At 39.1% G+C, this 144179-nt stretch overlaps 5 protein-coding genes across 12 annotated transcripts; all 5 read left to right on the forward strand.

The window, feature by feature from the left end:
* Positions 1–8428: 8428 nt before the first annotated feature.
* On the forward strand, positions 8429–44094 carry LOC131218826 (protein CROWDED NUCLEI 4). 6 transcript variants are annotated; one of them, XR_009157867.1, is made up of 9 exons: positions 8429–8800; positions 16884–17093; positions 30991–31244; positions 31916–32186; positions 32301–32384; positions 32789–34791; positions 35208–35514; positions 35808–35884; positions 43686–44094. XR_009157867.1 is itself a non-coding variant. In XM_058213660.1 (9 exons), exons 1-8 carry the CDS (start codon positions 8555–8557, stop codon positions 41972–41974), a joined length of 3540 nt encoding a protein of 1179 aa, XP_058069643.1. In that variant the 5' UTR covers positions 8430–8554; the 3' UTR covers positions 41975–42000; positions 43686–44094. The 6 variants fall into 6 exon arrangements, 4 of the variants coding, with proteins under 4 accessions (XP_058069644.1, XP_058069647.1, XP_058069645.1 ...); XR_009157868.1 differs by lacking the exon at positions 43686–44094 and adding an exon at positions 41810–41880; XM_058213660.1 differs by lacking the exon at positions 35808–35884 and adding an exon at positions 41810–42000 and having other exon boundaries at positions 8430–8800.
* A 13213-nt stretch (positions 44095–57307) lies between these two features.
* LOC131219176 (uncharacterized protein At2g29880-like) lies at positions 57308–57859 on the forward strand. Its single transcript, XM_058214190.1, has 2 exons — positions 57308–57583; positions 57689–57859. The coding sequence occupies exons 1-2, from the start codon at positions 57308–57310 to the stop codon at positions 57857–57859; spliced, it is 447 nt and encodes a 148-aa protein (XP_058070173.1).
* Positions 57860–59530: 1671 nt separating this feature from the next.
* LOC131219177 (uncharacterized) lies at positions 59531–60019 on the forward strand. Its single transcript, XM_058214191.1, has one exon. It carries the CDS (start codon positions 59531–59533, stop codon positions 60017–60019), a length of 489 nt encoding a protein of 162 aa, XP_058070174.1.
* A 429-nt stretch (positions 60020–60448) lies between these two features.
* Positions 60449–61335, forward strand: LOC131219179 (uncharacterized protein At2g29880-like). The gene is made up of 3 exons (XM_058214193.1): positions 60449–60724; positions 60830–60917; positions 61025–61335. The coding sequence occupies exons 1-3, from the start codon at positions 60449–60451 to the stop codon at positions 61333–61335; spliced, it is 675 nt and encodes a 224-aa protein (XP_058070176.1).
* A 4883-nt stretch (positions 61336–66218) lies between these two features.
* On the forward strand, positions 66219–101763 carry LOC131218828 (branched-chain-amino-acid aminotransferase 3, chloroplastic-like). 3 transcript variants are annotated; one of them, XM_058213665.1, is made up of 10 exons: positions 66219–66368; positions 72076–72161; positions 73370–73562; positions 82947–83123; positions 83219–83350; positions 83754–83852; positions 85629–85745; positions 90704–90799; positions 94182–94294; positions 101246–101763. In XM_058213665.1, the coding sequence occupies exons 1-10, from the start codon at positions 66264–66266 to the stop codon at positions 101361–101363; spliced, it is 1236 nt and encodes a 411-aa protein (XP_058069648.1). In that variant the 5' UTR covers positions 66219–66263; the 3' UTR covers positions 101364–101763. The 3 variants fall into 3 exon arrangements, with proteins under 3 accessions (XP_058069648.1, XP_058069649.1, XP_058069650.1); XM_058213666.1 differs by having other exon boundaries at positions 73376–73562; XM_058213667.1 differs by lacking the exon at positions 72076–72161 and having other exon boundaries at positions 66259–66368; positions 73376–73562.
* Positions 101764–144179: the final 42416 nt, after the last annotated feature.

Consider the following 144179-nt stretch of genomic DNA (forward strand, 5'->3'; position numbering starts at 1 on the left):
AATTTCGAGTAGGATTTCCCCAAATATGGCTGGTTGTGTGTTACATGTTGATTGTTGGCTTGTACGTCACATGTTGGTTGCTAATTTATGATTTACATGATTGTTGCTGATGTGTTATCTATATGTTGCCTGTTGATATGCAAGTTATATGTGGGTACCTTTAATTGAAATGATGAAAGTTGGGTGTATTGATGTCCATGTTGTCGGGAGTCAGAACATGCTATTTTGTTTGCTGAAATAACTCCTAAAACTTTGTTGAATGAATGCTATATATACTTGCTCACATGCTCCTATGTCTCATGCACTGTATAGTTGGTAGTTATCTACGAGGTTGACGGTAATAGTGAAACTGGCTAGACTTGAGATATGCATGTACGTATATGCACATATAAGGAGAGAGAGAGAGATGTTTGTGTCCAATTGGATAGACTACGAAGTAACCATTCAAATGGTGGATGCATTTAGTAATACCATAGGCATACAACACGTCACAGGGATCGCCTTATTAAAAACATTAGCTTCATTCACCTATCAAGTGGGCTACACTTGTATTATTTTATTTTTTTTCACTATAGTGGCAACTATCCATTTATTTACATTGGTGTTCCACTTAGCAAGGGTGTCAAGGTTGACCTCGACACTGTGATCCTCATGGTGGGGCCAACCTATTGGACAAGTTGGATTTCATACACCCATGAAAGGTTGTAGTGGAATGGTCAAATCACATACCTAGCAAGTGGGCATATGTACTAACATTGTGGCATCCACCATGAGACCTAAGAGTGAGTTTGGGTGGAGAGTAATGCCCATTGTTATGATGAGTCTTAATTTAGTGTTTGTTGGGAGATTTTAAGTTGTTTCCTATTTCAATATCTATCGTATGTGTGCATTGTGTAGTAATTAGAATGGATTTCTTAGTAAGATCCATGTGTATTAGTTTCATCTTAATTGCTATTATATAATGTCACGCCCCAAACTCGACAACCGGTTTCACAAAATCTCTGGTCGCAAAATCCGGTGCCGACAGCCTCCGTAGTACCCCATTCTTGGTTCCCAACTCTCATGAGCCAGGTTTCGATCCTGGGATCCTACAATGAGAATTTTTAGGGTGATTTTTTTTTTATAAATGAGCATAACTACAAGTATACCCAAGTCACAAAACACCATCACCACATATCCACTAATATAATCTTTGAGTACAATGCTGAAAAGGAAATACATAATATAGCAAAATTTCAAAAGATCAGGCACATGCTCCTGCTTCATTGTTGTTGCGGTCTATCATAACCTACACGTAAACAATGTGCATAAGCTTATTACAAAGCTTAGAGAGTGCACGCGTGTATGCGCAATACATTTGTCAAGCATACAAAAATCAGAGTAAGTGGAAATGATGGAAGGCTGAACCTGAAAGTCTATAAATGCTATCAACCATACCCGGTCTATGCGATGTGAAGGCCTACATGGCCAAATGTCATATGTTAAATATACAATGCAATGTGTCAGTCCTCCACTAACCCACATGTTAGAATAATTCTCAATTGGATCATCACCGGGGTTTAGTACACTTCCGACACTGGTTGTCGCCCATCAAGACACATCCGACACTGGTTGTCACCCATCACTTCTGACACTGGTCCCTTCCGACACTTCCGACACTGGTTGTCCCCCATCAAGACCAAGTGAGTGCAAAAGACCTCACTATCCGCCTTGTCAGTGGTACACAAAAACCACCTGATCCATTGATAGTGAACCCATTTCACAAGCTGGTCAAACTCAACCTAACATATAACCTTCTGCACCCGGGTAGGTAAGGTCAAACCCCCTTCTAACTGACCCCAATACAGTGGGAGACGTGGCCTACCAGTATCCAGCCATCATGCGCTCATGAATCCACTCGGTCTAGATATTCGAGCATCCTACTAGTACCATAGGATTTATGGACTTTCACCTAGGGACGCCTGTGATTCCCTGTAACCTCAGTAGTTTTCGGTATCCATAATCCGCCAGCCACAACAAGGCTACGAGACCACCTCATTGGAGTAGATGTACGTGTCACACATAGTGCATAATGCATGAATCACATTATCCAAAGCACGCATCAAACCAACGCGTATTGCGCGAATCATGCAGGGTGACCTTGTCTCATATAGAGTCCCCTAAGTGTCTCAAGCCGAACGACATATACTATGAACAATTGTCATCTACAACAGGCATACAAATGATGTGTATTGGCATATAATTGGGCATGATATCCATTACACTAAGCATGTTATCAATGTATCCTACCAGGCTAAATGCATGAACATTTTATCAAACATTCATGAGATAATCGACCTTAATGGGCACATCATATGCAAAGAGTTGAAATCGAACGACAGGCCTCACTAGAAATGTAAAGGTCCATGCGGTATGACCCATTTGAGACTAGAATCGGCTCCTTATGTAGACTATAAGGCATGAGTAAAATAGATACACCAAGGTGGGGTCCCCTGGAAGCGACCCAGATGGACACCCACAGATACAACACGTGTGTCACTAGGCTACCAAACCATTTGGGCACATGGGCTACTAATGATGACCCAAAATAATCAGATTATCTATGACATTACTATAATTACTTTAGTAGGATGATATGCACCGTCTAATTATTGCTAATGTAAATTGACGGTTACAAATCATTGGTTAGTCACTAGAATGTGATCTTATGCTCATGGTCTATCTGAGTCTTGGGATTTCATCAGTTCAGGCAAGGTATATGTTTAAATAGATTTAATATAACCATAGTTTCAACATTCACACACCTACTAATTTAGGAATTTGAATCCAATATGCCAAACATAACCAAAGACCTAAGGGATCCTAAATCCAAGAATTCCTAAGTCTAAGGGATCTCAAAACCAAGAAATCCCAAGTCCAAGAGGATTCTACCCCCACATTTCTTTGTAGTGTGGCCCACCTAAGATTTGGATCAACCTAAGTTTTGGGCTTAAGCCTGAACATGATTTAGCAAGATGAATGAACGGAGTGGATAAGATAGATACATCATGTAGGATCCCACAAGTGTTGGATATATATATATATATATATGGAAATGGGGCATGGCGTGCGGCGTTGGAATCGTAGCATCCCCGCGATCGCTAAGGTACAAGTATTAGAGTATTGCGGTACTAAAAATTGGGTCACGATTAAAACTCATCGATCTGATCTGCCATGAACATGTCGTTGACGAAATAGAAGTGTATGGAAGGTCATGCGAAGTTACGGGTTTTACATATAAAACTATGGTTGTAAATGGATTAGGTCAAATTGATGAGTCATTAAACCTAACCTAACAATTAGGGCCTGCTTGGAACATGGGATTATTTAGTGTGGAATTACAGTTGGTCCAATGTAAATTCCATTTGGTGTCTGAAATGATGGAAAGTATTAGATTAATCCAAGTATTATATCATCTAGTGCCAATGGGAGATACGGTAGGATTTCTTATGGATTTTGAAATCTGCTACATTTGTGGGCCCCAAATTGGTGCATATGTTTTATCCATGCCGTCCATTCATATGCGCCCTTAACACGTCAATTGAATTGCAAATGCATATAAGTGACCTGCATCAGCTGTGAAATCTAGTATCTTGATTATAATTCGTTGTTTGCCAAATGCATAATTTACTCAATATAATGTTTTTCCCCGAGGAAGAATTTGATCCCAAATGTGGAATTGGATATCAAAATAGTATTTTTAAACATGTAACCATTGTGTAATAATAGTGTTAATTCCACACAATGTAATTCAATACCATTTAATCCTTTATTCCAATAGGCCCTTTGGGGTTTTGGGTCCAAAAGTTTGAACCTAATTATTAAATGGATCCTGGTTGGGTCATATTAAAATTAACTTAGAATCGACCCGATGTGGGTCCAATCTTTAGATGGATTCGATTTTGGTTATCCAAAAATGGACCCCACCTAAGTCTAGCTCACAATCGAGAAAATTTAGTTAATTGTCTTTCATATTTTGTCTACATTACAACAATGGTCTACCTTTTTCCCTTTTTCTAAAACATGGTTACCAATAAATTACTTGTGACAAGCCGGTCGTAGAAATTCTGAGCTCATTGCCGATGCAGAATATACCAATAATCATAGTTATTAAACTATTATAACCATTTAATTTTAACCATCATGCCTAGACCACTGGCCATTTTATTCTTTACCATGAAAGGTGATAAGCACTACTAATTGAATGGTTTGAAATATTATTTATACAGAAACTCAATAATTATTATTTTTTTTATTCAACTTAGCACTTGCTTATGTGATCAATGGGTAGGTTCTGGGTTCCACGCCCTGACTCAGCCCATTAATTGAATGGTTCAGCTATATTTTTGCATTCCCCCCCAAAATTAATGAGTTGGGTTTGGGTCCAAAATCCCAACCCAATTGTTAAATAGATTAACTCCAGAGCTTCCCTTGACCTGGCATGACACAACACCTGCACATGCAACAATAGTAGCTAGAGGCATGTATTTGCACACAGGTAGCTTTTAAATTGCTAAAACTATGCATCCTTGAATGATACGAGGACTTTAAACCAACACAATGAATGCTTAAATGATTTCCAAGCAAATACGCCACATAAGCTTTCCAGACTTAGATTTCTATAAGTGCTCCTTCTCAAGCACTACAAGTTTTAGTGCTCCTAGTCCCATTAGTTCATTTTGATAGCCTAATAGATCGATCCGAACCATCGGCTAAGTCCGTGACAGATTTCATTGTTTAATATGAAAACTTCTCACTGATCAGATGGTTCAATCATCCCAGATTTGGCCTTAATATCTATAGCTGTCCATTTTCAAAGCCATGGATTGGGATGGTTATTATTGCCTAACTAAAGTGATTCTTTGGAATCATAGAAATCCATGATTGGCCCTAACAAATAGATATATCAAAAATTGTTGATTAGGCCTATTATTGTGTAAAAAATCTCAACCGTATATATTAAAGGACATTGATCAAATCATCAATATTTGTTAGAATGGTTTGATTGTTTTCATGGTAGCCCATGAAATATGTCTTGGATCTAATCAACAGTCTGGATCAATGGATTGGACTAAGTGTCCCATTGTAACTAGGTGCACTATAACTTAAAGTGCTCTGGAGCACCTTTCAACTATAAAAACAACACCAATCACCTTTACAAGCGTTTATTATAACAGTTTTCCCAATCATATTAACCAAGTTAAAATAGGACAGGCACCAATCTTTTTGTTTGTGGCCCACTACGCTGCAAGACACAAGTGGTAACCGTATTTGTCCACTATCTTTGGATTTTTTGGAGATCCAACGGTTAGGACAGCCGCTTCATTTTATGACTTTTTAAGGATTTGGATCTCTTAAATCTGATAAATAAGGTGTCAACGGGCCGGGCCTGAGTTGTTTTGGCCCGGATTTTGAACTGTTTCGGGCCAACCATTTCAATATTCAGATTTTGCAGGCCCGAGCATGGCCCATTGACAACTGTTGAGTGCTGGAATCACAAATACGATGAGTCCGTCATGCACGAATGATTCTGTGGTGACAGATGATCAGGACCGTCCATCTAGTCGATCCTCCATGGATGGGTGAATTTACAAAAATCATGTGAAAGAAAAATGCTTGTTGAACGTGGACCCTTGATCACTTTGAAACATGGAAACGTTCCAACTGATGTGATATGCGTAGAGTTACTATCCACTGTGATGGCTGCCGGATGAATTGTCTGGATCATCCATACATGCATCATGTACTCTCCTTTTATTTTCAAAGTTTGGATAACGTTAATCATACCAGTGGCGGCCATCAAAGAAACGGTACAAAACAAAAAAGAAAATGGTTAACCGCTAATCAAATAAAACTTATGAAATGTGATCGATTTTACGTAAATAGATGTAGTTTTTGAAATATAAGCCATCCATAGTATGGTATACAAGATGGACGGTCCGATTGATACATCGGACTGCCACGTGTACTATGGAGAGATGGCTGTACAATATTCCAGCACTTCCGTTTCTACTGTATCATCTAAAATGAAAGCGGCAGAGCAGAGCAGAACTTCCCGGAAAGTCGTTTCAATTCGAATGCGTTGGTGGCTTGATTCGATCAAGCACTATTTTATTGAGGAATATCAAGATACTCTAGTCGAGTACAATATTCGATATATACACTCACAATCCTTGCACACATATTATAAAAACATCTCAATCCAAACCGTTGAAATTTACTGTCCTAGTTTTGATGGATCATAAATCAAACTGTATCATAATTTTAATATTTTAACATAACCATACAATGGGCCATTTCTTACTGAGTAGGAAGGTTTATCATTTTTCGTTTAAACCGTCCATCTGAGATGATGATAATTTAATAATAAATTTTCCGACTTATATTTATGGCCTACTATATGGACCGTTCTGATGAAAGATCACATGTTCACACGTGTACAAATGTGATTGCGTGCGTATTTTAAATTTCCACCAACATAGCCGCCGCTCTCTTTATTTCCCTGAAAAAGAAAAACCGGCTTTTGCTTTCCAAACGCTTCCATCATATCATCTTGCTGAACCAAAAACAAAAAGCAAGCGCACGCCATGTGTGTGCCGCGCCTCACCCACCTCTAGTGTACATGTCTGAAGTGGGACCACATAGTTGAATGGTTAGATAATCTGAACCGTCCATATTCTTCCTTCACGTAGGATGGCCCATATCCAAAATATGAAGAAATATATATTGGTAAAATTTAAATGAATGGTTGAAATATAAACTTCACCGGTCCATTTTCAACTAGAAGATTTCGTTGCCCGTGATCGAATAGTGACCCACTTACATTTACATCCACGAGATGAGGAGTTCGTTAATCTTCTCGTGCATCCCTTCGTGCTCCAACTACCTTCACGTGCTAGATGAACGTGATTCGCGATCCGTGCAAATTTAGCTAGATCAATCGACCTGCTACCGTGTGCGTTCTGCAGCATTTCTTAAATGATGGTGAATCATCCACCTTACATTTATCAACACGCGTACAATCCATACCGTCCAAATAGTGATCTCGACGTCGATGAAAACACTTTATACAGTTAATTCGGATCCCTAAAATTTTTTACTGTCCATTTCTTCTCATGAAATTGATGAAATTGGACTGTGTACGAGTTACTCATTGTGGATATATGTGATTTATGGTGTACATTTTGGAGTTGAGCCCAAAATTAAAATATATTCAAAGCATAAGCGCACCACAACACTGAAAACAGTGGGAATAATGGTACAAAGTATGTAAATGTGTCTACGCCTTCCTCATCTAGACATACCATACTTCCATGCCATTAATAATGATCCTTTAGAAGTATCATGAACCCGCTATTGATAGTTGGAAGGTCTGTTTGATTGGGGTCCTTACACCGGCCACATGCATATAGTGGGAAGCGCCCTTGCTGCGCTTGGTGGACTCCGTGATGCTATTTGATGCTTCTGCACAACATTTAATTCAAATATTTCCTACTAATTCGGTCGAACAAGGACACATAAGGGGATGTGAAAGCAAAAGCAGAGGCAACTTCAAGATCAAACGTGATAATCCATCCCCCGCACATGCGCTTCACATATGTGGTCGGCCTACTTACTAGCCCATGGGGCTTTTTGTCATTACTTGTAAAATAGGGCATTTCATTGCGAAGGATTCAATCCAACTACAATTTTCCCCACTACCTTATTACAAGGTCACCCTGTTCGAAGACCCTACCATAATGTACGCCAATAAGACTATCAAAAACATTGTGGCATTAGTGGTATAGGGCCCGAGTATATACTCACCACGACATGTTGATATGCGGTTACTAGTGATTCCAACTTTATGTTTACTATTGAAAGCTTCCTAAGAGTTGCAATTATCCACCTTGTTCTTAAGATCACACAAACATGGACGAAGGGAAGACACATATCAGCTTGATACAAAACTCCAGTGGCCTTGAGGAATTTTCAGCTATAGACATTCCATTGAGGAATGTCCAGCTATAGACATTCCATTTACAATGTTTTCGACCTTCAATTTACAATGTTTCCTGCAATGCAGTCCATTCAAGCTTTGATTATACTTCTTGTTTTTGAGCTTAGCTTCTAATAGTATTTAGTGAAACGGATGGGTAGAGTGGATAAAATACATAAATCATAATGAACCCACAGAGTTTACTTGGTCCGCTTCCATTATAGGCTCACCTGATGAGTGATATTTTTTTTCGATATTATCCATCTACATGTTGTCCCACGATTTAAACGGACAGGATTGACAAAAGCATATCCCATGTGTACACAAGATGCGTCACCACCATTTAATAAACAGCAACAAACACACACGAGTGGAATTCTTAAAAAAGTATAGTGTAAAACAGCTCCGAGTCCACTCAGCAACCGAAGAACAGAGAAGAAGAAAGCCAGAGAGCGAGAGAGAGGGACTGTTTCCGTGAGAGATAGAGAGAGACGGACTGTTACCGTACGATCTAGGTTTTCCATGATTCGCTGAATCATGGCGAGTCAGCAGCAGCAGCAACTCGCTTCTCCCCTTTCTACAAAACCCCTGCAAGCACTATCTCCTGCTTCTAGGGTTCGAGAAGCTTCGACTCCTGCGTTTCTAAGGAGCGGCGGAGATAATTTCCCTCTCAGCGACGATGCAATCTGGAAGCGTCTACGGGATTCCGGCTTTGATGAAGATTCAGTCAAGAGAAGGGACAAGGCTGCTCTCATCGCATACATCACGAGGCTCGAATCACAGGTATGCTGGTTCTATTTCTAGTTTTCTTGAATCTTGCTTTCATTTTCGTTTTCCCTTCATTGATTCTCGGAATCGGAGTATTTCTCTATTTTGAGTTGTGTTAGGGTTTTGGTATGTTGCTTGGATTGAAATCTTGATTCAATTTGAAAAATGGATTTTTCTGGGTATAGAATTTTGTAATGTTGAGATGAATTGCGGTAGAAGACTTAATCAATGTTGTAGAAGTATAATTGATCTTATATAAGAATTCTAGATTTGATGGAAGGATTTGGAATGGCTGAGGAGTGCTATGCACTTGTTTGGCCGCTGGATGAATGATGGCTCAATCGGAATTTTTGGCCAAATAGGGTTTTCTTCCTGGTGTGTTACAGATGGGCAAAGCTATTTGGGGGCTCGAAAGAGAGTTTTGCACATTTATATTTTGAACAGATATGTTCAGAAACTGTTTTGTGCAACCCTGAGATTCAGTTCCTGCTAGAATCTCACTGGAAGACCTGGTCTTGTCGGAGTGCACCAGAAACAGTCTTTTTGGAAAATCTAGCCCGTTGATCATTCTTTGGACCTGCTAAATTCTAATTTGGCTGGGGTAAGGTTCGCTATGCAAATCCTTGTATGCTTGTTGTAGGGTATATATGCAGATATGCCTGGTCAATCCAAGATTAGAATGGTTGGCATATAGTTTCACGAAGCGTGAATCATAATGGCAACAAATTTTGGTGCAGGAGTGGGGAAGTGTCTGTTTCAAAATTTTATCGTATAAAAGGCTAGGAAGTGGGAGCAGGGTGATTGCTTGCCTCCAAGTGCAGAGGTTCGTAAGTAATATCCCGTGAATATAGGGTCGATCCCACAGGGAGATGAATTGCGAGAAGGAGAAAATCAAATGCAAAATAAGCTAAGTAATAAAAACTAAACTGATGATTTGATTTTGAGAATTTTGAATGGATGTAATTCAATTGAATTAAAACAACACCCAAGCTTCAAAGTTCCACACATAGGTTAATGTTCCAAAATCATGATGACTTGGATAACACAACTAGGATCCGAGCACTATGGTCGGCCTAATCGGAAAACAAAACAGTTTAAACATTTTAAATAAATGATATAAAAGATTAGAAAATCATGGATTTGTATCATTGTTATTTATTCTCAAGCGTCAATGATTTTAAGAATTCATATCCATAAGATGATGAATATCAAAGAAATGTAGCAGGTTGAAAACATCTCATATCCAAGAAATCTAATTGATTCAGGGTAAGCCTATCTATCAATGTGGATCTCATATGATGGAAACATATGGATCTCACATTAGGATAAAAAAACTAAACCTAAACAATTGATAACATGCATACGTCATTCTTCTCATGATTAAAACAATCAATCATCATAATTATGAAAACGTTAAAACAACGTGCATCCCTTTTAGCTTGGGCTAGAGGGAACTTAGAAAAACATAATTAAATTGTAGAAACAAAAGGCAACAAGAAAAGCATTAAAAAAAAACTTGTAAAGAAAAAACAAGAACTATGAAACTTGAAAGCACTCTAAAAAAATCCTAGAAAAAACTCTAGATCTTGCTTTGGAATGCCTTGAATGATGCTTAGGAATGCCCTTGGAAGCCCTATTTATAAGCGGGGAACTCCCTCCTTCAAACTGGTTTGAAAAATACGAAAACCGCATCAAACTATCTCACTTTGCGTAGGCTCCGCGTAAACCCTTCGATGACATCGAACTGCCTTCGATGTCATTTAAGATTGGCTTCGATTCATCGAAACTGTTTCGATGAATCTAAGACTGCATCCAATTTGTCTAGCAACCAAACTTGATTTTCCTGTAATTCTTCGATATCATCTAAGTGCTTCAATGTCATCTAAACTGTTTCGATGAATCTAAGCTTAGATCCTGCAAATTCCTGCACTAATTTCTGCACTTCTTTCATTTTCCTCTTAGTTTTCTTGACTATTGGGGTCTTGAAATCTTCAATCTTGTTCTCCAAATGTCTATTCTTTTACTTGGTAATTCTTATGCATCAAATCCATGCTTTTAACATTGTTTTTACTCTAAGCTCTCAAGTTCACCTTGCAATACAAACATGTATAAAATATACCATTAAACATTATCATGTTCATAAAACCAAGATATAAATGGGGGAAAATATGCAATATTTGCCACTCAACATGGGGGCATGAGCCCGAGCCCGGAGCATGAGTCAAAGCAGGAGCAACACCTAGTTCGAAGGATCTTGTAACCCTTTTGTCCTTGAATTGAGGAGCTAAAAATCATTCTTACATGCATGAGGCTAAGACACTGATATTTGGCTGTCGACCTGGGGTGACTCATTGAGACAGATTGAGGAAGTGTTTTGCAAGATGCTTTGCAATGTGGCACGTGTGTGCGAGATCTGGGCCAATAATCCAATGGGGCCTAGATGAATGGGCCACACACTTGATACAAAAAATGACTGTTAGAATGAGGATGACCAGTCGTCTATTTTCAATGTACACATGTGGTTCACATGCTGAGTGGACTCTCTTGAGCTTTGGGCCTGAGCATGTTCAGGATGGCTCCTACCTGATTAGTGGTGCTGAAATTGCACACATTTGCCAACTTTGCATGTGTTGCCCAAATCATTGTTTCAATTTCTCCCCGTGCAAATTTCCTCAGCATTTCTCAACTTGTTACCATTGCTAAGTTCTTACCAAGGTATTCAATAACGGTGTTAATGGTGGCTGTAACGGCCAACCCCACTATGATATGAGCCGTAGCAGCCGTTACGATCTCTCTCTCTCTCTCTCTAGAAACCTATATCAGCCCTGTAACAGACTGTTATGTGGTCGTTAAGGCCGTCATGGGACTGTTACAAGCCTTTTTTTTTTTCCTGCAATGGCTGTTAAGTGCTTAGAGCTCCCTAACGTGTAGTGGTTGCTACCATTACCAATAGGGCTGTTACATTGCCATTTTTTACTATCCTGGTTCTTACATCTTTTGTATAGTTTAGATTTCGGCTGCTAATTGGTTCCTTGGTTGTGGATTGAACACTGAGTAGAAGCTAGCTTTTTCGCATCTATTTAGAAGTACAACTTGCATTGTATAACTTCAGGTGGAGAATTGTCCTTTGCAGAGTAGAGGTTATTAAGATGGACAATTGACACGTGTATGACACAAGTTGGCTTTTTTGGGGGTATAGTTAGCTATTGCAAGAAAGTAGAGGCGTTTTCTCATTCCTATTCTACCTTAACAAGTGCCTTTGAAAGAATGTCTACTATTTGCTTATCTGAACTTTTGTTTTTGTTTTGTTTTGTTTTGTTTTTGTTTTTGCTGATATCCAATAGATGGAATGAAGTCTTTTGGATGTTCGGTTTTCTTATTTGAATTCCACATCACATGCATAGACTACTCTAACCAAAGGAAAATACATCTCAGTTACTCAGATGTGTCGCACCCACCCATATAAGTTACTGTTTGAAGTGGATGCATGGATTTCAAAGAAGAAACCATGTTATGTTTGGGTTCCAAGTCCTTAAACATATCTAAAAATTATTTTTATTGCATAAATACACAATTTGTTAATTGGAAAGAAATTACTGCTGTGGAACGAGTTCCCAATACACAAGGAAGTTTGGCCATCTGCTTCGCTAAATTGTTAACTGCCATTAGCATCTTTTGGTATATAGGCAAATGAAATGTTGAACCTCAAGGCTTAATTCTTAGTTTCATTGAAAATAAAAATCAAGATACCAAGGAACCAATTGCTTATTTATTTCCCAGAGGATCACATTCAGAGCCACTTTCGGCCATAGGTGTACTGGAGAAAGATGCCAAATCAGTGAGCAGGCTCTCATGGGGTGCCTTAGTTTCCATAACAGAGTATCTTTTACCTCAGCCAGGCTGGAGAACTTAATGACACTGACCACCAAGGGTCTCTTAACTCCAGAAAGACCTAGGTTCCCGGTGTAGTATCCTCTAATGTTGGGAATCCAATCACCAATCATAATCTAGCTGTGTTGAAAAGTCATATAAGGGATCATAAGAAAATGCTGATCTCTGGAGTTGTTAAGGTTGAGTCCAAAATCCAAGTCTTAATTCTAGTTGGCTGGCTTTTGCCAAGTAAGGCATCTTATACTCTTTGCCATCAACCCAACTCTCCACATGATTGCCTTAGCCAATTCAAGCAAATCGTGAACAATTAATCCTTTGAACTTTGGTTGTTCACATTTACAGTTCTTGTTTCGAACTCTTGTTTGTTCATGTTGAATCATATCAATTCTTGGAGTTGTAGGCCAAAATCATTCTACCAAACTGTATCTATCTCATTATGGATCATATGATTCATGGCCAAACCATTGATTTAATTGTGTGGAAATTCAAGTGACTCCTGAACTGTTATCCTTTTTTAAAAAAATGACTCCTGAACAGTTCAACCTTCAGACCATGTTTGCTAACATTTATAGTTCATGATTCAACTTGGGTTTGTTCATATTGAATCATATAAAATATTGCAGCTGCGGGTCAGAATCATTCTACCACATTGCACCTTTCTCATTATGGATCATATGATGCACAGCCAAGTCATGGATATATTTGTGTGGGATAATGGAAATCTATTAAAAAGAAAACAAAAGCATAAAAAAAGATTGGGACTGAGTTGCTGATAGAAAGAGTCCATTAGCAGCTGGCTCACGCCCTCGTTGGTTGAAATATTGGCAACATCATTAGGAAGAGATGTTCTCTATCAGCATGGATAAGTGTAATGTTTATCTTAGAAAGAGATGTTCAAACTAGTGTTTTAAATAATAAATAGCGTGTAGCGAAGCGTTCCCCCCTCCGGAGTGTGAGATGTAAGCTACATAGCATGTACGCTACATGCTACTTCTAGGTTTCTAATCAAGGTTTCGCTTGGTTGCACCTAATATCATGATATTCTGTTAATTATCATGATATTTGGTGCAAACCAAATGCAACCTTGTTAAACGGCTGCATTGTGTTAATCCCGAGGGCCTATGAGAAGCTACAATGGGAAAGAGAAGAAAGATGGAAGAGAGAGACAATGGGCCTATTCAACTATCAACCTTTGAGCACTCCCTCTCAAGCTAGAGCATCCTAATGAGGCCTAGCTTAGAACAAGGGCTAACATAATCAAACCTAAGAAAGAAAGAAATTCTTCTCTAACACTCCTCAAACTTAAGGTGCTTTGAAAATAGGAACTTGAGTTTGGAGAGGCACATCAAAGTATTCTATATCAGTAACGGTGGCCGTAACGGTCACCATCGTTACCGATACGGGTATCGGTAATAACGGTTGATATGGGGGCGTAACGACCTTTGCGAGCAGATGAGAAGTGGAGGTGACAAGACCACCAATGCTTTCAGGCAGACAAGCACTTTTGCAACTTCAATGATGTGAGCCACCGGAACAACCATTCGGCATAAACGAATTTGGATCAACTATCCAGCTCAACCAAGGCTGGACCAACTGCCCAACACAATCATAAGTCCAAACAACTATCAGGAACAAATAAGAATAGACCAACTGTTTAATATAAACAACAAGTTGGGATCAACTATCCAACTCAACTAAGGTTGGGCCAATTGCCCATTACAATCATAAGTTTTGACGACTATTGAGAACAAATAAAAATGGCCCAACTGTCCGATATAAACAATGAGTCTGAGCCAACTGCTTAGAGTAAACAAGCCCAATGCAATCCATAAGTTTGAGTTAAGGTTGGGACAATCACCCAATTCAAACAAGCATGAACCAACTGTCTGGTGCATAAATGGGTTCGGGCCAACTACCCGGTACATAAACGAGTCGGGCCAAGAATAAACGCTGGTCACATCACACATCTTGGCAAGGAGAGTCTGAAATGCTAAGATGCGAGTCATCAAAGGAGGTGGTGGATATGATGCGAGCACATGTCACACAACAAGAGACAATCCAGTCAAATACCTCCAACCAGACAGATTGGAAAATTCAGCAAGGGCTTCAACCACACATCAAAGAGGTTTCAAATCCAACAACACGTGAACCGGGTCACCAAAAACTTTAGCCGATCAACAAAGGGGCTTTCCCTCTCATGAATCACAATCAGCCAGTAAGGAAAAGGCCTCATTACTCTCAAAACGGAAAGAAAGAAAGAAAATGAATGGGGAAGGGAAAATGATTATGAGAAGTTGTTATTATGTGGTAAAGGAAGGGAACCATCACTTGTTCAAGAATGAAGGATGAAGAGAAAAGGTTTATTAAGAATTGTTGTGGTGTGGGGAAGGAAAGAGGAAAAGAAAAAAAGATTTGGAAGGAAAACATCACTTGTTGAGAAAGACTAGAAGAATAAAACTCATATAGTTAAGAGAAGAAGAAGAAGAGGAAAAAGAAGGAAAAAAAAAAGAAGAAAAAGTAAAAAGGAAAGAGGGGAACCATCAAGGATTAGGAAGGGAAACACAAAAAATACTTCAAAATCTGCTCTAATAGAAAAATTCAACAAACCCAAGGCAACACAAAATTCTGATTCAACAGAAAATTTTAGCAATCATAGCCAAGGCAACACAAAAATCTGATTCAACAGAAAAATCTAGCAAGCTTAGTCAAGGTAACACGAAAATCTGCTTCAACAGAAAAAATCTAGCAAACCTAGCAAAGGCAACACAAAAATTAGCATTTCCTTCAGAAAAAATCTTTAAAAAAGATTGGAAGAAGAAGAAGAAGAAAAAGAAACCATAGAAGAAGAAGAAGAAACAATAGGAGCACTTAGGCTCTAATACAATGTTAAACGACTACATTGTGCTAACCCTGATGGCCTATGAGAAGCTACAATGAGAAGAAGAAGAAAGATCGAAGAGAGAAATGATGAGAGAGGGGGGAGAGAGCAAGAACGTAAGATGCATGTATTGAAATCCCAACCCTTAACTCTTATTTATAATAGTAAAAATGTGAATGGGCCCATGTGGTGTGTGTATATTCACCTTTCAAAAAAAAAATAATGTGAATGGGCCCTTTGGCCCAATGAGCCTTATTCAACTATCAACCTTTGAATACTCTCCCTCAAGCTGGAGCATCCTAATGAGGCCTACTTGGAATAAGAGCTAATATAATTAAACATAAAAAAGAAAGAAATTCTTCTCTAACAAACCCAAAGTAATAAGAAAGGGCAATAATTAAGTATAAAAGGTAAAGAAAGAGCAACGAAACTAATTTAATACTGTTACTTATATTATTTTACTAAAAGCATTGAAAAGATTATCTATTTTTTATTATTGAAAATAGAAAAATGTAATAAATCATTGAAAACATTAATTGATTTTAATGTTGTAGTGAAAAATAACTTGTAATGTGAGCTATGTAGCGTGTTGCGTGTACAAGTTAATCATGTAGTGTAGGCTATACGTGACTTGTGCTATTTTCATGAGCTACATAGAGTTCTAGCTAAGCTACGCTATGTAGCGTAAGCTACACACTACATAGCGTAGTTATTTAAAACACAGCTTCAGACTCTCATTGAAGAGAGGGGAAGGTCTGCAAGTTGTATAGCACTTGATAGACACCCAAGCAATCACATTTGAAGAGCAACCACATTTGAAGATTCCCCTTGGCGATATAAGGGCCAATGGACTTTGCAAAATCATAGACAGATCCGTTTATTAGAAATAAGTACATCTTTTAAGTTGTTTCTTATTACTTAATACAAATAATTCCTAGACTACTTCCTAAAATTTTGCAAACCACCTCTTCAATCCTTTTGCTTGTCACAAAAGTGGTGAAAATGGTGTACACTTTTTCCTGCTTTTATTTTGCATATTGAAAGCTCATGTTCTTCTTCACAAGTGGATGGTTGGATTGTGCTTGCTCCATGCTAGTATTTAACGTTTATTATGCTTGCTTTGTATTTCATTTCCATTTAAAAAAAGAAAAAAAAATCTTAGTTAATTTAAACTTGTGTTTTTTTCTTCTTTGGAGAAATATCCAGACCTTTTATCTTCATCACATGTGCATATTAGTATACTCTTTATGGAGGCAATGGTAGCTATATCCATGCTTTATCTTATGGATGTTTGATTACTCAATCATCGTTTTCATGATTTTTCTCTAGGTTCATGAATATCAACACCACATGGGCCTTCTCTTATTGGAAAGGAAGGAATGGACATCAAAATACGAGCAAGCTAAAATATCTGCTGAATCAGCTGAAAAAATGCTTAAGCGTGATCAAGCTGCACACTTATCTGCTCTAGCTGAAGCAAGGAAACGGGAAGAAGGTCTGCAAAGGGCTTTAGGCGTTGAGAAGGAGTGTGTAGCCAATGTAAGATTTTCTTACCTAATATTTTATTTTTGGAGTATATGAACTTTTCGATTTTGAAATGCATCTATTGGCCCTTAATAACTGTTTAAAGAATTATTTGCAAATGGATGGCCTAAATGGTATAGAGATGGCAGTGGTCTATGTTTAATTATGAGAATTTTGGTCCCTAGTCATTTGAATTAGGACCATGGTTTTAAAACTTGGACAAGTGTAATGCGACTCAGTCAAGTCAACTTGGACCTGATCCGGTTCGATACCACGAGTCGCCCCCCACTTGGGAGAGTTGGTGGGGCAATATAGTTACTAAGTCAATGAGATTTCAACACCCGAACAGCAAAGAGATGAAAAGTGTACATGTAAAAAATATTGGAGTAGAGACTAGAGAGGGAGAACTAACTTCATTAATATTGGAGTAGAGAGGGAGGAATAACTTCATTATTATTCAAACTTTTCTTAGAAGTACATTGGAAAACTTGCAAACTTAGAAAATGTGCAATGCTTTACCTTCTACGCTGCCCTCTCCTTTTATGGGACTATCCCCATGAATCTTTAATGAAGATCTACCAACTATATTGAGAGGGAGGAGTAACTTCATTATTATTCAAACTTTTCTTACAAGTACGTTGGAAAACTTGCAAACTTAGAAAATGTGCAGTGCTTTACCTCCTACACTGCGCACTCCTTTTATGGGACAATCCCCTTGAATCTTTAATGAAGATCTACCGACTATATTGATTTCTAATAAAGCTTAATTGATTTCAAATCAATTTTTAATTTACTTAAGATGATGACAATTTCACAAACAAATATTTGACCTAAAATAGCGAACACAACTCTATCAAATACCCCCAAAATCTTCCATCACATCTTCCACACCAGCCCCCTATGTTCCACAAATGGTAAATGTGATCTGTAACATTTATGCTCAAATCTTGCAACAAACGGCCCAAAATCAGCACATGCTGGGCCCTTTGGTGGACCGTGGGCCTACATCAGTTGGGTTGATTTAGTTCTGACTCTGGCAAGTTCCAACTCGATGCAGGCCCAAATGAGTTGGTCCAAGTTGGTCTTTTAGCCATGTTTAGGGCCTTCATGTGGACGTTCAAGAACAATAAAGGTGCAGCCTGGATATATGGTAAGATGGGTACCACATCGTAATACTGTCAACCAATTTTATCTAAATACAGATAACTGATGTATCAAACTCCAGCTGGTAGCATTGTGCCAGCCGGTCCCATTCTTGGTTGGAGGTAGGGGTGTACATCGAGTCAAACCAAGCTGAGCTGGCCTCAGCTCGACTCGGCTCGGCCACTAGCTGACCTCAGCCTGAACTCGGCTCGGTTCAGTCCTTGAGCCTGACTGGCCAACTCGGCTTGGTTCGGTCAGCAGCTCGGGCCAGTTTGAGCTGAGTTCGAGCCAAGATCGAGCCATGTTCGCCATTGCAGCATTTTCACAAACACCTGGACTGCACTTTCAAAATCTCACTGTATTTGAGACAGCAGCAATGGATTTACAGGTATTTTATCAAACACCTTCTAAGCAACATAAAAATCAAGAAAAAAAGGGTGTTGGTTTCATATACATACCTTCCTTGCCACCAGCCATGCTTCTTTGAGTCATTTCATCAAACACTTGGTGAGCAACATCAAAATCAAAGTAACCGAGTCACCAAACTGGTTCGATCCGACTTCGATTCAAGTTGGGTTCGATCCGAGTCGAGTCGAGCTGGGGCCAGCTCGAACTCGGCTCGAACTCATTTTCGAGCTCAAAAAATCAGCTCGACTCGGCTCGAACTCAGCTTCGAACTGAGTCGAATCGAGCTTTTTCAAGTCGAGTCGAGCGAGCTAACCGAGCTAGCTCGGTTCGTGTACTTGGAGGATTGTTGATAGGTAGGTGGACCAATGTTGGACTTTTGCCAAGCAATCGTGGGAGTTTCTTGTTTTGATTATTGGCAAAATAGGACTTGTACCAAGGTTTAAAATTGATGTATCAGGTATTGCATCACTCAGCACTGATCTGGCCCTGTATCACCCGGTACCACCCCTGTATCGGGCTCTTTCCAGCTAATACAGCTGCATCGTTCATGGAACACAGCATATCGGGCGATACGTGCTGGTTTCGAATGATACTCCCCGACAAATACCTAGGAAAGGGCTGTGATAATTATTATGATGGTGATTGATTGGTTCTTTATATTGTTGAATATATTCTGTTTTCTTTATTCCCAAAAGTCTTTTCTCAGAGTATGCATTTATGTAAAGACACCCATGCATAAAAAAGCTTCTTTATGCGCATTCGGAATACGTACTTTTTTCATATTTAATGCATAGCTTGATGACCCATGGCCTCACTGAAGTTATGGCCCTTGATAGAGTGGAATGGCAGAAAAGGATTCATGTAGCCAACCCCAATTAGTTGGGATGAGGCTTAGATGATGATGACGTTGATGATGATGTGAATATGTGATTCTTTTTTCTCCTTCTTTTTCTTTGTTGTGAACAATAAATTTATTCAATAAAAAGAAAATAATATAAGTCAAATACTGCATTAAAATAATGGATAGGCACTCCCGACATGAATCTGATCTAACAACACTCTCTTTAGCAAGTGTGTTGCTGGAGAATTTGCCTCTTCAATCATTCAAAAAAACGAGGAGGAGCCCTAAAAATATCTCTTAAAATGGGTGGACGGTTTTATCTACACCGTCCATCCATTTTTCCATACCAATGCGAGGCAGATCTATAAGGCTCAAGTGGATCACATTACAGGAAATGGTGGGAATTGGGTGCCTACCGTTGAAAACTTCTTGGGGCCACATAACGACATAAGGCTTTGATCAAGCTAATATTTGTGTTTTCCCTTCATCCAGATTTGTGTGACTTTATAAAGAGGTTAGATGGCAAACAAACCTCATAGTGGGCCTTAGGAAGGTTTCAACGGTAGTTGTTCAATTCCCGCCTTTCTGTGCTGTGGTCCACTTGAGCTTTGGATGTGCCTCATTTTTTGGGCTCATGCTCTAGAATGACCTAGAAAAGTCGATGGACAATATGTATCTAATGCATAAATAATGGTGGGGCTAGAGAAATTCCACGTGTTAAAAGTTGGGTTGTGTATTACGCAATCTATTCGGGAGAGAAAATAACTGTGGCAATGTGCGTAGGGCTAATTTTGGAAGCAATTTTTTTAAGAAGAATCCGCAAAGCGTATTTTGTATTCACCATTAAGCTAGACCTCTGTCATTGAAAAAATTTGGCAAAAATTACAGAGCGCTTTCCACATTCGGCGTTAACAAATAACACTTAACACCGAGCGTTTCCGGATTTCGCATCAAGTAAAATTTTTCAGTGTTAACAAATAGGCCCCGCATCTGTATTCAAACACGTAAAGCAAATACTTGGAAGAAACATGCTCTGTTTTTGACAGCTACCCAACCTTAGGATTTCGTTTAGGGACACTGTTGAACAAAAGGCTCCCACGTGGGAGGCTTAGTTCACCCTCATGGTATTGGAGGCTGGTTGAACATAAAGATCTTAGGCAGAGTGTCCCGTATTGGTTACGATACGGGCGTATCGGCCGTTATGTATCGGTAACGGTTGTGTCTGTTACGCGATATGCGGCCGTAACGGGCACCCCACCGATTTTGTAGCCGTAATGGCCGTTACGGGGCGTAACGGCCGTTACTACCCAGCAACGGTTAGGTTCCTTTTTTCACTTTTTTTGAAACTTCTTTTTTCCAAACTCTTCCTAAATCATCTTATTTGCTATTTTCGACCAATCTTAGCTTGATATTTCAGATAAAAGCAACTTATATTAAGGATTTTCTTGATTCGAAGCTCCGTGGGCCATTTTCCAGAAATTCCTCAAAAATAGTATTTATTCTTTTTATTGAATGTTTTACTGTTTTAATGGTAAAATATGATGTGTTAATCATAATCGAAGATATTAATGTCCATTTTACAGATTTTTGATGTCATTTTATATTTTTGAATAATTTTTTTCTATTTACACACTATTTTCGGCCCTTTTTTTTTAAATTTGAAAAATCAATTTTTATTGAATGTTTTGCTGTTTTAATTGTAGAATATGATGCGTTAATCATAATAGAACATGTTGATGTGCATTTTACAGAATGTTGATGTCATTTTATATTTGTTTATAATTTTTTCTATTTACACACTATTTTCAGTCTTTTTTTTTTAAAATTCGAAAAATCATTTTTTATTGAATGTTTTGTTGTTTTAATGATAGAATATGATGTGTTAATCATAGTAGAACATGTTACTGTACATTTTACAGATTGTTGATGTCATTTTATATTTTTTTATAATTTTTTTCTATTTACGCACTATTTTCGGCCCTTTTTGTTTAAATTCGGAAAATCAATTTTTATTAAATGTTTTGCTGTTTTAATGGTAGAATATAATGTCTTAATATTAATAGAACATGTTAATGTGCATTTTACAGATTGTTGATGTCATTTTATATTTTTTTATAAATTTTTTCTATTTACGCACTATTTTCGGCCATTTTTTTTTTTAAATTCGAAAAATCAATTTTTATTGAATGTTTTGTTGTTTTAATGATAGAATATGATGTGTTAATCATAGTAGAACATGTTAATGGGCATTTTATAGATTGTTGATGTCATTTTATATTTTTTTATAATTTTTTTCTATTTACACACTATTTTCAGCCCTTTTTTAAAAAATTCAAAAAATCAATTTTTATTGAATGTTTTGCTGTTTTAATGATAGAATATGATGTTTTAATCATAGTAGAACATGGTAATGTGCATTTTACAGATTGTTGATGTCATTTTATATGTTTTTATAATTTTTTTCTATTTACGCACTATTCGGTTACGATATGTTTTAGAAATTCCTCAAAAATAATTGCAAACACCTGCACATGTAAGATATTTTCATATTACATTCATTCTAATATATCTATCATTGATAGTAGATAGTTAGAAAATTAAATATATGAATTTTGTAGTCAAATTCAGGTTATCTGGTTCATAAATTCATTAGACAGTCTGATACAACTTCTCACCAAAGAGTGGACCGTTACACCACCATAGACATGTTCCAATTTATAAATGAATGCATATTTGGAATGCTTAGAATATTCCGGATTTAATTCATATTTTTTCATATTTTTTTGGCAAAAAAAAAAAAAAAATTGCACCGTTACAGGCCGTTACGCCCCCGTATCGGTATCGGAGGGCACTATTACGCCAACCGATACCAATACGGGATACCTTGATCTTAGGAACTCCTTACAGGAGGAAAAAACCTTGAGAAGAGGTGGCCCAAATTCTCTTGTCGGTCTCAATAATATTGACTTTCTAACATCTTCATCTTGTATTCCCAAAGATTCCACGCCACTGTCCCACCCAAATACTGAACATTCAGTCCTTGATCAAAATGTCCCTCTGAGAGAGAGAATCATCTTGGGAAGCAGCTGGCAAGGGTATTTGTTGTCAACTTGTCATCCTCCACACAATGTTCTTGCCAAGCACAGAACCTCTCTCCATTATGGACCTTAAATCATGCATCTTTAACCATTACCTCCACTTCTTTGGAGGCCCAGCCAAGCTCGAAATCACCACCTTCTTCAAAGCCTTGTCCTAGCTATTTGGCATTGCTTTGTGATTCCTGTTTTGCCAGAAAGATTCTACAAAACCTTCTGACATATTGGCAAAAGTTCAATCACCAGCTACCTACCTGCATCAACCCTCCTTTACCTGGACTTGGGATCAGCTGATGCATTACTACTAACAGGGGGAGTTGAACCCTCTCCAAATTCTGAGATCTATTTCAAAATGAACATTGTTCAGAAAGATGTTACTAACCCCTAATAAAGAGAGTATTATGCAGTTATTCGTGATTTATTTGCTATATGTTTGATGAGGTATGCTGCTTTGCAAAGTGGCATTCATAGAAGCTCTATCAATTTCAAATGTTTGAGCAGATTTATGATATGCTAATAGACAAGAGGCTCATTATTAGCAAGGTATTCAATAATGGTGGCCTTAATAGCCGCTATTGTTACCTTTTTTTGGGCCTTAACGGATGTTACGGCAAAAAAAAACAACTGTAATGGCTCTGTAACAGGCTGTTTTCCCACCTTTACCATCACGTAACAGCCATTATGTAACCTTTTTTGGATACCATGATTATTAGCCTTCAAAAAGAAAATTGATGTAGCTTATATGACAATGGATCCCAAATTGCTGGTCCAGGCCATGATGATGATGACAAGGACATCAACATCTATGATGATGATGTGGTGTTTAGGTTCCATTGTTTTACTACGATGATATATCTTGTGTACCAACAAGAAAACAGTTTAATCTTCCGGTATATTTAGTTTTATGATTTTATCTTTTATTTGCACTCGATGAGGTGTCTGGACTTCAATGGTTTGTATATTAGCTGTCTGAGGCTCATGTTTCCCATCATTTCCATCTAATTGCAAATGAGGTTCTTAGTAAAACCTCATATTGGCATAACAAAACTTTCCAGGCAATACGCTTTCAATATTTCATTTCTCATTCCATGGAGATCTAGCCCGCTCCCATTGATCAAGATACTGTTACTTCGCCTGGATTTTGTACTGTGCTCCTAATGTCATTTTCCCTGCATTCATTTGCTTCACATAATATCAAACTTGCATGAGAAAAATATTTTATTTTTTGTAATCATCATCATTATCTTAGCCTCTCCTGGCAATTTGGGGTTGGCTTTTATATATGGTAGACTAGGAAAAAGTGCTACGTTTGGCTGCCCACCAAACAGCAATCTTCCTCTTCTACCCGGCCTCTTGGGAATGCCCATGGCAGATGTTCTCATGGACACTGCTCATTTACCAACATGGTCCTAAGCAGTGTTGACTCTCAGCCCAACTATTACTTGGACATCCTAAAGGGTGAGCAGGTAATGTGGGGTCATGGAGGGGCAATTGTAGTAAAAACTGCTAATCATGAAGCATCCGCATTCCATACCCATGAAAGGTAATGCTGGATTTTGTAGCTGCACTGAATAGCAGGGAACCTATCAGTCCATGATTGCCAACATGACTTCACACGCCAATACACTTCGCCTCACACTACGCCTTATCTCAACTATGTGACTATGTCTAGAGCATGCAGTGCTGGATGTGCCTACCTGGCATGCATATGTCATGCTATCCTGCTGAGCATGCACATGTCATGCTCATCACTAACTAAATGACTTCACTACCGTAATACCTAATGTTTGTAATAACTGGATACCTTATGGTATATTTGGTTATAACTTCCTCAGTTCAAGTCCAGATTGTGTAAGCGTAAGAATATTGGTAAGGGGACCTGATAGGCTATCCAATGGGATCACTTTTTTTTTTCATAAACTGGACTTTGTTTGACCCTGGAATCACCATTTTTGTTGGTGTTGAAAATATGGTTCCATCGCAATACTCATTTAACCAGATATAGTTCCATCCCAATACTCATTTCACTGGATACTCTATCAGATTTTTTTAATTTTTATTTGGGCCAAGGTACCATATCAAATGTTTGTGGTTATAACTTCCTCCGTTCAAGCCCAAATCGTGTAAGCTTGGGAATATCGGGAATGGAACTTGATTGGCTATCCAATTTTATTTTTTATTTTTGAAAGGTGATAATTTATTAAGAAAGAAAAGAAACAGAAAAACAAGAGCATAGCAAAGAAAAACAATAGGAAAACAAAAAAGAACAGAAAAAAAAAAACTAAAATACAACAAAACCCAAACCCCCGTCTGGGGAAAAACACAAAGAGTGAGAACCTAAAGCACACAGTAAACTAAGGGGCCCAATCACTGAAGAAAAGGAGAACCCTGTTGAAAACCCTGGCCGAGGTGACACCTGTTCCGGAAACATCTGAAATTTCTTTCATTCCATACGGCCCAAAGAACTGTAAGGAGAATAATTCTCCATTTCTTCTTCTTCTTCTTCTTCTTCTTAAATTTTTTTTAAAATTTTTTTATAGGCCTATCTCTGGAATCAGCATGCCAGACGCTGAACAAATTGTCAATGGATTCCGGCATCACCTATGCTACACCATCGTGTTGAAAAATTTTGTGCCAAACTTCTTAAGAGAAAGCACAATGGAGGAAGAGATGATTAACAAAATCCGTGTTTCTTAAACAGAGCAAGCACACATTTGAAAAGATGAGGGCTAGGCTAAAATAAATTTGTAGAAGGATTGAACCGAAAAGATCCCTGAAGAGGCCATTGGCCAGATTCTTAAAGCAACAATTCTTGAAGACGGTAACTTGCCCTACAAACGAAGGAGAAGAGTTCCTGGATTTCAGGATTGGATAGATTCCTCCTCAATAGAGGGGTCCAAACACCTAGCTCTCCTTCCTCGGAAAAACAATCCGTGATTGTGATGTCAAGCAAAGGACACATAGCTGCAAGAGCTGGAAAGTCTCAGGCAAGAGGGGAATCCCCACACCATATGTCAGACCAGAAACTTATCTTTGATCCATCCCCAAGGGAAAACCTTAGGATAACAAGAACTCTGGGGGCAACTTTAGAAATTCCTTTCCAGAGGTTGGAAGCCCTGTTAAGGGCCACCACCAACCACAGAGAATCACCTCGTATTTAATTGATACAATCTCCTCTAGAAATTGTCCTCTTCAAGAGCAAACCTCCAAACCCATTTGCCAAGAAGGGCAATATTAACAATCTCCAAGCCTTTAATACTAGTTCCCTCATATGAAATAGAGGAACAAACCTCCCTCCAGTTCATCAAGGGAAACTTCTGGGAGGAAGCACCACATTGCCACAAAACATCCCTATGAAGCCTGTCAATACGACGAATAACTGATTTCGGGCAATGAAAAAGAGAAATGAAGTAAACAAGCAAGTTTGAGAGGTTGGCTTTGATCAAGGTGATTTTGCCACGTAATGACAAAAACTGTCTTTTCCAAGGTGTCGGTTTCCTTTCCATGCGCTCGATAGCTTTGTCCCACACGTGCAATGGTGGTTTCCTAACACACAGTGGGAGACCAAGATATGAGGTTCGGAAAGAATGTACACCATATCCGAGGGCCTTGGCTAAAGAAGATGCAAGATTAGGAGAGATGTTTAACACAAATAGACTTCTTTTAGACAGGTTAACCTTGAGTCTTGAGATGACCTGAAACCAACAAATAGTCATACTCAAAAAATCAATCATAGATTCATCAACTTAACAAAATAAAAGAGTGTCGTTAGCAAATTGAAGGTGACAAATACAATCAGGAAAATTCTCGACCTCAAAACCTTGATATAAGTCGACCTCCTGAGCCCTGGATAACATGCAACTAAAGGCTTCAAAGACCAAGATGAATAGGAAAGGTGATAAAAGATCTCCCTGACGCAATCATCGGGAGGCTTTGAAAAAGCCGAAGGGAGAACCATTAAGGAACATAGAGAAACACGCTAATGATACACAAGATTGCATCCAGGATCTCTTCTTATCTCTAAAACCCATTTTTCGAAGCATGTAATCCAGGAAAGACCATTTAATGTGATCGTAAGCCTTTTCCAAATCCAATTTGCACATAACTCTAGCTCTGCCCAACCTAATGCAAGAGTGGATGCATTCATGAGCAATTAGGATGATGTCGAGGATTTACTCCCCGAACAAAGAGACTTTGAAAAGGGGAGACGATAATAGGAATGACAGAACACGAGTGATAACTAAAAATTTTAGTTAAAATTTTCTAAGGGCTCCCTATCTAGTTGATTGGGCGGAAGTCCTTAAGGCAGACAACACCTTGAAGCTTAGGAATTAGGACTAAGAAGGTACCACCCATCTCAATTAGTAATCTATAGGATTCAACGAAATAAAAAACAAAAGCAAGTAGGTCAATCTTTAACCAAGTCCCAAAAACACTGTAAGAAGGCCAACAAGAATCTGTCAGGGCCAAGCGCCTTATTCCGTCCTAGCAAGAAAACAACAACTTGCAATTCTTCGATAAGGATGGGCCTCTCTAGAGAGGTAGCCTCTTTGCCATTAATTCTCCTAAAAGGAAGGTTTTCAGGAAAGGGGCGGGAAACATTCTCAGAGGTTAGTAAATTAGAATGGTAATCCACAACAGAAGAAGAGATGACTTCTTTGGACGAGGAGGCCACTCCATTCATGATCAGGGAAGAGATACAGTTCGCTCTCCCTCTAGCACTAGCAATGGCATGAAAAAACCTAGTAATGCGGTCACCTTCTTTAAGTCATATGGCTTGAGACCTCTGGTGCCACTTAATTTCATTCCCTTTTAGTCTAGCACAATAATTTGTAGAAAGTTTAGCTCTTAGAGCCAACTTGTCTTCAAAGAGAAAATCACCTTCCTCCCTAACATCAAGAGATTGAATTTCATTAAGGAGGGAGGGCATCTGGGCCTCTCTTAGACGGAAGACTTCCTTATACCAAGCTCTGAGTTTAATTTTCAGCAGTCGAAGTTTTTTGAACAGCTTGAAACCAAGAAGACCTTCGATATGAAAGGAGGCCCACAACTCAAAGACCAACATATTGAAGTCCTCAACTTCAAGCCATGCAAGTTCAAAACTAAAAGGTTTAGGATCCCAATTAATCTCATCCGATTCCAGGAAGACAAGTCAGTGGTTGGAAACCAGCTTTGGAAGACCACATTGGTGAGCAAAGGGAAAATGGTGGATCCACCTAGGGGAAACCAAAAATCTATTGAGCAATGACATTGCTGGAGGACTTCTCCCGTTGGACCAAGTATAATTCACAACCCTCATTGGCAAATCCAACAGATTGTGTTTGATTACCCAACTAGAGAAGTCCATAGAGGAAGTTAACCTATTCCCATTTAGTCTCTCATAAGAAAAATCTAACAATATTAAAATCGCCACCAACGCACCAGGAAAGGGACCATTTGTCATAACAGAAGATAACTCATTCCAAAACAGTGAACGCGAAGGTCTTGATGGGCCATAAACTCCAAAGAAAATCGATTGGAACCCAGAGGAGACTTTATAAAAGACTATTAACAGAGAATGAACCCACCCAACTATCTTCCTTGGCCCAACAGGAAGTATCCCAGAGAACTAGGATCCCCCTTGTTGAGCCTAACTGTGTCTAAAGCAAAATAAATAAATAAAATAAAGAATAAAAAAAAAATCCTTACCTCTAATACTCCAAATAGAATCGATCAAACCTCTATCGACGGATTGAAGCTTTGACTTTTGGAGCACAATTAGCTTGGCCTTCAATCGCACATAAATTTCTTTAACTTGAGACCGCTTATGGGGGTAGCCCAACCCTCTCACATTCAAAGGGAGGATCTTCATGGATGAACCATTCTGACCCCTTTGCCCCTCTTAAAGTTTCTAAGAATAGCTTCTCCAGTTCCATTCGGATTGCCAACAAGATTCATCGACTCCCTATTAGCAGTAATAACTAATAATTCTTTGAGCACCAAGAGAAGGGGACCCATCCACTGAGATCTGAAGTCCTCACTCAATCACTAGTTTGAAGAGAGATGTAGTCTTCGTCTCTATTCCCAAATCCCACCCCCAGCAATCTCCCAACATGGCACATGACATTTCTCACCCATTTCTTCTTCTTAATGGATTCAACAAGGCCTTCCAAGATCTCTAGTGGGGTGACGGGGGAGGAAACCAAGCCCTGAATAAATGTCAGATCTTCCAAAGAAAAGGAGGGCTGCATAAGGGGGATCTCTAGAGCCGTGTCTAGTGGACTCCGAATCCTGTCCTTCGACCTCCCCCTAGGCACCATTGTATTATTAATGGGACAAGCCACCAAGATCAAAGGACCTATAAAAAATGGATGATAGTTCAACAAGGGGCTAGCAGAGGACCATGCAATGGAGGAGGGGTGTGGAACACCTTTGGAGGGCATGCGAGGGGTAGGGAGAGAGAAAGGTTCCAAAGAAAGAGGAAAAGCATGATCGCTCATATCCACCGTAGGAGAGAGGACATTGAGGGTGGAATCAGAGGGGGAGGGGGATGATCCTGAAAGGGAGAGATCGTTTTCAAGGCCAATTGCAGATGAGGATTCTTCAGAGGGGAAAGTATCTAGAAGAGGGAGGATGGGTCGAGAAGCAACTTGAGTAGTGGAAAATTCTCGATCGACTCCCAATACAACAACAAAAGAGTGAGGCATCGTGGATCTCGAGGAGGGAGGAGTGTCTCCTATACACGTGTCAACATGAGAGGGTGGTGCAATAATAACATCTCTCCCCTTGGTCTCCGAAGCGCTGGCTTGAAAAGATCCATCTGGGCCATATGTCAAGCAATCAGATGAAGGGGCGGGTGATGGTTGACACGCATCGTCAATAATAATTCCGTTTTGACCCAAGATTTGAGAAATTGTCAAGGGGCGAGACGTCTCAAAGGGACGCTTGGCCATCTCAATTGCCTCCGAATCTACCGCATTAAGTGATGGCGGTGGAGGGTCATCAGAGGAGGACGTGTGCATAACCAAGTCAAGGGGAGTCTTGAGCCCAGTGCTTGATCAGGGGCGATTGGAAGGGGCATTGAAAATTATTATATCTCAGCATGAGAAATCGTGGGAAAAGTTGGCAAGACTCGATAACCGACCTCCTCGACTGAATATTGAGGAGTCGTGGGCTGAGTATTGAAGAGAGGGTGGCCATTACTCCCCGCGTGTCCATCCCAGAGAGGACATGAGTTGACTCTTGTTTCACACATGGGAATACCATGGGGGAGCACCGAAACTGAATGAGGTCGTGGATCATAGGCACCGCGCTTGGTGGTCCTGCAACCATGGCGGATGGCTCGACAATGCCACCATGTCCGAGAGAAATGACAGAAGGGCCTACTCCTTGCAAATCAGACCCTCTCTCTTCCTCACACAAAACCTTAATCAGGTGAACGTCCTCTACCACAAGGATCCTAACATAGTTTGGCACCCTCGCCATCCTCTTGCTACGAATTAACAGACGGGCTGACTGGAGATCTTCCCACCTCTCTGTAATCTGATTAATCTGAAGAACTTCTCCAAAGGGGGAGCTAAGGAGCATTCACGTGTTCTGAACCATTTTTTTCATACCGGATGTTTATTGACCCTGGAACCACAAATTTTTTTAGGCGATGAAAATACATTTCTATCCCAATAATCATGTGTAGCATGCACGGCTTCTGAAGCATGCCTATAATAAGGAAAAGTATTTTCTTGGTCATTGTTGTATTTCTGTCGCACACTTCTACTATATCCTGTGGCATGCAAGACACTAAAAAGCTATTGATGCAAGTCTTAGATTGTCTTCCCAATTTAACCATCTTCCAAGATTCAAAGTATCAGAATGCATCATGATAAATTCCATTGGATGATATGATGAAAACGTTCGTATTGGGATGAGGTAATGTATTTGGAGATATCATTTGAATCAGGTTGCATCATCAAGATATTCTGATACAAGGCACAGTATTGAAATGTATCACAATAAATTCCTCTCTAGGTATTTTAAAGGAAATTTAATATTATACCAAGGTGAATAATATTGGATCATATATCATGCGTTATAGGGAATGTATTGCAATAAACTTGAGTCATCTTAGGTAATCTTTTAAAAAAAGAAAAAGAAAGGGTTTTGAATTTTGCGATATATTCATAATTTCATACAGATACAGTGATAAATTCATTCAGACTATTTTAAACCTTTCCATCATACTATGTTTTGTTTTTTGACAAATTATTGATGATAAATCCGTCAGTGTATCCATTGGTCTGAAATATCAATTAGATATGGAATCTTTGTTTCAGCATGAAGCTTGTTCACATGGTTCTCCACAGTATTAGGTTATGTAATTATTTCAAGTTGATACAAGTTTAGCATGAAGCATATTTCTCCTCATCATGACTAACCAGCTACTCTGTAGATTGAGAAGGCCTTGCACGAGATGCGAGCTGAATCTGCTGAAACAAAGCTTGCTTCTGAGAGTAAGCTAGCAGAAGCACGTGTAATGGTAGAGGATGCTGAAAAAAAATATATTGAGGCAAAGGCAAAGCTGCATGCAGCAGAATCATTGGAAGCAGAGGCAAGGCGGTATCACAGCGCTGCTGAAAGAAAGTTACAGGAAGTTGAAGCACGCGAGGATGAACTTAGGAGACGGCTTGTGCATTTTAAGTCTGAGTAGGTTCTGGTTCCCATCTCATTCATATCTTCTTTATGCCAATCTGATTTTATGCATTTAGCTGCTATTGCGACTCTTTTGGAGATTGGGATTGATTTTTAATCATTTGTAGGATGATCATCACTGACCTTTTCACCTTTAAAAAAAAATAAAATCATGGTTTTCAATGATGCAGATCTAGTTGCACACAAGGCACTTGCAAGTCTCCTGCTTGTCAGATGAGATTGTAGAGATAGTGCAGTTTGTGTGAGTGATTCCAGGGTTCAATCCCTGTAGTTGTCACCTTTCAAGGGGGTGAAGAAAAAAGGCACTAGGAAAATTCTGATACTCCACTTTTGGAGTTGATTTTCTTATGTTTTTTACTAGAGAGTCAGTTTTTTATTCACCTATTACAACATGATTGTCTAGCTCCACTTTTCATGGATAAGGTTTAGATGATGATAGATAGTAATTTAGTGAAGAAAACAAAGAAACATTACAACAGGGTGAGAAAGAAAGCAGTAAACACTGGCCACCTTCGACTAGATTGTTGATTGCAAAGTTGGGTTTTCCAACAATCATTTGAGAACTTCCTTCAGGATGGTTTTCTGAATTTTGTAGTCAGAAGTTGAGTTTGTGGATATATGTACTAATAATATTTGTTGATCTCTATGTTATGGTGATATTATAGATGTGACGCTAAAGAAAAGGAAATCAGTCTAGAGAGGCAATGTCTGTCTGAACGCCAACAAATTTTGCAGCAAGGCCAAGAAAGATTACTTGAAGGACAGACTCTGCTAAATCAGCGGGAGGAGTACTTCCTAGGAAGATCTCAAGATTTGAGTCAGCTTGAGAAAGAATTGGAGGCAAAGAAAGCAGTGATTGAGAATGATCTTATAGCTCTAAAGGAGGAAGAATCCAAATTGCACTCGAAAATGGTTTCCCTTTCAACTAGAGAGGAGGTTCATCTATTCATACTTTCCCAATAATTAATGTATATTCTTTTAATCGGTTCTTATTTGCAGTTTGTTTATGTACCCAGACTTTTTACATTTCTCATTTCTCGATGCTTACAGTCTGTCATTGAACGGGAAGCATTACTTGATAAGAAGGAGCAGGAGTTGCTTATTTTACAAGAAAAGATTACTAGCAAGGCACATGTGAGTTCTCCTTTTCTTTTTTCTTTTTCTCAGTAACACTTAGCCACCGCTTTCCATTTTGGACAACCTTGTCTGGACTCTGGACAGGTCGCATGTCCATGGTTTGTTAACAACCATTATTCAGACAGTGGCATATCCATGGTTTGTTAACAATCATTATTTGGACAGTGACACTATTCCAATAAAACCAAAGACAAGGCTGTCCAAAAAACTTCCTGTGAGTGTGGATTTTGGCAATCCGGACACATAAACTAGCCCATGTCTATGGCATGGGTATATCACAACACTATTCACATCAGCTCATTTAACTTGTTGTATGGTTTTCTCGTTAACTTTTAAATTCACGCAATGCCAGTTTTTTTTTTTTCCAACAATTAATTGTATGTTTGATGCATCAATAACAGGATGAGATTAAAAAACTAACAGTTGAACATCAAGCTACTCTGGAAAAGAGAAAATTTGAGGTTGAATCTGATTTGGAGCTGAAACACAAGATAATGGAGGATGAGCTTGAGAGCAGGAGACAAGCTTGTGAGCTCAGGGAGGCTGAACTTAATGACAAGAAGGAAGAAATCGAGAAAAAGATGCATGATTTCGAGCTACAGTTAAGTTCGTTGGTAGAGAAGGAAAATTATACTGCACAAAGGTTGAGATCACTTGAAGAGAGAGAGAAGAGTCTGAATGCTGTAGAAAAAGCTGCAGAAATAGAGATGATGTCTATGAAGAAAGAAAGAGAAGAGATTGCCAATATGATGCTAGACCTTCAGAAATGCAAGGATTTACTGGAAGAAGAAAAGAAACAAGTTCTTCAAGCAGAGGAGAAACTAGAGGTCACCAAAAGTGAAAGAGCTGAGTTGCTGGGTCTACAAACTAAACTCAAAGAAGAAATTGATAGTTTCAGGGCCAAAAAGCTTGAACTTGTGGCTGAAGCAGATGGGTTGAAAGCTGAGAAGGAGAAGTTTGAAAATGAGTGGCAGCTGATTGATGAGAAAAGAGAGGAACTGCGAAAAGAAGCTGAGCGGGTTGACAAAGAGAGAAAAGTATTGAGCAAGTTCCTTAAGGATGAACAGGATAGCCTAAAGGTGGAGAAGGATGCGTTACGAGATAGGTTCAATCATGATGTTGAGTCTCTTTCCCATGAACAAGAGTCCTTCCTGAGTAAGTTGGAGCGTGAACATTCTGAGTGGTTTAGCAAGATTCAGCAGGAACGAGCAGATTTTGTACAAGATATAGAGTTACAGAAGAGAGAGTTGGAAAACTCTATTGAGAGGAGGCGGGAGGAAATTGAACAATATTTAAGAGCAAGTGAAGAAGCATTCAAGCAAGAAAAGGCCAAAGAATTCAAGTACATCAGTGCTCAGAAGGAGTTGATTGCCAAAGATCTTGAACATGTTGCATTGGAAATGAAAAGGCTTGAAATTGAAAGGACAGAGATTGCTCTGGATCGGGAGCAAAGAGGTAAAGAGTGGTCTGAGATAAAAATTTCCATCGAAGAACTTCAAGTCCAAAGGGAGAAACTACAGAAACAGAGGGAGTTATTGCATGCAGATAGAGAGGAAATTCAGATTAAAATTCAAAGTCTTAAGAAACTGGAAGATCTGAAAACTGCTTTGGAAAATAAGGCCCTCTATGAGAGACAACTGGCAGATTTAGATGCCAACAAAAAGAAAGCTCCTTCCAAAAGACGCATCACTGCACAAACTGTTGTACAGGATACTGAGAAGAATTCAAGTAAATCAAAAGAAGCTGTCGACGGTAACTTCGGATTAGCTCTGGTTTCTAAGCAAGCATCAGATGGCGATTCACCTCCTACCTCTACACCTTTGTCGTGGGTCAAAAAGTGCACTGAATTGATATTCAAGCCTTCTCCTGAGAAAAGCGTTGATGCAAGTCATGAAAAGAGGTCAGTGGCCTCTGATCTTGGATCTCTGAACTCAAAGTCACTAGAGAACAAGCATTCTCAAAATGGTAAAAAATCCATCTCGTCCCAATTGGAGAACTTTCAGGATGCTTCTGGTACGTTCGATAGGCTTAGGTCAAATGGAACGGATGGAAGGATGGGCAGAATCTTCAGTCGGTCACGGACTGCAGTTTCAGTTCTCGAAGAATCAAAAGTAATATATGAAGTGCCTTCGGTGGGTGAGAATGTTAAAAGCTCACACAATTTGGATCCTGAGTTCAACACATCCGAAAGGAAAGTGGCTCAGCATAGAGAAGCCTTTATTGAGAATACGAATGATGAAAAAGCAATATCCACTGACAGTGGTGCAAATTCTTTACTTGGAAGGAAACGACAGAAAAATTTCTCCTCTCATGATCTTGGTGATGGTTTGAGCCGGAAACATAAGAAGACAAGGCAACACAAAGATGCTGCTAAAACTACTGTGGAAGAGAATCTTTCTGACTGGTACAACTCATTTCTCTTTCTTTATTTTTTTCAATTGACACTTTTTTATTTTCACATTATTCTCGTGTGGTTTAAGGTATGTTTTAGATTTATATCCCCATCCCTGACTGCAGGCAGATCCTTTTTTCTCAGAACAGATAACCATCCATCTCGCTGCGTGTTTAGAGCAGAGCAGAAAACAGGATGTGTCAAATTGCAGTGCACTTGCTTCTGCTTTGGCATTTTCCTCCCCAATTTGTAGCATTTTAGGTCTGCCTGAAACCATCCCAGAACTGATTTGATTGGAAAAGCATTCCGATAGCCTGAGATATTTGGGACATCCATATGTACCCATGTATTGTGAAGATTATAATATATGGACCTTTCTTCATATTCTCTTCTTGCATTTTCATATTCTTGCGTTTCACTGTTGTCAGTGTGGTTTCTACACAAATGCTCTCCTTGGAGGATGAGAAGAGCTTGGTATCATTCAATCATACTGTTAGAGATGGCAAGGATGCTGAGGTGCATGTGGCTGAAAATACTGAAATCCAAGAAATTCCTACTGAAGATAGAGGCATTAACACCTGTGGTGAACACATCAACCCAGGTTGTTCACAGAAGTGCTCACAATCATTAACGCATGATAATCTTCAAGCTGGAGGATCACATGCGCATGAATATTTTCCACTTGTAGAAAATGGTGTATTGTCTACTGCTTCACATACGGAGGAGCATAATCAGGTAGTGTCTGTTGCCAATCTTGCCTTTACATGACACAGTTTCTTCTATAAACTTAAGCCTTGATGTGTTCCATCCTTTTTTTTTTCCCCCAACTTATATGACAGAGTTTCCTCTTTAAACTCTAGCCTTGCTGTTTCCATGTTTTTTATTATTATTTTTTTATTTTTTTAATGGCAACTAATAACATTGATTTTTATTTTTTTTGGATTTAATAGAAATTTCTTTTCCACTTTAATGCATGTCTTAGAATTGTTTTGCAGTCGGTTTTTAAGTGATTGGTGATTGTATTTCAGTTTTGTGTGATGATTTATTCATGATCTTGGAGTAGCAACTGGACGGATCCAACTTAAATTCTGATATGGAAGGACTTGTAAGTGAAGCTATATACACACACACACCATAGCTGACTAGTTAGAACTATTTACTTATCCTCTAATAGTTTGGTTTAAAATTTACTGATCCACTATGTTACGGATAAGTGCTTTGCTTGTTAGAGATGTGGCAGCATATTCTATCATTGAAAGGTCAAAAAGTAGTTGGATGCAACCTTTCAAAAAAGGGGAATATTTGTGAAGACTTCCCACATTTGGCATTATGGAGCCCCTCCTAAGATCAGGGCTTTTGGTTGGTTTGTAGGTAGAAAAAGAATTCTGATTATCAACAACCTCCAAAAGCATTCCATGATCATCCCGAATATTTGTCTTCTCTGCATGTCCAATGCGAAGTTGGTTAACTGTCTTCTTATTCATCACGCCTTTGCTAGCTGAGTGTGGGCTTCTCTTTTCGTTAGATTCAATTTGGTGTGGTCTATTGGCGGCCTTCTTTTAATATGGCATGGGGTGGCCCTCCGCAAGAGTGCATGTGCGGTTTGGAGGCTCTGTTTCCTTTTTGGTTTGTGGGCAATTTGGGGTGAAAGGAATGGTAGATGCTTCCCTAACACCACCTAAAGCGTTGAGTGGGTTGCTACTTTTGTTTGGGATATTGTGGTGGAATGGATTGTGGGAAAGGGTTGGTTGGGAAAGATGTAAATTTCCGTCTCTGTTTTATTTCCTGTTGTTCCTACCTTGGCACTATGTTAGTGCTTTTTCAATGAAACTTCTAGTTCTCTTTCAAAAAAAAGAAAGAAGAAGAAGAAGAAGAAAAGGAAAAAAAAGAAGGAAAATAATAAGAAAAATGTCGGACACTCAGTTTCGTTCCAACTAGAGCAGTAGTACCAGTGTGTAATGTGCCTATCACAACCAACCTGTCCAATTGCTTGCCCCCACCATGATGAAGATCAGGCTGATCCATCATCTTGTGGGCCAAACTGTAGAAAACATTGGACAGTTGCTGTTCCCATCTATAGTACATGTGTGGCCCACCTGATGAATTGATCTCCCTGATTTTTGCACCAAGATCTTCATGGTGCTGCCAAAGTTTTGAAAGATGGGGTGCTGTATTCACATGACACATTGGCACTAATGAACTAGTTGGAATGTGGCTCTGTATTCGAGCTTGTTTTATTTGAGCACTCCTTTTATTTGGATGTTTTGGAAATTTTGGGTGAGTAATGGGTGGGAGACTTGTAGATTTTCATATACAGTTCATCCAAGGCAAACAACTTGGCATTTATCAACTAGAGATAGAATAGCCTAGATGGCCTACCCTAAGGCAAAGGCAAGAGAGAGGCTTGTACACAGAGTTGTACATGAATGTGCATAAGAATATTAAATTGTTATGATGAGTTATAGATTAGCACGTGGCACATATGGGATGCTTGAGGATGGATAGTAGCACGTGGCATATGCGGGATATGTGGCACTTGAAGCTGAATTGTGGCTCACATAGTATATGTGAGGTGCTTGAAGGTGTACGGTGGCACATGTGGCACGGGACACACATTGTCACAATTGTCATATGGGCAATGGCAGCACTTGTGCACATTGGCACCCGTGGCATATTTCGAGCGATTGAAGATGGATGATGGTGTGTGCCACATTGGTGCACGTGGATTGCTTTGCACATGTGGGGAGTAAGAGAAGATGAATGGTGGTACGTGTGGCACATTTGCACATGCGGGGCACAAGAGAAGATGGATGGTGTCACATGTGGCACATTAGCACGTGAGAGGCTTTACACGTGTGGGGAGCAAGAGAAGATGGGTGACACATTTGGCACATTGGCAAATGTGGGGCATAATCGAAGATAGACAATGGCTCATTTGACACATTGGCACATGTGTGGCAATTGAAGATGAATGGTGGCACATTTGGACTTGGAACTCCTTAAGAAACCTATTTTCCTCTCATCATGGGAAAATGCTTTTCTTAGGAGTGAAGGTGGGAAATTAAATTTGTTTATTTTCCAACAAAGAAAGCGAGGAATGATGTTTCCCACAAATTTCCAAAAAAAGGCTTGACAAACAACATTAAGTGAGTTTCATGGCAAACGATGTTTCCTTTCCTTTCCATGAATCTAAACTGACCCTCAGAGAATTGATGGAGAAATATAAAGGTGAAGAGGAAGGATCTCCACATGGTCTTTATTGACTTGAGAATGCATACAATAGAGTCCCTAAAGAGTTGATATGGTGGGTGTTTTGAAAGAATGGAGTTTCAAGAGTATGTATTGACATGGTTAAAGATATCAGATATGGAAGAGGGAGCCGTAACAAATGTGAGGACCACTAGTGGAGAGAGTGAGTTCCTAATTACTGTAAGTTTGCACTAGGGGTCGGTATTAAGCCCATACATTTTCACATTGGTTTGTACAAGGTAACGAGGCATTTGCAGGAAGAGATCCCGTTGTGTATGTTGTTTGCAAATAACATAGTTTTGATTGACAAGATGAAGGAGGGCATAAACCAAAAGCTAGATTTCCAGAGGAGTGATTTAGAATATGAAGGATTTAAAATTAGTCGGAAGTAAAATAGAGTATATGGAGTGCAACTTTACTAACAATATAAGTGGAAGTGAGGAGTTAGTTACAATTGCTCATTAAGAAGTTTCCCAAAATGACCACTTTCTATATCTTGGGTGGATAATTCATGAGAGTGGAGAGATTGAGATGGATGTTGCCCATAAATTTCAGGTGGGGTGGAAGATATGGACAGGTTCCTCTGGAGTTTTTTGTGATCATCGTGTAACAATGAAGCTGAAGGGAACGTTGATAGGATAGCTATAAGACGGTAAGACCAGCCATGCTTTATGGGATAGAATGTTGGGTAGTTAAGAAACAACATATGCAAAGGATGAGTGTAGCTTAAATGAGGATGTTGGATGGATGAGGGCAAAGACGAGGAAAGATAAAATTGGAAATGTCTGGAGAGGACTTAGGAGTAGCAACAATAGGTTATAAGATGAGGGAAAGTAGACTTCAATGATTTGGTCATGTGCAATGGAGACCACGAACTACGCCAGTTAGGAGTGATTGGGTGCAAGTTGAAGTCTCTAAAAGGGTAAGGGGAAGGCCCAAAAGGACATGGGTGGAGGTAGTAAGAAAAGACTCGATGACCTGTGGTCTAAATGAAGTTATGACCCTTGATAGAGTGGAATGGCAGAAAAGATTTCATGTAGCCAACCTCAATTAGTTGGGATAAGGATTAGATGATGATGATGAGACAATGAGTCATGGATGACATTTGGGAGAACTAGTTTCTACTTATTGTCTAGCTATACTAGTTTCTACTTATTGTCAAGCTATACTTCTGACATGAGAAAATCACATTTAACATGCAATTTCACTAAAATTCCATATTGTTAGTGGCATTGTATTGCTATGGGGCACACACTCATGCAACAAGAAAGGGCCATGTCTATAAGGTGGTTAATGCAGGGGCATTTTCACACCGGGCTCGAGTGGGGTGGCTTGTGTGAAGCAGGGGCACACTCGGGGTGGGTGGCCCGTGTGAGGCAGAACCCATGTGAAGTGGGGCCCACGAGGGGGGTTCGACCGAGGATCTAACCCATGGGAAGTAAGGCCTGGGCTATTAGATAAAGGGGATTAATTTGCCATGCTCTATCAATTCAAGCTTTTAAAGCAAGTGGTTAGTTGTCTTGCGTCAAAGTGGTATCAGAGCGGGAGGTCTTAAGTTCGAGACTCCTCACCGAGGGTGATTAATGCAAGGGCATTTTCATATTGGGCTCGAGTGGGGTGGCTTATGTGAAGCAGGGGCACACTTGGGGTGGGTAGCCCACGTGAGGCGGAACCCATGTGAAGTGGGGCCCACAAGGGGGGTTCGGCTGAGTACCTAACCCATGGGAAGTAGGGCCTGGGCTATGAGATAAAGGGATTGATTTGCCACACTCTATCAGTTTGAGCTTTTAGAGCAAGTGGTTAGTTGTCTTGCGTCAGTGGTCCTATTGGTGAGTGTTGTACCTTTAGCAGTTGAAGGGTTCTAGGTCATTGCACAATGGTATATAGGCTGCATTTCAACATTTAGGTCATGAGTTGGGGCCCAGTTTACCTATAAAAAAAGTGTAAAGAAAAGAAATGAAAGGAACCATGGTTGATCTTCCGTAGCTCTTTGGAATAGTAAATTCTTGCACGAGCTTAACCCATGACCAAATAATGAGGATATTCAGCAATAACTTCATTTCAGACAATAACAGATACAACCAACCATCTAAAGAGCCAAGTGGGTGGTGTTTTGTGCATTTGGGTCTGTTAAGTTCATATTCTTGTTGAGTACAGGTCAAAACAACAAAAAAGAAGTTAATATTTACAATTCTTGGATTCGTGCACTAGGCTCCTTTTTAGCTTTTAGCTCCAGTTGTTGACTGTCAGATCCTTTGATGATTGGCTTGGCACTTCAGGGTTGACCTTCATATTCTCTTAGTCATCTTCTAGGTGTATTCATCTGACCAAAGCTTTAGTCATTTGCGTGGTACACGTAACACATGATCTCCTTCCTCTCCTTGTCTCCCTTTTAGCTTTTAGCTCCAGGTGTTGACTGTCAGATCCTTTGATGATTGGCTTGGCATTTCAGGGTTGACCTTCATATTCTCTCAGTCATCTTCTGGGTGCGTTCATCTGACCAAAGCATTAGTCATTTGTATATTACATGTAACACATGATCTCCTGCCTCTCCTTGTCTGCCTTCTGTCCCTTGTGTATTTGTTCCGCTCTGGCTGTTCAACCTGGATGCACTTGTAACCCAATCCACTGCTTGTGATTCCCTAAAATCTTTGTGCTGGGTAATCACTGCTAGTTTATCTCGAGTGAACTGCTTAGGCTTCTTCTGTTAGTAGGATTGTGAACAAGTTTCAGGCCTCGGCACATAAATGGTGTGGTCTAGATCTGACACGGTGACAGACTTTCTTGCAAGTATCCTTCACATTTCTGTTATCCGAATTTAGTGATGATGCCTCATGACTGTCTGCAGCTTTGTTTAGCTGGTCACGATTGATGGGCGAAAATCTGGTTTGAAGTTGATTGATCAGGTGTTATCATCAAACTGCTTGAATCTTGTTGCTTTTGCTTGCTGTTTGATTGCTCATTCGCTTCCCTACAGCTTGCGTTATGAATTACATGGTTTATTTTGCTCTACTAGAATCGTTATAAGGGTGTGAAATTTTATCATCATCATCTAAGCCTTATCCCAATTAAATCGGGTTGGCTACATGAATCATTTTCTGCCATTCCACTCTATTGAGGGTGCGACATGTTATACCCTTGTCTATACATGGCTCTTTATTCATGATAGTTTGAACCAATGACACCTAGTTATTCAGTTTGTTTGAAAGAGTTGTGCCTCACCATGCCCTGGTGCCCTCAGGTAGAGATTGTTGGAAGATCAGAACCACTAATATGCTGTGTGTTCCTGTGGATTGGCACGGTACAAAAATCACACGTAATTGATGCTCCTGACCATTGATATGTGGAGTTAAATTCCTGAACTTAGATGGTTGTGAACAACGTTAGTCATTGTTCCACATGCTATTCCCACAATTGAGGGTTAAAAGCATCATTTAAGTCATAAGTGTGGTTTTGGACCATGGCCATCCACGGTAACCCAGCTGATGAATGGCTTCCAACCATCTGTCCCTTCATCTCTGCACGTGGGCCCCATGCAATGCATCCTAAGAGTGAATCATGACTCGTGCAGAAACAATTTAACATCCCCATTGTTTCATGTCTTAGCAATTCATTTTCTGGATTTCTTTTTCTATGGGTGTACTTTTAACTTATTTACGATTGTTTAGTTTCAGTCCCTCAAAAAGTTATGGCTGAGTAACTATCACAACTTTAACAGCATCATGGTGAATGAATCTAATCAAGACAATGATTTTTTTATTTTTTATTTTGGAATGGCTAGAATTTATTCATAAAAGGAAAGGATGATACGACAACGCCAACCCTGCAAACCAAAAAAACTCAAACAAACAAGTCTAATACCGACAATGATGATGGTGAAGATGATGAGGAAGGTGAAGAGCAAATGACGGTAAAACGGAAGTTGTGGAATTTCATCATTACATGACTTCTTCAGGCTACTGCTGATTGCAGGTCAAACATCTCTTACCTTAGGCCACCGTATATCAAAACTGGAGTTTTGCTAAGCCCACACACGTGTACAAGCCACATCTGCATACCACCACTCGTGCCAGTGTGGCAGACAGATGCATCATACGAGTTGCCCATCAGGTGGATCCAACTGCAAAGATGTTCTCAGCCAAAAATCATGCTAATACGCTCATCAGGTGTGTCCTGATATCAGAAACAGGTGAATGGCTTACAGAACTTTGGCCAATGTTTTTTGAGATGTAAAATTATTTCATAAACGGTGGCCTGCCTGGTTAGTGTACTGGACTTAATTCTTGGGTTAATGCATCAATCTAGTCGCCTCTATGATGAATGGATTTGGATCTCATACCTGTGTGACATGCTGGTAAAAGTGGTGTCACAGACAAGTGGGCTTAGTAATGCTCTCAGAATTTTAGTTGTTTTTAAATTATCATAGCTTGAATACCATCATGGTGATAAGGTTTAGAAAGTAAAAACAATCAGGGATTGAACCCTGGATCACTCATACACATGGACACTGTCGCTACCCGATCAAACTAAACTTGTTTTTACACAAAAGGACTATTGCTTTCATTGCATACCGTGGTTTTAAAAAGATAATGTAATATTAATGGCCTGAAAGTGTTATGTTCTCTGGCGCTGGCAGGTATGTGGAAAGCTTTGCATCGGCTATTTAAAAACGTTGGTGACAAATTTTTGAAAAAAAAGAAACTAGAAAAATTCATCGAGGCAATTATTTTGAATTTGGAAATTTTTAAAATGAAATCGTGAATGTTTGAAAAACTAAATAAAAATTCTCTTCCTCTTCCTCTCCTCCATCCTTCCCTATTGTTGAGAGTAAGGTTAAAGATAAGGGATTTATATGGCATAATTCCCCTGGAATTTGAATTTCATGGGGGTAAAAAAAAGGCCTCTAGGAAATGAAATTCTTGTTCAGTGCTTTTCATGGAGAAAATTACGTAAATGCCCTCTTTTCTTAATTCTTTAAAGAGTGGTTTGAATTGAGAATTGTGGGTCCACATGGTATGTGCGCAACATTTAAACTATCCAACAGATGCACCACACCATGATTATCAGACCATAAGCCAAAAACCTGGAGACCAAACCATAGAAGAGTAAGATAGACCAATCAAAAACATCCAAATTCAACTAAACCAGGGCATTTTGTAATTGCACCCCTTGGAAAAGCATCTCCCTGGAATTTGGATTCGTCCAGGCATTATTTGGTAAAATGTGAATTTCTGAGGAACTTTGTGGTAAAGTTCCCTAAAAATAATGTTTCCTTTCTGTTCTTTATTGCTAGATTATTAGTGGCTTTTTCTTGAATAATTTTATTAAAATAGGGAGTTCCCCTACCACATCCAAAAATTATATACAACCAGCAATCTGGAACTTTTTCCTTTTTTTACTTTCATTTTCTGTTTTTAGACTGACTGTAATTACCATTGCATCTATGAATAATAGGCAATAATGCCCTTGGCCACTATATTTACATACATGCTATTTACACCTCACTGCACACTGAATGGATCAAGTAATGGATCTTTTCCATCCTTTTTTTAAAAAACCTATTGTAGTGAAATTTACAGCTTGTTCTTGAAAAGAAGCATGCTGTGAAACCTGGTCTTATAATTCAATGTGCTTGTTTTGTTGGGTGTCTGTTGCAGAACTCGAAGAATGCAGAATAGGCTTGGTGGGGGATTCATTCTAACATGTAGGCGACTTAAATTAGCAGGGTGAAGATATACGTATGGGTTCTTTTCTTAGGCTCTCTGGATTCTCATGGTATTGCTTCCATTTTGGAATGTGTAAATGACAATGATCGTATAGAATCTGTAAATGTGTTGTAAGAAATGTTTGAGGGTGTTGAGGGTGTTGATATTGGTAGCAAGTGTCTAAGCATGTGATTGTTAGGTTCTCTATTCGTTTTCCTTTCTTTTTTTTAACCCGTGATGTATTCATGTGATGTTTTGGGGAAGTCCAGTTCTGCCATGGTGGTGACTATAACCGTGTTGATTGATTCTTGAATGTTGAAAGAACCCGTGAATGGAATTTGTTGTGAGAGTGGATTTTTAAGGGTGATTTTGGATGCGGGTATCTAATTCAAATGTGATATTCAATTGTGATTTGTTGAAGAACCAATTTGCAATTTTTGTTACTTTACATTCATGCTGAGAGAAGTTGGGCTTGAATTTGCAGTGAAGGTTGGATTCGAATGCTTCAAGGGTCCGTTGGACAGGAGATCCTACTAAAATTAGGATCAAGCCTAATCCTAATTTTGGTAGGCCCCGTACCCTCCATGCCATCAGATTCACCCCACTAAGGTGGCACTTTCCTCACCATAAATGCAAGCATGGTAGTTTTAGAAAAGAGAGAGAACTGATCTAGTGGGCCCAGTGTATGGGGACTTTCCATGCACCAAGCTGCATTTGGACTAGTTGGCGTTTGCATCACTGCCTATCTGGACAATAAAAGTTCAGTACTCTCTTCATCCACTACGGTGAAAATTACATCAATGTGATTGTCTGAAACGTCCATGACTGGAACTATATCGACAAACAATCTTGCCCATTCATTTTGCCTACCACTGATTTTTTTGGTTTGGATCATTTAATCATTATGATGGCTTCATGGCAGCTTCTGAAGAGGGAAATGGGTCTATTGGATAGTCTGAATGGATGATGTTGATGCTTTCGCCAAGGAGTCTAAATGCAACTAGTTGTGGGGAAATGTTTCCATGAACCTGAAATACTGCTAATTTCATTTATGCAGAGGAAAGCACCACTTTACCGTGGCGAATCCAACATGGAGGGCATGGGGTCTGCCTAAATTGTGATTAGACTTAATCTTTTGCGGGCCCACCTAAATTGTGATTAGACTTAATCCTATGTGGGATCCCCTGCCCAAATGGACGTAAAGGTGAAAAAAAAATAAAAATAAAATCATTATTATCGTTTCATTTCTTCTTTAATTGAGTACAGTGTCCGCAATTCAATTCTCAGGAGCATCCAAACATGGCCGACCGTCCAATTGCTGCCTGTGTGGAACGAACCCCCATTGAGAAATATGATCCACCGATCACTAACATATATTTCCTTTACAAAAGAATTCTGTAATCAGGATGATATTGCTAGTGGGCCTAGTGAAGCTGGAGCTTACGCTGGTTTGATGATCTCAACTATCTTTCACCTGTTGAATTTGAACTGCTGATCATTGTACTTTTTTTATGTCATGAGATTGCCACCAGTTGGACGGTTAGAATCCGTTGATTGATGAATGGATGGTTAATAAAAGAAATACAATAAGAGTCCACATTCAACTGAAAGAAGTTAGAAGATTGGAGGGATAGAATCTTGCAATCTAGAAAGTTTTAGGGCATGGTTTATCTACGGTGGGGGCCTTCATGGTAATGGTGTGTAGATCACCAAGGCCACAGGTCCCACCTATACATACAGGCTCATTCTGGATCACCAAACAAGGAGCCGCAATTGTAGAAATCGAAATTGCGGATGAAATTAGACCGTTGGGTTTTTAGTCCGTGCAAATGCCTTTTGGGGCTGTCAATGGGTCGGGTTGGGGCCGGGCAAAATCAAAATTTTGAATAGGCCTGGCTAGAACAATTCAAAATCCAGGCCAAAGCCAACCCATGCCGGGCCTGTTGACAGCCTTAGTGCCTATAGTTTGGTGATCCAAGTTCTAGACCGTTGATCTGTTTTGGCCTCATTGAATTTGGATCACTCCCGCAAAATAATCTCCTTGGGAAGAGATTCAATGACTGCGCATTCAATTGAAGAGGTTTACTGGATCCTTACTCTTGCTGGGGTGGTAGACTCTCAGGAGTTTCGACACCCAGTCAAGGGTTAGAGTATCCATTGGTGGTGAAATCCCACTGTGGCGTGAGTGTGTGGGGTGCGTAAAAAAAAAAAAATAAATAAATAAAAATTGAAGAGGTTTACTTCCATACATAATGATGTAATGCATTCTGATGTGGAGGGACTTAATCTATGGAAATTTTATTTTATTTTTCATTTTAACTGAAACGTTCATGTACACTGGGATGAACTAAAAGCAAAAACATTAGCGGGATTCAAAACTTCCAATGGCTCCATAAAGGTTTGAATGGTGAGCGTTTAATTTTGGCAATTTCCTATGGTGTGATCCACTTAGCTTTTTTACCTGCCTTATTCTTGGGTTACTGTCACAATGTGAGCTTGTGAAAGTGATAGACCAAGTGAATTTCTCACGGACATCAAGTAGCCCTACATGGCTTCTGCATAGAGGAACTTCATGTGGGGGCATATCCATTTGGATGTCATATAAATATATAATGTGGGTTTAGGAAAGGTTTCAATGGTGGTTGTTTTCATCCTCGTTGTTTTCTGTCATGTGGCTTATGTAAGTTTTTGATCTACCTAATTTTTATTGAATAATATAATACAGTATACAATGGAGGATGGAATATATATATATATATAATCAAATTTATCAGTTTAAAGGCTCGACTTGTATAGGCAATTTCTCAAGACAGGTTTGCTGCCATTTTTCTGATAATTTCAGCAAGTACAAATAAAGAAAATCCATAAATTGTTTTTAAGATACAATGATCTCTCAATTTAAATTTCAACACGAAAATTTGCACATTTAAGTATGAAACATATATTTAGTTTTGACACTGATGTCTTTAAAACGTTCAAAACAAACTCAAGAAGAGATCAAATTTGAGAGTGCCACACAATGAATGACTTTATTTAGAAAATGGAGAAAAAATCTTTTGGATTATGATATTTAGGATTTATAGCAATTAAAGGGTCATGAAATTTTTCCTGAAAAAATACTCATGTGTCTCTTCAAGACATCCATACCCATTCACAACAAGCAATATTATTTAATGAAAAGACATAACATTTTGTCCTATGACAATTATTTATGTACCATTTAGACAGAAACAATTATCTAACAATATAAAATTATTGTCACATGTACCACAAGTCTTAATCATTCTAACTGTTGTCACATGAGTGACATGTGGTATAAGTATCACATGTCCAACTATGTCAGAGTCACTCTCAATCAACACTAAGGTTAAAATACTTCAGAGTAAACCATAGTTCAATTCAAGTTGCACCATGACTCAAATAGGTTTGAACCACATGCCAAAAAGACTAAGACTCTTTTATCTCCTTACGACTAAAGTTGTACACAAGTCAAGTTAGCTCGATCAACTAGCTTGACTTAACTCGGAAAAGCTCAGCTCGCATCGGCTCGAAATTGGTTCGGACCGAGTCAAGCTGGTTAACTTGAATCGGCTCGATGACTCAATTATTTTGATATATATTGATGCTACTCACTAAGTGATTGATGAAATTACTCAATGGAGTATTGTTTTAGATGCATACAGAGCGGTTACTGAAAATAATTTATTAGTTACTGAAAATGTCTTTGATTCTGTTAAAGTCCCATGATATACATTGAAATGCCATCCTCTAATGACTCGAGCTTTTAGATCAAATGGTTGTTTCTTATGGTATCAGAGCGGAAAGTGATATATTCAAATTTCAGAAGTAACAAATATGTCTTCCTAATATATTCTCCTGTAGGGGACCATTTATGATGTGAGTTGTGAGTGTCACTCCACCTTTGCCCAGTATGTTCCCATGCGAAGTTTCACCCCACACATGAAGGGAGTGCTAAAGTCTCTTAATATACATTGATAGGCCATCGTCTAATGGCTTAAGCTTTTAGAGCAACTAGTTGTTTGATATAGTATTAAGGTGGAATGTCAAGTGTTCGAATCCTGAAGTAGCAAATATGTTGAATCTATCATCTAACGACTTAAGCTTTTAGAGCAACTAGTTATTCGATATGGTATCAATGCGGAACATCATCTCACATGAGTTGTTTATGTTGTGAGTGTCCCTCTACCCTTACTCGGCTCGAGCTTTTAGAGCAATTAGGTATTTGACAAGTTTATATTTCATAAATCATTAAAGGTGTATGTTTGCTATAAGTTATTTATTATCTTATGCTTGCCTTATATTATGATTGATTTTTTTTTTTTTTTAAAGAATATGTTATGATTGGATTTTTAAAATAAAAATTCATTTACCTTTTAAACTTAAATTATTCATTTTAAAGCACATTAATTTTAAGAAAATATTAAAATAAATTATGATGTATTACTAAATTAGAAATTTCTTATATATTTGTTAACAAATGTGCCTGTTAAAACCTCATATAAAAATTTTCCATGATCTTTAAATTTTTCTATATATTCAAGTCATTTTAATGAAATATATAAAATTTCAGCTTTTATAATGTACTTCTTGTAATTTAGGGCCCATTTGGATACCACCAAATAAGTTAGTTTTTCTACTTACAGTAGTAAATAAATAACTTACAACAGTAGATAAGTAACTTATTTGAGATGAGTAAGCTTGGTTTACGTTCAATTATATCACTTATAAGTAGTTTTTTATTTTAAAATTACTTAATCACTTTATAATATATAAAAATTAAGAAAAGCTACAAAAGGCATAAGTAACTTAAGTAACTTACGATCCAAATGCTCCCTTAAGTCACTTAAAGCAAGTTACTTATGCCTCTAGAAGTTGAAGTGATTAAGTACTTTTAAGTTTTTTTTTTTTTAAGTTACTTATAATGATCATATTTATCGAGTTCAAGGCTTGACTTGAATAGTTAATATATCAGTCTGCAAATTATCTTCAGGATACAGTAAAGCGCCCAAGCAGCCTTACAGCCTACGCCGCATACACAAACAGTGCGACCTTAAGGAGATTTGAACTCTGGTTGTAGAAGCAAAAATCCATTCTTTTACCATATAACTACACACTTTGTTTATAAAAAATTTTAATTATTAATATATTTATTTACTTATTAAAATAAACTTTTTTTTTCAAAATTTATTATTTTTTCTTTTTAAAAACACAATAACTTACTTATCTCAAATGAGTTACTTATCAACTGCTGTGAGTAGAAAAAGTAACTTATCTGATGGTGTTCGAAAAGCCCCTTAACATCTTTAATTTGATTTGGGTAGAAAGAAAAGTCCATCATTGATTTGATAATTGATACAGTGAATAATGGATTAACTCAACCTGCAGTGTAGTGAGAAAAGAATTAGTAGGCCATCCATGCAAACCTTTCCATGCAACTAGTTGCATTTGGGCTCATTGGCATGCACATTACATATGGCCAGCTCAATCTACCGTTGTAAAAATCCACCATTAAATATTTCTTGTACAAATAATTTTATCCATTTTTGCTGCTATTGACTTTGTTGTTTGAATAAATTTTTTAAAAATTATAATAATTCTTTTTTTATAATTATAATATATATATTTTTTAATATACACCCCTATAACGACACACTACATGAGTGCTTGAACCCATGATATGTTGAAACCCAAAGACTACTACTGAACTAGGCTTATGGGATGCGAGGGCACATTCGGGGTGGGTGGCCTACATAACCCGTAGATTTTGGGCCGGTGTGAGATGGGTGGCTCGTGTAGAGCAGGATCCATGGATTTGGGGCCTATGAGAGGGCATAACTTATGGATTTGGGACTCATGAGGAGGGATCAGCCAATGACTTAACCCATGAATTTGGAACCTGAGCTATGAGATAAAAAGATTAATTCATCATCCTCTATTTGTTTGGGCTTTTAGATTAATTCTCCTTACCTGATTCAAGTAATTAGATGAACATGATTATGATTTCTTTGGAGCAACCAATATCTCACATGGGTGTGTGGTGTGAGATCCATGCTCATCATTGGGTGTAGTCGATCGTTAAAATGCAGTGATCCATGAATCAGCTAATGCATTTATCAGTTAGGTTGTAGTTATATGAGGAAGTTGGACGGTTGAAAAAAATTCCAAAGGGCATATATTTAACATAAATCTATGGTCCAAATAATGTGTATAAAATTCCAATAGGATATTCATTGTCTTCCCCACCCAATGAACGGAGTAGATACCAGACTCGTGCATCGAATTTACACGTGTGCCACGATTCACCTCTCCATTCTCTCCTCACGCAAGTTGCTAGTGTTTCTACGTTGTGGCGCTCCATTGCATGTGACCTTGTCGCACTAACCAAGAGTAGTCTTGTCATGTGGTGTTGTTACCACTGGATTGGGTTTTCGTAGTGTGCAACACAGCATCGAGGTCTATGATGTTTTGACATGGCAAAGTTCTGTCATCCCACCATGATATATGTATTATATCCACACCGTTCATTCATATTTTTAGATTATTTTAAGCACGTGAACCAAAAAAAAGGCAGATCCAAAGCTAAAGTGGACCAACAATGAAAAGCAATGGGGATAATAATTAGTTCGTTGAGATCTTTTTAAACCCACCGTGATGTTTATTTTCCATCTAATAGTCCGCGACGTCTTATAAGGCTTGGATGTAAGCAAAAGAAAAATATTGGGGCTTCTTTGGGAGCATGGATTTGGAACCCTTTGAATTTGAAATCCTCTTGTCGTGGTTTGCATCATATATTAAGAATCAACTTTAATCCATAAGTAGCTCTTCATAGTATATTTGTATGAGTTTGAATTTAATTGCTAAATCAACCTTAATATATCTAATTAGTGAACTTATGCAATTTTTGACACAATGGTTGTAATAAGCCTGCTGAAATATATACTTTGCTAAAATATGATGAAATTCTAAGTTCCGGATGGGCCACAAGCACAAGATCATGTCTGAGTGACTAATCAACGATTTTTAACCATTGATTTATATGGACAATGTTTGGATGGTGTTGATCATCGTATTTAAGTATTTAAGTAATTATAGTGATGCAATTGATAATCTAATTATTTTAGATATTATTAGTGGGTCATGTGTCCAATAGCTTAATAGTCTAGTGATACACTTGTTAAACATGCAACTATGTGAATAATTTTGGATGTAATCGACACCTAGATCCATAGCTCAATTGGCAAACTGAGTGGATATACCTCGTTTCAACACTTGAGTTCTTTGTATCGATCCCTAGTGGGGGTGGCTAACATGGAGTGTCTGTACTGACATGGGTGTGTACTAACAAGCTAACCTAACAAAATAATAATAATAATAATAATAATAACAATTTAGATGTAATCCAAGGCCTCACTTCGGATTTCAAACCCCCTCATTGGGGGAATTTGAAACCCTCGAATCCCCCCAAATCCACAGTGCCAAACGACCCCTCATATTGATTGGAAGTGGATTGGCTAGTGTATAGACACAACTGACATAGTTTGTGCATTTACATCGTTAACCACTCGCCCTCCTTTTCCTTATTTTTCTGAACTTCGACCTCTCCTTCTTCTGAAGTGACGGTTCGTGTCTCCAGTAATGCATGGCTCGAATCCTCCATCAGCTCGGAGGTGCTTGTAAAGAAACATTCTCACACTCCTGACAACCGTGATAATCGATCCTCTGTAACTTGTTAAGTATGTAGCAAACGTAGACACTCGGCTCTTCAATGCTCTCACAGGTTTCATCCCTCCTACTGAGATCTTCTGGCCTATATAGTGACGATGCGTGGGAGCAGCTCAAGCAAAGAAGAGTTTGGCCCAGTTTGAATTCAGGCCCGGCCCGCCGTCTGCTGCTAAGTCCGGGAATGGCGCCATGCGAGGGCGCCGTTTTGCCTTACTGCTCTGTTACGGCCGGCCCTCGGACTATACAAAAGAATCGAGGCCGGGAGTTCTCGTCCATAGTGTGGTTCCCCCTCGTCCCCCATCTGCTTCTCATTTTTGTCTATCATTATCTCTCTTTGGTCTCTAATTTTTGAATTCTGCTTTGCAGATCTACACAACCACACGGCAGCTTTCTCAAATCTCTGTTTCTGCTCCTTCTTTTCTCTTGATTGCTATGGCTGCCGTTACACACCAGCGAGGTCGGTGGTGTGTGGTACACCAGCCAATCTGCTTCCATATTGATATGGAACTTTCGTGTCCCTAAACTTGATAAGTTTTCAATGGTAGGCATTTGATCCCCTATTTTTTGTGGTGTGGTCCACTTGAGATTTGGATCTACTTCATTTTTGGGCTCATGCCCTAAATTATCTAGAAAAATGGATGGACGGTGTGGATATAAAAAATACATCATGCTAAGGTCCACAAAGTGTTGTGTTCTACACAAAGTAATCCGAGTCCACTCCCACCACACGCTAGAGAGAGAAGCCAAGGGGCTGTTTGATTTCTCAATGCACAGGTGAAATTGTCAGAATTACCCATGTCAAGGAATTGTCGTCACCTGAATTTTAAGGGGAATTTCCTGCAGGATTTCTTCCTGCACATAGGCGTGAAGTGATGTGAAACTGATCCACAATTGGAAGTAAATCACACATGCAACCGTCTGGTGCACATGTTGACGACCGCGTGGGGTATTCTGAAGCACTACATGGGGTCCACCGTGATCAACACAAGAGATTAGCACCATCCATCACACCAGGTGGCTGATATTATGGGTTGACCCCAGACGGTTTTGCGATATAGGAGTTGGGTCTATCATCTCCTTCAATGGTGGCGGTGACGTATAATGGGCTTCTCTGTGTTGTGATCTACTTTGTAGTGGTAGAAGCTTCATTTTGGGATTGAATGGCTTAATCCTTATTATGGAAAAACTAGTCAGCGTGGATTGTAGCAAACACTTGTATGGTGGACTATATCTGAGATCACATGGACCGTTTTCATCGTTACAACTACATTTCCATCCACGCCTAGCAATGTCGCTGGCTATCTTCCATAGCCATCATAGGCACCTATGACAGCAGATGGATGGGTTGAATCACTGGGTGTTCCATGGGAGTAAAAATTTAGTATACCGACAACTGCGTAATGTTTATAAAAACTTTTGTTCGTCTGTTTCAACAATCAGCTTTCCCTCTCATTGAGTACCTCGTATGTGTTCCTATCTATCCGAATAATAACGATGTATGACATCGTCTTTTTTGTTTTTAATTAGGAATGCATTAAACTTATCTTTTTTCTTTTGAATAGGTAAAATGAGTTGTAGTTTGCTACATTTCTTCATCTTCTTAGCAGGTCAGTTATTTATTTATTTTTATTTTTTTTCTGTTTTGCTGTGAATCTCAAAACCTAGCCATAGACGGACGATCCTGGCAGTTCCGCCGTGATGTCCGTGGTAGTAGGATTTTAATGGTAGAAATCCAAACACCATTTACTACCAATGGTGTGTTCATGTTGAGGGTCAAATATTGCATATTATACCCCAGTTATTACCTGAATTTATGGACATGATACTATTTAATGCACCAGTTTAATCGTGTTTGTGATGCTAGGTGTATTTACGAGCATGGACTGAAAAAGGGTGCTAAATCATGGATTTGACGCTCCAGAATCACCAAGGTAAGGGACGGACTCCAGGGGACTAAGATCGACGAAATTATATGCCAGGGATCCGTGAAAATCGAGAAACTGAAGCTCAAGCGGCCTGAAATTCAGCCAGAATGCAAGATCACTGGGTTTCCATCATCTGTTCGGCTCAAAACTTCATACATGGCCTGAGGGCCATAAATTAACCGTACACGTAAAATTTCATCCATTGGATCCCTCTAGAAGTGGCCCAACGGATAGATCAGCCCATAAATCAGTGATTTGGGACCGGCCTGGTATCTGGAAATGCTTCAATTTTGTTCTCATCGCGTTAAATATGATGAGAAAGGGAATGGACGGAACGGATTCCACATGTACATCACAGATGACCCCGCATGTACAGCACGTGTACATAAGGTACACGCGCGTGCGCCGCACCAAACGACCGAAGCGGTCCACAGACGGTTGACCCATCTTCCTTCCGCACCAGCGTCCAGTGGACGGACACAGGCTGGCCGTTTTTGGCTAGTGGGCCCCACCCATCACCCCTTTGGCAGATCTGAACCATCCATTGCATCCGGAATGGGGGTTTAACCCACGCCTAGATTTCCTTTTGGCATCATGCAAGTTTCTTCACGTTCCTAGTCGTTAAACACAGGATGGATGACAGAGCAGAAAGATCGGTGGACCACACCTAATCCAAGCCAAACAAACCGTTTCCAAACGGTTTTTCGAGGGCATTTCAATGGACGGTGTGGATTTTCTTCCTGACGACACTCAGTGGGACACCAGCCATCATAGCGTAATGTGTGCACCTCTGTTACGCAATAGAGCCTGCGGACGAAATTAGTGGGCCACCATGGTCCATGATCCAGATAATCTGGGCCGTCCATCAGGCTTGAAGGGACCTACGGATCATGGCCTAGGTGGAAGAATTCCAAAAGAAGACACTAAGGTGATTTCCAACCCTTTGAAAGACAATGGACGAAAGAAAGAAAGATCCCGTGGGCAAATCAACTGACAGCCAAAAATATACCATTCTAACTGAAATCTCCAGAGGATTTTGGTTGACGGTGTGGATTTCTCCTTTGGCATCAAGAATAGGTTCCACCGAGAATCAGCGGAAGCTGATTTACGCAGCACTGCTCATCCGGAAAAGGATCCGGACGATCCGGGACTGTCTGCGAGCTTGGCTAGTATCGGACTGTCGATCCTAGCCATCCAAATCAGTCTCCCAGGGTGGCCGATCATCGCCAAGGAGCCTGAACGGCTCAGATCTCACTCTTGGAGGATCATTCCATTAAAGATTTCACCTAGATGCACCTGCAGCATCTGTTGTATGCTGCGAGAGAAGCTGCGGACGATGTTCTCACCGATCCAGCGTCCGTTCCTTCATGGCTATAAAGAGAAGAGAAAATCAGAGCACCAAGAGGAGGGGGAAAAAGGAGAGAAAGGAGGAGGATTCAGGGAGGCAATTGGAGCAGAAACGTGCAGCAGTGGTGGACGTGCAGCAGTAGTAGTTCTTTTGTTTTTTTTTATTTATTATTTTTATTTAGGAATTAGCCCAATTATGTCAGGCTAAACCTCTTAGCTAGGGCTAAGAGGTGAAGCCTGTAGCAAGATAGGAGATTCTATTTCATGCTTTTAATTTAAATTCATGAACTGAATTTGATTTTAGTTGATTATTAAAGGAATGCTTTCCTTAGTCTTTAATGGTCTGTTGTGATTGAAATTACAATGGGTCTGCAATGGCTTTGAATGTTTCTTTTTCCCTTTTGATGTTTATGATGTCAAGATGCCCTGTTGTTCACTATTGTCTCCTGGGCATGGTTGGATGATGGTACCCTTCCTAACTTTCATGCACTGTTGATTGGTTGGTAATTAGTTTAATCCTGTTGTTTGCCTTGTCTCCTGGGCATGGTTAGATGATGGAATCCATTCAAATTCATATACCTTTCATCTCTTGAAAACCAAATCAAGTAAGTTCAGTTAAATGTCCATGTTTTTTGATGCAGGCATAAGATCTCCCTGATCTCTACAAATGGATCCTCTGAATCCCTAGTTTCCTTCCTCTGAATTACTTAAGTTTTAGATTCGCATTTTACTCTTATTACTCAAATTACAACTCGAATTAGATTTCATCTCATTCTAGTTTTAGTTCTAGTTAGTTTCAGACAACGTACATATATCAGTTCCTTGGGATTCGACCTCGGTCTCATCGAGTTTATTACTACATCACAACCCTATACTTGGGGAGTGAACAGTTCACCATGATAATTATATCCCTCTAAATTTTGTAATGAAGCCCTAAAATGATATGTACCAATGGATAAACGGAATGGATGAAACAGATAGATCATGGTGGCCAAAGGAGCACCGAATACGCGCTACCTTGGTATGCGATGGAATTTATAAGTTTTACACGCGATGAAGCGGATAGAGATGGATTGGCTACTCCCCCTAACACCAGCCTTGTGGCTGGTGATCGGTGCTCTATGGGTCCCACCGTGATATGTGTTTCATTCATTCCATTCATCCAGTGTTACAGGTCACCTTAGGGATTAATAGAAAAAATGATATGGATATAAATCTTAGGTGGACCACACCACAAGAAACGAATAATGATTGGATATCCACCATTAAAATCCTCCTACGGCCCATTGAACTATTTATTTTCCATCCAAATTGTTGATTAGGTCATATAGATCCAGATGAAGGGAAAAATAAATATCAGCTTGATCAATAACTTAGTTATGGCCCCCAAAATGTTTTTAATGGTCAACGTTTATTCAACACAGATTCCTGTAATGGGGTTCAGTTGAGATTGAGATATACCACATTTTTCTTTCATACCATAAAATGATCTATTACAATAGATGGATGACATGGATGAAACACATACATCATGGTGGGGCCCATAGAGCACTGACCAACATGATCGTAGGATTGTATTGGTGCTATAGATGAGACGCATATACCTGCATTTATTCTTAGTAATGAGAGTGACATCTACCATAATAGAAAATGGATAATTTCTTAGAATGTAATGGCGGTTCTAATGAACATGATCATTTTACCATACGTGAAGGGAAATATTATGTTGTGGATGCTGGGTATACGCATTCTCCTGGATTTATGGCTCTATATCGAGGTGTCTGTTACCATCTCAATGAATATCGTACCGGACGTAATCCCACAAATGCGAAAGAGCTGTTCAATTATCGCTATGACCAACTCAGAAATGTTATTAAGCGTTGCTTTGGGGTATTAAAGTCTAGATTTCCCATTTTAAAGACGGCTCCACAATACCCAGTAGTCACACAGGTCAAGATTGTGCTCGCTTGTTGTGTCCTTTATAATTTTATTCGTTTGTCAGGGGATGACGAAATTGTGGATGCGGATGGTACATTAAGAGATGGTGATGTAGGAGTGTCATCATCAACGTTAGAGAATGCTACTATCGATGACCTACGCAATGTGCTTAATGCCACTCAAACGGAGAGGGATGCATAGCTGGCATTTCGTGACAGCATCGCACAAAGGATGTGGAATGATTGTAGTACAGTGAGTTAAAGGATATAAGTTATTTATCAATTTAACTTTTTTGTAAATGATTGTGGCCTTGAGGATTATTATTTTCTTTTACCGTATTACTCACTGTATATTTTTATCATCGTATTTACAGACAATATTATAATGAACATTTTGGTCACTTTAGACCTTCGAGTAGTTCCTCTCATTTGAATTGTACAAATATTTATTTATTTTACCTTAGCAGCTCTAATGAATGCGAGATCTCAATCGTCAACACCCACAAAGCGGACCGGCGGATGTAATGCAGCAACAAGACCAAAAAGGACACCAAAGAAGAATGCGGGAAAATCAGTAGACGAGACACATTCCCCTGGCGGTATACTTCGTTAGACAGATGACATGGACAATTGTCTTATTGATAGTCTGGTAGAGCAGGTTGCAAATGGGAAGAAGAGTGGGCATTGTTTTAAGAAAGAGAGATACAAACCATGTGTTGACAATATCAGAGATAAGTTGGGGATCATTCTCACGTCAAAGAATGTCATTAACCTCTTACGCACTGTGAAAAAGCTGTATTTTACAATTCAGGATTTGCACAGTGCTAGTGGTTTCGAGTGGGATGATAGTTTGAAGGTGGTGGTCGCAACGGATGATGTTTGGGTAGACTACATAAAGGTTCGTAGCAATATTATTTTTCAAAATTTTAAATCAATTTCAATTGTAATTAAGGTGACTATTTATCCCTTAACTTGACATTATTCATTCTTGTTTTCTTAATAGTCACACCCGTATGCACAACATGTTCGTGGTAAGTTGTGTTTAAAATATGATGATCTGGAGTACATTTTTGGAGACGATCATGCCACTGGTAAAAGATGTGCAACCGGAAATTATAGTTTTGACACGGTTTCTTTTGGTGGCCTAAGGGATCCAGATGATCCGATGACATAGACCGTGAACCTCAATTCTATATCAGTTGATCTTGGATCTGATGATTTTGGGGACGGTGACTCAAATATCCATTGGTCGTGGGACAGTTGTGAAGGTGCCAATATACCACATTCGACTCCATCTGCAAAAGAAAATAATTCCAACACTACAAACAACAGTGCAAACTCTAGGAAGAGGACGAGGGCTACGCATCCAATTGATGTGATTGGTCACGGTTTGATTGACATGGTTGAAGCTCTGCAATCGATTGCAACAAATATGACAATAGAAAAGAATTTTGCAAGAAGAAGCTTCATTTTTGGATTGAACGGCTTAATCCTTATTATGGAAAAACTAGTCGGCATAGATTGTAGCAAACACTTGTATGGTGGACTATATCTGAGATCACATGGACCGCTTTCATCGTTACAACTACATTTCCATCTACGCCTGTCAATGTCGCCGGCTATCTTCCATAGCCATCATAGGCACCTATGACAACAGATGGATGGGTTGAAATCACTGGGTGTTCCACAGAACTAAAAATTCAATATACCGGCAACTGCATAATGTTTATAAAAACTTTTGTCCGTCTGTTTCAACAATCAGCTTTCCCTCTCATTGAGTACCTCATATGTGTTCCTATCTATCCGGATAATAATGACGTATGACATTGTCTTTTTTGTTTTTAATTAGGAATGCATTATACTTATCTTTTTTCTTTTGAACAGGTAAAATGAGTTGCAGTTTGCTACATTTCTTCATCTTCTTAGCAGGTTAGTTGTTTTTTTTTTTTTTTTTTTTTTTTTTCTGTTTTGCTCTGAATCTCAAAACCTAGCCATAGATGGACGATCCTGGCAGTTCCGCCGTGATGTCCGTGGTAGTAGGATTTTAATGGTAGAAATCTAAACACCATTTACTACCAATGGTGTGTTCCACATGATAATTATATCCCTCTAAATTTTGTAATGAAGCCCTAAAATGATATGTATCAATGGATCAACGGAATGGATGAAATAGATAGATCATGGTGGCCAAAGGAGCCGAATACGCGCTACCTTGTTATGCGCAGGAATTTATAAGTTTTACACGCGATGAAGCGGATAGAGACGGATTGGCTACTCCCCCTAACACCAGCCTTATGGCTGGTGATCGGTGCTCTATGGGTCCCACCGTGATATGTGTTTCATCCATTCCATTCATCTAGTGTTACAGGTCACCTTAGGGATTAATAGAAAAAATGATATGGATATAAATCTTAGGTGGACCACACCACCAGAAAAGAATAATGATTGGATATCCACCATTAAAATCCTCCTACGGCCCATTGAACTATTTATTTTCTATCCAAATTGTTGATTAGGTCATATAAATCCAGATGAAGGGAAAAAATAAATATCAGCTTAATCGATAACTCAGTTATGGCCCCCAAAATGTTTTTAATGGTCAACGTTCATTCAACACAGATTCCTATAATGGGGTTCAGTTGAGATTGAGATATACCACAATTTTCTTTCATACCATAAAATGATCTATTACAATAGACGGACGGCATGGATGAAACAGATAAATCATGGTAGGGCTCATAGAGTACCGACCAACATGATCGTAGGATTGTATTGGTGCTATAGATGAGACGCATATACCTGCATTTATTCTTAGTAATGAGAGTGGCATCTATCATAATAGAAAATGGATAATTTCTTAGAATGTAATAGCGGTTCCAATGAACATGATCATTTTACCGTACGTAAAGGGAAATATTACGTTGTGGATGCTGGGTATGCGCATTCTCCTGGATTTATGGCTCCATATCGAGGTGTCCGTTACCATGTCAATGAATATCGTACCGGACGTAATCCCGTAAATGCGAAAGAGCTGTTCAATTATCGCCATGAGCAACTCAGAAATGTTATTAAGTGTTGCTTTGGGGTATTAAAGTCTAGATTTTCCATTTTAAAGACGGCTCTACAATACCCAGTAGTCACACAGGTCAAGATTGTGCTCGCTTGTTGTGTCGTTCACAATTTTATTCGTTTGTCAGGGGATGACGAAATTGTGGATGCGGATGGTACATTAAGAGATGGTAATGTAGGAGTGTCACCATTAACGTTGGAGAATGCTACTATTGATGACCTATGCGATGTGCTTAATGCCACTCAAACGGAGAGGGATGCATAGCTGGCATTTCGTGACAGCATCGATGTGGAATGATTGTAGTACAGTGAGTCAAAGGATATAAGTTATTTATTAATTTAACTTTTTTGTAAATGATTGTGGCCTTGAGGATTATTATTTTCTTTTACCGTATTACTCATTGTATATTTTTATCATCGTATTTACAGACAATATTACAATGAACGTTTTGGCCACTTTAGACCTTCGAGTGGTTCCTCTCATTTGGATTGTACAAATATTTATTTATTTTAGATAGTTGAAGATTCGTCCTCAGCAGCTCCAATGAATGCGAGATCTCAATCGTCAACACCCACAAAGCGGACCGGCGGATGTAATGCAGCAACAATACCAAGAACGACACCAAAGAAGAATGCGGGAAAATCAGTAGATGAGACACATTCCCCTGGCGGTATACTTTGCTAGACAGATGACATGGACAATTGTCTTATTGATAGTCTGGTAGAGCAGGTTGCAAATGGGAAGAAGAATGGGCATTGTTTTAAGAAAGAGACATACAAACCATGTGTTGACAATATCAGAGATAAGTTGGGGATCATTCTCACGTCAAAGAACGTTATTAACCTCTTACGCACTGTGAAAAAGTTGTACTTTACAATTCGGGATTTGCACAGTGCTAGTGGTTTCGGGTGGGATGATAGTTTGAAGGTGGTGGTCGCAACGGATGATGTTTGGGTGGACTACATAAAGGTTCGTAGCAATATTATTTTTCAAATTTTTAAATCGATTTCAATTGTAATTTAGGCGACTATTTATCCCATAACTTGACATTATTCATTCTTGTTTTCTTAATAGTCACACCTGTATGCACAACATGTTCGTGGTAAGCCGTGTTTAAGATATGATGACCTGGAGTACATTTTTGGAGACGATCATGCCACTGGTAAAAGATGTGCAACCGGAAATTATAATTTTGACATGGTTTCTTTTGGTGGCTAAGGGATCCAGATGATCCGATGACATAGACCGTGAACCTCAACTCCATATCAGTTGGTCTTGGATCTGATGATTTTGGCGATGGCGGCTCAAATATCTATTGGTCGTGGGACAATTGTGAAGGTGCCAATATACCACATTCGACTCCATCTGCAAAAGGAAACAATTCCAATACTACAAACAGCAGTGCAAACTCTAGGAAGGGGGCGAGGGCTACGCGTCCAACTGATGTGATTGGTCACGGTTTGATCGACATGGCTGAAGTTCTGCAATCGATTGCAACAAATAGGACAATGGAAAAGAATTTTGTAAGAATGACTGTTATCATTCTAGAGCTGGAGCAGTTGGATGGACTGAACGGGTAAGAAATACTTTCCGCAACAAAACTACTTTCGAAGGAGGAAGAATATGGTATTGGTTTCCTTAACCTGCCTAATCATAAAAGACTGGAATTTCTCCGGATGTTGATGATATCCAATCAGTGAAGCCCTCGGGCACCCGTAGGAGAAGATGACAAGTTGTTGTCAAATGCACATATGACAAACATTTAATGCATTTTTTTTCTTTCTTTTTGGACGATTTGATGTTATATTGTGATGCTATATCTTGGATTTTGGACACTTTACTATGTTGGTTTCATTTGTAATTTTTTTTCTTTCTTTTTGGACGATTTGATGTTATTTTGTGATACTATATCTTGGATTTTGGACACTTACTATGCTGATTTCATTTGTAATAGAGATAGTATTCTGATATGTCTGTTATGTTATGTTACATTTGCTATGTTAGATTTTCACATTGCGTAACATTTAATAGGTTAATCCTTTACTATGCCATGTTACATTTATGTCCAAATAGTAGTTTAAATATATTTCTACAGTACATCTAATATCCACATTCAATCTCTCTAATGCATTTACTTGACTTCTAATATTCAAATATGAATCTGTTTTTTAACGAATGTTGTTTTTCAATGTTAGATGGGAAAGGTATACGTTGTATTTAGGGGAAGAAGTGATGCGGGGGCATTTTCACATCGGGCTCGAGTGAGGTGGCCTGTGAGATGCAGGGGCACACTCGAGGTGGGCGACCTGTGTGAGGCAGGTGGCTCGTGAGATGCGGGCCCCACCCGTGTGACTCGGATGGCTTGTGTGAGGCGGCACCCATGTGATTTAGGGCCCATGAGGGGGGTTCGACCGAGGGCCTAACCCATGAGACGTGGGGCCTGGGCAATAAGATAAATGGATTAATTCGCCATACTCTAACAGTTTGAGCTTTTAGAGCAAGTGGTTAATTGTCCTACATCAAATTGGTATCAAAGCGGGAGGTCTCGTGTTCGAGACTCTTCACCGGGGGTGATTAATGCGGGGGCATTTTCACACCGGGCTTGAGTGGGGTGGCCTGTGAGATGCAGGGGCACACTCGGGGTGGGCGGGCTGTGTGAGGCAGGTGGCTCGTGAGATGTGGGCTCCACCCGTGTGACTCGGGTGGCTTGTGTGAGGCAGCACCCATGTGATTTGGGGCCCATGAGGGGGGTTCGACCGAGGGTCTAACCCATGAGACGTGGGGCCTGGGCAATGAGATAAAGGGATTAATTCGCCATACTCTAACAGTTTGAACTTTTAGAGCAAGTGGTTAATTGTCCTACATTAAGAAGACCTGGTATTTACTTGGGAGGAATGTAATGCTGAAGTAGACGGGTTCCACCGGGCGCTATTCAAATCTTACAAGTTGTAGGAAACAGCGATCTGTGCATGGGAGGCTTTTCATGCAAAACCACAACATCCAGAGATGTCAAACCATGAATTTCCCCCCCGAGTGGTGACGATGACAGTGGAGTTATACATGAAGCTTTGCATGGTCAGGAAATTTAATCATATTAGCCGTCATAATACCTCATATAATGGAGCCTCAACTTCAAACCCTTCATCTCTGAAGGCGGAGATCAGTTCAAACGAAGACGACGATACTACACTGTTGTATCTACTAGGCGTATTGCTTGTCATGGATGTCCAACATGCATTACTTGTATCATGTTGTTGTAAAACATGTTTTAATGGTCTTCTATGACTTTGACTTTTTTGCTTTGGAATTTCTTAAGTGGTAAATTGATATATTATGTTTTGGTAAAGAGACCTGACAATATTCAGAGCGACTTTCGATGGACAATCCTAATTGAAAGATAACCCTACCACGTGTAATTTAGCTACATGGCTGTATTGTATTATAGTTATTTGCGCTATATCATATCATCTTCTCACCACCTCATTATAAAATCAAGAAATCTGAGGGTGCGGCGTAGCTACTGAAAGGTTGTGTAGTGAGACTCAACTCTGAAGTGACGTCTTCAAGCCACATGGGCCCCACCATGATGTATGTATTGTATCCACACCTTCCATCCACATGGAGAGATTATTTTTGGGCAGTAACCAAGGAATGAGTTAAATCCAAAGCTCCAGTGGACCTCGGCACAGAAAACAGTGGGGACAGTGATGCCGCCGTTAAAAAATTCTAAAGGCCGGTTCATTTTAGAACGGTGTTGATATTTTATTTATACCTCTCATTTCATGTGTTTTTTTATTTTTTTTTTTAACTTTTCAACAGCAATCGAATTTCAAACGAATATTATATTGGGCCATAGGATAGTTTCAACGGTGGGAATCACTCTTCCCTCGAAGCGGATTTCCCACTAAAGCAATTTCTTGCTAAAGCCTTTCACAAGAAGTTTTTGCGCTGGGAACCTAGACCGACATGGCCCACCGTGATGTTTGTATGGAATCCACTCTGTCCATCGGCTTTGTCAGCTCATTTTAGCCTTTGAGAATAAAAATGAGCGGGATCCACGGCTCAAGTGGGCCGTACTAAATGGTTGTGTTGGTTAGGGAAATTCATACCATTGAAATCTCCCTGGGTTCTACATTGATGTTTATATTCCATCCATACCATTAATAGCGTCATTCATACTTCGATGATATGGAAAAACAAATCTTAGAAAGATTCAAAACTTCTATGGTCCATGAATATTTCAATTGTCGAAATTTAGCAGATGCATTAGGTAAAGTTCATTTTTGTCTTCATGTCCTAAAATGAACTCACGAAATGAATGGACGCAGATGATTTCTCAAAATCATCAGATTGGGCCCCATTCCCTTCCTGCGAAAGGCTATCACGAAACCAACATCCATCATCTTCTTCAATCTCGCAACACATAGGTTATGGTGGCCCCCATAGCAGTTGGTGGTATTACTCCAGCAGCGTTGCGAATATGGCTGCCATCCTCCTGCATGTCATTTGCAAGGTGGAAAACAAACAGCAGCCGGTAAGTCTTGACCGTAAATGTATTTACGAGGGAGGCAACCAAACACGACCAGCCTAGTACGATTTCTGCCGACAATTTTGCAGACGGAAATGTAAATAATGTTTAAATACATTTACGTCAATGAAACGGCAATCAAACGGTACGACTGAGAGAAATGTAAATGTTGGCTGCGAAGTGTGATCATCCATTCAAAGGCACGTAAATACTATACGCGTGGAATAAAATTAAGCCAATCAAAACCGTTAAAATAGTGTTTACTCTGCAGATGGATGAAAACCTTCAAGTTTCACCAAAGCATGGTCTCAAGCATCCGACCGGTGAACCACTAATTGGACGATCAAGATGAAATGTAGATGGACGGATTTCTAAATACAGATATCATATTAATATATAGGACTGTGAGAACGATCTGATGTAGCCATGTGGCATATAAAGTGGGTCCCACATTCCGGATCGTGGTTGGTTGGCATGACGCCTTCATCTCATGCGTACGATTGAATATGCTCTGCCGGCGTATGGAATTACTCTGCAAGGGCGACTGGTCTGCGATAAGAAAACGGTGAGGGTTCACCATATCTTCTTAAGTTGTGGTGTCTCACGCGCAGCAGACGTGGCAAACATACACGCAAATCCAAGCCCTTAAAATCGTGGGCCCCATTTTGGATTTGTCGTAGAAAAATTTTCAACGATCGATTGTTACAAAATCATTCAAATGGTGTCTACCAAGGTAATGGCTAATTTAAAAGAGGCCGATTCTATTACAGAGATGTGCAGCTAGGCTTAAGCTGCAATGCAACGTGTGGGACCCACATTGATGTATGGATGACATCCAATCCGTACATAATTGAAACACCCTCATTTAATCTTGAATTTCCTGAAATGAGACCGATCCAAAACACAAATGTTCCACACCACATGGAAAAGTTGGGATGGGGATATCCACCATTAAAAATCTTCAGTATTGTGTGTGAAGCCTTATGTATTTTGTACCATCAAATCCATTCAGAAGACGTTCACCACCATGATTAACGGATAATACAAAAATAAAGCCATTAAAAAATCAAAAATGGGCCAACATCATGTGATGTTAGAGCTTTTAGACATGATTTTACTTTGTGTGGTCCACAAGAGTTTTATACTGAGACGATATCAAAAATATAAGAAAATATATGATGGGAATCACACGATGGACGGATCAGATGTCATCGGAACAACAATATGTGGGCCATCATCGCGTTGTAGCTTAAGCTAGCTCATACAAAGCTTTGTACTGGTTCTGTTCTCAATTTAAAATGATCAGAGAGAAATCAGACAGCTAAGATTGTAAGACTACTCTTGGGCCATCTTGGTCCAAACTCGATATATGAGATCTATAATATGGACGGTTCAGATTGATTAGCATGCATGCCAAGTGTACGGTGACGAGACACCACAACTTAGACAAGGACGGTGGCTATCCGCATAGGCCGTGGACGCGGATTGCGTACTATCCCCGCCCGACCCTAGCTCCGAACGGGCAGTTCTGTGGGCTGGCCCACCGTGATTTTTCTGTACATCCAAGCCGTCTATCCCTTTTCTCAGATTATTTTAATATACATAGACAAAAATGAGGCAGATCCAATGCACAAGTGGACCACACCAAATCTGACTCTAGCATTTAATGCAACTGAGATTTAATGCTTTGTGCATTTTAATGCAACCAAGCTTATTATTTGGTGTGGTCCACTTGAGCGTTGGATATGCCTCATTTTTGTGTTGGTCCCTAAAATAATCTGAGAAAAGGGATTGACGGTTTGGATGTACAGATACATCACGGTGGGCCCGTCCACAGAACTGCCCGTTCGGAGCTAGGGACGGGCGTGGGTAGTACGCAATCCGCGTCCATAGGCCATACTCTCTTCTTTTCTAGCTTCCTTGAAGCCCCCGTACAAAAACTCTCCCAAACCGCAGAGAGAGAGAGAGAGAGAGAGAGATATGGAGAGCGGCCTCATGATTCCTCGGCTCCGTACCAACCGTCTACTCTGTCCATTTCCACCGTCCGTCGCGGACAAAAGACATTTACCTCCTCCAGCTCTCAAGGTATTTTCTTCTCTACAACTGCTCTCTTTCTGCCATTCTCATCTACTTTGGGGGCTTTTCCGGTATTATTTAAAAACTCGGATTCCTGTGATGAGGCGGAACATATACAGCGAACAAAGAAAAAGAGGTCCTTGATATTTTTATCTTCCGAGGGACATGCCACGCACACTCCATGGCGGATATTCCGCCGCACGTGTCTGGGATCGGGACCGCTCGTCTGATGGGGTCCGCTATGGATGTATGCGGCCGAAAAATCATGCATGCAGATGGTTTTAGTTCGTAACTGCTCCAATGGAGTGCTTTTGTCCGTGGATGGGAACTGGTGCTGGGCTTTTTTAGCTGTGCATCTCTCTCTTGTTAAAACCCCTTTGCTTGGACGGTTAGGATTACCCGATTGATGTGGTTTTTAGAGTGGGGCTCATCTGTGTCATGGCCTTCCAGATGAGTGGTGTGGATGTGGTATCAGTCGGGGATTTGCGCATGGTATCAGCAATCTTCTTGATTTGGTGTTGTAGTATATTTAAATTATGTGCTATTTTTTAAGCTTGATTTGAAAAACAATCGATGGTAAATCCCCTTAAAAAATCTCATTGGAAGGAAATAAATGGCATTAAATAGCGGTTTCTTGGTATGACTCGCTTGATGAATGAAACCCGTATGAGTATCTGGTACTTGTTCCATTTTGTTCCATTGACATGTTTCGTTCCCTGCCAAAATTGAGAAGACTTGGCCAAGTCAGACTTGGTTTAAGATGATGTTCAAACAGTTTTAAAAAGTGATAAAAGAAAACAAAAAAAAAACAAATGAAGGTAGTAAAATGATGGAGAAGTTGCTTCTTTTCTCGCATTATGTAAAGTTGTAGAAATCTGTTAAATTCATTTTTACTTGATAACGAAGTAAATCACGCGTTTATCTTATAGTGTTTGGGTAGAGGCAGAATACCATGACTTTTCTACCAAAACATACCATCTTATGTAGTGGGTGGATGGAGAAAAGGGGAGAAAAGATCACCATCTTCTTCCTTTTGAAAAACCTTGAATCCACAAGGAAAAGAAAACTTTAAAAATGAGTACAAAATTGCTACTAATGAATGAAGTGTTTCGTCTACAATCCACTTGATGTGGTTCACAAAAGCAAAGACGTCCAAAACTTCTAACTTGGCTTGAACATAGGAACTTTCTCGAAATAGTAAAACTTAACTAAAATAGTAAAGTTGCCTGAACTGATTCTAACTCATAAACCACTTGTAGATAACCCAAACAAGGACTTTGAGATAATACTGGACTCTTAAAGCACCAAAATGAATGGAAAAAAATTGAAACTTATTAGAAATAGTAAAGTTTGAATTCAAATGGGACTTTGATCCTAAAAGTGACCGCTTTTCTTGAGAAATCCTACAGGGTCAACCGACTCCATTAGTTGGCATGTCATATGGCTCATCGATAGCCAGAGCTGTACATGAGTCGAACTAAGTCGAGCTGAGAAATCCTACGGGGTCAACCGACTCCATTAGTTGGCATGTCATATGGCTCATCGATGGCTAGAGCTGTACACGAGTCGAACCGAGTCGAACTTGGCACAACTCGACTCGGCTCGGCTCGGCTCGGTCCTCGAGCCTGACTGGCCAGCTCGGCTTGGTTCGGTCAGCAGCTCGGGCCAGTTCGAACCAAGTTTGAGCCTGTGTGACATTTTCCAGTATGCAAAACAACAACAACACTTTATAAGTATTTTATCAAACACTCGGCAGGCAGCATCAAAATCAAGATACGAGGGTAGTTTTATCATGTAAAGTTTTTTTTTTTTTTTTTTTGTAGTGATTTGTTTCGTATCCATACCTTCCTCGCCACCAGCCGATCCTGTGGAGAATGTATGCACTCGAAACAACACTTCGTTGAGTCATTTCATCAAACACTTGGTTAGCAGCGTCAATATCCAAATAACCAAGTCATCGAACTGATTTGATCCGAGTCAATTTGAGTTGAGGTTCGATCCGAGTTGATTCGAGCTCGAACAAGCTCGAACTCGGCTCGAATTCAGTTTCGAACCGAGTTGAGTCGAGCGAGTTAATCGAGCTAACTCGGTTTGTGTACACCTCTATCGATAGCTTTCCAATGATATCTCATATGTATGATAGAATTAGAAATGAATGTATTCGAGAGAACCTAAGAGTAGCACCAAGAGTAAGTTGGTTCAAGTTAAAGATTTTAAAAGGCAAGGGAAAAGCCCAAAAGGACATGGCTGGAGTAGTCCAAAAAATATTTGGGATAAGGCTTAAATGGTAAGGGAAAGGCCCAAAAGGATCAATGTTTTGACTAAGGATGTGGTCCATGATAGAGCGGAATAGTGGAATAGGATTTATAGTCGATCCCAATTAGTTGGGATATGGCTTAAATGGTATATGGGTCAACACATGCAAATATATGGCACAATCATTCATCGTTCCAACCTGTTTGATCATTCAACCTATTGCTTGCAAGTAATGGTTAAAAAATCACACCGATCCAATGATCTTAACCATCCGATCAATAGCATGAAAAATTAACAGTTAAGAATGAATAGAGAAGGAAAATAGCTTTGATCATAATTTGAAACTGTTAAGAATGAATAGCAGATATGGTCCCACCATGAGTTGCTCATGATTCCAAAGAAGCACTTTGGTCTAATGATGTTAACCATTTGATTTGTGGCTCAAAAGAAGAAGAAGAAGAAAAAACAGAGACTTGCTTATGACTCCAAAGAAGCACTTAGTTTGATGACGTTAACCATATGGTCTGTGGCTTGTAAACAAAGATGATCGTAAAAAGTGGCCCATGTTAGAAGGGTTATGTTCATATAATTGGTGTGATTTTTCTAAGATTGCGGGAGCTAGTTCAAAGTATAGGGCCTTGGTCCGTCATTCATCTCTCATATTCCTAAGATTGCGGGAGCCAGTTCTTTCTCCGATTTCAGATCTATTAGTTTGGTTGGAGGCCCTTACAAAATTCTCGCCAAAATCCTATCTTCCCGTCTTGCTAAAGTCATTGGGAAGTTGATTTCGCCGAACTAGAACGCTTTTATTAAGGGCAGACAGATATTGGACTGTGCGCTTATAGCCAATGAGATCCTTCATTCATACCATAGGTCCTCCAGGGAGGGTATCTTCTGCAAGCTTGACATTGCCAAGGCTTACGATCATGTTGATTGAGACTTCCTCCAATATATGTTATCTCGTTTGGGTTTCGGGCCCAAATGGAGATCCTGGATTCAAGCTTGCGTCAGCTCGGCTCACTTCTCTGTATTGTTGAATGGATCTCCCTTCGGTTTCTTTAAGAGTTCGAGAGGGTTGCGTTAGGGGGATCCCCTCTCCCCTCTTCTTTTCCTTTTGATCAGTGAAGCCTTCTCTAAGATGATGCTCAAGGGTCAGGAAGAAGGAATCTTGAAAGGTTTATCTATGCCAGGGCTGGCCATGCCCATTACTCATATCCAGTTCGCAGATGACACGCTAATCTTCCTGGAGGCTTCTACTACCTTCATCTCTAATCTGCGAACGGTGGTGTATTGCTTTGAAGCGGTGTCCGGTCTTCGTATCAACATATCAAAGTCGAAATTGTTTGGGGTTAATGTTCAGTTTGAGAAACTCCAGCTCTTTGCCGCCTCTCTTGGCTGTCCGCTTGATTCCTTCCCTTCTTCATTTGTGGGTCACCCCCTTGTCATAGGCCCTCCTCCCAAAAGGATGTGGGATAGAATAATTGAAAAATTTCAGAAGCATCTGGCGACTTGGAAATGCCGGTATCTGTCTCTTGGTGGTAGATTGACCCTTCTTAATGCTGCCCTCTCTAATCTTCCTTTATATTTCATGTCTCTGTTTCGTTGCCCTGCCTCTGTTTTGAAAACCATCGAATCTGTTAGAAGGGACTTTCTGTGGTAGGGGAAGGATTCTCAGAAAAGGTTACATCTCCTAGATTGGAGGGATGTTTGTAAGGTCTTCAGAGGAGGAGCTAACGTTAAAAATATGAGGAGAATGAACATGGCGTTGGTTGGCAAATGGACGTGGCGTTTGGGATCTGAGCCTGAGGCCTTATGGGCGTTGATTGTGAAGGGGAAATACGGTGCATCTTAGGGGGGCTAGTGCACTAAAGATTATTCAAAGTATAGGGCATCTCACTTGTGGAAAGGTATCCTTCGGTTGAAGCAAGCTGTCCTTCATAATACTAGCTTTGATTTGGGGAGTGGGTCTCGCATTCGTTTCTGGGAAGACCTATGGGTGGGAGATGTGTTACTGAAAATTCGTTTCCCTCAGATATTCCGACTGGCTCTAGATAAACACATAGCCATATCGGATTGTCACTCGTTCTCGTCAGGCAGTTTAGTTTGGGATGTGAGATGCACAAGAAACCTCCGTGATAATGAGATCTCAGAATTCGCGGATCTCCTCGACTGCATATCCAGAACCCCGCCTCAATTCTCAGCCCCAGACACGCTTATATGGAAGATAGATAAGACCGGCACCTTCACAGTAAAATCCCTATTTTCTTATTTATCCTCCCCCCCCCCCCCTGCCGATCTCTCGCGTCCCCGCCTCTCCTTTTATATGGAGATTTCCGGTGCCCCCTTAAGATCATTTGTTTTGGTTGGTTAGCGGACCGCAACAGGATCCTTACCATCGACAACCTCAATAAGAGAGGTATGCCGATTGTCAATATCTGTCTTTGCTGTATGCAAAATGCGGAATCGGTGAATCATCTCCTGGTGCGTTGCCCCTTCATATCCCACATTTTGGCAGATTTTTGTCAGAAGTTCAGCTTCTCCTGGTGTAGCTCCGCTTCAGCTCATAGTCTCTTAGCGGCGTGGCGCGGTCTCAAGCTAGGAAATCCTAGATCTCTCATTTGGAGAATGGCCATCTTGGCAATTTGGTGGTCGGTTTGGTTAGAAAGGAATGATAGATGCTTTAACAATGTTTCTTCCTTGGGTTCTGTTCTTGGGGGTAGGGCCAAAAGGCTAATAGTGGAATGGGCAGCTAATGTAAAGGGCCTTAAAGGCGTCGATCTTTGTTTTTTAGGTGGATAGCATCTTTCTGCTATCTCAGCAGTCAGTTCCTATCCGCCTTTTGCTTGTTTTTCTTTTTTCTCTTAATATATTTTCCTTTGTTGCCTCTAAAAAAAAGCATACCAAAGCTCGTGTAAAAGGGTAACGGAACCTATCGCCTAAATGCTAAAGCCTTAAAGGAAAGCAGCTTAAAGCTTTTTTCTTTTGGATGGTGTGGGCTGTGCTATTTTCTGTTAATGTTCTGTAAGATGTCCAATGTCGGAAACTTGACCATAGAAATCCAACGCCTGAAAATATGAACTCCATTTTGAATTTCTAATAGAAGTATGTTGTTTTTCTATAAAAAATATCAGTTATGTGTCTGTCACTATTTTCTTGATTTTGTAATCAACTTGTTTTTTGTACTTTTGAAATCTATATTAGTCAGTTTCTTGTTTGGTACCATTTTGTCCATTCATTTTAATTGTCTTCAGCTGTCCGTGTGATTCTTGGTGTTTGACATAACAAGGATTTGTCAGTTGAGAACAATCTATAATCAACAATTAGAATCTGTTTATAGAAACTTTGTAATTGTACATTCAAAGCTGATGTGTGAAGAGCATCGATATAAGGGAATGATGCAATATGAGACACTAAATTGTGAAACTTGAAATATTTGATATCTATTTTCCTGCCTTTGCAGCTTCAAAATCAGTTGCCACTAATGTATTCTAATTTTCAACTGGCTTTAAGCGTAAGGCGTGAAGCAGCAGTAGAAACGAATAATTGGTGCGTATACTGAAAATTCATAATTCTTGCATCTCTACAAAATTTAAATTAAGGATGTAAATTTATATTTATTTATTTATTTTTTATTTCCTCGTGTGGAACTATTCATGTGAATAGATTTTCAGCAATGTTTTATGTCATTAATGTCATTTGGAGTCTGTTAGCCTCACACACACCCCTTGTCGCACTCACTTTTACATGAGCACACATGCCAGCATGGCTCGTATGTGAAACATTTGAGTCCATGCATAAGGTGAACCAGACCATGCAGATGAGCTGGCACAAAAAATAGGCAGGTCTGCTCATTATGCAGGCTGCATGTATACATTTGATGTGAACTGTTGGCAGGTCTCTTATGCTGTCCATATTTTATACACTGGTCACTGCCTGATGAGTAGAATGGCCTAATTTTTGCGTAAGATGATCTTCAAGGTGGAGCTCACCTAATGCACTGTTGAGAATTTGCACACATGCCAGGTGCTTGTGGAGAGAGGGAGCATGTGGGGCTAGCAAACTTTGTTTGAAATTGTCTTCAACCATGCAAAAGGGTAAGGGGCATGCTCCAGTGGTACCAGTTCACCATTGACACCATATTCTATGGTGTTACTGGGCAGCTGTGGGGCCCACATGATGCATGCACAAAATCCTACTTGTCCATCACATAGTTCTGTGCATGTTATTGTCAGGTAACCAAAATCAGGCTGATATGTGAATCAGGTGGGCCACACCACAGGGAACATGTTGGGAGGGAACATCCACCCTTGATTTGTGTGGAGGGCCCACCATGCTTTCTATATGAAATCCATGCTGTTCCAACTGTTCGTTGGATCTGGATGAAGGGTCAGGCCTAAAATCAGGCACATTTTATATTCATACGGGCCTTTGCGTAAATCAAGGGCGGGCATCTCCTGTCACGTTGTTCTGTGTTGTGGTCCACTCGAGTCTTGGATCAGGCTGATCTGATGTTTGACTCCTGATACTATGAAAGGATGCATCTGTTGGATGGCCTTCACACATCATGTGGGCCCCACACCTGCCTAGTACGACTGTAAGCTTGCAGTGGCACCGTTACCACTCAAGCATGCCCCAAAGGATAAAAGGCTCACTGGACTGTACTTATGGCATCCCATTTTAGAATACTTACACTATCTATAAGTCGTTTGGGTCTTCTTATTCTTATCTGCTGGTCTGTGGTGAATATTGACAAGGGCCAGTGGAAGCAACACTAAAGTTGTAGAATTCGCTGATATAAATTGGGACAACCTTGGGTTTGGCCTCGTGCCAACTGATTATATGTACGTCGTGAAATGTTCTCAAGATGGAAAGTTTTCCCAAGGCGAACTACAGCGTTTCGGGAATATTGAGTTGAGCCCGTCATCTGCAGTCCTAAACTATGGGCAGGTTAGTCATTTTGAACCTTTGTAGTGTTAAAAGCTTGAATTCTGTGCCTTAAATTCTGCCTTAAATTCTGACTTACACTTTCTATTTGGCATCTGATGTTGTTCGTGTTAAATAATTTTATGTCCGCAGTCATAAAGCAGAGCATTTGGACTGTTTTTGGATGCACAAATAGTTTGAAATTGGAACACCCAGTTTAGAGGAATTGATGCAGGACATGAAAATTAAATATGATATGCGAGATTTCAGGCTTAAGATCACGTTAGTTCAGAAACAATTATACAAATTCCATATGCCACATGAAAGTCCAAACATTCAATTAAGGGGAATCTATGCGGGTCCAGGCCTACACATGATAGGGTTGGATCAATAATCATTATGAACCAAACGATACTCAAAGATAAGAAATAATCATCTACACATGCATAGTAATCAGTCCCTAATCCAAGGGATTCGCCAATTTCAAATCAAGGAACCCTAGGGTAAGAAAAGGGGCATAAAATTGGAGATTTGAGTAATTTAGGGTTAGGTTTAGGGATTTTGGGTGAAAGCGGAGTGAAAGAGAGGAGAGACGAACCAGAGAAGTACCGCATGCGTAGACAACAACAATGGCCCAAACGCACGTGCGTGTGATCTCGGCTGCACGTGTGTGGGGGCCACTATTCAGAAAAAGGCCACCTTGGCCCTGGTCGGCCAGGGATGGACTCCAAAACTCCCAAATCTCAGCTCGATCCGATGTACGGTTTGTGCGTGGTGCTCTGTCGAAGTTTCAGCCCTCTTATAGGGTCAGATTCTGAAATTCTGATGTGGAGAGGAGAATTGCTGCAATAGATGATTGATTGGAAGTGTAGATGATGGGGTGAGATGAGAAGAAGGGATGGTAAAAGATGGGTAGTAGAGATGGCGATGGATGGGGGCGAATTGGGATAGATGTGGCTTCGCACCACGGTAGTTAACTCTTCGATGAAGGGAGGGCTTCGCACCCAATTAGGCTTTACAACTCAGAGAGTAGGAAAACGCAGAATTTTTATTAATCTTCAATGAATGAAAAAAGCTACAATGGGTGCCTATTTATAAGAAAACCCTATACCCCAAAACTCGTGGCATGTGTGCAACCTATTACTTGGCGATGAAGTAAACCAAAATAAAAACTAATTAAAGAAATCTAGAGCGTCTATGATGTTCTAAATAGCATTAATAAGCAAAACCTAAAATATGAAATCAATCTGACTAGTGGGCCACGATCATGAGATCCCATGATAGGCTTTTCTTGACTAACGGGCCCACTTTTTTGAATCAAAACTTCGTCTTCTAGCTAGGAGGCCCTCCTTGGACTTCGTCATCGATCCAAATTAACGGTGGGGCCCTCCTTCTTCTGACGTACGAGTGTAGGGGGGGTGGTGTGCGTGCACGTGTGGACGGTGTGCGCGAGACGTCCCCATCAGGAATGACGGATTTGGATGTTTCCTTGTATTCATAATGAGGATATAAACCTCAAACTGCAAATACGTTTCTTTCAAGTCCAACTTGCAAGTAGCATGATTGCGATTTTGGAGCTTAAGACCCATAATATGAATGCTGAGGAAGAAATTACAATTTAGTTATCTCCACATTGTTACAAACTATTGCAATTCGACCCGATATTGCATTCAAACACACCCGCGACACTTGGTGTTAATTGAAAAGGAATGGTAGTATCCTCATCGGAAATGTCTACTTCGTTGATTTTTGCTGACTCACATGCTCATGTGCATGTCAATCCCGTGGTTTTGTGATCCAAGTTCCAAGCTGTTCATATGAATATATGATGAGTTTCATTCTTGATAGGGATGCCCATAGATCTCCCAGATTGGAAGATTGTAACCCTTCATTTCCATTTGTCCATCAGATGTGGGCTAGAGCTGTATTTTTTTTAATTTTATTTTTTATATATGGAGATAGCTGTATTTCTTCTCTTAATCTTCTATTCACATTGATCGATCTGAAAGCTTGCCGATGCATTATACATCCATGTTGGGTCCCAATAGATCTACGCTTTTGATCACCAACCATGGGTTCCACATGCAAGGAATCCTGCAGGTCAGCAACTTATTTATTCATGAGCAGGACCCTATAATTCCTCGGAGTGAAATCTGTAATGAAACCCACTATGCACTCCTATTTGTTAGACCTTTATCCTGAATTTAGTCACTTTTTTTTTTTTTTTTTACTACAAAATAATTACCATGCCACTGTCATGTTCTTTCATGCAAATTCTCAAAAATAAAATAAAATAAAATAAAATAAAAAATTCTTTCATGAAATACCCCTATTCTACCTAGAAGTCGGAGTTATGCTCTGCAAAATTACAATTTGTATTTACTGTTGGGCTATATAAAAATATGCAATCGGATCGCTCTTTAGAGGAGGAAGTGTCCCTTTGCCTTTTCTCTTTCAGTTTGTTCTTTGGGCAGGGAGATTTTGGTGGTGACGGAGTTGGGTTTTCTTCCTTAGGAATTCTAGTGGTGGCCCTGGTGTTATCTCCCATTAGGGCCACATATAGTCTTTATGAGGACCTAGTCCCCTCAGCTAATCATCTACCATCTGCTCTATCTCAGGAGCATAAAGAGAACCTTCCTTGCTCTAATTAAAGAAAAAAGATGGGTTAAAGATGTGATCTGTCATGTAAGCAGATTGCTTGGTGTGGTCTTTGGGGAAAGGGATGGGGATTATGTAGCTTTGTTTTGTCTGATGACAGAAAGGGGAATGGAAATCCCTTTGTTCAGTTCTCCCAAGGGCCCACCCAAGTATTTGAAGGGGAAGAGGGAGTTGGTAAATTTGGGGGTGATTGAGCATGGTTCGGTTAAAGCCATTCCTCGAAACGTTAAAAAGGAAAGAGGGGTCAGACAAGTTTCTCAATGAAGATTCTATCCTGGAATGTAACGTCTAAATATTGCATATTTACGTTTTATACATGCGAGGTAATTCATAAGCCTAAGATGACTACATGCTTAAAAGGAGGATTTAAAGCTCAAAAGAATAATCAAAGGAGAATTGGAGATGTGGGAGACATTATTGAAGATTTCAAGTGCCAAAGATCCAAGAAAACCAAGGACAAAGGATGGAGAAAAGACTGGAAAAATCACAAAGTACATTAACAGAAATAATAGACTGTTCAGTCCCACTTGAGGTTGAGGTTGGTTCGGTCCGACCAAATATGCACAGAACATTCCACCAAGAAATTGTGATTTTTAGAGTTAATTCGGCTCGACACTTAAGTCCAACCGAAGCCATGTTAGGTGCCATCGAAGGAGAGTTCGGTGCGACTTAAGGGAGACACAAACTTCAGACATATTCAAATGAAATTTGAATGCAGCCGAAAGTATCTTTTGAATGGAATCGATACGACTTCGGTTTGACCGAAGCATAACATAAGTGCGTAAATTTGAAATCAGTTTCAAGTCGGTGCAGATTTTCTCTATTTAAAGGGATGTTCTAAGCTTTCCAAAACACGAATTAGGGCTTGGAAGCATGGTCAAAGTATCTAGAGCGTTGATTCCATTTTATCTCCTCTTCCCTAAGCCTAGAAGCATGATCAAAGTACAAGTTAACTCTAGAAGAAGCTTCCTCATCCGATAAGGGTCCCCCTTCTTGAATATCCAATGCTCGGATCTGGTCGAGCAAAGTTGACATCTCCAGCTCTGTTGACAAAAGACCTCCCGGTGTCACATCTTACGCTTTTCTTTCAACATTTGCAATTTCTTAAAAAGCACAAAACCAGGCTTACCCTCGACCAAAAAAAAAGGACCACCATTCGCTGACCAAGGAGTGAAAACCCTCCACTTCGAGCCAGGTGAGATCGAACCTAAAGGGTTTAGGGCCCCAATTGATTTCATATACTTCCAATTTAAGAGGGCTCTTCAACAAGGAAATTCCTTCTTCTTAAGTGGGATGAGGTGTGTAAGCTGGTCTTGGAAGGAGGAGCTAGTATTAAGTGTCTTGACTTGGTTAATTTAGCCCTGTTAGGTAAGTGGGCCTGACATTTTGGTTCAGAGGATGGTAGTATCTGGAAATCTGTTATAGCGGCTAAGTATGGTGTGGATTCAAGGGGCTGGTGGACTAAAAGATCCTCTCTATACTGGAGCCTTTGTTTTGTGGAAGGAGATTGCTAGGGTGGCTGTTCAAGCTTTCTAAAGTCTGACCTTTTTTGTGGGTAATGGAGAGAGTTAGATTTTGGTTTGAGCTTTGGTGCGGTGTCCCCACCCTTGGATTCATCTTCCTGGCCCTGGCTAGGCTTTGCCCCAATCCAGATATTTTAGTTGCTAAATGTTTTTCAAATTCTAGATCTAGTGGGGTGTGGATTCCTCGTTTCGTAGGAATTTGAGGGACGAGGAAGTCAAGGACTTATTTAGTCTTCTTCTTCATTTGCAGGGTTATGTGCTTGACCTTCGGACAACAGACTCGCTTATCTGGAGCCTTGATAGATCCAAAGTTTTCTCAGTGAAATCTTCCTATGGTTTCCCATATTCTCCTAAGGATCAGGCTTCTCCTAGCTATACAGGTCCTGTGTGGTTGTATGGGGCTCCCTTGAAGATTGCAGCTTACGCTTGTTTGGTTGGAAGAAATTGTAATTCTTACGATAGATAACCTTTAGAAGAGAGGCTAGTCCTTCCTAATGCTTGCCTTCTTTGCCTTACTGATGCAGAATCGGTGGATCACCTGCTCCTTTACTGCCCTTTCTCCTCTGCTATTTGGAATGACATCCTTTCTCAGGCAGACATCCCTTGGGTTGTGCCTTATACTATCGAGGGTCACTTTCGGTCTTGGCATATAGGGGGCGAAGGAAAGCTCGGAAAGAAGAGATGGAGGCTTGCTTTGCTCGCTACCCTTTGAGCCATTTGGTTTGAAAGAAACAACTGCTGTTTTTGTAATATGAAAGGATCGTCCTAAGGGGTTCTTTGTATAGTTTTCCAGCTTATCAAGGAATGGGCTCCTTGAATCTCTGGGGGTTGGGTTTCTCAGCTGCAGGGCTGTTCTGTATACTTTTGTTTTCCTTTGGTGTTATTGCTTTGTTCCTTTTTATCCTTTTCAGCTTTTACTTAATAAAATTCTTCATAAAAAAAAAAAAAGGAAGACGCACTTGAATTTTTCATGTAGCCTTTAGTTCACCCATTAAGTTTGGTTATTGCTTCAAGAACTGAGGCAAAGCATACAAAACAGGGTAAAAAACTAAACACTAATAGATACAAACACAAAGGTGTTGCACGATTCCATCAAATATAGGGCAAGAATCCCTCATCATTTCAATACCAAGCTCGGGTTTATCAATTACTCTGATTTGGCCAACGAGTCAACCTCTTCATTAGCTTGTCCCGGGTTATGCAAAAAAGAATTGACCCCTGTCGCAATCCCAGATTTCTTCTATCATATCGGTATTTCTCCAGGAGTAGGTGCCTCTTGCCCATGAAATTGCATGCTTGGAGTGGCCTTCAACAACATCAACAACAACGGAAAAAGAAAATGAGAGGGAGGGATGGAGGGTCCACTTCAACAATAGCTGGAAAGAATGCGCCTTCAACAACATCAACAACAACGGAAAAAGAAAACGAGAGGGAGGGAAGGAGGGTCCCCTTCAACAATAGTTGGAAAGAAATTTTTACACCATGATGTTGACCATCTAGAGTAGTGCCCCCGCCTTAACTTTATTAGAATTAGACACCCCTGAAGGCCTCAGAAGGGAGGGAGGGTCCCCTTCAACAATAACTGGAAAGAAATTGTTATATCATGATCTTGACCATCTGGAGTAGTGCCCCCGCCTCAGCTTTATTAGAATCAACCACCCTCGAAGGCCCTCGGAACCTAGCCAGAACCAATCCCCTGACTGTCACATATCACTCTACCCTTACATTTCAGGCCTGGGTTCCCCAAGAAAATACCATCGAAATTTGCTGTGTACTAGCTTTTTTTTTTTTTTTTTTTTTGGAATTCAGGATCAGGGAAGTTGATACAGGGACATGTGATGGCCTAACCTTAGATGCATGTATAATCAGGTTGAATAGATTCAAATAATAAAAATAATTATCTAACTATTATCAATCACGTCGATTAAGCAAATCCCAACATGGATATGAAATCATTTTGTCATGATCATGCCTTTTAGCATAAAATCACGTAAACAGTAAAAAGAGAGGACCTAGGGATATGAGGATATCCCTAATCTAGAATAAATCAGTCCACAGTCAAGTTTGGATCCCATTCTCCTGACTAGCCATTCCAATTTTTCCATTCAAACAAAAGAAAAAGAAGAAGAAATATCTAGAGGAACGAAATAGATGAAGAAGAGATGGGTTCGAGATGAAAGAGAGTACGAATTCTAGGGCATCAAAGAAAGAAGACGGTTGATTTTTATCTTTTCCTGCACCTTGAAGGTCTATAAAGAAGGAAAATCTGAAACTGGGGTGGAATGCTTAACACGCAAGGGTCAATATCCTGAAACCCTAATTTCTTTGGTAAAAGAGGAAGAAAACATACGAATTCTCATTCATTCACTAAATAAAATAGGGTTTATTACAGTGTATATATAAGCCACGAATAAAATAAAAAGTGCATTTTTTTTTTTTAAAGGATAACTAGGAACTTTATTAAAAAAGGAAAAACGATACAAAAGAAAGAAATGGAAAAGAAGGACCCTGCTGAGATAGTAGAGAACTTAGAACCCAAGGAACAACATATCATTTTTCTTTAACCCATTAACATTGCCCGCCCATTCGAACATTAAAATTTTCACCCTTTGCCAGACTTGTTGAGGTGAGACTGATTTGTCATTGAAGCACCTGTTGTTTCTCTCTTCCCAGACTGCCCACCAAATAGCCAGAATACACATCCTCCAAACATTTTTTCTACCTTTCCCCATCTTTATCCCGTGCCACGAAGAGAGGTGCGAATCCATAGAGGACGTAACGCACCAGCTAACGTTGAACCTGAATAGGAATTCCGCCCATATCTGATATGTGAAAGGGCAATGGAGAATGAGATGGTTGATGGATTCCTCAGCTTTCATGCAGCACAGGCAGATGTTAACCAGCTGCATGCCCCTTTTCTTTAAGTTATCAGTCGTTAGGATTCTACTCTTGCCGACGAGCCACCCAAAGCAGATATATTTCGAAGGGGCCGGATATTTCCAAATAAACGGAGCTGAATTTTGAGAAATGCTAGAGGGCGATGAGAGACGAGGGTAGAAGGACCGGACGGAGAAAACGCTAGTTTTATCACAAGTCCAAATGATCTTGTCTTGGGAAGAAGGCTGGGGTGTGGCTGTAGATATGGTCTGAAGGAGGTCCGCAAATTCTGGGATTTCCCAATCGTTAAGATTTCTGATGCACCTGACGTCCCACACAGCGTGAGCTTTAGAAAAGGAGCAGCATTCCGCCACCATCACACTTCTGTCAGGAGCCAAACGGAAAATGTTTGGGAACCTATTTTTCAGCAACGTGTCCCCAATCCAATTGTCTTCCCAGAAGTGTATTCGGTTCCCGTTACCTAGCTCAAAGGCTATATTCTTGACCACTTCCTTCTTCATACGCATGATGTTTTTCCAAACTGGTGAGGCTCTAACTATCGCCGACTCTTTTGTCCACCAGCCACCTTGTGATGACCCATATTTACCTTTGATAATAGAACTCCACAGGGCATCTCCCTCGGAACCTAGTCTCCAAGTCCATTTCCCGAGAAGGGCCTGGTTCATCAGTCTTAGATTCTTAATACTGGCGCCACCCTCTTGATAATGTTTGCAAACCTCCTTCCAATCAAGGAGATGTAGCTTCTTCTGATTTTCCTTGCCGAACCAAAGGAAATCGCGTCTCAAGGTGTCGATGGCCGCGAGGACGGAAGGGGGACATTTGAACAACAAAATAAAATACGTAGGGATGTTGGATAAAACTGCCTTGATGAGGGTCATACGGCCGCCAATCGATAAGTACCTGCATTACCATCTGGTGAGTGCTTTTTGAACCTTGACCACGTCCTTGTCCCATGTCGCCTTCGGGGGGGTGCCAAGGACAAGAGGCAGACCAACAAAGGACGAGGGAAAAGAGGCAGAAGGGCAGCCCATGATTGCTGAAAATCTATCTACTTCGTCAACCGAGAGGTTGATACCATAAAGCTTGGATTTGGACATATTGATACTCAGACCTGAAACAGCTTCAAAACATCTGAAAGCCGTATTAAGGTTCTCAATGAACTCCTCGGAGACCGTAGACAAAATAAGGGTATCATCAGCGAATTGGATGTGGGAAATGGGCATAGTCACCCCCGACATTTTAAGACCACTGATGACTCCTTCTAGCTGGCCCCTAAATCATCTGAGAAAACGCCTCTTTGATCACCAAGAACAAGAGCGGGGAGAGGGGGTCACCCTGCCTGAGGCCTCTCGAACTCTTGAAAAAGCCAAAGGGGGTGCCGTTCAGAAGGATAGAAAAATGGGCTGAGCCTACAGAAGCGTCCATCCCCTTCCTCCATTTGTGGTTGAAACCCATACAATCCAGAATATAATGCAGAAAGCCCCACTCGACGTGGTCGTAGGCTTTTTGAATATCAAGCTTGCATAACACGGCCTTATCCCCAGAGAGGTGGTAAGAATGGATCACTTCATTCGCGATTAAGGCGCAGTCAACAATCTGCCTACCTTTGATAAAAAGTGCATCAAAGCCACTGGAAACAAGGAAAATTAACAAAAAGATGAAAAAATAAAATAAAAAGTGCACTAAAGCCCTTGAAAACAAGGAAAAGAACAAAAAGACGTCTAAAACTAAAGCACTCGTGCGACAGGGTGTGAAATCCACCCCATGGGCCTGCGGTCAGGGTGTGGTCATGCCGCTCCTGCCCTCTTAGCGCGTTCATCCACATCAACTCCTCCGCTCTGGTACTCTGTCAGCGACGCCTCCTCCTCTGGTACACTCTAAAGGGTGCACCACTGATGTCCGCATTAGAAGTGGCCGGGAATCGCTAGAATCTAGGGTCTGCATGAGACCAAACTGTTCAGTTCTTTTTTCCATCACCAATGATATAGAAGCGGGCTTATTCTTGAAAGGTCTCGAGCCATAGATACCATATTGTCGCATGAGCAGCCATGTTCCACAATACCTGACTCTGCAGACCCCAAGGCGCAGCAACCCAACTGTCAAGCATCTCCAGAACTGATACAGGAAAAGCCCAACTGATCGCTATTTTGTTGTAATAGCACATGTGGGATGCCTAGGTTGCTAAATTCCATTGAATCTTGTTTCTAGCCATGGGTTACAGAGTATCATATGCAAGTTAGTTAACGATCTTTTCAGTTTTTTGAAAGTTACTGCTTATGTCTTCTGTTATTTCTCCCTGATGATTTCATCTTTTTTAATTTATCTTTAGGGATTGTTTGAGGGTTTGAAAGCATACCGAAAAGAAGACGGTTCCATTCTACTCTTCCGCCCTGAGGAGAACGCATTGCGGATGAGAATGGGTGCAGAGCGGATGTGCATGCCTGCACCTACTGTTGAACAATTTGTGGATGCTGTAAAGCTCACTGTCTTGGCAAATAAACGTTGGGTACTGGACCATTTCCTAGTTATCCTTCTACAACTAGATTCACTACATAATCGCTACCATTTTTACCATCACTAGTTTCTATATTTCAAATGCAGGTTCCTCCTACTGGGAAAGGCTCCCTATATATCCGGCCGCTGCTAATGGGAAGTGGAGCAGTTCTTGGTCTTGCACCAGCTCCTGAGTACACGTTTCTAATTTATGTTTCTCCTGTTGGGAACTATTTCAAGGTTTGTGGAATAACTCTCTTTTGCACCTGTACCACCATGTAGGTTGTTAGACAATGGTTTTCTTCCTGTGGCTCTTGGTGCCAGTATAGTTGTTCACATTGCTTATTGGTAGCTTTGTGAAGAGTCGAGAAGTGTATGGACTTGGGTATTTAAGGTGAATGTTTTGTGGGAAAAGCGGGAAGTCTTTCAAAGCAGACCCTTGAGTGGATTTATTAGTTCGTAGATGTGCCCAAGATTTAGGATGAATTGTATCTGGTGTGGATGTGAGGACAATCTGTTTATATGTCTGTGTTTCAGTGACTGAAATACGTTAGACTTTTCTTTTGGCATTTCTGATTTGATACGTTTGCCTGTTATGCCATCTCATCAACTGTTTAGCAATTATGTTTTCAATTGATGCCAGGAGGGTTTGGCGCCAATAAACTTGGTTGTTGAGAATGAATTTCATCGTGCTACTCCTGGTGGAACTGGAGGTGTAAAGACTATCGGAAACTATGCCTCTGTAAGCTGACCTTATAACTCTTGTCTTGCCTGGTGTAAATATTATATATTGATGCCCTTCATTGCAATCTTTCATTCCTTGCTTTCTTGGGATCCTTTCTTATTCAAATATGTTATATATGTGATCTATACAAGTACAAACTAGATCATCATGTAAATATTTTCAACGAATGCCCTTGGATCAGTTGTAGCTCTCCAAACCTGTAGATTTGACAAGTGATCTCCAGCTTATCACCATGCAGCCTTTGGGGCACATTTTTTTGAGGAAATTTCTTTATGGCTATTTTATCGTATTTGGGGTGAAATCTTGTCTTTCATGGAACTTTGAGAAGTAGAAACCGTTTCATTTCAATTGTAGAAGCGGAATACAAGGCCATGTCAGATTCAACAGCTTGAAGCATATTTTTTGTACTATTGAATATGCTGCTGCTGCAGCTATCATCTATGTTATTAATTTTGTGTGGATATTTATCTTATAATGGAAATCATATAAGCTGTAATCCAGTTTACCATGAGAAAATCAAAACCAAAGATAAGTTATTGTCTGGTTAGAGAGAGTCAAATCTGGTCTGATGAAGCCTTTGGTGAGATTACATTTGCAGGCATTCTCATCTCCATGGTCTATCAAGATGAACACCTGACTTTATCTAAAGCAAGCTTCCAATACACCAGTGATGCCTCTCAGCTTGATCCAGGAGTGTTATAGAAAAATGAGATTCATAGTCTATTACCCCTTGGTATTTCTTGACATAAATAGGTTGTTGGTCACTGATACTTATTACGTCCTTTTTTTTTTTTGAAAATCCCTAATAATCAATACACGGATGGGATATATCTGAACTTCTGTTTCCTGTATTTGGACAATTTTCTTAACATATCTTGGATTTGTAAGACCATGTTTGGCTGCATGTAAATTTTTTTTTTTTTTTGAAAGATACTGAATTTATTGAGCCAACAAGGCAAAAAAGAAAAGACAAAAAAGGAAAGAAAAACAAAGAAAATACAGACAAGAAAAAAGGAACAGGAAAACACAAACTAGCCCATTAAGGCACCCAATCCCTTATACACTGGTGAACTTTACAGATGACCCTCGAGGATGAAGAACTTCTATTCCAAAAGAAGCGGGCATTTATCTCGCCTGAAAGAGACCAAATGACTGCAAAGAGAGCAACTCTCCATCTGGGGAGATCTTTTTTCCTGGGACCTCTCGTGTGCCATGAGAGAAATAAATCAAGGATTATTTCCATGAGTACTATTGAAAAATGGATTGTCTTTAAGGGTCTTGTTTTGATAGCAAGTGGAAATCTCATATGCATGAGACAAAGGTCACCTAGTTTCTTTTGTCAGCAGTTCCAAACCATGGAAAAATGCAATGATTCCTTTGTGAATCCTCCCTTTTCTTTGCTATGCAAACATCTAAAAATGTCACATCAATGGATAACTGTTTCCATTTCCATTAATTTTCATGGAATTGGTGATATCCAAACATGCCCTAAAGGAACATTTCTTGGATTTTCCTATACTTATTTCTAGCTATTCTGGTTTTTCCAAAATGATTGACATTTTGTAATTTTTATCAATCTCTTTACCATGAAATGGCTGAGGCAGGGCTATGACGATGATGATGATCTCTTGACTGTGAAATGTCCCTTCTTGAGGCTCAAGCATTGCATATTAGTTAATTGTTCTCCCTTTTTTTGAAAGATAATTGTTCTCCATCTTCAAAAATTCTTTCATGGCGAGACATATTTGATCTCTCTTTTTCAATTATATGTAGGTGCTCAAGGCACAGACTGCAGCTAAAGCCAAGGGCTATTCTGATGTTTTGTACCTTGATGTTGTGCACAAAAGATATTTGGAGGAAGTTTCATCATGTAATGTTTTTGTTGTGAAGGTATATGAGATATCAGGCCAGCTCTTCTTTCGATTCTCAAAATTTCCTGTCTAGTTTCTTATTAAGAGAGATAAACTGCAAGGCTATGAAATGATTATTGGATTTCGTAATTTTGAAACAAATATGCAATATGCATTCTAGTTGAAGTATGTGAATTAAATAACTCTGATAACAGATGCATACCAGAAGAACCACATCATTTGATGATCAAACACATAAAACCTGTCCCATCTTCTAGACACTCTACCTGATACTAGTTGGACAGATCGTTTGATCAGGTTGACCCAATCAAGGAACATTTTGACTTGTAACTCCAATTTTGCACGGATTATACCCAATAGGAGCATCTCTCACATAATACCGAAATTCTAGCCTAATACATCTCACGTGATACCCAACTTTGCAACTGAAGCCCCTAGAATCGTTTAGAGGCTTACCAGGGAGGTGTGGACGTAGCCTTACCAAAGAGTGGCGGCCATGCCCCCTTTTTCCTTTTTAAGAAACCTCTCTAGGGTACCCGCTTCAGGAGACTTTTTTGTTTTTATTTTTGTATTTAAAATGGTGGTGTAGAAATTTGATTTCCAGCCCATAGAAACCTGAAACTTTCTAACTGTGTAAATAATATTTCCATGATTCTGTTAACTCTTTATTTTATTTTATTTTCTCCAGAATTTATGGCATTTTAAGCCTTCACTTGGTTTTCTAACTAACTAAATATTGTTTTTTTGAGAGATAACTAAACTTTTAATATGAAAACTCGCCAAGGACGAGCAACGAATACAAAGCCAAAATGCACTCACACCCAAGACTCTAAATACAAAGAGGTTCTGCTAATAACCTCCTTCATCCTCACCCGAAAATTTTTAAAACAACATCCGTTCCTCGCTCTCCAAATAGCCCAGAAAACTGCCATAATGAGGAGCCTCGACCTAGATTTGCCGGTACTCCTAACTCCCCCATGCCAAGCCCAAAGGAAGCCTTCACTTGCTTTCCTAACTAACTAAATATTCTAATTCTCTCTAATCCTATTCATATTAGGGATTGCCCTATGTCCTCTATCCTACTCAAGAAGTTCATCAAAATCACCAAAAAACCATGCCCAATCTCTATGTGGAGAGGGTCTTTGGCTCTTGTGCTCTACAACTGCTCCCTTCTTCTCTACCTTTCCACCTTCCACCCATCTACCACAAGGAAAAACCTTGCAAAATAGAACTCCTGAATGTTCCTTTGAGCAATATCAGCTACAGAGAACACCTCAACCCTCCCAAATATCAAGAAACGGCTCTGGTAACTGTTGCAAAGGTATGTGATTAAAGGGATACTCCTTTCTTTCCAAGGCTCCAAATGTCACGAGCATGTGGAGACATCACTAGTCAAAACCCTCCATTGGATCTAGCAAAAACTATGTTGAAGATGGAATTCCCAGCACAATACTTGCCACATTGTTTTGTTTCTTAGCAACTTCCAATATTCTATTTCTAATTTTCTTTCTTTTTTCTTGTAGCATTGCCCAAAATCCAATTTCAAGGATTTTGTTTCCCGCTAAGAAGAGGCTGCATATAGACATGGGTGCAGAAGGTGCCTGACCCCCCCTTCCTTTTGCATCAATGCAATCCTTAATTGGATTTTGGGGAGGAAACCATTTTGGAGTCAAAACTATTCAATCTTCGACCATTTGCACTTGAAAATTGGCTTAATGGTTCCCTGGCCATCCATGGGATTTAAAATGTCAAAATCATCTGGCTAGTGGCGACTCACTTTTTATTTTTATTAAGCCTATGATTTTCCAGCGGGTTGGCTGGTCTGTTTCACATGCTCACATTTGTCACAATCCGTTTAATATCATATAAGAAGCTTGATAGGTGTATCCTCTTTTAGATCAATGAGGAGTGTATTTGAGTCGAGAGAGGTTGGATGGCAGTTGATTGTGACAATGATGCAGAAAACTCAAGCAGCATGACCACTTGAGGGTTAACCTTGTGGCAATGAACACCCACTTCAAGTCTATGCTTTGGGGCTCATAATGCGAGAATAACAAGTCTTTGAGTGGAAACGATAATGATACTATTCATGTAATTGGCAGTGTAGTTAGTGAGGGAGGCTGAAAGACTGCCGTGTCAATGCTACTGCTCATAAGTCATAATCAATCTTGTGATGGGTTTAGTCATGCAGATTTTTCCCACTTCAGGTTATCTTGCAAGTTTTTTGGAGTATTCTGGATAACAGATGTTTAAGCTTTTACAGCTGCCTATGTTAGTCAGGTATTTTCTTGGGTATCAACTGTGGTGAGGTTGGTTATGGGGATCCTCTTAATCCTTATTTGCTTGGTCGGGTACAGATATGTCTAAGATAAGATTGATTACAGTTTCTAACTAGTAGTGTGTTCAGTATTTCCCGACAATGTCCAAAAATTGGGATTGTAGCACAGCTGGTACAGTTCATACTACTGAATAATTAGCTGGTCTAAAATTCAAAACCTAGGTACTTCTGGAGTCCAAGTCTCAGCAAAGACGGGTCCCTTATTCGAGTATCTGAATTGGGCACAGATCAAGCAGAGCTCATCAGTCGCCTTAGTTCCTCCCAACAATTTGGGGTCATCTCTTAAATGGTGGATTGTCAAAAAGTTTTACCACTGACTGCCTACTGGGTTCCAATCTGCCTTTCTACCAATCTGCTTTTCGACCTAGGCTCTGGAGCCAGCTGAATTGGAATGTTAATGTAAAAAGTGCTTAACACTTCTTTTGTTGGCCTTTTAAGATGTGTCCTTTTTCCCATTGAATTTGAATGTCAAGTAGAAAAAAAGAAAAGAAAAGAAAAGGAAGTTCAAAGAGCAATATGCTAAAAGGGAGTACAAATTGCTGTTAATTTGGAATATACAAGGGACCTAGAGAACTTGTCTGTTCTAACTTTTTTTTTTTTTTTTTTAATAATGATTTCATCCGATTTAGCATCATCAAGAATTAGTCTGACTTCTTTTGTTGCACACCAGGCTCCAGTTTCACAAGTCAATGCAGCTAATTTAGAGAAAACTTTACCTTTTATTCTTGTATGTTTTAGCCACATATACCATTTATATAATGGTGTAAGGTAGGTATGTGTATGGCTATATATATCTTGTTATGTTGTTATGTTTTCTATATCTCGTACATTCATAAACTAAAATCTTTTAATATCATAATGGTAGAGATGGGGTTGGAATTGCCACCAAATTTACCATGATTGGTTACTTGATTGCACTATTTTCATGGTGGTAATAATATTGGAAAAGGTTTGACTTAGACTGCGTCCGTGAAATAGAATTCCAGAAATGTGCATGCTTAAAGTTAGAGTAAATGGAAAAAAAACAAGGAAATTGGAAAAAAAAAGTACAGGGAATAATCTGAGGGGAGAAACAATGCAGCAGTATATTGGAGGGGGTAAAGAGGTGATTGCATGCACACATGCCAGCATGGCACACATGTACAAGATGTAGGCTGCTCATTAGGGGGGCACACCATGAGGAAGCCCTATGCCATAAATCAAGCCATTCAGCTCATCAGGTGGGCGGTATATATATTTCGAACATAGAATGTTGGTCACAATTGTCTAATCATCTTTCTCACATGCATGTAGTCCACCTGATGAGGTGACTTCCCTGAGTTTTTGGCTAGAGCATGTTCGCAGCAGGCCCAATCCAATGAATGGCCCATTATAGATCATGTACTCGTGTGGATTATATTTTTCATTTGCATTATGCCAGTTGTGTATTTCAGCAGGTGGTTCGTAGGGTGTTTTTTTATTATAAAAAAAAATAATTCTTTTTTCAATAAATTGATCCGTTTGTTTAAAAAAAAAAAAAAAAAACTACATGGGCATGTGTGCTACAAATCGTGCCATACAAATCACCTTAAGACTTCTTTACCATGAATCTGCATCCACTCCTGCTCCACATGCATGGCTGATGTTGATTAACTTAATAAAATAATGTTGATTAACTTAATTTTTATTTTATTTTATGAATAATTGAATTTTGTTAAAAGCCCAAAAAAGGGGAATCCAAGATACAAAAACCAAAAATAAATAAATAACTCACATAACCAATTGAGCAGATGCAAATAGAACACCAGTAGCAGTCAGGCGCCACAACATTAGAAACCATCCAGCAGGGACCCACTAACTCATTGCATATCAAGGAAGGCCATCTCAGACCTACTCGCCCCAGATTTAGCAAGGTAGCTGGCTTCTGAGTTGGCATATCTAGGTGCGAAAGAAGCCTTCCAATCAGATCAATGTCCTGCACTTCTTCAATGATATCAGCCGGTGTTGATTTACTAGTTTGCATGACAATACATTTCTTAATATCATTATATATTTCTAAGGATTTGTGGGGTTTTCTGTGATCCCCCATATCTAACATCTAGTGCCTGTCCTGGCATAATCACACATCTGTTACCAAGTGATATAGTCGTATCTGACACAGACGGGTCTATGTCGAAGCAATCTAGCTTGTAGTCTATGCCATCTATGGTTTGGTGGGTCACCATAAAACTTGGCCTTGCATTTATATTATATTTTGGTGATATATAATGAAAGTCCTTTGTGGATAGACTGGAACCTGTTGATGGCATTTTTTTGGTCCAACTACTCCAATATTTATCTATGTTCTGAACAAGAAATGGGGGTGCTGCCTTAACACATGCAGAATACTGTAGAATCTTTGTAATATGACTTCTATTCTATTGATGCTTATGCTTAGTCCCTGAGCATGTTTCTTTTTCCAGTATGTGTATGTAAGGCTTCTATATGTCATCTTTTGTCTTCTTTTTTTCCTTCATATGATGTGCATGTGTAATGTTTTCATTCAGTATATTAATTCGGTTAATTCGAATGGGTTTCTTTTCAAGTTTAAAAAGACAATGTACATGCTGATATATCTATCACCGACTAATGAGTACTTAATCATTATTTTCTCATCCTAGGATAATACAATTTCAACTCCAGCAATAAGAGGGACGATTCTGCCTGGAATCACACGGAAAAGTATAATTGATGTTGCTCGCAGTCAAGGGTACCAGGTATTTTTTTTTTCTTTGCCGTTAAATCGCTATCTCTTATTGGATGTGTGTATATATCGAAGTAAAAATGCGACTTGTACTGATTTTGTTTAGCAATGTTCATGGTTCTCAAATAAAGGTTTTTCCTTCACCATGGCATTTTTTCAAAGAATGTTTTCTTTGTTTTTTGTGCTTTCACTCATGTTTTGGTCATTAGACAGAGAATTTTTAAGCAGTTTATCCATTTTTTGGTGATCCAGAATGATGTAGATATTGTATTTTTCTTCCTTTTTTCCACATCTTCTATTTATTTTATGGTCTAATAATTTAATGGTTACAAGATCTACTTGAACTAGAAATGACTATTAAATAATAACCAAGTTCCACTATTTAATGGTTACAGTATCTACTTGAACTAGAAATGACTATTAAATAATAATCAAGTTCCACTATTTAATGGTTACAGTATCTACTTGAACTAGAAATGAGTATTAAATAATAATTAAGTTCCACTATTTAATGGTTACAATATCTACTTGAACAAGAAAAATGACTACTAGGAAATGATTTTTTCAGATTTTAAAAGTAACTTGCAGAACCTTCTATGGGGGGATCATTTTGTTCTATGTTCTTAGTTATCTTAAGCAGTGTTTTTAGTATCTTGTGATACCAATGATATATCCCATGATATATCTGTTATCCTAGTTGGGTGATACGAAACCCAGTTTTAATATCAGCAGTGTTTTTAGTATCTTGTGATATCAACGATATATCCCACGATATATCTGTTATCCTAGTTGGGTGATACGAAATCCAATTTTAATATCCATTTTTCATGATATCGCACAATATATCACACGATATTTGCGATATCGCGATACATTGTGGATATTGTGATATCGTGCAATATATCCACACTCCCGCTTTATAAATTCTTAATGTATCGTGCAATGTATTGATATTGAGTACGATATCAAAAGGGAAAAAAGGAAGCTGATGTTGTTTTGTTTGGAAAATCCTAAAAAAATTCACAAAAATTGATTTCTTTTTTTGGCAAAAAAAAAAAAAAAAAAAAAAAAAACCCCTTCTACATTGTAAGGTGATTTTGACCAATCCACTCTAGTTTGTTGAAAGAAAATCTTTGTAATTTTTCCGAAATCACGATCGTAAGCTTTTTTTGAGAAGTATCGTGATCGAAAGCTTCTTGGGGCCATATTCTAAAATGTGCGTATTTTCGAGTCTTGATTTTTTTTTTAATTATTATTTTAATCTTGTGAATAGTGTCAAATGGTAAGAAATCCATGATTCTTCATTTTTTGCATAAAAACTTATGGATTTGGTGGAGCTTCAATTTCAAGATTTGTGGGAGATAGGCCGAGTTGTGGAAAATTGGGGAAAAATTAAAAATTTTCCAATTTTATTAGATTGGTGTCAATTTTAGTGTCCAAACACGAAATCAAATATGTATATAACATGATCTACACATTCTTGGCCATTTGGGAAATTTTCATAATTTTTTGTAAAATTTTTTTAATTAAAAAAATAGTGTCGAAATCCACAAGTATATTTATAGTTTTATACTTCTTCTTTTGCTTTTAAATGTAATGCTTGTGTTTCCATACATGTCTTATTATGTTTATAAATTTTATGAATTGAATTTGAATATAATTGCATTAGTTCAATTCAGACAACGCAAAGATTAGGATCCTATACAAAGGAAGCTTATCATGTGCACTTGTTTTTGTGAATTTTTTATTTTTATTTATATATATATTTTTTATATTTTTAATTTTAAATTTCTAAGTGTGTATTGGTGTCTTTTTTAACAATTCTTGAAGTTTCATTGAAAAATTTGATCAATTTCCCAATGTTTTTCCATGTTTCCAAACAATAGCGATAAATTACGCGATACGCAACCGATATATCCCATGCGATAACCGATATGTATCCGTGCATTTGGTTTGTAATGTAGTTTTCTGAGGACTTTTTCAGGGGTAACCAAGGTTTTTATAAAAAAGAACGATAAAAACAATTACAAGGCAGACAATGAGGCTGGATCCCATCAATACAACGAAAGAAGATACCCCACAAGCCCCCAAGAAACACAATAGGCTTATTTGTAAATTAATTGAGCATTCTGGCTCATTCATTGACCAGGCACTTGGCCTTCAGGAAGACTGACGAACATGACTTTTCCTGGAATCTCCTATTGCATTTGAACCAAATCGCCTGGTAGCCACAAGAGTTAGCTGCCATAAAGGAGCCCTCCTTTCACATTCCTTCCTGCTACCATGTCGAGCATGCAAGAAGTCTCAATGAAGCACGCGTAGCTCATTCCACACCAAACAACATAAGGATTTTCCACCAAATCTCCAACGCGAAGGAGCAATGCATAAAAAGATGATCCACTGTTTCAACATCACTAAGGAATAAGATGCATTCGTTGTGGATAACCATCCTTCTATTCACCAAATGATCAGTCTTGATTACCTTGTTTTTACCAACTAGCCATGCAAATGCCAAAACACAAGGGGGCTACTTCCAAATTTGTTTAATAGGATCATGGGCCATAGGAAGTAAAGAGATGACCGAGAAGGAGTTGACATAGAATCGCCTGGAGCAATCTTAGTTCCACACCCAACTGTAACAGCCTACCACAGAAACACCTTTGCCATAGAGCTTCTCCAGTAGGCCTTCAAAATTGACGCAGCCCCTCCAGTCAAATTGCTTTTGAAGCACCAAGACCACTTCGTCTCCTACCTTAGGGGTACATTGCGAAATAAAACCATCTTGACTGGATATACTAAAGAGCCTGGAAATAGTGAGACAAAGGATTGTCCCAACGGTCAACACCTCTTTGTCCAACTGAAACTGAATCCTGGAGGCATCACCTGGGGATAAAGATATCTCCCTGGAAAAAAGAGGGATGCTTTGAGCATCGCTTTCCAAATGCTGGAGTCCCTATTCTAAGATGATTGCTTTATAAACCAACCGCCATCACCCACTCTGTATTTACAGGCAATCACACTTTTCCATGTGGCAGTTTTCTATGGATTTATATGGAAATGTCACGAGTTGGAAATTGATCTTACCACTTTTTGGGTGACATTGATTTCCCATTTTTTGCGGATTAGCTTGAAAATAGAAAATGGATTCCACACCATTTTTTTTTCTTCTTGCAAACAGTGTCAGAATATCCATTTCATTTCGAATGCATTGCAAATAAATAAACAGACCCTAAAGAAACTTATTTTTAAAATCTAATTCTAGTTTGTTGTTCCATTTTCCAAAGAAGCAATCTACTCTTTTCAGTATAAAGTTAAGCATGATTTTGATTTTGATTTTGATTTTTTTTTTTTTAATTTAAATATCTTTATGTATAATCTTGTCTGAAACTGTGCAGGTTGAGGAGCGCCAAGTATCAGTTGAAGAATTGCTTGATGCTGATGAAGTCTTTTGCACGGGAACTGCAGTTGTTGTATCACCTGTGGGCAGTATAACTTACCTCGGCAAAAGGTAGCCTTCTTTTCATTGCTTCATCTTCACATAGTTTTTTATTTTTATCTTTAAGAAGTAGTTAAAAGCATGTTTGCGATGAATGAAGACTTTTGCAACTCTGCCAATTAGCAATGCGCCAGCTGGTCCCCAGCCCGGTAATGAAGCACCAAGGATGAAAATGAAGTTAAAGCATGTAGATCCAAATACGTATCACTTTTGATGATTGATCCGATCCCTATCCAATAATCGACAAGAATTAAGAAATAACAGCAAATAAAGATAAATACATGGAAGCACTCCTCAAAGAACCTTAATAAGTTGCACCAGGGGATTTGGAAAAATCACACTTTTGAATCACATTGCAGGAAACAAGAAAGACAACTTTTATTCATTCAAAATCCTCATTATTTGTTCATGATACTCCATAGTTCTGAATGACAGTATTGGCCGTCGTATCGTCCTTGCGAAAAAATGATATGATACGGCGCCGTGTATCGGATTCGGGCCTGTATTGGCTGATATAGAGAGAGAAGAGGGAGAAAATATGGAGGAGAGACGTACCTTGATCACAACAGTGGTCTTCCCTTCAGTTTATCTTTTATTTTTTCTTCTTTTGCGCAATGCCATAAGCCATCTAAAGGTGTTTAAAAATCTTAAGTGACATTTTACCTTACTAACCGTTGTCACAAGCTACTGTTTTGTTGTTATCAGCCAAATAAGTAGCTTATAGCTTATCAACATGTATCCGTACGTGACCTTAGAGTCAACTTCTTTTATTTTTTGTAGAACTCCATATGTAGTGGTCTAACTAAAGTTATGGCCCTTGATAGAGTGCAATGGCGAAATAGGATTTCTTTTAGCCAACCACAATTAATTGGGATAAGGCTTAGATGATGATGATGATGTATGGAGTGCATGGTTCTGAAAATCGGTATCGTATCGGCTGATACGGGCATATAGTGTTCGGATCGGCTCAATATGATACACGATATGGGGCTGTATCGGCCTTATCAGAATCAGTTGGACTGTATCAGTCCGTATCGGCTGATGCGGCTGATACAGGCCAATACGCCCATAAAACCCCCAATTTGATTTTTTTATTTTTATTATTTTTCCTTCAAAAAACCACTCGTCTCCTCTTCTTCTTCTTTTCATTTAAACCATGGAAGAATCTTACAACTCATAAAGGTGTTTAAAACGGTTAAATGGCATTTTACCATACTAACTTTTGTCACAAGCTACTGTTTTGTTGTTGTCAGCCAAATAAGTAGCTTATAGCTTATCAACATGTATCCGTACGCGACCTTATAGTCAACTTTTATTTTTTGTAGAACTCTGTATGTAGTGCTCTAACTAAAGTTATGGCCCTTGATAGAGTGCAATGGCGAATTAGGATTTCTTTTAGCCAACCACAATTAATTGGGATAAGGCGTAGATGATGATGATGATGTATGGAGTACATGGTTCTAAAAATCGGTATCGTATCGGCTGATATGGGCATATCGTGTCCGTATTGGCTCGATACGACACGCGACATGGGGCTGTATCGGCCTTATCAGAATCGGTTGGACTGTATCAGTCCGTATCGGCCGATACAGTTGATACATTCCAATACGCCCATAAAACCCCAAATTTGAAATTTTTTTCAAAAAACCACTCGTCTCCTCTTCTTCTTGTCATTTAAACCATGGAAGAATCTTAAAACTCATTTTAGGTTAGATCTAAACCTATTTTAGGATTAAAACAAATGATTTGAATGGGATTCGACAAATTGAAGCGAAGTGGACCATTACGGGAAAATCGGAAAGTTCTTTTTTATATTTTCATATTCTTTTTGTTGTATTTCCAATATAATGGGCCATTGTTCACCAAATCATGTTTAATTTGTGTTTAATTAGGGCCCATTTAGCTGACCTTCAACAAGTCAAATCGACAAACAACATTATCAAAGAATGATCCGATACACCATATTCTCTTCCTCTTATCTCTGTCTTCTTCCCTTCTTTTCTTCGTTTCGTGGTTTTTCCATTTTTTTGGGTTATGGTTAGGGTTTTTTTCAAAAGGTTTTGAGAGAGAGAGAGAGAGAGAGAGAGAGAGAGAGAGAGAGAGAGAGAGAGAGAGAGAGGCTGATGAACGTTTGTCACCATCGCCACTCGAGGAGAGAGAGGAGAGAGTTTGAGAGAGGGAGCTTGTTGAGGACGTCCAAGCACCTTATAGGGAATGCCAGAAGAGGAGATCAACTCCAGTTTCACTTGACTTGGTAACGACTACATGGGCCCAGGTGGGCCACGTTGAAGATCCCACATGCATGATCATGTATCTTTGAAGATCCTATAGTAGGAAGATGCATGTGGGTTGCTTATTGAGGAGTTTGGATCGTTGGATTGCGAGGACACGTCGATCGGATAGTTGGATATACGGGTCTCATTACCATAGTAATGGAGGTTTGTAGCTTGTGGATACTTTAAAAAAGTGCCCTATCTGTCCGCAACAGTAACAGTCAACACCCTGCCATTCTCACCTAAGGGGAGGATTAGGATTAGGACCTCGTTTGTTAGTGTCATGTCCTTGCAACTTAGCTTATCAATTACCTCTTGAGAAACGATGTTCATCTCACTACCGCCATCGATAATCATGTTACATAAACTACACTAGCATTTTAAATGGATATGGAAAATAGTGGTTCATCGCCAATCTTCATTTTCCTTGGTGGTGGTAAGGAGGTAACATATGATAAGAGTGGGATTTTCAACCTTAGCTTTGACCGCCGTGTTAGCAGGGGGATTCTCTAGCTGTGATACGGGTTCTATGTAGGGTTGTTCCTTCTCGATGTGCTTGTCGTAATACTCATAGCCGTCTGCGTAGTAAGGATCCTCATTACTGCAATAATGAAGGTTCTTGGCTTGTGGATGCTTATTAGAAAAGTGCCCTATCTATCTACAACGGTAACAGTCAATACCCCTTTGTTCTCACCTTAGGGGAGGATTAGGATTAGGACCTCGTCTCCTGGTATCATGTCCCTGCAGCACTGATTCCCTTTGGTATGAGTTTTGTGGCGGAGGCCACTGCAAAAGTTGTGGTGGCCTTAAAATCAGAGTCTACATTTGTGGGTGCGGCTGAAAGGGTATGGAGGTTGTTGGTAGCCTCGCGGTGGAGTTCGGTTAAGATGTGGATCCAGACCTTTTCTCACAGAAGGTTCCTCGACTTGAGAGCCAAAACGTCGGAGAGTGATGTTGCAGCTGTTGTTTGAACATCATTGACTGACTCCAAATCATACATGACCATCTTGCGTTGGATCTTTTGGTGTAACCCTGCCCGATAGTGATTAGCTATTACGCGGTCTATCTTTGCAAGCTTGCAACAGACAGAAAGATCATTGAACTTTTTAATGTAGTCATCTATCGATAAAGTTCTCTATTTGAACGCAAGGGGCTCTTGGAGAAGAGTATTCAAGTAGTCTGAAAGCAAATACTTACTTTCCAGTTTCTTCCTCATGTCAGGCCACTTGGTGATAGTAGGACGACCCATAATGAGATTGTTGTCGTCAATGTTTCCCCACCAGATCTTGCTGGTTAGAATTATTATTTGGGTCACCATAGAACTCCGATGGGATCGGGTTTCTCTCCCTGCAGTTCTTCACGTAGTTGGTCAATAATGGTTTCCAAACTGGCTATTAGCTCAGTGATGCAATTATCATGTTGTTGATGGGTAAGCTTCCCTCGATAGATGTGACCATTATAGGTAGACATCGTATCGGGGTCAGGAAAGTAATGGACAATATAGGGCAGTTTCTAATTTAAAACAAAAGATTTTTAATGGATTGAAACAAGGCTGGATTTGGGACTGTTAATGGTTTGGGATCTGGACTTTTAATAGGCTGTAATGGGGGAATAGGGCTGATTTTTTATTTATTTTATTTTTTTGGTGGGGGGGGGGGCGTGGGGGGTTTAGGGTTTTAATGGGTTGGAATAGGGCTGATTTTGAGGTTTTTAATGGGCTAGAGCTGATTTTTGAGGGTTTTAATGTGCTGGAATGGGTTGATTTGGGGGGTTTTAATGGGTTGGCATATGGCTGATTTTTGGAGGTTTTAATGGGCTGTAATATGCGCTCAGATTTAGACTAAAATAAGGCTGATTTTTGGGCTGTTATTGGGTTGGATTATGGAGAGCAGGTGGATGCCAAAATTTCGGCACTCACCCTAAAAGAAAAGAAAAAATTGAATGGCGGGTAGGAGGGATGGATGCAATGGAGGAAATAAAGGAAAATATGCAGAAGTTTATGATTAAAGAATCTGGAAATAAAATATGGAGATTGTTGTAATTTCCTCATACCAATGGAACTTGTGGAATTTTTTTGAAAGCAAATCCCTGACTGCCTATTCCATTTGGGGAGAGTGCCGGGCAATTAGGACACAATGAGCAGAGGAGTAACATTATAGAGATGGATATATTGGAAAACTTGGCAGGATAGAATAAAGAGTGGTGCCATCCAAACCAGCCTAAGTGCCCTGGTAGGAAATGAGATGATGGAGAGCTAGTTGAGATGGTATCACATTGTCCTATGAAAACTACCAGATGTCTGTGTTGAGGGGAAGTTTGGTTAGGGTTGAAGGGCTTGAGAGGAGGATGAGGACAAAAAGACCGAAAAGGGTATGGATCAAGGTGGCGAGAAGGGATATAAAGGCCAATGTTTTAAATATAGATGATATTAGCCGATATATCCCACGATTTATCTTGTATTCCACCCATGCAATACAAAATGCACAGGTAGTGCCGATATATCCCATATGTTCGATTCGGTGAGCATCTTCAATTTCCGATCCTTTTTTTTTTTTTTTTTGTTGTTGTTGTTGAAATTATGTTAAATCAGTGTCAAATGGTTACAAATCCATTGGTTGTTCATGTTTTGCATGAAAAATCATAGAGTTGGAGCTTTGATTTCGATATCTATTGGTTCTTAATGTTCTCCATTTTATTTTATTTTTTTTTGAAAATTTTCTTCAACCAGCTGTCAATTGAGACTAATTTCGAAGTATTTAAGAGTATTTGACGAAATGAACATCAAATACACTATAATTTCGAAATTTGAGTATAGGTGGCCTGATTTGGGAAAATTTTGAAAATTTCCAAATTTCTCCCAAATTTCTTATAGTGTTGCACTCCAAACATGAAATCAAACATGTATGAGGTCTGATCTACTGATTTGTCGAGTCCTTGTCAATTTCCGAAAAATAAAAAATATTTTTAATTTAAAATTATTAAATTAGTATTATTATTATTTTTCTAAATTTTCATTCAACTAGCTTTCAATTGAGACTAATTTCGAAGTATCTAGGAGTGTTTGATGAAATGATCATGACATGCATTCTAAATATTATGCAATAAATTTGAATATAGTTGCATTAGTTCAGTCAGACAATGCATAGCTTAAGACCCCATACAAAGGAAACCTATTATTTGCAATTCTTTTTTGAGATGTAATGATTTAAAAGTGTGTATTAAGGTCTTTTAAAAAAAAAAAATAAAAAATTCTTGGAGTTACATTGAAAAATTCAACCATTTTCCTAATGTTTCCCCATGTTTCCCAAAAAGTGCAATAAATTACTAGATACAAACGATATATCCCATGCGATACCCGATATGTATCGCAGGGGTGCGATATGTAACTCGATACTGATATTTCGAACATTGATAAAGGCTTGTTCACTTACCAAGGATAAGGGCTTTATGGATGATATGCAAAATAGCAGTCTTAACTAGAGCCTCAGGTTAGTTGAGGTAAGTCATTCCTGAATGACTTGGACTGTCTCAAAATCTTTTCCTTTCCTTCCCCCCCCCTATCTGGTTATTGAAGAACTTTAGAACCGCATATCTAGGTATTTGAAGACTTTAGAAATTATTTAGGAGCCTTCCATGAATTTATTTTAGTAATAAAAATATTTTATTAAAAAAATCAATAAAATACCCATTCAACATTTCAGAAATGATATTATTGCATTCATTCTAGGTCACAAATTAAGTAGATTTTATCATAAAATTAAATAGATACCATTTTTATTTTTTAAAGTTTGTTTCTATTCAAGTTTTTTGTTTCCTTAAATGTTTTGAGAGAAGGGGTTGACTTGGCCCTACTCGGGTGAATCACCCCAAATCGCCGGTACAACTCAACTCAGGACCCAACGAGTTGGACCAAGTCTTTTAGCCATGTTCCAAACACAACCAAAAATGCTTCTTAAACTTTTCAATAAAATAAGAATTTAACAGCGGCATTGATGTAAATACCAAATTTACTTCTAAAGCCCTTGCCCATTGAAGGGACTTGAACTACCTTTGATTCTATTGAAAGATCTTAACAGAAAGCCTCTTGTTTGAGTGCCCACCTCTCCTGAGGCATGTTCTGGGATGAGTCTTAGTTTCAGCATGGCAGTGACCAAAACCTGCAAGAAAAAGAGAAGGATATCATAAAAGAAAAGAAAACCCTGGCACTTTCATTTTATTATTTGGGAAAGCGGCACTTTGGGAACCATTTCCCTTTTTCTTTTGAAATTAGGTCCACACTAAACGGGTGCCCACCAAGGTTGCACCACCTGAATGCACCTTTTCTGGTTTCCCTACTGTAAAACGCTCCTGTGCGTACGAGGTGACATATATATGCTAGTATTTAGCATGGGTTTTTTGGCTCATCAACTCAGACCCATTCGTTCGGTCCTGATTTGAGTCAGTCTGCCCTACTCTCAATTCCAATTGCACTAAACCAGATTTTACTCGACCAAATCCAAGTCCACTCAGACGAGTTGCTTCTGCCTTGGGTGAGTTTTCAATCCTTGTTTATTAGATATTTGGCATGGGCATGTTTATCCCTGTCTGCTAACATGCATGTGCATATTTTACTTCGCATGAGAAGTATTTTCATGTATGTGTATATGTAATATTGCAAGGGAAATTTCAAGACGGTTTTAAATTGTTGCAGGGTGTCATATGGAGAGAGAGGAGTCGGTGTCGTGTCCCAAAATCTCTATTCGGCTCTCACAAGTTTACAGATGGGTATTACAGAAGACAAGATGGACTGGACCGTTGAATTAAACTAGGAATGCCAGGATATCGTAGCAACGAATGCATTAGACCTGAAGTAGCCATTTTTCATTTTTCATTTTATCTCTTGAATGTTAAGATGAACTCCCAGCTTTCGACCATGATTTGTCGAGACCACCCAGTTTACTGGTTTTCTATAGGTGAGTTGCAGGCAGTGTAATTAAGGCTTGCACCCAAAGTTTTCTAGTTTTAAATATGTTCGTTTAGAGCTTGTTATGCCCCCAGGCTCTACATGTCCGGCCAAATTGTGCTAACCTGGCATGTGGAGGACATACAACCATCCATCAGGTGGGCCCTGTGGTGTAGATGGCCAGGCCTGAAAATTGTGCTGGGCCAAGCCATTTGGTGAACTACATTTGTTCATTGAATTGTAGTAAATGGCTACTTTGTACATGAGCATGGGACTGTTGATTTGTCGTTTTTCACATGAACATGTGGCTAATGTTATAGGTGTGATTGGAGCCCAAGATGTGATTTAGCTTTTCTTGGGATGCCCTGGTCGACCCTGTACCTGGCCCCATCACATCACCAATTGATTACATCTATTAGATGGGGCCCACCATGCAGGTGCCCTGGCCCAAAAATGAGGCTGGTCCACACTCCACAGTGCGAGAAACAAATGGACGGCTTAGAAATGTTTGGTCATTTTTTGAGCCATCCAATTATTTCCAGCGGACCAACCTCTCTCTCTCTCTCTCTCTCTCTCTCTCTCTCTCTTTAGCCAGCTTGGTCAAATGTGCCAGCTGAGCACTCCCGGATATACATGCATGTGATTGTGACTGATGTACCTTTTATCTAGAAATTCAGCTGCGCCTGCGCTATACTGTGATCGTTCACCACCACTTTTGAGATAATCGGTGACTCTTTTAACTGTACAAATTACTTAGTTTTACAGCAATCCAGATCGTCCAAATCACTAACCCTTGGGAGTTGGGCCACTCCCTGGTTAGCTTTTAACCATCCATTTGATGGCCCAAGATTCGATGGTTAGGAGTGGTTAATCAGGAAGATTTTATAGATGTGTTCCATTTACTATGTGCTCCACAATTTGGATGGCCTGGATGGTCGTAAGTGAAGAGTACTGGTGAGCTATCAAAAGGCCTGATTGGTTGGTCCGTCTAGGAATGGACCCACCCTACATATTTAATACTATTGGGCTAAGTGTTTGATCTGGTAGAGTCCATCTCTAGGCTGGGGTTTGTGAAATAGGTGGGCATGACAGTGTAAAGTGGTTTGTAAGCCTTCCTAGCATGAGAACCGTCGGTAGATAATAGATAATGCGTTAAAGGTGTTGATACATGACTAAACATGGGTGGCCCATGCATCAAAAGTACCCCACATAGGAGGATCCCAGCCATCGGATGTGCCTCTTCTATTTAATTTTCTACATCTGGCCAACAAACAAGGGGTCAGGATTTTTCCATATTTAAGGTCTTTTTTATTGGTCCGAATGAACATACAGCCTGACAGAATATAAACGGTTTGGATCATGAAACGTGTGCAAGTAATTCCCACATGTCATATGTGCTAATGCATGGCATCATGCGTGTGACGGTTTAGCTTCAAGTGCCCACATGTCACATGTGCCACTATTCATCTCCAAGCATCTCACATGCGCAACATGGCACAAGCTAAGGACCATCTAAAACTTTTTCCAAGAAAAAATTTGATTGACCAAATAACAAATTTGAAAATGGATCATATATTTCTACAAAAATATTGTTGGAAAACAAACAAGGAAAATAATATTCATTTTCCACAATTTCATGGAAACAAGGTTTCTTAAGAAACACAATTTCCTTTCCCATACCTTGCATGAATCCAAACATGCCCTTATGAGTACTGTTGGAAAACATCATTATTTTGGACTTTTTACCTAAGTACACTCATTGTTTTGGAGCTCCTTACCTTAAGTACAGTCATTGTTTCGTGGGAGCCCCGTAATGGCATCACTTTTCAAAACATTATTTTTTTACACCAGAGGATATTGTTTGTCTTTTTCTCAGATAAAAATGCCCATAATAACATTTTTTAATTTTTTTATGCACCTGTAACTTCTTTTGACATTATTCTCTCGTAAACTCTCTGGCAGAAACTCTCATCTTAGAAAAATAAGTTCTTCTTATTTTTATCTATTATGTTGAACTGGGCTTGTTCAGAAAGAAAATTTGATTAAATAATTGCCAATATTTCACTTTTAAAAGATGGGTTCTTTTTCTATTTTTTTTTCTAAATAATTTTGCTTAGATGGGCTTTTTACTAAGAAACAGATAGAAAAAATGAAAATATATTAAAAAATTATACTTTTAGAGGATGAGTTCTTTGTCTTTCTACAAAGATTATAATCAAATAGGTTTACATGAAAAGATATTGATATGAGGGAAGGAGAGATATAAAAAAAATACACATTTAGTAGATTTTTTTTAAAATTATTATTATTATTATTATTAAAAGATTAGGCTTAGATTGGTCTTTTTCCAAGAGCTAAAATTTGGGCCCACTTTTGGAAGACAAAAAAAATGTTGAAATGAGAGGATTTTAAAGACATTCAAAAGTTTGTCGAAATATCTTTCTAATAAGCCCAAGATCGTCCCAATTCGACCTATAACAAGCGAATTATGAGCGTTTTCATGGGTGTGCATAATGCATTATTTAAACTGTGATTGTTTTTTGGACCTACTTTTGAAAGGTCAATTTATCTTTAAATAAGATGATTCTAAAGTCATTTAAAAGATCGTCAAATTATTTTTCCAACATCACCCTGATATGACCTGTAAGTGAGTTATGACTCTTTCTATGGGACCACACGATATGTAATGCAAACTGCGATCCAAATATAGTCCAAATCGCAATATGGATTTTGGGCCCACTTTTGAAATGTCAAACAATCTACAAATGATATGATTCTAAATTCATTTCAAAGTTCGTTAAATTATCTTTCCAATGAGTATAAGCTCATCCCAATCTAACATGCAATGAGTGAGTTATTACCATTTTTCTGGGATTGCACAATGCATTATCCAAACAACGATCGCTGCTTTTTCCAAATCATAATTTAAACTTTGGGTCCACTTTTGGAAGGTCAAATGTAGTCCAAATGAAGTGATTTTAAAGCCATTTGAAAGTTTGTCGAATCATCTTTCCAACGATTATAAACTTACCTTGATCTAACTTGTAACAAGACAGCTATAATTATTGTTTTTGTGGGATTGTATGATGTATGATCCTAACAATTTTAGGCTAAAATGGTATCCAAATAAAATGATTTGAAAGTCATATAAAAGTTTGTTAAATTATCTTTCTAACAAGTACAAGATCACTTTGATTTATCCTATAAGGAGTGGGTTATGACCATTTTCATAGAATCGCACGATGCATTGTCCAAATGCGATTTAGATTTTACCCAAATCGCGATATGGACTTTGGGTCCATTTTTTAAAAATTAATCAATTTCCAAATGAGATGATTATAAAGTTATCTGAAAGTTTGTCAAATTATCTTTCCAATGAGTACAAAATCACCTCAATGCGACCTGTAACGAGGGAGAGTTGTGATAATTTTTGTGAGACTCCGCAATACATTATCCAAACTGTAAATGTTGTTTTGTCTAAATTGCATTATGGACTTTGTGCCCACTTTCGAAGATCAAATGGTGTCCAAATGTGATGATTCTATTTTTTTTTGTGAAAATTCATTGAATTATCTTTCCAACGATCACAAGATCACCCCAATCCAATCTCTGACGAGGGAGTTATGACCGTTTTTGTGGGATTGTGCTGTAGTGAAAAAATAATGATGGCTATTTTCCGAGGTCGAGATTTGGACAATCACAATTTGGACAGATCCGAAAAATCTCCAAATCGTAATTGCTGTTTTTCCTGCACTTCATAATCCCATAAAAAGGTCATAATTTCCTTATTACTCTTGCTCGGGTGGTAGACTCTCTGGAGTTTCAACTCCCGGTCAAGGGTTCGAGTACCCATAGGTGGTGAAATTCCACTAGCGTGAGTGTGTGGGGTGTGTGTAAAAAAAAAAAAAGAAGTTAGATCTGGATGATTTTATGCTTGTTGGAAGGTAATTCGACAAATTTTCAAATATCTTTAGAATAATCTTATTTGGATACCATTTGATCTTTTAAAGGTGACCTAAAGTCTAGATTGCAATTTGGACAAAACAATGATCATGGTTTGTACAATGCATAATGTGCTCCTATGATAATGGTTATAATTTGCCATTGTATGTTAGATTGGGGTAATTTTATGCCTGTTGGAAAGATAATTCGACGAACTTTCAAATGGCTATGGAATTACAATGTTTGACGTTTCAAAAGTGGTCTAAAATTCTATATTGCAATTTGGACAAAATAACAATCACAAGGTCCTATGAAAACGTTTATAATTCAATTGTTATAGGTTGGATTAGGGTAATCTTGTGCTTATTTGAAAGATAATTCGATGATCATTCAAATAGCTTTATCATCTCATTTGGAGACCAACTAATATTTCAAAAGTGGGCGCAAATTAGCAATCGTAGTTTGAATAATGTATCTAGTGGTCCCATAAAAATGCTCATAACTCTCTCGTTACAGGTTGAAAAAATAATTCAATATACCTTTAATTGACTTTGGATTCATCTCATTTGGACTCATTTTGATATTTTAAATATTGACCCAAATTTTAAATCTTGATAAAAACCAATCTAAGCCTAATATTTTGAAGAAAGAAAAAGAGCTTATGTTATAAAAGTGGAGTTTTTGATTTCTCTTCTCTCCTTATATCAATTTCTTCTCAAGTAGACTTATTAGCATAATCTTTATAGAAAGGAAAATAATTCATCTTCTAAAAGCTGAGTTTTTATTTTAAATCATTTTTTTTTAATTTTTTATTTTACTTGTTTCTTTGTAGAAGATCAACTTAAGTAGAATCTTTTGAAAAAAAAAGAGAAGAGAAACCCATATTTTGAAAGTGAAAATAAAAAGAAAAGAAGTAGAACTTATTTTTCTTAGGCGATGGTTTCTCTAGAGGCTTTGTCATAACTGGATGATAAAAATAAACATACAGTTGCATAGATTATTTGAAAAAAGTGATTATGGTCATCTAAGAAAAAAGAATATCCCGAGTACGTGAAAAAATAATATTTTAAAAAGTAATGTTGTAGTGACGTTCCCAAGAAATAGTGGGTGCACTTGGTATAAAAAACCTATTATTTTATTTTATAGTTATTTACATTCACACCATGCATTCCTCATTTCTAAACAAATAATCCCAAGTTGCTAACAACACATTGAAAAAGATCAAAACAACCTAATAGATTCAAGACCAAGCAAGCCGAAATTTCAACCAAACTGGAGGATGCTAATATGTGATGTCATTACCTGCTGGAAATAATATTTCCGCCAGCCAGTCGTACTTCATCTACGCCTTCCACGTGTACTTACATGATATAGAGTCGTTAAATCTCGACCCTTCATCAATAACACGTAGTTCCATCTTTGAAAGGTGATGTTGAAGCTTTGGAAGGCTTCTAGAGAGAGAGAGAGAGAGAGACAACATACTGGCATGTTTGGCGACATTAGTCAGAGTGCCAGCTAATTCACAAAGACTCTCGTCATGAATAAATACACTGAGTTTCAGTATACATCAGCTCATAAATGATTTGCCGGTTTCAGTCTCTCTCAACCGACTCTTTACCAACCATTGGAGAAGTTGATATGAGAGTACTGCCACGTGGTGGATTCTGGTTGGTCAATGAATGGACGGTGATTTTCTCTTGTGTTCCATGATATGGTGGCCCATTCATCAAATGTAGACTGGCTGATTGAGCAGTTTGTTAAGTGTAGTGATTTGTACGTGGGGTCCACCACAAATAATCTCGTTCAATCATTTGATGATTGGGCCTCCAGGGTATTGCCTGTGAGTGTCCATGTACAAGTCATCAATTGGACGGCTAGGATATTCTGATGGAGGCATGTGCGGTCCAACAAGCGGTTTTGGCTACCCAAAAGTGGGCCACACCTGTAAAATTGCTGGATCGAGCAAAAAAATTCGTTTCTGTTTGTGTGTGGGCTAGAACAAATGTGCATCAGGTGGGGTCCACTTTATCACTGGTCCAAGAATTAGACCAGTCTACTCATCGGTTGGGCCACACATGTTTCTTTAATCATCCATTTCTCCTATGCCTGTGTGGACGACCTGATTATTGGACCGACCCAATTTCTGTGATTGGGCAATTTCGTGGTGGCCCACCTGATGAATGTTCAAGATGTCACACAAACGAGGGCCTGCCAGCACGCTTCCAATGAGTTCAAATAGGGCACACGGTTCAGTGATCCAAGCTGTTGGATAGATGGGCCCACCTGCACATATGGGTTATTTCGTATCAAAATCTACACATTGAAAGACCCCATCCCTTCGAAGGTGGTCTGCTAATAGACGGTTAGTACAAAAATAAAGCAACGGTTCCCAAAAACGAATAAAGGGCCAAAGAGCGAAGGTTCATGATATTTCGATCTGGAAAAAAAATTTGTTCACCCCCTCGTCCACTGCATAACTCATCAGATCAACGGTTTAGATCGCTAAAACATAGGCCGACATATTATATCCTGAGCATCGCCAAACTGGGGGCGGATTAGGGTACAGGTAACGCGATAGAGGGTGTTTCCCTGACAGTGGGGTACCCCTTGATATATCCATGCCACGTGGATAAGGTCACCATAACGTTTATTTACCATCCAACCTGTTGATAAGGTCACACAGACCTGGATGAAAGTAAAAAAACCAAATATATGCATATACAAAACTTTGGTGGTCCCTGAGAAGCTTTTAATGGTGAGAATTCAGTCCCTACTATGTGCTCCATTTGAGATTTGGATCTGTTTCATTTCCGGGACCATTCTCTAAAATGATCTGAAAAAGCGGATGGACGGTGTGGATATACAAAATATATATCAGGATGGCCCCCACGGTCAGGGAAACATTACACGGGTAACACCTAATCAGCTGCCGTCGAACTGTACGTCATTGCCGGATGTCAGCTACGATACATCTTGTGAGGTGCACAGCTGCATATAAGTCTTAGAATATGGTAATTACCAAACGTTCGGGTTGTGTGGACCCCACGTTGATGTGTGAGCACTATCTGACTTATTCATTAGTGTGTCCAAGATGATGTAAGGCGTAGATTCCATAATCCATCATAATCTATAACTTAGGTGGACTTCATCAAAGGGATCAAAACGTCTAGGAAAGTGTGAAGGGGATGAGCACAGTAGAAACTTACGTATGAAATGTGGGGGTCACCATGTGGTGTATATATCATCCAACCTATTCATAAGATGTTCCTAACTAAGGATGAAGGGTGACATTGAAAATGAAGGGATTTTAAATTTTAAGTGGGCCACAAAAAAGGGCTATATAGGTCTTAGGCATGATTATATATTTGTCTCATTGAAGACCATGTCAAGGAAAGTACATGGATGACTAGGATCAAAGGAAATCAAGTTAGAAGTTCAATCAAGGGTCTAGCACATGCATGACCGGTTATCCATTCATTGAATATAATATATTGCTAGAAACCTAATAGTGGGTTCTATATGCTAGTCGTTATCAAAGATATTTAACCTTTGAATGGTTTAAAAAAGAGAGATAATTCGAGGGGGTTAATTTTGAGTTTTTAGTTGAAATTACTATTTTTTAGTAAGTTATATTTATGTTATTTTAGGATGTTTTATAATTTGAATGGTTATAGTTTAAAGTTTTGTTTTGAGTTGTGGAAAGAGTTTTGAGTCGGTTTAAAGTTATTTACTATTTTTAGTTGTGTGTGTGTGTGTGTCTATATATATATATATATATATATATATATATATATATATATATGTGAAAAGTTTACTATTTGGAGTAATTAAAGAATTTAAAATTTAAGCTAACTTTGTAGAAAAAAAAAACTTTATTAAAACTTCTCATCAATTATAAGGATATTATCTTTGATTTTAAAAAACTTCCCTTTCATGTGATCAAGACTTATTTTTAAGAAGAAGATGACAATTTCTTCTCTTCATCCATACGCATGCTACATTATTTGGTATTGGAGCTGACACTTTCCTTGAGTCGTGGCATCTAATAGCTGATCGGATGACAACAAACCTTTGAATAATACTTCAGGAAATACTTACATGAATGAGACGTAGTTGGAAGCTTTTTATCGAAAATTTGCTCATTCAATGTAAGAGTTGTAGGTGAGGATTTCTTGGTTGACTGAGACTATGGATCACAAAAATAATTGTGACCAAAAGTGGCTCACAATGTTGAAAGGGCTTCCGGTCAGTTAGTTTGTGCTTAAATAATTACCATGTCAAATCATAAGCCACAAGCTTATAGAAGCGAGGTTAACTTAGAGACTCAGATGCTTTTCGGCTAACCAGAAGATGAGTAAGAGGAATGGTATACAGATGGAGTGTCTCGTGAGTAATCCATCGCCAGATTATGTGATGTTGTTTAAGTTATGCTCTGAAAAATTAATGTGAGCTCAATCCACTGACCATTTTGATGTGACAATGATAATCTCAATAATAGATCATGATCACCAAGTATCTTAAGAGGAAAATTTTCTATGCCTTAGTTAAGATGTGATGTCACCTTAAACTTACATAACTATGAGTTAATTAATTACATGAGCGATTCTTATGACTGTTCTTATGAGCTTGAGATTAGACACAACGATCATTAACTATGGGAGAGTTGTGTGATCCTTGAATATTGGTACCTTGTACACTATAACCGCCACAAGCTTTAGGGCATATCTGTGGTCATCACATGATGAAATGTATAGTCATGTGTGGGAGACTGACTTGGGTTAGGATGAACAATATCTAGCACTAGTTTCAACTTGTCGGTATTATGCATTAGCCCTACCCTTGTAAATGTGCCATAGATATAAGATTTTGTTGGACCTAAATTGCACTTGCATTGGTGGATTGAGATTAAGTTGCTAGTTTGGGGGCTCGTTTGGCTAGATTAGATTAAACTTATGATGCATAAAAGCTTAATTAATCTTTAGACTTGAGGACATGGGGGGGTCAAGATCTTGTTTCTAAGTGTTTTGGCTTGCTTTACGAGGTTAAAGTGTAGCTAATACAAGTGGGTGTGACTTAATTAGTGAATCATCATGGTCCATTGATTCATGCATGGGTCAATAAGGGATCTATTGATTTCATATGGATGTGTTTATGGTAGAAATCTAATAAGTGAGAAATTTATTAAATGGGTTTCTCCATTGGACTCAGTACTTGAAAGGTCTTAAATGGGCTTAAGAATGTTTTTAACTATTGAAATTCTAATTTAACTACTAAATTATTTCAATTATACTTAATAATGATTTTATGCTCTAAATATGATAATGTATTACTTGACAAACATGTGTATATAGAGTTGTTGGTGAATGACCATGGTAGTAGAAGGATTGAATAAGATATAAATGTATGGACAAGGTAAGTTATAGGTTTCCATTTATATGTAGGGACTTTAGAAAATTGTAAGATGGTAGAGTACCATAAGTGGTATACTCCTAAAATCTTAAACCCTTTTTATAAATAAGAACCTATTTTAAGTGGAAAGCCTTGAGAGAAAGAGAGGGAGCTTGAATGCCCCCATGGGTATGTCCTAGAGCCAAAAAAAGGGACAATGTTAGTGAGAGAGATCTCATGTCTGATCCCCTTGTCCATCGTTAACATGTGTAAAATGTGGGGTCCACTTGTGTGGACTTGTGAGTGTCCTTCAACCTTATCCCAATATTAACATGGCTCTCTCTCTCTCTCTCTCTCTCTCTCTCTCTCTCTCTCTCTCTCTATTTGGGATAGATTAGGAGGAGACTTCTTATTTTAGAAGATTATTTTGATAATTGTTTGGGATTCTATACCTCGCGCCCTTTAATCAGATAAATTTAAACAGTTGATCTTAAGGGTATAGAATTATAAAAAAAAAATTGAGATGATTGAAAAGCACCTTAAAATTTGTTGTGTTAATATATATATATATATATATATATATATGTATATATATATATATATATATATATATATATATATATTATATTATATTATATTATATTATATTATATTATATATCTAAGGATGGATCAAGTGCTTTAATTAATGGATGGCCCAACAAAAACAATTGATGGGTTGGTGTTATGAATGGATTGATCACAAGGGAGGTAAACACTTTCACTAGCATCGAGTGAAGATTAATATCCTCTTACCTTCTTAGCACCATCCAAAGTGCAAAGAGATCCTGAGGATTGTAAAAAAACAAATGATAAGATTTCATTTTATAAAGTTATATCTGATAAAATTCCAATATGATGTGTAGGCCTTCAACATCAGTTACTATTAGAGATAGAAAAAACACACTATAGAGGTGGGTCATTGCAATGGGCTATTAATGTTCTAAACTCGACAAAAAGTCTAATATTTCTAGCGAAGGTGTCTCACATATAGCAAAGTCAAGGAAAATCACATGGACAACTAGGTTAGAAGCAAATAAGGTTGAAAGATCAATCCAAGTGTCTAGCAGGCATTATAGTTTCTGACAGTCATATCTTTACCATCGGTTACTTGTTTCGTGTGCATAATAACTAGAAAGGCTATCAATGAGTTTTATGTACTGATTAATACCAAAAGTCATTGGCCAAATGAATGGTTTTCCAAAAATACTTCATTTAATTTAAAGAGTTAATTTTGAGTTTTTAGCGAAAATTTACTAGTAAAGTATAATTTTTACTTTTTTGAAGGTATTTTAGATATTCGAGTGCCTAAAAATAACTTAAAATCATTTCTAAGTAGTGTAAAAGAGATTTAACAGTTTAGAAGTTATCTAATCAATTTAAATAAGTGGATATATACATCAACCAATAATACATTCCATTGACGTTGAGGTTGTTATTTATACATATATGCCTCGGTCGTGGTCACTCGTCTCACCAACAATGACGTGCATGTGATATGTGCCCGAAGGTCGACTCTGAGGACCTTGACTTCTCTTGCAACACCCATCAGAAAATGACCACATTGGCCGCGATGGACGGATTGGATGCCTTCAGATATTATTTTATCATGCACAACACCTAGGATCCGGAACTTAAAATCGTTTGTCTTATGGTCGTGTAATGTCATTTTCAAGTCATATATCTTATACTGATGTGTGTACCACATAGTGTGGACGTAGTACTTGAACTTGGAAGGTGGAGTGCTGGCCCCCACCGTCCATTTGGAAATCATTTATGGTTGTTGGTCATGTTGGTTTTCTTGGAACCATCTAAATAAGGAATGGACCAAAATTGGATGCATACAACCGTTGGATTGTTGTGAGTTTCGCATGTTTGAATTTGGACCGTTGCTTGAATTTCGAGTTAACTGTCCCTTTTCAAGCCATTGATTCATTGGTTACCCCATTCGTATTGTCTTCATGCTAGGTATATGATCCATCCAAATGGTGGTCCACAAAATCGGCGGTTGTGGTTGATATGTACAAGTGTCTTGTGCACATTGGTGCATTCCTCTTGAGTGCTATTGCTACATAGATTTTTCTTCAGTTGAAGGTGGCTATTGTCAACAGCTACATATGACAGTCTTAATGAAAGTTGGCTTGAGCTGGAAGACGTAGAAGATTGTGATAAGACGATTTCAAACGAGTAGGCCCAAGAAAGGAAAATATATGAGAGAGAGAGAGAGAGAGAGAGAGAGAGAGAGAGACGTTGGATTATTGAGGTGGGCGTGATGGTGGCCCCACCAAGTAGACCATGACCTTCTTTCCTAGTGGTACAAAAGAGAAAAACTTTGATACTATGAAGGAGTGTCATGGATGATATGCCGGTGTTTAGAGATTACTTAGAAATTGTATACTTGGAATTCAATTAATTTAAATGATATCTTTCAAATTATTGTACCAGTTTATATATATCATTAACCCAAAATTTCACTTGATTATCTGACTATTATATTGATGTATATTTTTTGGATGGTTACAAATGAAACATATCCAGTGGTCTTATTTCAACAAACACGTGTCCATGATGAGGTTAGAATTGTTCAACTTTATTTTGTTGGTTTTATTTGTGTTAGTATCTGCAACATGTATAATTTCAAAGTGCCAGCATATCAAGTGTCATAGGCAGCCAGAGTATCAAACAACCCCCTTGAAAAAAGCTCTTTGGAATCTTTTACTTTGGATATAACAAGTGTTGTGGGAAAAATCAAACGTACCTTATCTCAAGTAAAATAAGAAGTGCCCGGTGTTATACACTATCATTATTTTTATTTTTATTTTTCCTTAGAGATTAGGCACTCTATCTCCAGTACACGTGTCACAAGCACGAGATCTGATTTGTTCTTCTGGTGGGCCCCAAGAGAATCCTAACTGCCTAATTATAAGACTTTTTCATCGCTGAACGTGTTCCCTTGTTTGGAATTTTTTAATGGTCCATTTGTAACTGTTACAAACAGTTTGATAGGGTGTTTAGGATTAGCCCACATGTGTGATTTTAGGCCACAAGCCCATCCGTGAAAGAGCCAACTAGATGAACGGTATGGATCTTCTACGTGTGTCACATGTATGGGATGTAAACTGATCATCTTCTCTTTTCCGGTCCATTCAGTGGTCATAAGTATAGAATTGTCCAATCCAAGCAAAATTTGGGCTTTATGATCTGTCCACAACAGGACCCACGACTTGTGCGGTTCTGATTGGAGCATACATGACATGTAAATAATGGACGGTTCTAGAACCCTGGTGAGCTCTAGCCGGTTGGATTTCATTCCAAAAGCTGTTTGGATTTGTACCAACGTGGTACACACGTGTGAAATCCATAGTAAATATCAGATGGGTCTGCACCAGAGTTTAAGATCAAAAAAAAAAAAAAAAACACACACAAAAACAAAAACAAACTCCTACTTGACCAGATTTCACCTCGACTCAAGAAAAGCCTGATCTGGTCATGACTCAAAAAACTCAACAAAACCCAATAAAAATCGACTCAAATCCACGCAACTTAACATTATTTATATGTTATCTATATTTTTAAATATTAAATAATACTAAAAAGCTTGAAAAAACCCATACAAGTCAGAATCTGGCTGCTCATGTTGAGTCAAGTGTATTACTATAGTCTCCATATGAACAAACACAATTCTCATGTGGTAAACATTTTAATATTTCAAGGAATTCACCTAGGTTAACTTTTCCTAGGCTTGACTTCGATGCAGACTCGAGAACTTCTATCCCATAGTTTCATAAAATTATGAGTTTGTTCATGGCGGATTCATAGTGCGACTTGTCTAAAGACAATGCCATTTCAGTCATCCTTTCATCATGATGATTCCTTTCCTTATAGATTAAAATTTGAATAGCTCATAAGAGTCAACATAGCTTTAGACAATTTCAAGAACTAATAGTTTCATTCAAATAAAGCCTTGGGGTGAATTTGGACACTCTATATATATATATATATATATATATATATATATATATATATATATATATATATATATATATATATATAGAGTCATGCTCCCCTGCGCACCTACGCACGTGCGCACCTTTGCACACGTGTCATGGGTGTCTAATTTGAACGGTCCATGTGATGCGGAATCCCATGAAACCTCACGTGAGAAATTTTCACCCTGATATAAAATTTTGGTGGGCCATAGCAAAGAGAAATGCAAATCAAGGGAGGAAACTGTTTTAATTTTTCATGGCCCATCAAAGTTCTAGATCAAAGTAAAACTTGGTCCTGGGGGGTTTCACGAGGTGCTGCTTCACATGAACGGTTCAGATTTTGGATCCACATCACGTATGATGGGTTCTCAAAAAAGTTCGTATGTAACAGGTACGAACTGGTTCGCAGGTGAGTATTTTCGTGTGTGTGTGTGTGTGTGTATATATATATATATATATATATATATATATATATATATATATATATATATATATATATATATATTTCATGTGTTACTTGATGAATATGTTGGATCGATGTTATACATAACAATTATCCTCTCATTGACTCACTTAGGTATGGGATCACTTGTGATTTATACATTATTCCATCGTGGGCCTAGGTCTCAAAAATCAAGTCAATCCGTGACTTGTGTGGTCACACCACATACAGAAGTGGAGAGGGGTCGTGCACCATTAAAACATTCATAACCATTTTTTGGGCCCACCGAGATGTGGTTTGCAAATCTAGCCCATCCATTATGTGTGTCCCACTTGGATGAGGGTTCAGACCAAGTTTCAAACGCATGCAAATTTTAGGTGGGCCCTACCAAGTGCTTTTATATGTTTTAACGGTGTCTTCACATGATTGTAGATGGTATGGCTCACCTGAGTTCCGTATACGGTTGATTTTTGGAATATCCCATAATTTAAAGAGGACCCATTAAATGCACGGTGTTGATGGTCGACACGCATCACGGTGGAGCCTACACAGCTCGACCTCACGGGAGCTTATCGTGAGGTCGAGAGCATAGTACCTTTTCCCACACACTCACACACACACGTGTGTAAGTGTGGGAAATCGTTCTATGAGGTTGACCTCATGGGAACTTCTCATGAGGTTGAGCTGTGTGGGGCCCTCCATTAGGTGGGTCGAACATCCATCCCATCAGCCAGATGCACCATTCTATGGTGGGGCCACATGATTAAAAATCAACTCAATCTATGACTTGGGTGGGCCACACCACATACAACAGTCGAGAAGGGTTATCCTCTTATTAAAATATTCATAATAATTTATTGGGCTCACCGAGATGTGGTTCACAAATCCAGCCCATCCATTGTGTGTGTCCCACTTGGATGAGGGGTAAGACTAAATTTTAGCCGCATCTAAAACTCAAGTGGGCCCCGCCAAGTACTTTTATATGTTTTAGGCATGTCTTCACATGGTTTTAGATGGTATGGCCCACCTGAATTCCATATATGGCTGATTTTTGGGATATCCCACACAGTGCTGATGTTCACCTCAAATCACGATGGGGCCCGCACAGCTCAACCTCATGGGAAGTTCCCATGAGGTTGACCTTATAGTACCATTCCCCCACACATGTATGTATGTATGTATGGGAAATGGTACTATAAGGTTGACCTCACAGGAACTTCATATGAGGTCCAGCTCTGTGGGCCCCACTTTCATGTGTGTCGAACATCAACACTATGCATTTGATGGGTCCCTTTTAGATTGTAGGATATCCCAAAAATTAGCCGCATACTAGAGCTCAAGTGGGCCATACCATTTAAAACCATATGAAGACATGCCTAAAACATATAGAAGCACTTGATGGGCCCCATCTGAGTTCTGGATGCGGCTGAAACGTGTTTTGACCCATTATACAAGGGGAACACACGTAATGGAAGGGCTAAATTTGGGAATGGGCTAAATTTGGGAACCACGTCTCACTGAGCCCAATACATGATTATGAATGTTTTAATGGGAGGGTAGCCCCTCTCAACTATTATATGAGCTGGAAAAATGTACAGACAAGGTGGATATACTGCACATACTTTAAATTGGGCGCAACGGTTAGGGCCGCACATTGTTGGGAGTGGATTAGGTGTGGCCCCACCTATTCTACTCCCTAAATCACCAATTTTTTTATTTTTCATTATTATTATTATTATTATGGGTTAGAGCACACATCCCATTGTTAGTACACACTACACTGTTAGTCACACCCCAGTGTTTCCAGAAACGGATTGGCTACTCCCCTACCACCAGCCCGGTGGCTGGTGGTCGGTGCTCTGTGGGCCCCACCATGATGTATGTCTTTCATCTATTCCGTTCATCCATTTTTATAGATCATTTTCGGGCTTTACCCCAAAAATGAGATTTATAAATTTCAGGTGGATCACCCCACAGGAAAACATAGTGATGGGATATCCAACATTAAAATCTTCCTAAGGCCCACTGAAATGTTTATTTGACATCCAATCTGTTGATTAGGTCATACAGACCCAGATGAAGGGATAAAAAAAAAGATCATCTTCATAAAAAACTTGTATGGTCCCCAAAAAGTTTTTAATTGTCGACATTCTTTCAACACTGCTTCCTGTGATGTGGACCACTTGAGATTGGGATATAACTCATTTTTGGTCTCTTACCATAAAATGATCTATAAAAATAGATGGATGGAATGGATGAAATACACACATCATTTTGGGGCCCACAGAACACCGACCATCAGCCATTGGCTGGTGGCTAGGGGAGTAGCTTATCTGTTTCCGTGTTAGCCACACCACATCCCACTTGGGGAGGAAGCGGATTGGTTGGTGTACCACACACCAGCTATATAGCTAGTGTCTTGATGTCATCAAGTTCTGTGGGTCCCATCATGAGGTATGTGTAATATCCAAACCGTTCATCCATTTGGCGAGCTCATTTTAATGCTTGATCTGAAAAATAAGCCTTGGATATGATTCATTTTTTCTCTAATGCTCTAAAATGATCTCAAAAAATGGATGAACAATGTGGATATAATAAATACATCATTTTGGGCCCATGTAACTTTGATCTCCTTTGAACCATTCGTATAACTCGGACCTCGTGGAGCAACGACGCTCGTATTCGCATGACATGTATCTACACCAGCTATATAGCTGGTGTATTGACGTCAGCAAGTTCAGTGGGTCCCATCATGAGGTATGTGTAATAACCAAACTGTCCATCCATTTAGCGAGCTCGTTTTAATGCTTGATCTAAAAAATAAAACAGATCTAAATATCAAGTGGATCACATGGCAAAATGCAGTGGGGGATTGAACGTCTACCATTGAAACCCTTTTGGGGGTCACATAAGTTTCGGATCAATATGAAATTTGTTTTTTCTCTTAATCCATGTATTTTTTTACCTTATTAATATATTGGATGGAAAATAAACATTCTGATAGGCCCTACGAATTTTTTAACGGTAAAAATCATTATCCTCGCAGCTATCTTTGATGTGGTCCATTTGAGCCTTGGATATGATTCATTTTTTTTTTTTTTTTTTTTTTGTCTAATGCTCTAAAATGATCTTGAAAAATGGATGAACGTTTTGGATATAATAAATAAATCATTTTGGGCCCATGTAACTTTGATCTCCTTTGAACCGTTCGTATAACTCAAAGCTCGAGGAGCATCAGCGCTCGTATTCGCACGACACATATCTACACCAGCTATATAGCTGGCGTGTGGTACAACCTATAAAGGTTTCTGTGCCTTTGCTCTCGTAGCCACGAGTGCCCCTTTTGAAACTTTAAGAACACCATTAATATCAGTGAACTTGCACCCTATAGCCTTAAGTGCACCGAGAGAAATTAGACTTTTCTTCATATCAGAAATGTGTTTGATGTCAATCAAGGTACGCTCCATCCCATCAAACATCTTGATGCTTACAGTACTAATAGCCACAACATTACAGGCATTGTCATTGCTCATAAAGATCTGTCCACCATCGCATTCCTTGTAACTGGCGAACCAACTCCAATGAGGAGTCATGTGTATGGTTGGACACTTGTATGACAATCTTTAAGACATTTGTTAACAACATACTCAACATTTGCTCGGCTTATATAAACCATACAGCTTGCAATCGTCTAATCTCTTCTCTCTCTTTCATCACCAATAACAAGGTATCCTCTATGACTTTATCTAATATATTATTATTATTATTATTATTATTATTATTATTAACTGAATATTTGATTTGGGGGTTGAGTTGGGTTGCTAGGTTGTGTCAAGTGTGGGTTGGGTGTAGACTCGACTCGATCCACTAGCTTGCATCAAGCTCGACTCGAAAGATTTGGTAAACAAGCCAAGCTCCAATGGTAAGCTCAAGGCCAAGCTCAAGCTCAAACTCGAGGAGAGCACAGATGAGCTGAGCCAAGCTTGACCCACTTCTACTGTACAACCATAATATAAGCTTTAAAACTACAAACGTAGTCAAATAAGTGACTACATTGACGTGACACTGCTCTTGCCTACACAATGCAAGTATGGCTCCTCGTAGAGAAGATTATTTCACATCGAATGCATATAAACGTAGGTAAATGCATATAAATAAATAATGTTTAATTACTATTTTCTCTATGCTGATAAGGATAGCTTACTTTTAGACGCTAAGATTGAGGAGGGTACAAATTTCGTGTGGGGCCTACTGTGATGCGTGGCTTATCTATGTTGCCCATCTATTTTCAGGGCTGATTTTAGTGTATGAACCCAAAATTGAGGTAGATCCAAAGTTCAAGTGGGCCATGCCACACAACATAGTGGATTGAGCACCAACCGTTAAAAATCTTTTACAACCATGATTTCTCATGGCGTGGGTCACTTGAGCTTTGGATCTGCTTCATTTTTGGGCTCTTTCCCTAAAATATTCAGGTAAAATGGATGGACGGCATGGATATATCACATCATAATGGAATCGCTAGATTTAAATGAGCCTTTTATGGATGAGTAACTAAACTTTCAAATGGAAGTCAAAAAGAAAAATGAGCTAATTATTAGTATTTACTGAGATGAATTGAAAAAATCAAACACCCTCAAAGTGAATTGTGTACTGAGTTGGCCGTCCATACATTTTACCAATAATTTTAGGGCTTGAACCTAAAAATGAAGCATATCCAAAGCTAAAGAGGACCACACCATAGGAAACTCAGTGAATTAAATGCCTATGGTTGAAAAATTCTTGGGGGCACATAAGTTTAGGATCAAGCTGATATTTATGTTTTCCTTCCATCCATGTCTATATGATCTTATTAACAAGTTAGTTCACAAATAGGGCTCTAGAAATGTTTCAACAGTGCAAATCATTATTCCCATTGTATCATGTGTTGTGGTCCACTTGAGCTTTGAATATGCTTCAATTTTGGGCTCAACCACTAAAATGAACTGGAAAAACGGATGGATGGTTTGGATAAACTACATAAATTCAGTGGGCCCATATAGAGTTTACTCAGTGTCATAAAAGTATAACTGAGTGACTCAATAGGCAATACGATTTCTTTTTAATTGCCTACTGAACATCCATGGTGGCAGGCGCTGCGGGGCCACAATGATATACATGTCTTATATTCTTTGTCCATTTGTTTTGCCAACACATTTTATGACATCCCATGGAAGTAAAGCAAATCCAAAGCGCAGGTAAACCATGCTACCGCATGATCTTGAAGTAAAGCAAATCCAAAGCTTAAGTGGACCACATCATACTTAAGGAAACAGTAGTGACTGAATGTTAAAAACTTACTGGGGCAAACAAATGTTTTGGATCATTCTGATATTTTACCTTCATATATATGATCTCTATGACTTTATGCAAATTAACATCATGGTGGGCTATAAGAAAGTTTCCATGACATGCAGGTGTTATTATCCTAACTGTTTCCTGTGATGTGGTTCACTTAAGATTTGGATCTAATTTATTTTTGGGCTCGTACCTTAAATAAAGAGTATGAATATAAATCACATATATAATCATGTAATCATGAAATCCGCTTTCTTGAAGATCAACACAACAAGAATACAGGTTACATAATTATGAAATCCGCTTTCTTGAAAGTCAGCATAACAAGAACACAAGTGGATGAGACTGTAGGCATCAGTTGGAAGTTGGAACCCTGCCCCTAAAACCTCTGTGATTGTGTGAGGGTCCTGGGTTGCTTTTTTATGTGTCATCCTATGTATTTAGAATAAGAGTTGGGATTTGCGGCGTAGATTGTGTCTGCCAACAAGGTTTAGGAGTTGATCGCATCCGTTTAAGTGCCAGTGAAAAAGCCCCATATGAGTGTGTTAAGGGTGGGACCCACGTTGAAAAGAGAAAAATAGTCATTTAATACAGAATTGATTTTTTATTTTTTTTATTTTTGGTGGATTATACACACATGATGGTTTTTCATATGTGTTGGACAGGTGTGTCTAGTGCCCACAAAGTCAGATGGACAGAAAATTAGGCAGTTTTGAAGTTCGGGTGGACCACAACACGTGATTTTAGAAGCTTTAGGCATTCTAAAATTTTGGATGCAAGTAGAAACAAGGGGCGTGCGTCATGGACGGATGTGATGTCGGATACACGTAATTGTGGGCCTCACAGGCAAAGCGTTGTGGAATAAGATTATTCCGCAACCTTGTCCAACTACCGGCCTCCAATTTCCCTTTTATTAATGATTTCTATTTGCAGTCGCGCAAGGAGATGCACCAAAAACAACAGCCAGGCATGTGAAGATGTGAAGATGTGTTAGAGATCCAGGACGTTCATCAGGTGGGACGCTTGATTTATGTGTATGAAGCTAAGAATCAGACAAGTAAACTCATCAGATAGCCTACACTTGTACCTGGAATGTTAACCTTTGTTGGGTAAAGGTTCTATGAGGTCGGTTCATGGGAGCTGTGGGCCCCATTGTGATGTGTGCTAGACATCCACACCATGATTTTGGTGGGTTACCTCTAGGTTATGGGATTTTTGAAAAATCGTCCGTACCCAGAGCTTAGTTGGGCCCCAGAATTTGAAACCATACAAAATCATGCCAAGAGCATCTAAAATCAATATGTGGGGTTGACCTGAGTTTTTGAATGGATTGAAATTTGGTGTGGCTCTTCATCCAAATGGAATACACACAATGGATGGGTTGGATGTCAGAACCACATCCCAATGCGTCCTATAAACAATCAGGAAATTTTCAATGGGAAGCATACACTCGCAACTGTTGTCTACGATGTGGCCCAAATAACTCATGGATTGGACTAATTTTTAGGAATATAGCCCACCATGGAAGGATTCATATAATTTATGGTGTGGATGATTGAAAAAATTATTTTAGGCCCCACAGAACTCGACCTAATGTGAAGTTCCCATCCAGTCGACCTCATAGAACCTTTTCCCCATTTGTTTACCCTCTTACTCAATATTTGGGATGAGGAAGACATACCCCCTCGACAGTAGTTCCCGGACCAATAGCCCCCTTATTTTATTTTTGTTATAGCATACACCTCCAAAGATACCCCTGGAAATAGAAAAAGCCACGTTATTTTTATATTAAAATTTTTAATTTTTAAATTCCAATGGTGCCGTTATTTATGTTTCAGACTTCTATAGTAGTTCGATATTTCTACGTCCCTAAAGAATAATTGGAAGTCAAATGATGTAGTTTTAAGGTAATTCATAGCATCCCCAGTGTGCCCCAGGGCACGGATTGGGTACTACCCCCAGGACCTAGCTAGAGATGACTATCCTACCAGGGCTCTGTGGCACCGTATCCAAGCCGGCCATTCATTTTGAAAGATTATTTCAGGACATAACACAAAAAAGGTAAGCAAATCAAAGGCTTAAGTGGATCACACCATAGGAAGCAGTGGTGACAATGACCAACCTATTTCATTTTCCATACAACCTGTTCATAAGGTCACATAGATGAAGGGAAACATATATATAAAAGCTTGATCCAAAACTTCCGTGGCCCATGAAAGGTTTTTGGTGTTAGGCATTAAATTCCTATTGTTTCCTGTGGTGTGGTTCACTCAAGTCTTCAATTTGCCTCACTTTTGGGGTCATGCCTTAAAATGATCTTGCGAAATGGATGAACCGATTGGATAAAACACATATCACGGTGGCCCGACAGAGCCCCTTACAGGACCGTCCGACTCTGGCTAGGTCCTGGTGAGCATAGCAATTAGTACCCATCCTCGCCCGACAGGATAACCTTAAAATAGTGGATATCTATTATAGGAGTCTGGCCCATTGGGCACGTTATCATAGGAAGCGGATTGCGTACTGAGTAAACTCTGTGGGGTCCACTGTGATTTATGTATTTTATCCACTCCGTCCATCCATTTTACCAGATAATTCTAGGGCTTAAGCTTAAAAATGAAGATACAAACCTCGAATGGACCACACCATAGGAAACAGTGTGAATTGAACATCTACCATTGAAAATTTCTTCGGGGCCACAGAAGTTTTGGATCAAGCTTGTATTTGTGTTTTCCCTTCATCTATGTCCGTGTGATCTTATGAACAGGTTGGATGAGAAATAAACATCACTGTGGGCCCTAGAAAGGTTTCAACGGTGGAAGTCATTATTCCAACTGTTTCCTATGGTATGGTCCACTTGATCTTTGGGTATGCTTAAATTTTTGTCTCAACCCCTAAAATAAGGTGGAAAAACGTATGGACGGTATGGATAGAACAGATACGTTCACGGTGGGCCCAACGGAGTATGATAAGAGCGTACTGAGTAACTTAGTACGCAATCCGATTTCGTTATCATACCCCATGTAGGTCAGTTTTGCTGATCAAGAGCTATGTTGATATAATTTTCTTGAAATCTACATCGTCCGTTAATAAAGGCTTCACATATATTCACTATAGAACCGGGAACTCACGGTTTTCCAAACTCACGTACATCACCACGTAGGAAACTATTGCGATGTGGGATTTTATAGGCCCATCGTGGTGCTCATGTGCCATCCAATCCGTTCATCCGATGTGCATCATCAGGATGACCAAATTAGCAAAAACTCACGTGATTCCAAAATTTAAGCGTGCCATAACATGTGGATTATGTTTTATGTATAATTTTATAGTGTGGCCCACCTTAATGTTGGATCAGCCTTTTTTTTTTTTTTTTTTTTTTGGGTCAAGGCCAGGTAAGGGTGGCTTAACTGATGGACGGGTTGGATTTCATGAAGATTGCATTGCAAGCCAAAATCCTCTACTTAGAGGGTAAAACACCTAAGCTTGGTGGGCCCAACATGTTGTATGTATAAATCTATACCATCCATCCTGTGAGAACCTTATTTGAACTATCATTAATCTGATGAACCAAGGGAAACAATATCTGTCAACAAGTGTAATGTACAACGAAGCCTAGTTTCTTTGGGCTTTGGTACTCTCTCTCTCTCTCTCTCTCTCTCTCTCTCTCTCTCTACCTACATGGTGCGTTTATGCAAGGAGTGCTGCGCAGCACGCCAACAATGCAGTGAATCGAGATCCAATATCCGGCCTCACCCGCAAACGATAAACAGGAAGAAATATAAACTAGAAGAAGAATCAAAGTATTCCAAACAAACCACAAGACAAGATATACATGAAAAAACCCCAACAAGAATAAAAAACTACGGATGGAAACTTCCAATATGAAGAAAAACGAATATTACAAGGCAATATACTAACCTTTCCCTTAGAAGTACATAGAAAAACCCTTGCCTACACCTTAGAATTATTTTCCATACCCTAAAAAAGCCCTAGGGACACCTATTTATAGTTTAGGCAACTTCTCTTTCGCACCCTTGCGAAAACCGACTCCAAAATCCGCAGTCCGTATTAAATCCGGAAACGAATCTGCGTAACCTCGACTGGTCGAGTAGATTGCTCAACTGGTCAAGCGGACACTCGACCGGTCAAGCATGGGCCTTGACTGGTCGAGCACCTTGGAACCCAAAACTTGATGCTCCACATCTCAATAATCTCCTACTTGGAGACACATCACCATAAACCTTTGTCTTCTACATCCGAGGTATATCATCTCTCCGTCTTCAAGTCTAAAGACCAATCAAAGCTGAACAGAGCTTCAGCTTCTCCCATTTGACCGTCTTGTTCAGCATATCTGCAGGATTCTTACTTGTATGAATCTTCTCCAAAGTAATCGATCCATCTTCCAGTAATGAACGTATGAAGTGATATCTGATGTCAATATGCTTGGTTCTTAAATGAAAGGCTGAATTCTTAGTCAAGTGTATTGCACTCTAACTGTCACTGTATAGCTTGCAATCTGCTTGCTTCTTACCCAATTCTTCTACGAAACCTTGCATCCACACCATCTCCTTGCACGCTTCTGTAACCGCAACATATTCTGCTTTCGTCTTACTAATAGATACTATCTTCTGTAACTAAGAGATCCAACTGATTGCAGCACTACTCAGAGTAAAGACATAACCTGTAGTGCTTATTCTGCTGTCGATATCTCCTACCAAGTCTGAATCTACGTACCCTTGTAGCTTGATTTCCGATCCACCATAGCATAACCCTATATCCACAGTACCTACCAGGTATTTGAGGATTCACTTCACAGCTTCCCAATGTTCTTTCCCGGGGTTGTTCATGAACCTGCTAATAACTTCCACTGCTTGAGCAATGTCTGGCCTCGTGCTCACCATAGCCTACATGAGACTCTCAATAGCTGATGCGTATGGGACTTTAGCCATATAGTCCCGTTCCGCTTGCGTCTTTGCACCTTGCTCCTTAGAAAGCTTGAAGTGGTTGGCTAATAGAGTGCTAACTAGCTTAGCACCTCTTATATTGAATCGATCAAGTACCTTAGCTATATACTCTACCTGTGACAAAATCAATTTCTTGTTTTCCCTGTCACGCTTTATCCTCATGCCTAGGATTTGTTTTACAGCTCCTAAATTCTTCATGGCAAATTATCTAGACAGTTGTCTTTTGAGATCTGAGATGTCCTTCTTGCTTGAACCGGCCACAAGCATATCATCAATGTACAGAAGACGGATAATGTACAATGTATCAAACTTCTTCAAATAACAACAGTGGTCTGCATGACATCTCCTAAAACTGTTTCCCGACATTAAAATATCGAACTTCTTGTACCACTGCCTCGGGGCCTGCTTAAGGCCATATAGACTTTTCTTCAGTCTGCATACCTTGTTCTCCTTTCCTGGTGTCACGTATCTTGTCGGCTGATGCATATATATCTCTTCTTCAAGGTCCCCATGAAAAAAAACTGTCTTAACATCTAGCTGCTCTAGATGCAAGTCCTCTGTAGCCACTATACTCAAGACCATATGAATCGTAAACATTTTCACCATATGTAAAAATACTTCAGTGAAATCGATACCTGCCTTTTGTTGAAATCCTTTCACAACCAATCTGGTATTATACTGTTTCGAACCATCGTGCTTTTCCTTCAGTCTGTAAACCCACTTGTTATGAAGAGCTTTCTTACCCTTGGGTCGAGTGACTAACTCCCATGTACGATTAGACTTAAGAGAGTCCATTTCATCATCCATGGCCTGCTCTCACTTAACCCATGTATCTGACTGTAATACCTTTTCAAAACACTCTGCTTCACCATTATTTGTCAGTAGTAGATAATGTAAGGAGGGTAAGTATCGGACCGTGGGTCTCCTCTCCCGAGTAGACCTCCTCACAACCGGTGTCTATGGGTCTGCCTCATAATGCTCTTGTGCATGATGATCCTGTGGTGCTGTAATACCTGTGTCTGGTAACTCTTCTAACTCTACGAATTCCTTTTCCTTAGCCTTATTTTCCTACACACTATCTTTATGCATCACTTTTTCATTGAAGACTACGTCCTTACTTCTAATGATTTTTCTATTTTTTGCATCCCAAAACCTGTAGCCAAAATCGTGCTGCCCGTAGCCTATAAACGTGCACCTCCTGGACTTCGCATCTAGCTTGTTTCTGTGCTCTACATCAATGTGAACATGTGAAGTACAACCGAATACTCTGAGATGTACAAGGTTCACTTCTTTCCCAGTCCACGTTTCTTCTAGTAGCCCTCCATCCAATGGTGCTGAGGGACTTCTATTGATGAGATATGCGGTAGTATTCACAACATCTGCCCAAAAGGTCTTGGACAACCCTGCATATAATCTCATACTCCTAGCGCGCTCAAGGATGGTCCTGTTAATGCGCTCAGCCACACCATTTTGTTGTGGTGTACTTGGAATCATTTTTTGATGTTTGATTCCATTTGCTGCACAATACTCCTCAAATCTCTTATCACAGTACTCTCCCACATTATTAGATCTGAGACATTTTACTGTTTTAGCAGTCTCATTTTCTACCATTAGGGCATGTTTGGATTCACATTTTGGTTGTATTGTATTATATCCGTACCTGTTCACATATATGTTGGGCGATATTCAGAATACATCCAGCGGAAACGTGCCACTAACTAATGTTTGGATAGGACGTATTACTCTAGCATGTATACAATTTCATGTCAGATAAATGTTTGGAAACAATCGGATAAGGGTCACACGATGTATATAAGTGCGTGTAGTGGGGCCCACTCACTGTTCCATTGATTGATCTGAGCCGTTCATTCACTTCAGAGGGTGGACATTACCTTGCCTATGTGTCCTTTTGTTTCTATGCAAAATATTGTAGAATCTCAACCGTTAAACATGAAATGGATGGCGGAGTAAACACCCTCATGGGCCACGCTAATTTCACTCCAAGCACTCCCTTTCGGATGGTTTTTCATCCTAAATCCAATGGATGGAGTGAATTTTTCAAGAGGCTTCAATAAGTGGGCCACCAAACTTCATAGAGTCGACGTACATCGACTCTGTTGTGAAATAGAGGTTCCATCTTTTTGTTGTGGGCTACCATCATGCAGTGAAAGGTGGATCTAAACCGTTCATCAGGTAGAGGGAGAAAAACCCATCAAAAATATGTTGACCTTTCATGGCCATGTACTTCCTCATGATCGCTACAATGATCAAAAGAAGACCATTCGGCTGTTGTTTCAGCTTGATTGTCTCAGTGGGCCACATCATCGAATGATCAAAGCTCACCATTCATGGTTTAAATCTCGAGAGGAAGATGATGGACGGTGTGGATTTGTCAAAAGACAGCCATACTGGGCATTACCAGCAACACAGTGAAAGAAGAAAATGCTTTCTTCCTGTTTACGTCTGACTGAACGTCCGGCCGGTTGCACGGTACAATCCCATTGATGATGCAAAGTGGTACTTGGGCGTATTCGCTCGTGTTGAATGCGTCGCCCGCCGTTCGTTTCCAAACAAGGAACATGTCCCATCAACCCCACCAATACGATACTATACACTCGAAACCGTGAATCCAAACACGCCCTTACTTTCCACTTCTTAAATACATCAAATATATTAGATTTATGTTTTAAGAAATATACCCACAGTTTTCAACTAGCATCATCAATAAAAGAAACAAAATAACGTAAGTCACTAAGAGATAATACCTATGCCGGTCCCCACACATCAGTGTGTACAAGCTCCAACAGATGTGTCTTTGGAGCGCGTCCTGTTTTCTTGAAACTTACCCTTTTCTGCTTATCATACACGCAGTCCTCACAGAATTCCAAGTTAATAGACTTCAGCCCTTGTAGCTTCCCTTTTGACAATAGCATTATCATCTCCTTCTAACTCATATGTCCCAACCTCTAATACCATAACTGCCCATTCACTCCAGTTGATGCGACTGCGAGTGAATTATACTATCATGAAGTCACGTATAAGGTACCTTCCTTCTTGCCTCGAGATATCACCAAAGCACCTTTTGTGATCTTCCAGGAATCACTAGTGAAGGTCGTCACATAACCAGTATTAGCCAACTGCCCAACTGAGATCAAGTTCCGTTTCAAACTCGGTACATATCTGACATCCTTCAATTTTAAAAACGTTCCGTCTTTCTGATTGACATGAACGTATCCCTTTCCAACAATACTGCACGACTTATCATCACCCAAGTAAACTCTCCCAAAGTCACCTGACACAATCACGCAGAACTTCCTTACATGAAGTGGCATGAAACGAAGCACCCGAGTCTATGACCCAAGACTCATTCATCGCATCAAAAGACAAGATCAACGCCTCTGTGTCTCTCTCCTCAGATAGATTCACTGAATCCTTCCCGCCTTGAGAATTTCCTTCTTTTTTCTTAAGTGTCTTGCAATTACGTTTCATATGCCCCTTCTTTCGAAAATGCCAACACCCGTCTTTGCCTTTCGGTCCCTTGGACTTCTTCCTTGACTTGTAACATCCATGTTTATTGCCTCATTTGTTTAGCGATCTTCCTCTTCCTTCAATGATTAGAGCATTCCCTGAATCCCCTAAAACTCATGATGCCTTTCTTCTAGATTCTTCGCTAAGAATTAGACCGGCCACATCATCAAATTTCAGCTTTGTCGACCCTGAAGAATTGCTTATAACAATCATTAAACCATCGCAACTGTCTGACAAACTGGATAAGATCAATATCACCCTGACTTCATCCTAAAAAATAATGTCAACGGATTCCAACTGGCTCGTGACTGTATTAAACTCGTTTAGATGTTCAGCCACACTCCCACCATCTGATATCTTCATGTTGAATAGTTGTTTCATAAGATGAACATTATTGGATACTGAGGGTTTTTCATATATAGTGGCTAGGGCTTCCATTAATTCTTTTGTATTTTTCATCTTCGATATATTGAAGGCGACGCTCTTAGACAAAGAGAGTCGGATCGTTCCTAAAGCCTTCTGATCCAATAAAAACCATTCATCATCTGCCATCTTTTCTGGTTTCTTCTCTTTTCCTCTTAGAAGAATATAGAGGTCCTTCTGATACAGATAATCCTTCATCTGCATCTTCCAGAAGGCAAAGTTTGAACTATCAAACTTCTCAATTCTAGTCTTCCCTTCTTCCGTCATCGCTCCCAATAGAACTAAACCAATAGCTTTGATACCAGTTGTTGCGTAGCACGCCAACAACGCAATGAACTGAGATCCAATATCCAGTCTCACCCACAAATGATAAATAAGAAGAAATATAAACTAAAAGAAGAATCAAAACATTCCAAACAAACTACAAGACAAGATATACGTGAAAAAATCCAAACAAGGGTAAAAAACCACGGATGCAAACTTCCATTATGAAGAAAAATGAAGATTACAAGACAATATACTAACCTCTCCCTTGAAAGTACATAGAAAAACTCTTTGCCCACACCTTAGAATTATTTTTCATACCCTAGAAAAACCCTAGGGACACCTATTTATAGTTTAGGCAACTTTCCTTTCGCACCCTTACAAAAACCGACTCCAAAATTCGCAGTCCGCATCAAATCTGGAAACGAATCTGTGTAACCTCGACTGGTTGAGTAGACTGCTGGACTGGTCGTGCGGACCCTCGACCGGTCGAGCACCTTGGAACCCAAAACTTGATGCTCGCTGGACTTTGAGTCGAGTAGTCCTCGACTGGTCGAGTGGGCCACTCGACCAGTCAAGCAGGGCACTCGACTAGTCGAGCGGCCCCCAGATGTGGCTCCACATCTTAACAAGGGGACATAAGTAGGAAGGGTTGTATCATCTCCTTAGGATATCAAATCGATTCCTTATACATGGTTGTAAAGTTGCTTTCTGGCTTTTAGAGTTAGCATTGAGGAGAACTTTGAGAGAATTATTGCTGGAATAAATACTCTTACTCTAAAGTGTTCTTTCCCATAGGAGTTTATCATTCGATTCATGGCTTAAAGGCAATCATTGTGATATTCATTGCCTGGATTGAACTATGAACTTCAGCCTTCATTGATGTTCTAACAACTCTCATTAATGACAAATCTGTGCTAGAATCTCTGAATACTTAGCTTGGGGAATCTTTACTATATCTTAAATACCTATAATTAACTAGATAAGGCTTACCCAAAACCTTTGACTTAACAACCTCGACATATACGTTGGAACATTTACAACTCATTGCGGTTCAAGGAAGCTAAAGACTATTCATTAACTGAAAGATCTTCATCATTTGTGCTGAATGAGGCTCACTCTCTTTTAGGTAAGTATTCGAGTCCATTTTGTCTGAAAACATTTCCTTGTGTAGGGTTGAGATTCAGAGTTTGTTATCATCAAACTCATCAAGTCCTTTCGTAGGCCTCCAATGAGAGAATATGTGTAGATTCCTTGTGTAGGATTTATTGTCTTGTGTAGATATTTTTAATAACCTTGTGTAGGTTTTAAAGGTTCATAGTTAACCCGATTTAAAACCATTGCATAGTAAAATCTGAGTGGATTTGTCACAAGTGGAGTAGGCACATAGCCGAACCACTATAAATTGTTTTGTTGTGGTGCATGCTTTTGTTTATATTTTGTGATCATTCATGCTATACTTAATTTATGCACACAACATGCTTGATAAAATGCCACTTTCATATATTTCACTATCTTAGTTTTTGTTTGTGCTATCTTCTCATTTAATCATATTCTCATAGGTGTTTAGAAATTAATATCTACATTAAGTAGGATTAAAATTTTAAAAAGTCATATTCACCCCTCTAGGACACTTGAACAAAACTCCTTACTTCACGAGTAGTGGTTTACTCGTAATTCCAATTGGTATTAAAGCGGGTAGATCTTTGCTGAAGTTGGAAATATGTCTAAAGGAGAGAGATCATCGGTCACTCGACTGTCCAATTTTGATAGTTCAAATTATGCTTACTGGATAGTTAGAATGATATTTATTCAATCTTTGGACCATGCAGTTTGGGATATAGTTGAGAGTGGGTATGTGCCACCCATGGAACAAATTGTACTTGAAAATAGCACCACCACATCCCGACCAAAACAGAAGGCATTTTAAGCTGACTATGAAAAACAGTTGAAGACATATGATGCCAAAGCAATGAATGCAATTTAATGCGTTGCTTCACAAGAACATTTTAATGCATATGTATGTGTAAAACGTCGAAACAAGCATGAGATCTATTGGAAACCACTCATGAGGAAACAAACACAGTAAAACGTTCAAATCTACACCTCCTAATAGTCCAATTTGAGAATATAAAGATGGAAGAACATGAAATATTTATGGAGTTTTACACAAAACTAAATGATATCTGTAACTCCATATGGGGCTAGGAGAGAGGGTTCCGGTACCAAAATTTTGTAGGAAAATCTTGAGATCCCTACTGGAACGATTCACTTTTAAAGTTACCACCATTGAAGAGCATAAAAACATTGTCGAAATGAAAGTAGAAGAACTCATAGCTTCCTTACAGACTTTTAAGCTACACTTCAAAACCCAATAAAATCCAAAAATACCTTTCTCAAAACATGGAAGAACAAAAGTGAATCTAAAGAGGATAGTGATGAAAATGATGTTGATGAGGAGGTGACCCTTTTAGTCAAGCGGTTCAAAAAATTCATCAACAAGAACTGTGGAAGGACATTCAACAAGAAGGGAAAATATCCTAACCAAAAGCGCTAAATAGGCAAACCATCAAGGAGGTCAAATGAGCCCCAATGTTACAATTGCAGAAAGTAAGGTCATTTATCTACTGATTGTCTCTCAAAGAAATCTAAAGGAAAGATTATGACAACCACGTGGGACGACATAAAAGACTCTGAATCTGATACAAATGAGTTTAAAAGTTATGGAGACCAGAAATCCTTGAAAATTCTCATGGCCTCCACCACTACAGTCATCCTAGACATAAGGAACAATGAATAGATAAATGAGTAAGAAACCGAAAAGGCTTCCTCCTCAGAAGTAGTAGAAGAAGAAGAACAAGAGAAAGATAACATTCATGATGTATATGACCAACTTACACTCATAGCTTGAATATCCTTAAAAAGCTTGGTCAGGCCAATAATGAGAACAAATAGCTCCAAAAAAAAGATTTGGATGAAGCATTAGTTGTAAATACACGTTTGGCTGATGATTTACAAGAATATTATGTTGACAATGCCAAGCTTGAAATGGAAGCAGTTGATGATGGTTTCAAATTTAAAAAATTAACCAAGAGAATTGAACATTTATAATCAGAAGATGACAAATTGAAAGCAAAAAATGAAAAAACCAAAACTAGATACAGAGAATCCAAACATCAAGTAGTACTTAGTCATAGGTTTTTCCAAAGTAATGAGAAATTAGAAAGACTTTTAGGATTGTGAAAGAAATCTAAGGATAAGAAAGGATTAAGCTATGAAAGTTGCAAAACTAATTTGTCTATTTCACCTCCTATGACTAAGAAAACAGTGGCTTCCGGTAGCTAAACAAAAATATCTTCTATCTGTCATTCATGTGGAGACATGGGATACTTTAAATTTGAATGTCTGGTGTTTAGACACTCCCATTCCACTTCCGGTATGAGCCATATTGGTAAATTTAAACGAATCGGAAGAATGATGTAGAAACCAAAGACTCTTAAAAAGATACCTAATGAAATGAGGAAATTTCCTACTCCTCCCAAGATGACGAAGAGGATGGAGAAGTTGCTTAAGCAAGTTGCTCAACCGCATCAAAAAACAAAAGAATTGATGAATCAGGCAAACTTGGATCAGTTGCCTCCAAAAGGAACAACCAATCACCTAAGGAAGAAACAAAAAAGAATTCTTTATCTCTAAAGAAAGTTGTTACCAAATGGGTGAATTCATTCAATGATGTAGAATCTTAGGGCAAAAAGTGATTAAGAGAAACAGGCAATTAAAGGTCGGCCATACGTGATGGATGGTTTACATTAATGCCTAAATCACTTGTGTCTAATATGGACATATTGCATTTTCAATACCATTAAATTAATTATTAGGATCATCCAATTAATTAAAGTGATTTGAGAGGATTGGCGATAAAACGAATGTTCACACCATGGACGGTTCCCATTTTGCTTAGACCTCTCTAATATACTTATTATGGACCGTCCATTTTTCAGACCACTAATTTAATGTTCAAAATAATTTGATTAAAGTAATTTAAAAGGGATGACCAATCAAAGTTAAACCTCACATGATGGATGGTCCATATCAATGCTCAGGCATCTACTGTACTTAGTGTGGACCATCTGTTCGCAAACCACAGGTGGGCCCAACATGCCATGTTAGCACACGTGGCATGTTAACATGCTTGTGGATTGGGATAGAATATTCCACGGACCGTCTTCTTCCGTTTGATGCCTTTCTTTGACCAAATGAATTTGCGTGAATTTCACCATCTAACATGCGTGTGGAACCCTGCCCATATAAACGAAGGCACACGTGCTAAATGGAACACGTGCGCAAGATCTGAGCTTCCCATCAGATGGATGCACCGTTTAGATCATCCGATCGGATGGTTTCACACGTCGGGCCGGCCATAGCATACAAAACAAATGGACAGTCAGAAAAATGTTTCAACCGTCAAGTTTATTTTGTACATTGTGGCGCATCGGAGAAATGAAAGCGCCTGATTTTGAGATCAGATGATCTAAACAGTGTGGCCCACCAGATAGAAAGTCCAGATCTGGCACATGTATTCAATATTGACACGTGTGCTCCCACGCGTGTGGAAGTAGCAAACATCCTTAGCACTAATAACAGTAATGAATAGAATAATGTAACAATTCTGGGTGAGTGTCCATATCACAAAATAAACAAATGGGCCATCTTAGATTATTTAGTAGACACATACATGAAAATGCGGTGTATAGTCGTCGCTTGGCGTTTGTCATATTTGAGGTGGTACACCTCAATCACTGACCTCTTGCTGTTTTATCGTCGCAGGGTGGATGGAATGGGAATGTATGTATGTGCCTGCCACTCGGATTTTGGTGCTTTGCTCGGGTCTCTTTGTGCCCTTCTCCTTCCTCGTTTGGGATATTCTAACCCACTTTTTTTAATTAATTAATCCATTAAGTGTGGTGTTTAACCATTTTAATGATCACCTACTTCGTGGGGCCCACTGTTATCCAGTATACGATTTGCCCTTCATGTTAGGCCTAGATCTCAGAATCCACAGGTGGGCCACACCATGGGGAGAAATGGAGGATATTGGGAAGGTGAGTTCTACCATTGAAACTTCCATATGGAATGTGGGGTCCACTGCATTGTGTATGTGTCATCCAACCCATTCATCAGCTGCGCAGCACCAGGATGAAGGGAGACACCAAAACTCATGTGGGCACGCCACATGAATACGTAAGTTTCATCGTGTGTCCACCTGAGTCTTGGATTCGGGATGATTCTTGGGATGTACGGTAAACATTAGAAGGTACACCAGATGTAGGGTTTGGATTCCACGTATATAGAACAGGTGGACCCCACACAGCTTCAACGTATGTAATTACCATACGTTTTGTGTATGCATGGCATGGGTACAACGTAAGCGTCATGATAAGTACACACAGCTTGCTAGCCCTACATGCGTGTGTACCAAAGGCAATACACATGCCCACACTGTGGAAGACATCTAGCCGTCCATCACGCGGTCTCAACTGTGTAGATGTTCCGGCCAAGAATTATTCTGGTCGAATCATCATGTGGGCATTGTATGCGAAACAAATGGACGGATTTTTTGATCCGTCTGTTTGTTCCGTACCCGATCCACCATATAACTCGAATGACATGAATTTTGGGCCACGAAATATGCACCTTGGGCCCATCTCTGATGTTGCAGTCATGGTCCACAATGCCTCACGTGCTAACGCGTAATGGACTGGGCCATACGTTCGTGGGATGTGAAAACAGTACGTACGTGAGCATTGTGCATACGTGTGCACATGAATGTATGAGGCTTGAGTGTTTGTAGAAAGGATTGATCTCTACCGCCTGTAGGTGCACATGCCCATCGATCCAAACCGTCAAACTGATCATGCAGTCCACACAAAAATCGGACGTGCCCTACCAAATGAAACCATGAAAATTAACTAAATTTTCTCAATACCATATTTAAACGGTGGAGATGTTGAGCGTACCGATTCTCTGTGATCACTGTGCGCACTATAATTGCAGGTGCTTCTAGTCTACAGCAGTAAAAAATATGAGTGATTTGCATGCACCGCACCTCAATTTTAAGATAACTGTACATTCCTCCCTTTCTTTTGGATTATTATAAATATATCCCTATATTTTGGATTATAATAAATACACCCCTCAGTTTCAAAGATTCATATCAACTAGTCAACAAAAAGGGCCCACCTTATCTTGTATGCCATCCAACTTGTTTAGCACGGTCGAGTCAAATAAGTCAGAGAAAATATCAGGTTAATCCAACCATCAAGCGACCTACATATGACTTTTTCTATGGCATGGCCCACCTCATGGTTGAATTAGTTTGATTTTTTAGGTGTAGTGATTTTATGGACAGTCCGGATGGACTCCTCAGATGAGACGAGGGTACTTTTGTCATTTGGCCCAGTTCCTCTAAGGTTTGTAATGGAAGGGGGCGTTACCTGAAATAATCCAATATGGAGTAGTGGTAAGCATGAATTTCGCACAATAGAAGGGTTGGGATGCAATTCACACAAAAATTATGGACATTCTGCGGGACTATGGGTTCTTGGGATCTCCACCATACATTAGGCCCACGTTCCATGATCATAGCCACTCATCCTACAGATCCCATCATGGATAGTCCATGGTACAATAGCTAGATTGAATAGATGATCTGGTGGGTCTTGCCTCAAACGGTTTACATTCTAAGTACATCATGTTCTTAAACAAGATGGGCAGGAACTCTTGATTGGGTGATCCTGCAGACTACCATATCAGTTATTTTTCCCCTAATAAAGTTTGCATGGAGATTTGACATTTGCATGGAACGTTATCAATCAAGATTGGACATTTACTCTTTTATATTGAGAAATCTTTGATGCTCTGGCAGACCCTGATGCATGATACACAGGCACTTTGAATTTAGAAATTACATACATGCCATACAAATGATCCAAATTGAACTTTCAATATTTTATGAGACCTAGATGGATAACGAAACCAAAATCTATGTTTATTTGATTAGTCTACATTTATTGGACGGTTAAAAATAAAAATATCCAATTTTCCTGTTTTCATGGACAAATATATACGAATCAGAGGTGAGGATTATTCAGCCAGTCTGATTTTTGGACTTTGACTCAGAGATAGTGTGCTCCAACTTAGTCGATTTAATTTGAGTTCATGTATATATTTTTTCAGAGTACCTGTGTATCAAGAGCCATGCTCTGCCAGAGTATCAAATTAAGTGCTGAAGTATACCGCGTACACAGAATTGCAACTTTTGCATTGGGGTTTCATTTTGATACAGTGGAGCCATCTCTCAAAAGTACATGTGGCAGGGTGACTTGTCATTTTAGGACCGTCCATCTACTTGCCTCTAATGTGGATGGAAAATGGTTCAAATTACACATATACCAGATGATCCTAGCCATCTGATGGACATTCTTCAAAAAGATGGTAGAGAGCAAGAATTCAGGCGTGAAATTGAAGAACAGTGGTGGACAGGATTGTGTATCAGGTGCAATTTTCTAAATATAAGCCATCCATGACGGGGATTATTTGATGGACCGACTTGATTGATATATCACCTTGCCACGTGTCCCAAGAGATTAAGTGTGGCATCTCTATTCATGTGGTAGGCCACCCCTTTGAAATCAATGGACAGCCAATGGTCAGACTCAACGGGCTGGTGTGGCCCACCTAATGACCGGATGGGACAAGTTGGGAGAAAAGTGTGGCATCACCTTGCCACGCGTCCCAGGAGATAACGTGTGGCATCTCTAGTCATCTCGTAGGCCACACCTTTGAAATGAATGGATGACCAATGGTCAGGCTCAACGGGTTGGTGTGGCCCACCTAATGACTGGATTGGACAAGTTGTGGGAAAAGATTCAATTAATTACTAACTTAGATAGGTGTGGGTGATTAATTCTCATAAGAACTCGAAAGCGAAGGGGAAAATCGAAGAAGTTTTAGGGTGCTTTTGGTTGCACAAGCGTGACATTTCATGATATTTGGTGCAACCGACACACCCTTGGGTCCTTACTCTTGCCTCAGTGGTAGCCGGAAACGGATTGGCTCCTCCCCCTGCACTAGCTCCGTGGTTGGTGGTCGGTGCTCTGTGGGCCCCACCACGATGTACGTGTTTCATCCATTCCATTCATCCATTGTAACATATCATTTTATGGTTTCGTCCCAAAAATGAGAGGGATATAAATCTTAGGTAGACCATAACACATGAAAACAATAGTGATTGGATATCCACCACTAAAATCCTCATAAGGCCCACTATACTGTTTATTTGACATCCAATCCGTTGATTAGGTCATACAGGACCAGATGAAGAGAAAAAAACAAAGATCAGCTTGATCCAAAACTTTTATGGCCCCCAAAATGTTTTTAATAGTCGACCCTCATTCAACACTGTTTCCTGTAATGTGGTCCACTTGAGATTTGGATATACCTCATTGTTGAACTCATACTGTAAAATGATCTGTAAAAATAGATGGACGGCATGGATGGAAAACATACATCATGGTGGGCGCCACATAACACCGACCACCAGCCATTGGCTGGTGTCGGGGAGTAGCCAATCATTCTCCGTGGTAGCCACCGAGAGTTTTAACAGTGAGGTTTCGGGCTCAAAATTAAGAAAAAAAAAGAAAAAAGAAAAAATTTAACCAGAACTCAAAAACTCAAGATATGTGTGAGCCTTGAGCCATCCATTGGGCGGGCTCATGGTGGCACAACGAGGGATTTGATGAGGTCGATCAATATCTTCCTTACAGGATAACGGCTATGATTCCACAGAGCTCTCTGGACTTTTCAGGAAGCTTTCTCGAATCTATGACGGATAAAAGCATCAATAATTCTTAATAAATTTAAAACAACTTGATTAATGATAAAAAAATAAATTTATAACTCTTTAAACAAAAAATTTAAATTTAAGATAGAATTTTAAACTTGGACTCCAGCTCAAACAGCCTAAAAACCTGACTTACTATAAATAGTTAACTTATATTCCAATTAGACTTCATAGTTTTCAACCAAAAATGATAAGTGTCCATTTTGACCCAACCTCATTATTCTCCTAACTTTTCTAAACCCTTTTTATCTTGGGCATGACTTCTATCATTCAAAGGATCAAAAGTTATGCTCGAACTAAAACTTATTATTTGCAATAAAAATGAAACCAAATGAAGCTTTTGATTTGTAATCTTGCAAATCTGGCATAAGCAACTCAGCATAATGGTTTGGTTGGCTTAAATAAGCCCTCTCACCATGAAATCGTATATAATATGTCGAAAAACTCATCTCAATTTGTGAGATGTGACTGATTTAAGGTTCTAATGGTCCAAATTATTTCCATCTCTGATAAGTCTTCTCTCATTCATCTTTGTTATGAAAGTGTCCGCGAACTGCTCACACATTGGACGCAGGTGCCAAACTGGATCACATCTGATTGAGTTCAAGTCTACTCTCACAAAGGACTTGTCCGACTCTCTTAAAACCATCGTTGGGTCCCACCTTACAAATGACATGACAAATATCAAAGAGTGGACCACTCATTTAAATTGACTATTGGTCATGCCATTAATTTATACAGTGGGACCCCATTTAAATTGACTACTGGTCATGCCATTTATACAGTGGGACCCACTTGACAGTTACATTGCATTGCATGATATTTCTTTCCAACCAGCGTATCATTTCATGATCATACAAAACATCTGAGCCGGACAAAAGGTGTGTGAAATTCAAAAGATCATCTGGAGAGATAATCGGACCATTCCAAAGCGGGCTGCACCTTTTTTTTTTTAACACACGCACACACACCCCCACATACTTACACCGTAGTGGGATTTCACCACCTAGGGATGCTTGAACCCTTGACCGGGTGTTGAAACTCCCCAGAGTGTACCACCGGAGCAGGAATAAGGATCCAAGTGGGCTGCACCTGTATGTTGAGTAAACCCACCTGATGATTGTTCTATCCCAGCTTTATCTAGAGTGAATTTTATGGTGCATCTCACTTTTTTTTTTCATGAATTTGATATTCTACACAAGGAATTGATTGAAAGAGTAGAAAACATTATAAGTGAACATTTCCTAAACCTTGTAAACGGGTTGTGTATGCGGATGATATCACCATATTAGCATGGAATTCTTTTTATTTCAGTGTTAGGGCTTATTTGGATAGCGAACTACCATTGTAATAAATTATAAATAGAAGTACAATGATACAAGCTACAATGCTTGTCTTGAGCCTGTGTTTGGACAAGTATGGTAAAAGTTAATTCATAATATTTTTATATTACTAAAATGCATAGTCAATAAAAAAAAATACATTAAATCTTGTGTTTTGATAGAACATTTCAACATCAACACATTATAATTTATAATGATTACAAATTCTTTTGAGGGCCTTATTGATTTTTCAGCTCAACTATAATTACCATGTAAATGGGTAATAATTATTTACCTAGGTAATTACCACATCTTTCCCAATGCAACGTGACAACTTACTTTTTTAACACTTTAATAGAGAAATTTACAAAATCAATATAGGGCCCATCGTGATGCATGTAATTTATCTACACCGCTCATTTGTTATGCCAACTTAATTTAGGGCATAACAAAAAAATGAGGTAGATCTAAAGCTCAAGTGGAACAGACCATAAGAAATAGCGGGAATCGAACGTCTACCATTAAAAACTTTTTGGGGCCCTTAAAAGTTTAGAATCAAGATAATATATGTGTTTTTCCCTTAACTATGTCTGTGTGACTCTATGAACAAGTTAGATGATGAAAAAACCTCAATGTGGCCTAGTGAAGGAAACAACTTTCAATGGTGGACGAATTAAGGTCAATGTTTCCTTTCGAATGGGCCATTTGAGTGTTAGATCTCCTCATTTTTCAGCTCATGCTCCAAAATGTTCTAATAAAATAGATGAATGGCACGGATATATCATATAAATTGAGATGGGGTCCACAGATTTAATTCAACACTTTTGTTTCAATTGTCAAGGTGGAATTACTCTCACATTTTCAAACCATGTGAAAAAAATAATAATTACTTATTTACTGGGATCTACCTTGTATAACGGAAAATCAAACAGGCCTGAATTGTTTCCTAGCTATTACACTTGCATTTAACTACCAAATTACATATTTAAATAAATACGATACAAATTATAATAATGACATTTTTATAACACACTACTATTGTAATTCATTAGGCAGATTAGTTGTTAACTTCATATTCTCGCTTGAGCCTGTAGAGAAGGGTAATGCAAAGAAAATATGAAATTTTCCTAATCCAATGCACCTTTTTAATTTTTTATAAAATCTATATCCATGAAATGGTTTAAATGCAAACAAACAAACACAGGAATTTAAACAGCAGCGCAGGACATGAATTGTGTCATGGTATAAATGCAAGCAGACGCACGAATAGATACGGCAGGACACCAATTGGTTCATGGTTTAAATGCAAACCAACATGGAGTAGAAATGATGGGACACAAATTGGGTACTACCCTTACATGTCCCAAGCTCATAACAGGTTGGGGCTATGACGGGTCCACCTTGATGTATGGGTTTATCTACACTATCTATCCATTTTTTCATATCCTCTTAGGAGGGCATTTGGCACAAGGTATCATATGGAATTAGGTGAGATAGCGTTGCATTTGGTTCCATGCAAATTTCATCCACCATTTGGGGAGAATGAGAAAAGGTTAGGATTAGGAGGGATGGAATTGTATTTGGTCCCATTGGAATTTGTGTAGATTTTAAAATCCGCTACACTTGTGGGCTCCACATTGATGCATGCACTTATCTATGCCGTCCATCCATATACACCGTTTACATATGACATTCTGGTTATATATGTGTACAAGTGAACGACATCCATTTGAATTTGGTCTATTGATTACAATTCCATGGTTCACCAAATAGGATTTTGCTTAATCTAGTGTTTTCCCACAACATGAATGTTATCCTAGACATGGGATGGATAAAATATGGTGATATTTCTAGACATGCAATCATCGTGCAATAATGATGTTAGTTCCATCTAATACAATTTAATACCAAACAGGCCATTAAGGTATTAATAAAACTGGATGCAGTTATGCTAATGACATCCACCATTGAAATATTCCAAGGGCCTATAATAATGCTTATTTGCCATCCAACCTGTTCATAAGGTCACGTGGACTCATATGAATGCAAAAGACAAATATCATCTTAATATAAAACTTCTACAATTCCAAATCATCTTAATATAAAACATCTACCGTTCCAAAGTTCTTAATGGTGGACGTTTAATCCCCAACTTGTGGTCCGCTTGAGCAGTGATCTGCCTTAGTTTTTGGATTATGCCTTAAAATGATATGGAAAAAAATGGATGAACTGTGTGGAATAACCCATGCATAAGGGTGGGCTTCTTAGAGCCCCTCCTGCTCCAAGCTCCATACTGGCCAAGGTAGTACCCAATCCGTGTCCAAAATGCATCTGACTGCAGAAATAGTATTTAGCTTCTAGAAGCTTCTATCAATCTTTATGTGATAGTATCACGTTGATGTAAATATTTGGAGGGCACATTTTGAAGGGAAAATGGCAAATAACTCTCTCTCTCTCTCTCTCTCTCTCTCTCTCTCTCTCTCTCTCTTTTGTTAATGACAATTGTAAATACAACCCTTCTGTTTTGGTTTTAGCAAATTCTTCCCTATAATATGAGAAATTATAGAAATTTGTACCAAATGACAAAAATACCACCCTCCATTGAGGACTTTGTTTTCATGCATGTGGGGCCCACTGTTATGTATAAATGGCACCCACCGTCCACTAAGGTTACTCCACCATAAAAAATAGACAACCAAAAAAAAGGAAGAAGATTAGTCAATCATCCAGCGGTCCACATCGTAAGAAAAACAGAAAACCACATAAAACCCTTCAAATTTATGTGCTGGACCACCTGGTGGTTGGACGTGCCTGTTCGGAGCAGGTTGAATGACATGAATATACTGTAGTGGGCCTATTTAACTGCAACTAGCTGAGCATGAGGTAGGGTAAAACAGCCAATTGCTAATAGATAATGGTGTTTCCTTGCATGAGAATCCTAAAAAAGCTTGATACGGAGGAATATATATAATTGTCCAAATCAGAGAGGAGGTGGTACAAATTGTTTTGTTTTTTGCAGATACCTCCCTAATATTAGAGATGTTAAGAGGAATTTGTACCGAATGACAAAATACCTCCCTTGATAAAGGACTTGGTTTTCCATGTATGTGGGGCCACTGTTATGTATACATTGCACTCACTGTCCAGTAAGGTTACTCCATAAAAAACATGGACAACCCTCCCTAAAAAAAAAAAAAGAAAAAAAAAGATTAGTCAATCATCCAGCGGTCCCCACGGTAAGAAAAACAGAAAACCACAGAAAACCCTCCAAATATATATGCTGGAACTCCTGGTGGTTGGACATGCCTATTCTGAGCAGGTTGAATGACATGAATATGCTGTGGTGGGCCCATTTAACTACAACCAGCTGAGCATGAGGAAGCGTAAAACAGCTAATTGCTAATAGATAATGGTGTTTCTTTGCATCTAACAAAGCTTGAAAGGAGGAATATATAATAGTCCAAATAATCAGATGGAAGGTGGTACAAATTGTTTTGATTTTTGCAAATACCTCCCTACTATTACAAAGGTTAGAGGAATTTGTACCAAATGACAAAATACCACCCTTAATTAAGTACTTGGTTTTTCATATATGTTGTAATTTAAATTATTTTAAACTAATTTAGTGTTTCAAAATATCTGTTGGGACGGGTCATGGCTTGGCCATAAGTGCACATGTGCCCTACGGATGTGTCTTTTCACTTTAGTCTGAAAGGTTGCATCTTTTCAATTTTTGTTTTGAAAAGTTGTGTCTTTTGAAACCTAAGGGTCGTACTAATTGAGTTTAAACCTAATAGTCACAACCTTTTTGAAATGGTGTCTCTACACTCTTAAGGGTGTATTCATAAAGTCTATAAATAGATTTTCTCTTATCTATTTTAAATTAGTAAAAAAATAAAAATAAATAAATAAAAAGTTTGTTTTACGTTAAAAGTATGGTTTAAGTGTTTTCTAGTTTGGGTTAAGAGTACAAGTGGTTCGAGCCAGTGTACAGTGAGTGCACTGTTGAGACTGGGTCATAGTCGTTGTATCCTAAAGGTCGATTGCACCGGAAACCTGTTGCACTTTGGACGTTGTCCAAGGGGAACAAATTCGATTTCAAGCCGAGTGACTCACGTCACGTCTCGACTTATACAAATT

Source organism: Magnolia sinica, chromosome 11, assembly GCF_029962835.1.
Source record: "Magnolia sinica isolate HGM2019 chromosome 11, MsV1, whole genome shotgun sequence".
Lineage (NCBI taxonomy): Eukaryota > Viridiplantae > Streptophyta > Magnoliopsida > Magnoliales > Magnoliaceae > Magnolia > Magnolia sinica.

Coding starts and splice junctions, on each gene's coding strand:
- LOC131218826 (XM_058213660.1), top strand. CDS start 8,555: ATGGCGAGTCAGCAGCAGCAGCAACTCGCTTCTCCCCTTTCTACAAAA. Junction 31,245..31,915: donor CTTGTGCATTTTAAGTCTGA/GTAGGTTCTGGT, acceptor GTGATATTATAG/ATGTGACGCTAAAGAAAAGG. Junction 32,385..32,788: donor AGATTACTAGCAAGGCACAT/GTGAGTTCTCCT, acceptor CATCAATAACAG/GATGAGATTAAAAAACTAAC.
- LOC131219176 (XM_058214190.1), top strand. CDS start 57,308: ATGGACAATTGTCTTATTGATAGTCTGGTAGAGCAGGTTGCAAATGGG. Junction 57,584..57,688: donor TTTGGGTAGACTACATAAAG/GTTCGTAGCAAT, acceptor TTTTCTTAATAG/TCACACCCGTATGCACAACA.
- LOC131219177 (XM_058214191.1), top strand. CDS start 59,531: ATGGATAATTTCTTAGAATGTAATAGCGGTTCCAATGAACATGATCAT.
- LOC131219179 (XM_058214193.1), top strand. CDS start 60,449: ATGGACAATTGTCTTATTGATAGTCTGGTAGAGCAGGTTGCAAATGGG. Junction 60,725..60,829: donor TTTGGGTGGACTACATAAAG/GTTCGTAGCAAT, acceptor TTTTCTTAATAG/TCACACCTGTATGCACAACA. Junction 60,918..61,024: donor TGGAGACGATCATGCCACTG/GTAAAAGATGTG, acceptor ACTCCATATCAG/TTGGTCTTGGATCTGATGAT.
- LOC131218828 (XM_058213665.1), top strand. CDS start 66,264: ATGGAGAGCGGCCTCATGATTCCTCGGCTCCGTACCAACCGTCTACTC. Junction 66,369..72,075: donor TACCTCCTCCAGCTCTCAAG/GTATTTTCTTCT, acceptor CTGCCTTTGCAG/CTTCAAAATCAGTTGCCACT. Junction 83,853..85,628: donor CTATCGGAAACTATGCCTCT/GTAAGCTGACCT, acceptor AATTATATGTAG/GTGCTCAAGGCACAGACTGC.